Genomic DNA, 144179 nt, shown 5'->3' with positions numbered 1-144179 from the left:
GTATATAGCGCTACGGACCTAGACGTGTATGCAAAGAGGATAGGGACACAGCCTGAATAACTGTGTACTCCATATCCATTCAAACGATAAAACTGAAACTCATGGGTTTTTCAATTTAATGGTCTTCATAAACTTTTGGTTTGGTATTGAAGTGTAACAGTATATCATCCCTCATTCTCTGATCTAGAACATAAACATGTCACTTTATGGGTGGCGTGGAGAGGCAATATATATCCCTATTTATAAATATAAGACGTTTTATGTTTTATAGATCTATCAAAAGACAATTGGCTTTTAGGGGCAAATATTTTGTCTAATAAATTGCCTTCATTTGCTGCAAGGTCGCTTCTACTAGTGTTGTATTATATGACAAAACATGAAAACGAAAAACTGTTTTTTTCAAACAGAGTTAGCTAACGATCCATAGATCTATTCGAACCATGGCTGGTTGAAATCAAGCTACTGCGCACGATGAAAGAAAGAGCAATTACTTTTTTGGTATATCAATATTCTCTTGGGCGAGCGGTTAAATTGTTCATCCCCAACTTTGACATGGTCTCCCATATTATCAACACGTTCACTCAAGAAATGATAGCAGCCTCCATTGATGTCTTTGACAAATCCTCAAACATTTGCAAAGTCTGTGCAGTCACCAATGAACTGCTTCTGGGCCGTTGGTCACAAATTGATTGACCTTTGGTCATCGACATACATGTAGTTCCATCTTAACGCCTAGGATGCAAATTACACTTCACTATTTGTGTTGGTTAAACTTTCAACATGCTGGTAATTAATCCATCTCTGTATTTAAAACGGTTCGAAAATGACCCTTTTCCGAGGATTGATAGAATTTTGATAAGAAAATGTAGCTACGATTACATTGCTATTATTATGATAAATAATAATTTTATCAAACGTAAAAAGGCTATACTGTACATGCACAGAAACGCAATACGGATATTTCTGGACATAATGGCAAAATTAACGGACCAAAAGGTGCAAAATGAAGAGGTTTAATGTTATAGTGTCAGTGACAAATTTCCCGGATCAAAATGATCGCAAGGACATGCAAACCATTAGTCGGGAAACGATTCGGAAACACGCACTCAGTGCCATGAAGCTACACGTACTGCACGCGCAGCGGCACTATGGGCGGTATTAAAGTGCAGGGTTTTTGATTGCCTGGCATCTTCGTCAAAGAACAGTGACAGTTCAACACCATGCCAAGCTTACAGAAGTGCAAACACACAACATCACGGGCCGTTTGCAGGCAGGGGAATCCCGATCAGCTGTAGCCAGGGTTTTCAATGTAGCGCCCAGAACCATGACAAGGCTGTGGGATCGGTTTCAACAGCATGGGTTAACACGTGCCCGGCCAAGGTCGGGACGACCAAGAGTAACCACCCCCGCCCAAGATCGCTACATCCTACAGCGCCACCTACGTGAAAGGACGACCACAGCCACCTCAACCGCATCTCAAATACCCGGACTGCGCAGAATCTCCGACCAGACCGTACGAAACCGTTTAAGAAGCAGGTCTACGAACATCGTCAACAATGACTGCACTGATGTCGTCAACACAGGGTATCGCCTCAACTGTAATAGAGAGATGTCTGGTTCAGCGACGAATCATGATTTCTCCTCCGTCGAGGGGATGGAAGACCACGGGTCTACAGGCGCCGGGGAAAACGTTACACCGAAAACTGCTTTCAGGAAGTGGACAGGTTTGGTGGGGGTAGCGTTATGATGTGGGCGGATATCTCTCATCATGGCAGGACAGGTTTGGTCCATATCCAGGGCAATCCTACAGCTCAACGATACATCAACGACATTCTCCTACCACACGTCCTCCGAATTGCAGCCAACGGCAACGGTGTATTCCAGCAGGACAACGCTTGATCGCATTCAGCACGGATCACAAGAGCCTGAGTGTCTTAACAACAACGTTGATGTTCTACCCTGGCCTTAAAGATGAATTTGATGAATTGGATAGATGGCTACGCCGACGTCAACCACAACACCAGACGTTGCAGCAGTTGGTTTTTGCGTTGCAGTCCGTGTGGGCTACCATTCCCAAGGATGTGATTCGCATACTCGTCTCTTCCATGGGCAGGAGATGTCAAGCCGCTATCGATTCAAACGAGGGACATACTCGTTATATGGTAGCTCACATTGGACTGTTCCTATGTACCGATAACTGAGATGACAACATTTTGCCTCAATACCCTGTACGGTTCCTCGTATAGATGTATTTTCCTACCTCACACAAAGCTGATTTTGCGTTTCTTTGTTTTGAAGAGTATATATGTGAAACACGAAATGGCCAAATCCCGAGCACAACAATTCAAAACTATACGTGACGGAAGTACCAAGGCTCGTTGACACCCATGCACATACATAAGACACTGGATGCAGGCGATTAAGGTCACAATTATTGACTGAAAGTGTGGCACATCGTATAACTCTGCAACTTTATAAATAAATCTGATCCCCGACAGAAAATCGAATTGGCGACGACTTAGCCAGTAAGTAAATCCGACGTGCAGATGGTTCATCATTATTTTAAATAAAGACCAACAAATCACTGATGTGTTGTGTCATTAAATGACAATATAAAGAACCTTCTTCACCACGTTTTAATCACATTTTCCGCCATCAACATTTCATTACCATGATTACCGACAACGGATGCCCTAACTGGTTGATAAAGAATCTGATACGGCAATATATAGTTGATCCTAGATCACATTAGTAGGGACAAACCGTAGGTTAAAAGTGCATATCAACAGTCGAAATACATGAGGGGTTCCATCCTTTTACTGACTTTATTCCTGTCACGAACAGTCACAAACGTCTGGCCAATCCTTAAAGCATATGATTTCCCGTCAGTTAAATGTGTCTTAGCGATTTTGGTCACTGTGTCTGAGACTTCTCCCGATCGGCTGTACTGTAGTGAGAAAGCAGTCTATCGTTGCTTGTTTGTTGTTTAACGATGGACTCTTCACGCAATATGTCCAGGTATCTGACGGTGGTCAGTAAATAATCGAGTCTGGATCAGAGATTCCAGTGATTGATATAAGGAGCATCGATCCACGAAATTGAGATACAATGACATGCAATGAAGCCTGACCACCCAATCCATTCGGTCGCCTCTTAAGCTGGGAACCTTTATACTTACCCAAAATCCCGACGGGGCATGTGGCACCAGAGTATTTGCAATCTATTCAAATTTAATGACTTTAGTTTTTTTTTTTGTATTTTTTCTGTATCTTTTTGTTTAAGCGTGGGCGTTTACATTAAGGATGAACCAGACACGTATCATTATGTTTTGATAGTGTATTAAGGCCATATATCTTCAGCCCGTGGTGAAATGGACATTTTATGAATGTAATTACTGAACTTAAAAGTTTTCATGAGTATGATGTGCAAACATTCTCTACTTTCCTATTTTTCCATTTCATGTAATGACACAACACATATCAACAGAATGCATCACTGTAATGTCCAACTACTTAACCTTGAGGATGTGGAGACCGAGAGGGATATTACTCAAAATATATATTAGTATTATTATCACCCGCCATGAAGTGGAAGGGGGATATAGGAAAAGGTGCCGTCCGTCCGTCCTTCCATCCTTCCGTCCGTCCGTCCGTCCGTCACATTTCGTTTCCGGAGCAGATCTTGAAAACCGTACCATATTTCTTCTTTAAACTTGGCACATAGATAGGTCTAGTGGTGAACTGGTGCCTTTTGATTGTTTGGGATTTAAAAAAAACATGTTTTTCGATGTTCCATGGCAACGACTTTGATTTAGACTGAAAATCGCGGTAGTCTTTGTTTCCGGAGCAGATCTTGAAAACCGTACCATATTTCTTCACCATACTTGGCACATAGATAGGTCTAGTGGTTAACTGGTGCCTTTTGATAGTTTGGGATTTTTAAAAAAAGTTATTTTTCAAATTTCCATGGCAACGACTTTGATTTAGACTGAAAATGGCGGTAGTCTTTGTTTCCGGAGCAGATCTTGAAAACCGTACCATATTTCTTCACCATACTTGGCACATAGATAGGTCTAGTGGTGAACTGGTGCCTTTTGATAGTTTGGGATTTTAAAAAATAAAAATATTTTTCGAGTTTCCATGGCAACGACTTTCATTTAGACTGAAAATGGCGGTAGTCCTCGTTTCCGGAGCAGATCTTGAAAACCGTACCATTTTTCTTCACCAAACTTGGCACATAATGTCATCTCACAGTATTGAATACATTTCCTTTCTTGTTGGTAAGTTCTGCATTTCTTGAGTGTATGTTCCTCCAAAAGTGTCATGGACACAGTTGTTGCATTCACTGACTAACTTTATGCAGAAACACAACTCATTACAAATACAACAGTGAAACTGATCTTAAACCTACTTAACTGTATAAACACTATATATTCTTGTCAACCATACTCTGTACTTCACTTGCTTGATAACGGTGTTTAAACCTACACCAAAACCATCGCTCCTAATTGTAATAAAGCAGTTGTTTGTCCATATGTCTCATCCTTACTCATTACAAATTCAGTTACATATTCTATCATAAACTGCAGATGGCAAAACAACACCAGTAATAACTGTTTTTAGAGCTGCAATTAGGTCATTTACAAAAAGGCCCAGTGAACATAGTTCACAGGAGCTAATGCATTGCACACAACAGGACATGTCATATTGGCGGGGGATATGAGTATTTCATGCTTGTTCGTAACTTGATTGGAATACCAAATTCCGAGAAATAAATGATTTAATAAAAATTGTCTTCTAATTCAAAATTATATGCATTTATTTGAATCTAGAATTCGAATTCCGCTTGATACTAGTGTACACAAATAATATGATGGAATACCAGATGTATCTGAGTGGAACATGGAACGGTAAGGATCTATTCCTACAATAACAGATACACTCCAATGTAATGCACATAGTGTAGGCTAGCAATGGCCATAAACAGTTTCCCAGCAAATCTTAAGGGTAAAGAGAAACCTTCACACATTCACTCACTGACACAATTACAATTTAATTATACAATTATGAAGCTTCTTCTACTTCTCTCGGTATTTTAAGATTAACACACTTTATACATGTTGAAATAGATAAAGGATCACGCAAAGAGTTAGGACTTCAAATAGAGTTAGAAGAAAGGTTGCTTCACAGACCACAAAATAACTCAAAGTGAGGTTTTGTTTTAATCCACAAGCCGTTATAAGGCCTGTCAGTCCAACTTAACGTCCTACATGTAACTATGGCTATTAATTAGTAGATGCAAATAAGACACAATAAGTGTGAACAAGATTGAGTTCATGTATGCATATAAATATCATATGCAACTTATCGTCGTTGAACGTCTTCGTCTCATGTTACGTGTAGTTTAAAACAATTACATCGTCTTCTGTGGATGTAAACACTGTATATTTTTATACCTTAAAATGTTTCCACGTGTAATTCTCTTTATGCCATTTGTTGAATTTACCCCCATGTCCTAAAGTATACGGACTAGGATATTAAGAACAGTATTGAGAAGCAACGAGTGCTTTTTAGTCCCTGAATATTATTATTGGTGTGCGGGCACCATGTTCGGTTGCAACTGTGAGCTCTTCCCGAATGAAGCGATTACATCTAAAACACGTGTCACTTATGGCTTTGCTCCCGTCTTAATGGCATAGCTCCCGTGGTATGCTCCAGCTGCCACTTACAGGTAGGGTAGAACATGCTGACACCAGGTGTCATAATCGTAATTTTGATTTACAAAAGAACCGATATTTACGTCCATGACCTTAGACAAGAAACTGAGGCACCGGCATAATTATATACCGGTTCACATAAAAAATGTTTTATAGCTATGTAAAGCGAAACCTTTGAAGTATTCGTAATTCATGTTACGGCTTCATATCTAATAAGTCAATCTGTGAAATCTCTTTCGCCAAAAATAGAAAAATTATAAATTTAGGTTTCATGTGAAATTGCCACGTAAATATTTTCTTCCTTTCTTAGGTGGAAGTGTTCAGAGCAAGATTTGTATACTGGCAAATAGATGACTTTTATACCAAACACGCGATTCATTTGAATGCGTCTATGACGATTACATGCAGTATTTCTGATGCTGTCATCATACAGGTTTGCATGGGACGTCGAATGATGGAGCCGTGGACAGTATTGCTTTTACCTTTATCTTTACCGCTCTTAATTAAGATTTCTCGTCAGCTGAATTTGATTGCAATTTCTTTTACCTTCTTTATCAATATCCCCTCAATCAATTACATTTCGCGTCCGATTGCTCAATATGCCTGCAAACCCTCCATTTGTGGTTTCATCTCAATTATGTCCAAATTAAATCGCAATATATCTCCTGTGGTAAAATGCGCATTTTGACTTCCGTGGAGTTGGGCTTATGCTATCGCAGCGTGAAGTGTTCTTCGTTCGCGAAAGCAACGATCAATGGCGCAATTTGTGCATGAGGGAGAAAACAGTAATCGTGAAGCCTAAACGAGATTATAATGGGCGAATATGAATAAATCACAAGTAGTCTGTCTCGTAAATATGTCTCTGTAAATCTGACGCTTTTGATGCAGGTCGTTTTGATTGTTTGTGTCATAAATAATCTAGGAAGAGCAAGAACAGTTTTCCCAGACAAACGCTATGCAATTGACCCTCACAAATTAAACCTAGTGACCTCTGATCAATATTAGCAGCTGAAGAGGTGGGAGGTTCGTAAGTGGCATCGATTCCAGATTGCAAAAGGGCAAATCCAAAATAAGACTCTCTTGAGGTCAAGACTCGTAGAATAGCCACATGGTGAGTATTAATAAGCCACGGGCAGTCATTCTGGAAAGACATTCCGGCGGTCCATCCTTATATATGGCTTCAATACAATCAAATACCTATGGATGGACCTAGGAACGTCATCCTGCTAAAGTCAGAGAAGAATTACGAACGGGAATTGTTATGCCGAATTTCTCTTCGAACGAATAAATACAGTAAACTTCGACAGGTTAAAGAGCCAATTTAATATCTGTTGAAGTAGACTATCAATCGCAGAGTTTACCTTCACCTTTTCCTCAGAGCTACACGGTCCATTAAACGTTTGCGTTAGTCGAGTGTTATGTGTTTGGAAGTTGAGCAGTGACTACAAATGCCTACGAATTGAGACCTCTTTCTTTGGAGGCTTAGAATTGGCAAGTAAATCGTACTGTTTTAGGTAGTTTACTTTTACTTTTTTACTACAACACGTGTGGTAAATAAAGTAGTTTATCGGATTTTGTCTTTTCAATATAGGATTACACAAAGAGAACGATTAAAATCATAGATCGCAACTAAGAGATATAATTAAAAAGTACAGGATGCAAGAGGTCGTGCCATGAAGTTTCTGAGTCGGGATTCAGTGGGCAACAACCGCATCTGCCTTCTGGCCATCACGGATTCGAATAAGGCAAAACCGGCCAGATTAATTAGGAGTGTGCAGGAAATTACATTTAGGGTTCCCAACGGAGTAACTGAGCTCTCGACTGGTGCCGTAATCTCCCACAATGATGCAGTTTTATTAGGAAGTAAGAAAGTTAAACTCTTTTACGCTGATTAATTCCGTATTCAACGTAATGTCTAATACCATGGAAATGAATGACTACGGTGAATAGTCGAAATCCTTACGTTTTTCTCTTTTACAATATCACAAGTCGGTATTAGTGCAGATAATCATCTTATTTGTCGCCACAGTATTCCTATTCTGTCGCCATAATGACTGCAGGACCTATATCTGTGTTTTTTAAATGTACCAGAGGAAGGCATAACCCGCTATCACTGTTGAAACCTGCCCGTTCTTTCAAATGTGGGGAAATAATACTTGGACTAAACCTTTTTGTCTGTGTCAAATGTATTTTACTAATCCGGCGTGTTTCATTATTAAAGCGCAAGTATAACATTATGATACATGCGGAAACCTATAATCACGTTGGGGCTGATATAATGAAAATTCATTCTGTAAATTGCACTGTACTGAAAAACATTTTCCAAATGAAAGCACATTAACTACAAAGTCTGAATTAAGTACCGTGACACTGTACATCTAAACGGTACGACCTGATCAACATTATGTGATACATGACGGATATGTTGATATAATGGACCTTTTAATCAATATTAACGCTCATATTTTTTAAAACCTGTAATAAAATATTCTTGATGCGTGGAAGGTTCTGTGTGGTAACTCGATCAAGTAAATAGTATTGACAAAATTAACCAGGCATTATATTCATCACAGCCTTTAGTCTTTCAAAACATTTATGCAAATTCTCTGAACCCTGGTCCCAGGCAAGGTGGGTCAGTGGCTAAGGGCGTCCCATTTGTCAGTGAGGTGAGGTGAGGTGAAATAGGGTTTAACGTCGCGTCCAAGATTATTGCACTTATATAGCGACGTGCATGCACGTGTGTGTGTGTGGCTGCTTGTACTAGTCCGGACTGATGCCGATTTATAGTGCTAGCTCACTGAGATACCATGCCGCTGTTTACACCACTCAGACAAATTATACTGACTCCGAGCCGACCATTCCTTTTTTTATTCCCCTTAATGCCGAGCGCCAGACAGGGTAACAACAAGTACCATCTTTTAACGTCTTTTGGTATGACGCGGTCGGGGATCGAACCCTGGACCTTTCGCCCCATTTGTCAGTAATGAGTTGCATCCATTAGTCGTGCGAATGTCAGCTAATCTAATATAAGGTCAGATGACATATGAAATTCGCGCTTGGATTGTCAGCATCATGCATGACAGTTTATTATTCTGTTAATGACAGAATATGTTTTCAGTCAAGGCAAATTATATTCTCTTAAAGGATGAGCCGAACATTTTTTTAAATTTATCTTTAAAACACATTTCCTCAGGTTATCCAGCGTGTATCAGCGAATTTGTGTAAAAACAGCCGCTACCAAAGGAGAAAAACAAAAATGAAAAATGTCAACAGAATTTTTTTTATACAATTTCATCATTCTTGATGCTATTGAGTTTACAGGTGTGTTATTATCAAACAATTGATTGAAAATGAATTAGGTCAGCAGTCATTATAGAACAATACATCGTTTGCTCTCAGTATTTCAAATCTGTACACTACATCTGGTATGTTAACATTGGCATCTGTCTGGTTCTGCACATGCCCATATGTCATGGGTTGTTACGCCGTTCAGTCTCAGCGGATGTTGAACATATTTTAATAGCTTTTGCACATCCTTGAATATGTGCTATTAAACGATTTGTTATCTATCATATGTTGGGGTACTTAGCAGTAATGCCCCAGCGATGCCATACTACACTCTCAGATATATAGGTACATATAACATTGATAGCATCTTTATCAGTTCGATAAAGCTAATGGGATTTCGCCATTATTACTACGGTAAGAGGATTGAAGCTGTTTTAAGACTCATAAATATATTTGTCAAAATTGATAGTAAACCATTCCATTTGCCAAAAAAGGTGAGAACGCATTTTGATCTATTGAAGTAATTACTTGATGGGAATTCTGTCGGGAGAAATTGAACGATCCATTTGTAACAGCTTTCTTGCTTAGAATAGTTTGGAAAAGGATCACTTCAATATACGAATATACCATTTTATACATATCGATAAATATTTTTCAGTCAGATGAAGTTTGAAAACGGTTCAAGGTTTACAGTCTCTGTGCATTTGCCATGTACCCCCGAGCTACAAACTGTCATGTATCATAGGCTGCTTCAATCCATCTTTAAGTCCATCGTCAACTTTAATCAGCCTAAAGGACGACAACGCACATTTCTCGACTCTCCGGCCTAGCTGCCATTGCCCACACAATGCCGCAACGATTTAACGGTGTTGCTCCTTATTGATAACCAAGAGTCCTCATGAGACAACTTTCAGTTCCGTTAGTTTGTGTTGCATCTTATAATCAACCCAAAATAGTGAACAGAAACTCAGAAAATGAGATAACATGTGAGGCTGACACTTGATGGTTGCGCCATATTGGACATCCTTTCCCCATTGACAGGTTGTCGATTGCACATCGATGCGGCATGCCCCCGCATATCTCCATCAGTTTACATTTCCACGGAACAGTCCGTTAGAGTAATGGTGGTCGTCTTATGTGGTTGATTTCAATTTCCAAACCAATAGACGGTATGTAATGTCAAATAAGCATGATTCACGAAGTACGTATTAGATGAATCATGATCCCAGAGTGATACCTGAAAATAGGTAGACATTTACAGAGAGGTTGTTGTTGCATAGTAACATAACTGTATATTTTAGCCCTGTATTCTATACAGATACATGTATGGCGCGACGTTAAACCGTTAAATTTCACATCACCCATATAGGTGTGTGTCCATATGACCGTTTGATCAAGTGAATACTTAAGTGAATAAGTAACGCGGGTTATACATGAACATTAGGTCACAAAATTATTGTATCTGATAGAAAAACATTGTATGATATTAGTAATTAATGTTCAATTTATACAGATGTGACCCAACATTTGTTTGGTTTCTTGGCTAACCCCGCACTCAACAACATTACAACAACATGGCGGCGGCCTGTAATTAATCAAGTGTGGACCAGACAATATGTTAGCCTATTATAAATACAATGCCATCATGTAGTAATGGGTGTATTGTAACACAGTCTGTCGCCTCCGGGGAATGAAAATGGCCGCATACTTTAGTGTTGCTCTAAGGATATAGATATGTGTGTTGTTTTTATAGATATGACAATAGGTTCAGGTTGTAGATATGTGTGTGTAGAGAAGACAATAGGGTCAGGTTTTAGGTATTATGTTATATACAGAGAAGACAATAGGGTTAGGTTATAGGTATTATGTTATATACAGAGAAGACAATAGGGTCAGGTTATAGGTATTATGTTATATACAGAGAAGACAATAGGGTCAGGTTATAGGTATTATGTTATATACAGAGAAGACAATAGGGTCAGGTTATAGGTATTATGTTATATACAGAGAAGACAATAGGGTCAGGTTATAGGTATTATGTTATATACAGAGTAGACAATATGGTCAGATTCTAGGTATTATGTTATATATAGAGAAGACAATATGGTCAGGTTATATGTATGTGTTATACATAGAGAAGACAATAGGGTCAGGTTATATGTATGTGTTATATTTAGAGAAGACAATAGGGTCAGGTTATATGTATGTGTTATATACAGAGAAGACAATATGGTCAGGTATGATATTAGTAATTAATGTTCAATTTATACAGATGTGACCCAACATTTGTTTGGTTTCTTGGCTAACCCCGCACTCAACAACATTACAACAACATGGCGGCGGCCTGTAATTAATCAAGTGTGGACCAGACAATATGTTAGCCTATTATAAATACAATGCCATCATGTAGTAATGGGTGTATTGTAACACAGTCTGTCGCCTCCGGGGAATGAAAATGGCCGCATACTTTAGTGTTGCTCTAAGGATATAGATATGTGTGTTGTTTTTATAGATATGACAATAGGTTCAGGTTGTAGATATGTGTGTGTAGAGAAGACAATAGGGTCAGGTTTTAGGTATTATGTTATATACAGAGAAGACAATAGGGTTAGGTTATAGGTATTATGTTATATACAGAGAAGACAATAGGGTCAGGTTATAGGTATTATGTTATATACAGAGAAGACAATAGGGTCAGGTTATAGGTATTATGTTATATACAGAGAAGACAATAGGGTCAGGTTATAGGTATTATGTTATATACAGAGAAGACAATAGGGTCAGGTTATAGGTATTATGTTATATACAGAGTAGACAATAGGGTCAGATTCTAGGTATTATGTTATATATAGAGAAGACAATATGGTCAGGTTATATGTATGTGTTATACATAGAGAAGACAATAGGGTCAGGTTATATGTATGTGTTATATTTAGAGAAGACAATAGGGTCAGGTTATATGTATGTGTTATATACAGAGAAGACAATATGGTCAGGTTATAGGTATTATGTTATATTTAGAGAAGACAATATGGTCAGGTTATATGTATGTGTTATATATATAGAAGACAATAGGGTCAGATTATATGTATGTGTCATGTTTAGAGAAGACAATTGGTTCAGGTTATAGGTATTATATAATTATTTCCTATCTAGAGAAGACAATATGGTCAGGTTATAGGTATAATGTTATATATAGAGAAGACAATTGGGTCAGGCTATATATATGGGTTATATTTAGAGAAGACAATTGAGTCAGGTTATACGTATTATGTTATATATATAGAAGACGATAGGGTCAGTTATAGGTATTATGTTATATAGAGAGGTGTGCTTTACATAGAGGTGACAAATTGGTCTGAGTATATTTTTCGTAGTGCATTTCTTTTCAGGACATCCAGCATATAGGATGCGTCTGTATTTCTACTATGATTCAAACAGGTACATAACTTCACTCAGGAGTCAACTGAAAGTCCCTGCATTCATGTACCACTGTAGGAATACAGTGACCTGCCTTTCTGTCTATTCGATGAAGTGAATGATCTCTGAGTGGTTAGATATTCCATCTTAAAATGTAAATATATAACACCAAGAATGCTGATACAATTTACTGTTGCTGGTTTAGATGAACCGTTCTCATCAACATGCATTTAACCCGTTACGTCACACATAATCTTCAGGACTTCACCTTGCAATACAACGCTGAAACAAGAATTACAACTTCTACAAGCAAGGATGGGCTTTAATCTCAATGTGCATGCTTTGACCTCTGGTGTTTACTCTCATCAATACCTTAATCGATGTCATGATTGAAGTCCGCGTGTTTTCTTGTGGAAGTCTTCTTGCCCTTCTTGTCGTCCAACGGGGATGCTCATGCTGCTGATGAATTGCCCGATGGAAAGGCCATGGCCTCATTTGGGCAAGTTCACTTCAATTTATGTGTATATGCGCGTACCGTCGTGGTGTTGAGTTTCGTATTTGACAGATAGGCTGTTAATTAATGTTTAGACACCTTGGTCGGGGTTCGGAACGTGACGATAACTCATCAGCTTCTCTTCAAGGTCCCTGCTTTGATGTTGTGTGTATAATGTTCAGAAACATTACAAGAAGTACTGACATATGATAATGCTGTGGCTCAATACATAAGCAAATCTAACAATGCTTATAAAAATTCGTATTTTTGGTTCTATTTTCCCATTTAGCTTGAACGTTCTGCCGGATATATCCTTTATTTCTGTCAATTTAGCAAACACACCTTAGTTATTTTTATGTGACCAATGTTTAAGTTTGTGCTAGCAAAATGTTGAAAATGTTTTGTCCATCACTGACCATACATCACTGTCCTCATGAGATCGGCGTGCATGCTTTTTAATATCTAATATATATCCGTAATGTTTATATTGTTTTTACGTTTAACGGTACACGAAGCAATATTTCAGCTTTATGGTGGCGGCCTGTAAGTAATGGCGTCTGGACTAACAGACACTGATATTGAGAGGAACGATCCACGCCTTCGGAGTTCGATGACACGTCATCAACTACCGCATCATTAAAGTATGAGTGATAAATATATCATTGAAGTATGAGGAATGAATATCAGGCGAATAGTGAGACCTCAATACATGGCATGAACTGAGAGGGTGAGGGCTTGCTATTTTATACCACAGTCAGTAATAATACACACTTATCTCGGGACGAAAACTGTTGAAAATAGTGAAGTGTTTACGAAGAAAACCAGTGGAAAATGAGCAACGGTCATGCCGTCGAGATAAGCTGACTCACAACCAGCCAGGTACCACCTTGTGATAACGCTTCAGTCGGGTCAAAATGTACAACTATAGAGTACTGGGGATCTGTTCTGACTCGGCCTACCAACGGGTGTCATAATAAGAATGTCATGCTTAATGTCCTGTGTGGTAAAATAAATTACCATGGTGGTTATGATATAAGCTGGTACGTCGAATATGTGTATGTACACACACAATATTAAAATGGTAGTCGACGTGTCAGCGCTAATACATCATTCGGCATGCAAGTAGAACTGAATCGCCCCATGAACAACAAACCAAAATGTGAAATGTACGATGTGAAGTGAGAAAGTGTTATGTTCCTGTCACATCACAGCAGCTTTAAAATATATGAATACTGGGGACCTTTATCTCTTGTAGTTTACTATTGTTTACAACAGGAGGTTGTATAGGTATCCAAACATAGATTCATAAAGGATTAAGTTTCTGCGACCTGAACAACATAATATTTATTCCATAAGTACTCTAACAAGTTCGTGTTAGTTAGGAGACAGAGCTCCGAGTGAAGCTAGGCACATAATCCTAAAATCGTTTGATATTTGATGAAAACTCTGTTAACATACATGTTGTGTTTGCTGTTGTCGGAAAATGTGACTGAACGAATTAACAAAAGATTGAAAAGATTGAAAATTACTCTTGTTGACAACCAAATTTGTGTCTAAAATTCCATTGATCAATTTGAAATACACGGCAGTGTGGAGACGAGAACTGCACGTATCCCATAAATGTTTGAACAAAGCCCATTTAGGAAGGGTTGTTTTTTGTGACACTGACTGAACACAGTGTCGTTTAGCAAAGAGGTTTATTTTCCTTATACAAGCAGGAACAAAACCCTTGAGCTTTCATCGTGTTTGGGCATAATTGCATTTTCCTTTCCAAATCATGAACAACATCCTGTATCTTGATAATAGCATCAATCAACCTGGCCATTGAAGATAAACGAAACAAACTCCATCTTATACGAGAATCTCTTGGAAGTAATAAACACATAAAGGAAATACATACATAGCAGCATTGTGTTTAATCACATTATTGTGACTTATTTGTGAAACTGCTCGGTCAGACAAGTAACTCTAACGTTTGTAAAAATGGGACGCAAATATGAACATCCTTAAAGACTTGAATACTTTTAGGTATTAGTCTTCAACATAATAAACTTCAACGTATTTGTAAACCCCATCTTCACACCGATAAGAGGGGATGATAGAAATTTCATGTTTGCATCAATTTGACGGCACGTAATCCTAGCATGAATGGGTATAGCGCTCTAACGTTAATAGAGTATACTTCATATTATTCCAGGACATACATATTGACAATGCCATGAGGCAAGAATATACTAAAGCTTGTGAGATTTTAAAAACCATTTGGGCAAATCCTCGATCTCTACGCTTACCATTAACAGTATAAAGTTCCTTTAACTCAATATATTCTCAGGGTGGTCATGCCATGCATAATTCTGTATAAGACGTCGTAGAGTGATACGCGAGGCTAGCGTTCATCCTTTCGTATTTATTGGCGTGCCAAAGCTTTCCGTATGAAATTGGTTTTGACAGTGACCATAAGTTCCACCATGAGCGGCTTCACAGCGCTGGCATGAACTGCTAGAATGCCTGTTAAGTCATTTTACCAGAACGTATGTGCTTAATAACATAATCTACCATGGTGTGGCGTCTAAAACGCTCGCGGAAACCCTCTAAGGCACTTTTTCTGTCAAAAATGACTGCGGAATTACTCTCATGAAAGTTGTTTTACCACCTCGACCACGACGATAGCACATTGGTGGCCAACAACGTCATGATAAGGATGGGCGTCGGCGTGAAATATCTTGTCGGCGATGTCATTTACATCAGCTTCGTGATTTGCAAAACCGTTTCAAGGTTTACCAGACTGTGTAACCAAGCTGTTGAAATGTGTTTCTAAACGTACATTTTAATGTTACTCGCTCGGCGAGATTGTAAATGTCTAATGTGTTGCAGGTCCTTTGAGGAATGTTCTAATCAATATCCTTTGGAAAGTTTGAGTTTTCCTTTGAGAGGTTACGATTGAGGTTTACTGTGCCAGAACATTTTAGTTGCTTTATAAAGCAATGACAATGACTCAATAGGTGGCTTTGCTAAGCTCTTTGCTTTATAAAGCAATTACAGCGACTCAATGGGCCGCTTTGCTAATATCGTTTAACCTCTTTGCTTTAATACACAGAAACATAACGTGTACTTGAATATAATATATATATTTCAAGATTTTCGCGTTTAAGATTATTGCTCTTATTTGCGACGATCATGCGTTCGTGTGTGTGTGTGTGTGTGTGTGTGTGTGTGTGTGTGTGTGTTTGTGTTTGTGTTTGTGTTTGTGCTTGTACTAGGTCTGACTAATGTCGGTTTTAAAGTGCGAGCCCACTGAGATACCATGCCGCAGTTTAACATGAATACCCTTCTCAGACACAGCATACTTACTCAGAGCCATCAAGTCCTTGTTTTATCCCCTTAACGCCGAACTCTAGGCAGGGTAACAACAAGTACCATCTTATAGTATAACTTGGCTGGGGATTGGCTCTCGACCATCCACTCGACCATATAGAACACTAGAACACGGAGGCAGTCACAGCATCAATGTTTTGATGAGAAACAATAACGTATGCTTCACGTTTACTTTGAAATATGCTAAGGTGTTAAAATCTATACTGTTAACTCTATATATGGTTGTATACATGAGCAAACCCTTTAAATAATGACACCTTTTCCCAGCATTTGCTTACCCGGTAAATCTAAGATGTAAAATAATTGCAAACAGCCGAGACAAATGAGTGAGTGAGTGAGTGAGTGAGTGAGTGAGTGAGTGAGTGAGTGAGTGAGTGAGTGAGTGGCACGGCGGAATGGTGGTAAATTATAATGATAGTCATGGCGAATTTAGGTTTCGAACCCCCGACCATAGGATCATGCCAAGCCAAGCAACTGATGCAAATCTCCACAGCAACTCACTGCGCGTTAACCGACCAGGCTATCCGTGGCCAATGAAATAGAAACTGCTCTGGACTAAAATTCACGTAAACATTCATATGACCTCTCAGTTTGACGTTGTCCAACATAAATATTGTTTGTTCTGGTGATGCGAATTTTGTTCATCATGTGTACCAATTCATATCACACAGAGTCAAGGTTTTGCGAAGCGACAAGCTTCTCACACTATCGACTCAGTGGGAGTTATACATTTTGAGAAAATAAATATTTTGTTGACTTTGCAGCAATATCTCTTAGACGTTCAAACAGGCAAAACAATTCAATAAACATAGAATAATCGTAGGCCAGCGCTACAAATTCTGATTTCATAACTGAATGAAGGCAATCTTGTAGAACACCTTCATGTAGATTTATTCCCGCCATCGTGTCTACAAGAATAAAACATTCAGATACCAGGCAAACAGTGGCTGGGAACTAAGGTAAACATATTCTTACAGTTCCTTCAATGCAACTCTTCTGATTACTGGAATGGTTGGCAAACTGAAAGTTGAAGAGTCTAGTCATTTATGTATTTTAGATTAGCTTTATATTTGGAGGTATACACACGCAGCAAAAGGGTTAATATTGGCCATTTAAAAAGAGATTGAAGAAGATTGTAAAAGTGTAAATCACAATGACATGAATGTAAAACGTGTTCAGTAAATATGTGTACGAAATGTCAGTCTGGTAAATTTGAGTAGAAAATCCTAAGATTGCCAACATTATACATGTCACGAGAGATTCATATTTCGAAGATATCAGTCAGGCTTGACATTAGTTGCAATTTTACGTTTGGGGCATAGTAGCTTCAATGACAACACGTCCCTACTTGGACTAGCTCAGACATCCAAACTTAAAATGTGATTGTGTGATATCTTCCAAATACATTGATCTGTACCTACCCCAGCAATTCATGAAATTCAATAACGATAGCAATGAATTAACTTATTTTCGGTATTCACGAGATGAATCGAATCCCCTAAAGAAACAGACAATGTCGATTTTCTGTTGATGTTTCTTTTATGTACTTTTGACAACTTACCTTCACACACACATCTACATGGAATAATGCTGAAAAATCTACCCAATATGACACAAAACGAGAAATTAACCTGACAAATATCAATCTTGTTTTACTGATACAGAAAGGATGTCTAATTCTCACCATGCAGGCGTTCATTGGTGTGTTTATTGCTGGCTTGAAAACGATGTGCAAGACACAAGCTAGTAATGAAAGCATGTCGGATATTGACACTATGAAATGGAATCCAGACTCTAGGGAACCATTCAATCAGTGGGTACAGAGACAACCCTGTCTGACCATATAACACTCTTGTGCTGGTTGAAAGCGCCCACTAAGAGCACGATTTGTTGATTATCCATTGTTTATGACCCTGTCCATTTGTACTCTAAATATTCGTTATGTACAAGTATCTGATTGTGATGGTTTTAATATATCACACAGCACAATACGTCCTCAACACATTGTACTCATATCTTCAACAGCGTTTCAGAGCCAAGTTTATTTATTCCAATATAAATTGCTGATAAGTGTGATCATTGAGTGAGACGGACTGAAGAAATGTATAACGCGAGGCAGGTCGTGAACGTGCAACACTTAACCAGCAATGTTATATTATCCATGCTACCTGTAAATAAATGACCTTGGGCCGGTCACGCCAAGTCTTGATAAGACAAATGAGCAAGGATTCAGAACATCACCCGATCCTCATGAGCCAACGCTTACGACAAGCATGGAGAGATATTATCTTATGTACTACATTTTATCCATCATGTTGTGATTCTGTTCTAACAAGACACACTGGTTGAAAAACTTCAGGTTGTTATAAGTAAATGATTAATGATTGCATAAGAATTAAATTCAAACTTTGTGAAATAATTTCTTGTTGTCACAGCTTGTAAAGGACAGGATACACATGTTCTCCTTAACGAAACAATGTTATTAAACAATTCTCTTCTGAGCAGATTATCTTACAATATGAACTGAGATTGATATCAAGACTTGAACTGGCTGTTGATTGATCATAATAATACTATAAGTAGAGACGTAAGTACTAATAGAATCATAAGAAGGTATTTGTAGAACAGCCGATAAAGAGATCATGACATACATTTTTATGTCAAATGAACGGAACAGAAAGAAATATCTTGGAAGATAAAAACCGTGATAATCTGTAATTTTACCAGTCGATACCATGTTTATTTGAATGTGAGAAGAAGACGATGGTGATACTGTTTTTGTCTTTCTGCTCGGAGGTATAACAAAATAAGTCAAAGATGAGTGAGTGAGTATGTTTTACGCTGCTTTTAGCAATATTCCAGCAATATCACGGCGGGGAACACCAGAAATGGGCTTCACACATTGTACCCATGTCGGGAATCGAACTCGGGGCTTCGGCGTGACGAGCGAACGCTTTAACCACTAGGCTACCCGACCGCCCCCGTCAAAGATGAATTCGATTACAATATTTGGGAGAAATCATTGTACATATTGGTATTGCAGTCACAAATTTGGATCTAGAATTGGTCTTAAGTAAGAGGCGACTAACGGGATCAGGTAGACTGGCTCGCTGACTTGGTTGATGCATGTCATCGCATAATAATTGCGCATGCGGAAATCAATGCTCCTTGTGTGAAACACTGGATTGTCTGCTCCAGATTCGATTATTTACAGACCGCCGTCATATAGCTGAAGTATTGCTGAGTGCGGCGTTAAACAACAAACAAGATGAGATATACCATTTTCTTTGTATTTGTATTCCTGGCATTGTGGACAGAGTTACGGGTATCAGCGATACGGATGAACAAATCCCTTTAATGTCACACATAACCACCGTTTCATTCAAAACGTCGTGATAACTCATTACACCGTAATGTTTTGAGGGAAGAAATGTATCCCTTGCCTTATGGCTATGTGATCGTCCGAAAATAACAACAATATTGGTGATAGTATATTTTACTAGATTCCTGATTGTGATCTTCGAGGATCACCGTCGGTTCTCATACAAAGCATGTCTGCTGAAGTCTCTATTCCGTATTTTAGGCATATCATATTCCCTGGTGGTGGTTCATATGCCTTGCAAATGTTGAGCAGCATAACAACGTGTCATGTGCTTATTTCAATCCACGACTTCATCAGTATGACTCAGATGTGTATTAGAAATACAGTAATCATACATTGTGACATAAAGCACAAATGTTCCTTATATTTGCCACGTACAAACGACGTGAGAATGTTATCTTCACAAATGCGCATGGCTGATGTATTCTGGGAGTCAAGAACACTCAAAGTCTGACAAAGAACAAATACTGCAGTTAAACAAGGATATAAACCAGTGAGACAAATGCTGGAGGAAAGTGACCATGACTTGTTTCCATCGAATTGAAGCTAAGTCTGTAACATATGATGTTATGAAATGTTTGTAACAGCTGCAACATTCTTGTTCTCAGCATTTAACTGGAATGCTAATTTGAGAAATGTTACCTGTACCGTTTAGTTTTGTTCTATGCCCCTAATCCTATGTGAATGTTGTGTGGCATTTGATTACGTGTGTCATATTCTATTACCGTTGTTCAATTGCTTGTTCTGGAGTTTCAGAATTGGCTTTGTGTTGTCAAGTCGTGTGGAAATTCCAGTATGTTGTTAAATTATTATATCTAATAGATAAATGTACATGTAGACAGGATTCTGCTGGCATACTCCTGTATTTCCTTGAAAAAGTTTCATTTGTGCGCAGTATGATTCATAACAATGCCAAAAACGTCGTTCAAAGAAGGGATTCGACGTTTGATTAAATTCACTTTTTGATCCATGCAAAAATACACCATTTTTCATGATACAAAGAATTTATTAAAAAGCACAGGTCAAAACAACAAAAAAATCCTATAAATTTTCTCCATATTCAACTCAAGTTAGCATTTATTTGCGTGTTCATTTCACGTTCCTGTTCATTACAGTCCTTCAGCGAAGATTTATGTTACTCTTTTTCTGATTAAGCATTCGAAAAACTTTGTTTGCTTGGAATTAAATTTCAAATGCATGGGTTATGTCACCCCCCATTTTCAGAGGCAATATTACATTTATTTACGGTTTATCAAACTAAACAAAGCCTCTTCATTCCCGTATCAGGACCAGGAATCGAGTCGATTTGTCTTTTTCAAATGTGTTATTGCGATGAAAGATGTGATAACGAGGAGAAGTGTGTTTTTTTTAGAATATGTATATCAATGAAAACAGAGATTATTACTGGATATATATGCTTAAGGTATATGTATACCTTAACTGGCATCAGTACCGGCACGTCGCAGTGGAATAGTTAAAATCTATAAGACAACTCAACGAGGACTCAAAGGATCGGGTGGTAAGACTCTTTGACTTGGTTGATGCACGTCATCTATCCCAATTGCGTGGATCGAGGCTCATGATGTCAATCACTGGATTGTCTGGTCCAGACTCGATTATTTACAGACCGCCATCATATAGCTAGAATATTGCTGAGTGTGGCGTTAAACTACAAACAAACGAACAAACGTGTAATCTGCCTGTTTGTGTCTCATCGTACAAAGACGGTGAAGATTGTTGTTCGTGCTATCAATCAACAGTTTACCTGGTCCAGACTCGATTATTTAGAGATAGTGATAGTGATTTAGTGATAAATATGGAATATTGCTGAAGCAAAATTTTCTTACTCATTCAAATGGATCACTGTCATTGTGCATGTAAAAAGTATGAGAAAATGATGACGTCTTTGAATATAGTTTACATTTGATTGGCCTGTTTGTAATTAAAAACACACACTCTGGTGAAAGTGGTAAACAAAGATGACATCGGGGAGACTTTAACAGAGTAGATTTCCTTGTAATTTTCAAACTAAGCGCTCAATGTCGAAGTCGAATACAGGGAAGTGACATTTCTATCATTACAATGGGCATGTTTTTCAGCACAAGATCACGTATTCTAGGACCTTGACGTGAAACATTCTACTTTATCAAATGAGTTCTATTTGTTTACAAAAGCTATTATATTGATCTTATCTCCCTACGATCCTTTTGATGCTTCTGATACTGATATTTGTGGGAAAAAGGAAAAAGGAAAACGTCAAGAGTGCATTTGACGGTTCTGCTATCAATGTTTTTACCTGTAAAATCTCAGTGAAATCCAATGTTCGTACAGTGCACTTCAGTTTCAATCCGACTCTGATAAAAATGCTGATGATTAGAATGAGGCAATCTAAATAAATGGCCATATAACTGTCCGATAAGCCCGTACTTTACAACAGTTTACACATGCGATATCAACGAGACAGTTATGTGACAATTTATCAATGTTGGAAATTGCACTTTTTGAAAGGTGTGGACCAGAGGTCTATATACAACTCTATGCGTCATATCCGACCAATCACAGAGTAAAATATCGCATTCTCTGATGAAGGAGGGGAAGATTGAACCACATGACAGAAACTACGCCTCATACTGATAATGGTTAAGGTAAATAACAACGAGAAATGTCTATAAACCTCCCAACTTGGTGTAGGCCAAATTAAGGTGTCTGTGTCAGTGCTGAGCAAAATTAAGTTTAAACATTGGGTGTTCCTGAGTGAAACGATAATTTAGCGCTGAGAAAACGTTGCCCAAACTCCGCGCTCGAAGTAGTAAGGTCACTTAATGTAATCGTCAACCAGGGATACTGTGAGATAGTTTGGTATTTATTGAACAAGCCATGAAGGGTTTTGGCCGTTTACACGCAACTAGATCTTTGATCTTTCACGGCTCTTTAAATGACTATGTAGCGCTCTAGCTTAAATATATTGTTTCTTAAATGGTGAGTTGTTTAAAGGATAAAACAAAATCAGTTTTGCAGCGACAGAAATGTCTTCTAGCTCACTTGGAAATCTGCCAACACAATTGACATGAACATGTCCTTATGAATCTTAGTCTTGGGCTAACTGGGTAGCATCCATTTGTAACATGTGGGAGTCTAGTCCGATGGGCGATAAAATATTCACAATTCTGAACGAGGTAGGTCACATCTAACAGCTGCTACTCGGCGGGAAACCTAATATAAATTGGTTATCATAATTATTTGAAGTTAAAATAACCAACCAGGAACTGGGTCTTACATGAAGCTCTACGACCATAGTTAAGGCATGTTTTAGCAAAAGGGTTCATGCAGACTGCTTTGAGGAACACGACATACGTAGGCATAACACTAGGAACACTACGACATGTTAAAGTTTAAAATTTGTTTTGCCCAGTTTTTAAATTGTTATCTTATACATTCTCAAATTTTCTTGCAAAGGCGAAAAACACATGATAATATTTCAAACACAAGAGTTTTAAGGCATACCGTCTCCATTTTGTTAATGATAAGTGAGGTTACTTTCAAAAGTGCTTAAGCATACTTTTTAAAGTATTACCAACCAAATAGACAGTCGTACACGCATTATTGCTCGTTTGATTGGCGTTAATGCTGATGTAGAAAATATCATTGATTAAAGCCATGTGCCATATCCCACTTTCATTCCACAGAAGATAGCGTGCTGTGCATCACATCATACTAACACTAACCATGATGCTATTAAGCATCCTGTGTAAGTCTGGAATGGTAAACAGTGCTTTTACAACAAACTTACATTGGAAGAAAAAAAATGCAATGTCTTAAAACGTTACCATGTTTTGGGCTCGGGATTTTAGTGGTATTGCCTGAAACTAAATAGGAGTTAGGAACACAAAATGGTTCCCTGCAGACTTGCTCATAACTTCTCCAGTCCTTCTGTGGAGTCTGGTGGAAATGAAATGGCAATTTCACGTGTCTGCGTATGCTGAAGTAAATGCGATATCCTTATAGCAATGCCGACGGCTGCGACTGTGTATCACAGCTCACAATGCACACACAAAGGATACCATGAACACATAAACTGACAAAGAGGCAACACATACCAAGTTGTCTGGCTCGGATTTATACTTCAACATTAGCAGACTTCATCCTTCTTCCATCAAACGTCATAACGAAATCAATGTGTCAAACCGTTCTTAACTTCTACACGTAACAAATGCAAACAAACACGCTTACATTGTAGTAGATGCTATCGTGGACTAATTCGTCTTCTGTTTGGCATCTCTATTATCACACGAGACGGTAAGTATTCATTTCGCAACTCTTTATTCAATTTGTAATAAAAACATTGTCCATCTACCGACTAACGTCATCAGAGAACATGCACGCCTATGACATCTCCAGCCATCCCTTGTGTAAGGATTGCTTATACAAAGTGTTTGACAGGCGGGTGCTACCGATAGGACAGGACATACTTACCCTTTTCGCGAACATCTGGTATCATCACTGATTTGTAGTACTTGATTCATATACTTGTTACCACTATGTTGCATTTTACGACCAATGGGATCTGTTTCGGGAGATACTCGAGATTGATTATTCTTTTGCGATATACGTGTAATATGTCCCAAGTAAAGAATATCCCGTATTGCTTGTACGTGAACAGAAATTGATTCACCAGGTTAATCATGAGGTCAAGGTATTACGAAATGTCTTACTTTTCCAGCGAACATGTATACATGTAGAAGCAAACGTCAAATTGAAAGCAGCCTCTACTGCAACCCACGAAATAGTATTTCAAGATTTTCTCATGGGTTCGGATGATACTTACTGTGATCATATTTTCCAAAGATCTATCACGTTGGACTGTCTCACTCATTACCAACGTATCGAGGAGAGAAGCCAATATGGACATATCTGTGTTTCTTCGGAGATCTGAACATGATTCAATTTAGACAATAAAATTGTTTACTAGTTCAGCCTTCGATTAACGATTCCCGTGTGTACGGCATCAGCAAACGTTAAAGTTATGACCGTCAGCCGTTATCATTTTGATTGCTGTGACGAGAGCCCCTTCTCATAGTGTATTATGAATGTGCGATTTACACTGCTATTGATTCCAGACTGACGGCCATTGGCTGGCCACTCTGTTGGGAAGTTAGCTAATGCTCAGGGCTCATTGATAACGTACTCAGGCTGCAGTACTGTTAGACGCTTACAGTGGCATCATGGGAAGTTTTTTCCGGTGTGGTTAGAAGTGTGAAAATAACGTCAGAGGCGTGTAATAAAATCTCGACAGTGTTGGAACATCTGTGAAGACTCACAAGTTTGGACTCATGCGAAGATTTATTCAGGCGGGGCAAAAGAAGATTAAACCGTGAGTATATATGATTATTTTATGCTAAAGCAATGAAAATGTCACATTGCGTTATGTTAATCTGTACTGTAAAAAAGTACCATGCTTTTGACGAAATCATACCAGGGGAATAAATATATACATTTTTACGCGTTCACATCTCAGATATGATTCGTATAGTAAAAAGATGAAATGTCAGATTATTGGTGGAATTTTATAACGTTTGCAGTATAATGCTGTCGGGGCGCTGTCGGGGCGCTGTCGGGGCGCTGTCGGCACAGCTTGTTGAATACAAATATGCACCAAAAAAGAGCTTATAATTAGCATTCCCACCCCCGATAAAATCACGAGTTGTGAGTTAGTGCACGAGTTAAATTCTCTTAACGAACGTTTCTTAAACAAATGCAATCCGATGTTAATCTATATTATTTAGCTTTTCCTCATTAAGAACGACGGGTGAAAAACATGAACCAGTATTCTAGACTTTTATCCTGGAGGTACATGTTTGGGAATCGAAGGTACCTATTTATAATAGAAACCTTATTCATGCTTAAAGTACATTCTTACAGTACCTGTGCCGATCTCATTAGCGATACTTATCGATTTCAAGTAAGACTTCAACACTTCCCGACATACCACAGTTATATTTTTGAGTAAATCATGTTTAGCAGCGTAGTCGAAAATCAAGACTGAGTGGTTTGTAATAGTCGGTATATGGGGTAATTATGGCGAACCTAGTCGGTGTACGATATTAAACTAATGATCCAGGGTTTTTTTAGTGAGTGAGTGAACTTTAAGGCGTTTCTAGCAATATTCTAGTGATAACAAGACAAGGTTACCAGAAATGGGCTTCATGCATTGCACCATGTGGCGACTCGAACCCAAGGCTTCGAGAGACGAGCAAAAGCTTTAACCACTAGGCTACCCCACCGCTCCTGGATCATACGGAATGGATCGCCATTGTGAGTACATCTGTAGTTATCCACTGCCCTTCTGAGCAGTCGTATTAATTTTCCAATAAGAATATGAATAATATGTTCTGCATATTACCTCTGAATCACAGTAAAGGGGCATTCTTAAGGAAATGTGACCTTCTCCGTGGTCTATTTGATAAAGCGTTTTCCTTGAGAGGGAAGGTCGGTAGTTCGATCCCCGTACGCGTCATACCAGATTACGTTCGAAGATCGGAATGGGGCTTGGTATCTAAGGGATGGTAAAACAATGACTTGTAGGCTAGTAGTCCGTATTCTGTCTCTGACATGCACGCACGCACGCACGCGTTTTACTTTACGGAAATATAACCGTATACAAACACGTTTTATTTATGGTTGTGCTAAATTACGACTGACACTAACACCATTTCCCCGCTATACCTACCCATACAGTGAAATCTTGCCAAAAATATATGGATTGATCATGGATCGATGACATAAGGGAAAGATGTTTTCATTGATCATGTCACGGCGGCCCGCGTTATTAAATGGGATCTGGCGCAGCCAAACCAGTGGCTGCAGTGGAGTGGATGATCATCGATTCCAGCCTTAGGAATACAGTTTCACATCAATACAACCGAGTATCAGCTTGTATTGTGTAAATGGATCGCCTGTACAATATCAATCTTCCCAATTTGTTATGCATTCATTTTGATTCCCAATTTGGTCGACTCCACAATCGGTCCTTGGAAGAAACTTTATAAGTCAAGTCGTTAAGATAATTAGGCGTATTGTTAACACTGGAACATATACGCCACTGGCGAAAGACATACAGTAAAGTCAATGACCGCTATATTGAATGTAGCACTTTAGTATTACCAAGGGTAAATGATTTTCTTTATTAATACACTTAGAGGGATTGTAATATCAGACTAACTTCTGTTACGATTACAAGATCATCCATCATAGGTTATTGATTGGATGTGGACAGTTTTGAAATATTACTTTTACTCAGGTCAAGGTGGCGCTGAATTAAAAAGAAACTAATTTGATTATATCATGCGTATTTCATCATTCCTTAATCTAACGTTTCAAGTAGCAAAGCATTAATACGATCAAAACAGTACATTAGGGAATTTGGAGGAGCACCATCGCTGTGATGGATTGTCGTAAACATGTATGATATTTTTGTCAAGATTTTATATTAAGCTCAAATACTTATGTTCTGAATATGATATATGTTCTGAAATGTTGATTATGTCAAATTTTTCATTGAGATCTATAAATTTAGCGTTCTTTGACTTCGATCTCTGCAGGTCTCTTCATGAAATAAAGTCGTTTTCATTCTAAAGATTTATGATTGATTTTGAGCACACGACAATAACCACTGAAGCATATCAAATTCACAACATGCTGTATTATTCTGCTACGTAACCTAATAACTTTTGAATTTGACACAACTTGACATGAACACGCACGCAATTACTAGCAACGCCTCACCATCGGTATGCCAAAAGGGAATAGCAGGATCAATTCAAAACACCGACAATTATTTCATGAACATGATTACAGAAAGACGGTTACCCACAGTATATATGCCCATGTGATAACACCCTCAGTGTATGAACAACACTTTAGGTTCTCTTTTTCCCCGTAATCGTAAGAAATGACAAATATAAACAGTTGAAATGTAAAGACACCCGAAGACGATATCACATTTACCGTCCTAATGTCTCCAGTGGCTTGAACGTTTACCCTACTAGACACAAATTGAGGCTATTTCACCAAGCAACAAAAACCAAATGCTGCTCGTACAACAACGAGTGTCTTCAAGCTGCATTCTACAGCCCACACTTGACATAAAATGATCACAAGCCTCGCATAATGGGTACCCACATAACGTGACTGCATCGTAATGTAAATATACACTACCATCGATCTATTTATGTTTTCTTACTTAATTTGTTCTCAGTTTGGTAATCACCTCATACATTTACGTGACAGCTGTGGTATAAATGAAGACAAAGTAGACGCGTGAATTTCAACTTCTTTATTTTCAGTGCGACGTTTGAATAAAGCTATTAGTTCCTTTATAATGCCAAAAATAGCACACGTACAGAGTGGTCGCATTGAAAGAATAAAGAAGTTGAAATCCATCAATCCGTTTATTACAAAATACGGTAGTTATAGCCTCATCCTGAAGACCTCACACAATTTACAAAACATGACTGATCTCTTGGCACTTTTTAACTACTATACTCTTCAAATCCAACAGCTGGCCTCGGATCGCTTCTAAACTAGCTAGGATCAGTGAAGATCCGGGGTAGAATAGGTATTCAGCAACCCATGCTTGTCGTAAAAGGCGACCAACGGGATCGGGTGGTCAGGCTCGCTGACTTGGTGCGACTTGGTTGCTCGCCCCATGATGTATTGTGTCGATGTCAACGTCATTTTGAAGGTCGTTCACGCATGAAATATCTTGTAAAGGTTTCATGCAGAAAGAATTGTCAATATGGTATGGAGAATTAGAAATATTTTCCCGAGTGATTGGCAAATAAAAATAAATGAAGGGACAGGCCACTTATTATCATTGTAAAGTAAAGTCCAAAACGCTTATGTACACACTATTTGTAGTATATATGATTAAAAATTTTATGTGCATGATCTCTCAGGCGGTGCCTTGAAGATTTTCGATGACCTCTGATGAAGGTCGTGGTCACCAGAAACGTTTTTGTCAAAATATGGAAAAAAGTGTATTCATCCATGATATCACAAAGCATTTGTCATTGATAAGATATATACACACGAACATTGATTAAACACCGCCTGATTCAATATGCAATTCAGAAATATAATGATAAACAAGGGAACCCTGAGACCTAGAGAACCTCCTGTTCAAAACCTGAATGAACTGACCCTGGCAGTGCACCAGGAATGGAAGAGGAGCCCAATGTACAAAATCAGACGTCTGATCACCACATGAGGAGACCCCTCGCGAATGTCATCCGTGAGAAGGATGGATACACTAGAACGTGATTGCAGTGTCAGTGGTGATTCCTTGTTTGACAAAAATAGTTTTGTACTGCAGCATGTGACAGTCTGATCCGTATTGTTGACTGGGTGCTTGCACTTTTCAGTGGTGTTAGAATGAACGTTGGTTGACTTCATCGCATAACGCCAGTAAATCACTACCTATTGCTTGTGTCAGATTCAGTATTGGTGTGATGGTAGTTCCAGGCGGTCTATGTGTCAGTTTACTACTCTTTTGTCTTGTTTCCAACAATGAATCACGCCAGTCATTTTGTAATGTATCATATCCTAAGAGGTGGGTGGTGTTCAGTGAATGGATGTTTATGCATGTGTTTATTCCCAAACCGGAAGTAATGTCATTGGACCGGAAGTTCATAGAACTTGTTATCCAGGCAGTTAGAGCAATGCGTTGCATCATGACTGCAAGTGATCAAGACCAGTGGAATACGTACAATGCCTCATCGTGAGCCTCGTTGTCAATTGTCACGTTCTGATCAGACCTTTCGTAGTTAAATACTGGTTTCAGACAAGTGTGGTTTATGCCCAATTCCTCAGACAGGTAAAAGTCCGATAACCAGCCAAATATGGCAATATTAAAGTCACATGAGCAGTGTAGATCCATCTTCCCGAGGCAGGAGAGTTTACTGACTTTAAAAGTCCAGTTTCATCCCTTGCCGAACTAGGCTGGCATTACTGGGCTCGATCGTAGCGCTACCAGTGACTTTCACCAGTTATGTCCCTTCTAAGCCTCCCATATGGACCATTTAGATTCAACCTCTCGTATCACTTGCGTTTGCTTCACAACAAATGTTGGCGCCCAGTCAGGACAATCTGATCGATTGTCAAGATCTGTATCGTGATAAAACGGGTCTTACATCGCGAAATGCATCAAATCACGTGAGCACCTTGATTAAAAACATGAAAATTTAGAAAATATCAGCTGATAACGAGTTGGCGGTGCACATGGTTTGCAAATCCTGCAATCGACCGAAATCTGCACGACAGTTTACGAACCGGATTTCGATTTCGGTGCGCGATTTTGATTGGACTATGCATAGACTCGTTAGTCCAGCCAAAACTCCATAATACCAGCCTAGTTCGGCAAGGGTGGAAACTGGACTTTTATAGTCAGTTAACTCTCTTGCCTCGGGAAGATATGTAGATCTGGCCTTGTATGATAAATGAAAGGTTACGTATGAACGTCGTTTACGCTGTCAGAGGTCACACACGACAGGTCAAATTTGTTTTCATGCAATTTATTGAAAATGGTCGCATTCAATTGCCTTAAAAATACTCTTCGTTTGTTTACGACAAACTCAAAGGAATTCGATCAAAGGTTTGCTCTGGATACTATTTAAATTGACACCAACCACATACTTGTACACTTCAGAGAAATGCCACAGATATTTCTTAATTTGTTCTGTTTTGTTTGATATAGTTTAAACATGTTATATTCTCATAAAAAGGATTAGGCATAGGTTATCACAAATTATATCGTTCTTTCTCATAGATTTACATGTATGCTCATTTATAATTAATACATTAAATGACAGAAAGAAAAGAGATAGAGAAACATATGTGGATTAACACATCTTGTTTTGATTGTTGAGAAATACATGAGCAGGTCGAATTTGATTCTGTGATGGTAGTGAGTGATACTCTGAAGCACTGTAACATACTGAGTATTTCAGTCGTATTACCGAATGCTAGCTATATGCAGGCGAAAACAATGCCGAATGAGCATTATGCCCACAAACCAATGACAATGGCTTGTCCGAGTTTTGGTCCGCAGAGCAATCTGATACAGGTACCAGAGATGTTTTAACAACGCATCGGTTATGTCGGTTATAACGTCAGCATGCATTAATCATCATTGATAGATTACACATTCCTTAATACGAATTCCTCTCCATAACATAACATTTCATTGTTATCAAGATTTTACATGAATCGACAAGGGATTAATGAATGTATGTCTCAACATTGTGAAATATCTGTCCTTCACGTTTTCTCTTTACATCCGCGATGGAGTGGTGCCTGATTTATCCTGCTAGAGATCGGCCCCGATATGTTAAAGTGAATTCCAACAACTTGAAGAAGTCGCGTCCATCCGAGTACGCAATGAATACTTGTTATGGCCTACCATATTGATTTTATATATGGACAGCTTATAACACATTACAAAGCAAGCCTCTCATACAAGATAATCTTCTTCTTTTTCAAGAAATGAAATTGTTCAGTATGAGGGAAGCCAATTCACCTTCCTGTCATTTGAATGTGTTGTTCTCGTAGTGTTGGGATAATGTCAAGACACGCAGAAACCATTCCAATCGATCATCTGGTAAGCTATCTACATACAACTCTACGTGAAGTGTTAAACATTACACAATCAGACGTTCACTTGAGACGTACTCGCGACGAAGAGGACATTACGCCTCAATATTAGGCCATTGTGATGCACATACACGACCATTTAAATAACAGTAAGGAGGTCTATAAAATCTCGTAAAATAGAATACGGTAAAATATTTTCTTAAAATATATTGGATCATCTCGGGAATGTGACTTTCTGGTGTTTGAATCTGCATTAACCTGAACTATGTGATATCATATTTGGTTAAAACAATATTTATAAAGTTATTCGAAAGACACCTCCTTCCCTGTTGATCGTAATGGATGTGTAAAATTTAATCAAGATGTGCAGGCTTTATCGCTGGTTGAATTGTATATAGAGAGTAGTGTCTAAACTTTTTCGATAGAGCTGTGTGTTAAATCCATCGTATTTTCTTCTTGAATGTTCCATATTATACGGGAGAGTTGCTGATAAACGACGTATCTCTCATAAAGGCAAATGTTTGTGTCAGGGATACATGACTTGTCCATTTTGGCTGAGAATATTCGCCTTATCAATCAATGCACAATTGAGCTAAACTAAGATTTTAAACAAAGAAAATGGAAGGGACTATCGTTTTTTGTTTGACATTGAAACTAGACAACGTGCAACAAGAAAATAGACTCTTTGTTATAGGCAAAGTAATCAGCCTACGTACCACGTAGATGTCTTTCTGAATTAAGGTTGGAGCCATTTATCATTGCATGTTAAACTAGATGTCTCCTTTGTTCAGCATAAAAGTCATTCGCCGATACAGAGCCGTGGCAACCCACTCCTTTTACAAGTTTTAAAATAAAGTTAATTACCTTAAAACATGAATTTCTGCCTATTTTGACAAACATGAAATGCTGATTATAATATTCAAAGGTACTTTGTTAACGATTTTACATGGCTTTAAACGTCGACACAAATACACACAAATGCACGAACTTGTAAGCATGGCTTTTCCACTATGAAAACCTAATTAAAAGACATAACTACATCGCTTTTACAACGGTTCAAGTGACTAAAACTGAGTTTTTAACGAGGATGCTGTTTTCTAGTTGGATTCATATGTGATGTATCTTTCCAAATATTCCCTCTAACTTTGTTGTCTTATTTACAACCAATGACTTTATGACAGACACTATGGCAGTTCGCCTGTAATTCTCTGCTATTTCTACAGGGTCTTACAATAATGAAAATACACGATGATTGAAATAGTCCCTAATACTGTAATGGTTATATTTTTGACAGTGACAAATGCTTATTGATAACACAAAGTCAAAATATGTTAATTTTGAACGACTTTTTTCAATTTGTGATAAATGGGCACATTTAACATATATGAGTGCTATTATCTTGTCAAAATCAAAGACGATTTCTTGGGAATGCCATCTCCGTGGTAAATATAATATTTATCATCCAAGAGTATGTCCTGAGACATAGTGTCTCCTTTTCTTTTGTCCACTCACATGACCAAAATCATTATCAAATTCCAATGACAAGACGCTACAGCAAGTTATCAATTCCAAATCGTGTAGGACACAATGAAATTGCTTTATTTCCTTAATAATCCAGGGAACACCTGCTTGATATATCACAGGACCTCAGAGAAATGAACAACATAATCTAATTGTGTTTCTGTTGCAACGATTTAGCCACGAATCACTCACTTTGAAAGGCTCATTTTTGCCCTATTGCTTATGAATTTCTCAAAGCGTATGTTAGTATAATATGATTTACAGTGCTGACAATCGTGTTTTGAGGGAGCAATTGTGAAATTTTTATCAGTGTTTAGTCATTAGACGAAGTAAGTGTACGTGAAATCTTGATATGAATGTGCATGGACACTTCAACAAAGAAGTAACAATAATTCACGACAAAGAATGTATCCAGTAGTGGCTAACATATTTAAAAACTGGATTTAAAGTAAGTATGTGATTGTGTATTGAAACCACTGAAAATATGCACATATGCATTTGCCATCTCTCTCTCTCTCTCTCTCTCTCTCGTTCTCTCTCTCTCTCTCTCTCTCTCTCTCTCTCTCTCTCTCTCTCTCTCTCTCTCTCTTTCTCTGATGCAGGGCTCAGACGTTTATCACGTTGGTTTACGCCGATTTAGTGCCTACAAACCGTGAAGCATAATTAAGGTGAATCTGTGACTACGCTAAGGGACGAAATCCTGCACAGCTAATTGCCGCCGCTACAATTATGTTAATCAAAATTGACATTGACAAAAGGAATATAAGAATATAATAAGATGGTCCCGGAGTGTGACCAAGTTGCACCCTATGTCTATATAACACGAGTTTTGCTCGGTACACGACGTCTGGGTAGTGGAAGCCTTTCAACCGGCTTACTGAAAGCAGTCACAGCTTTACATTAATTCTTAAATCATGCTGACAATGGAAGGAATATGATAAAAAACTTGAACTTGAAATATCGCTAAACGGATCCTTATATCACGTTGCGGTATTCTGAACATATAAATAAGTTATGAATTTGACAAGATTTCCTGTCATGCCGAAAGATATGGTTCACAGGAAACATAAATCACTTCTGATTGAACGTGCAGTTTTCCAGTTATATCTAATTCCCCAAACAATAGAACACAGTTCAATCAGAAATTGTTTGATGACGTTCGGTGATTTTTCGAAAACGGAATTCACATGACTGATTCTATAAAATCTAAACGTGACCGATATTTCTTGTCTGCTTATGTCACTTCAAAATCTCTGTGGGGGACGCAACTCATCATATCTAATTGTGGCGGCCACAAGACCACACGTGCCCAAAAGGTATACATGGTAATGTGGCATGTTTCCATCACATAAAGACCGCCTCCGTGGTCTAGTGGTAGAGCGTCCGCCCGGAGAGCGGAAGGTCCGGTGTTCGATCGCCGGCCGCGTCATACCAAAAGACCTTAAATATGGTACTTGTTGTTACCCTGTCTGGCGCTTATGCCTCAATGTACGCCAAAGGTAAAATGAAACATTTCTTAAAATGATAAAATTATAAGCCTTCATTATGAACCTAACGGGCCAGCAATTCCCTTTTTGAAATTATATATGTTGTCAATATCTACCGTTATGTTTGTAGAGCTGACACAATCCGATCGGGAGTTTAGATTTCATTAATCAGGTTTGGGTTTAGTAAAATCGACAGGAGATACATTACCAACTTGAATTGGCAAGAAAGGGCAGGGTTATCGGTTCCTTGGCCTCATTTAAGCACTTAGATGTACCCATACGTTGGAATCTGGAAATTCCATTTCCAAACCATTAGGATCCGTTAAGCAAGAGTCAAGCTGGAAAAAGTAATGCAACCAGGCCATTGAGAGCTTACTGTACTCATGTGAAAAAGGGCAAAAAGAAATGCCATTCATTGTCGTTACTTGACGGTCATTTTACTGCTTTCAAGATATAATCTCTCAAACTATCAGAACGATGGACTGAATGACTTCTTTCAGAAGACACAGTCTCGGACCCACCAAAGATGTTGTCATTTGTGTCTGAAAGAATACATATAGCGCTTCCGATTTCAAATCAGTAATAGTGATCCATTATTCCAACTCTAACAACATGTATGTCTTTTATGACGTTGCATGGTAGCGGCAAGGCAAAAATGTTTTTCCCGTGACAAGGTAAGTCAGCCACTGTCAAACAGCGCAATTCTATGGAACGTAACAGATACAATGGAAACATGAAGGTCAGCGTTAGAGTCAGTTCAATTCCCCGCCCACACGTTCAAGTTTAGGTCTCGTCTTGTTTGCCACTGATTCAACGCAGAAAAATGATATATTATCGAAGATTGGCAAGAGCACCCCTGTGGCCACAGAAGATGACATGTGAAGTTTGCGAACTCTTAATACTAATGCCATGATAGTCTGAGGTATGATAAATTCGTGGCTTTGTGTAACCTCACAAAGTTAGTCGTGCCCAAGTTATTTTATATTATCAATCCTTTATGTTTAAGCTTGACCTGAAACCATACTTTTGACTTCTGATCATGTGTTTCTGACTTAAAGCCCTAGTCGTTAGTATATTATAAGGGAAATAAGGTTAGTATCATGATATACATGTGAAACAGTACTTATTGGATTAAGGACATGAAGTTAGATCAACACGAGACTAATACTTTCTTACAGCAGATGGAGAAGAGAGCAAAGACATGTACATTGTAAAAAGGACGGGGACTTGCTCAGGAGATGTGGGAAATTTAAGATGCAATATGTCTCTTCAAATAAAATACATGGCGCTGCAACTGTTATTGTATTTACACATCAAACAATTAGAGAACTTCAACTTCCATTGGACTGTCCGTACTCCCAACCCAAAAGTTATATCTTTTTCTAAAAAATTGAGCCACCCATGCCACTGACCTAAGCAAACTCGTTTCTTTGTCATTTACAAAGTACGGAAAAGAGCAAACAATTGAAGCGACATGTTGACACATGTTGCAATGAGAGATTAACATTATACACGGATAAAATGGAAAAAAGTGCAATATATATATATATACTTATTACTGAATTTAGTTTACACATGTATAACTAATTCTTATTAATTGTCACAGAAAAGTTGATATTTATATTAAGATCTTCACAAGATGAAACACACACAATATATTAACAATGTGAGTTCAAGTCCAAAGCCTAAGCCGTGACCAAGGCTATCCTTTTCTTTTGGTCGTTGTCATGAAATGCCGAATTACAAAAAGTAGTATCGATGGTCAATCCGTACCTCCGTCTAAACTCGTTTATCAATTTCAGATGCTATATATATTCCTAACAACTGATAACAAATATGCAAGATACGGCCATGTGAAACGCGACGTTTTCTTTCACCATTTGCACATCATCTCGAACTTATTCACACCTGTCTTACCCACCTTTAAAAATATATTATACAGCAACATGAATTTAGTGGTAGTAAGTTATCTCGTAGGAAGGTCATAAGATGCAAGCACTGCTACAATGACAGCCACAAAGGAACATCGACTAATGAATGGAAGAATCTTCAGCTGTTAATTCGATTCCCGCACGGTTTTCCCAAATTAGGACATATCTGAACCAGAGCTTTCAAATTTCAAAAATAACACACTCAATTCACTAAGGAACATTAGCTATCAGATGTTCTGGTAATGGAACTGTACAGTAAACAGATTTTTACCCTATTGTATCGGAAATACCACCTTGCTGTTCGTGGTGAAAACTACAAGAAGTGTTAAGGTCGTAAGTTTGGTTTATCTCTGCCCCATGTGCGTTTCAAATAAAACCTATGTTCTAATGTGTATCACATGCCTTGCACATTTCCAATTACGATGCTGGTATCTACAATCGCTCTGAATCTGAATCACGTGAAGACGTGTTATGGGCTAGGTCTAGGAATTGGCCAAAATAGAAAATAATGAAACATCACTATCGTTTTGATCACTACTAAATTTGCTAAAACACTACGTAATGCATGTTCCAGCTTCCTAGTTTACACAAGTAAAAAAATATAATGTTTGTACAAACGGGAAACCATGTACTTTATCGGTGTGAATATATAAGATGAACAGCTGCATGTAGGATGTTTAAAGAGCTCCAAACCACTGTACAGAGTTGTGTCGCTTGATCGTTACAGGATCCGTTGCTTTTGGGTTCAAATCCCAATTATGATCTTTGGTATGTCGGCACCAAGTCCACAATCATGGGTTTCACCTGTCTATATTAAACCGACACATCATTATTGATTATTGAAAACGACGTTCAACAAATCCCCCGCACAGAAAAAAAAAATCCTGTTGTTTGAGTAAGCACATTAGTTGATTCAATACAATCTACTTCATATATTTCACATTATGTATGATTTTAGGTGTCAACTCAAAAAACGTATAGAAACATATCAGGGCATTCCATCCTCCAATAACCTACAACTAGACAACCGCCTCCGTGGTCTTGTGGTAGAACGTCCGCCCGGAGAGCGGAAGGTTCAGGGTTCGATCCCCGGCCGCGTCATACAGAAAGACGTTAAAACATGGTTACCCCGTCTGGCGCTTAGCATTAAGGGGTTAAAACAAGGACTGGTCGGCTCGGAGTCAGTAAACTGTGTCTGAGTGGGGTATTCGTGTTAAAACTGCGGCATGGTATCTCAGTGAGCTAGCACTATAAATCGGTATCAGTCCGGACTAGTACAAGCAGCCACACAAACACACATCCGTACATGCACGTCGCTATATAAGTGCAATAATCTTGGACGCGACGTTAAACCCAATTTCACCTCACCTCACCTTACAACCAGACAACTTAAAAAATATCTTTTCAAGGATACCTCTCACTTGTTAAGCACATCTCTGGAAACAACAGATTTCTAAAATAATTACCAACGGGGTGATATATGTAAATGGCAGTACTTTTTAAACCTAACTATACTTGATCGCTGTGTTCTATTACTGCCAGTACATGCTCATGTACGTTAAACGTTAACGTCAGAACCACCATAACAATAAACGAGCCTGCGTTTCTTGGCTCCTAATTACCCCGGTTTCTGGTTGTCTTAATCAACACAGTTACAATTGATAATATTATTTACTTTTGACAGAACCAGGCGAAGGGTGTACTTGTATAGAAGAAAAAGCGATTATTTATACTTCCCCTCGTCAATATTTCAATATAACATGTGGCGTTTTATTATTTCCTGGGTGATTCGGAAACAGGTGGAGCTGGTTCTGTGCAAATACAAGCCGGATGATATCACATTGCCTCATTTATGGATCCATTTCCCAATTTTAAAGCAATTCTCGCATTTGTCAGAATGTGAGTTTTACCTGTTAATGATTCCACCTTGTACTTCTAGCATATGGCTATTTCTATTTAATTGCTTGATGGTTACATTAGGAGTAGTACAGGGCGTATTACACTTATTAGGCTCGGATAAATTTATGCTGGTTGTACAACATCTGCCGTTTGCAAATGTTCGATTCGTCTTCACACGGCTCAATTCATGATCTCGTCGATGTGGGTTTTGAATTATTTATAAAGTTTGATTAGATATCAAAATGCAATCCATCCTTGAATATCTAAACAAACTTTCAAAAATAGAAGACCTCATTTCACCCATATTTTCCTGGAAATCATAGCACATGTATGATGGAATTTCAAAGTCGTTACTCCGAAACACCATGTCCGGTCGTATTTGTATACAGTGTATGGTGTGAACATTAAACTTGATGGGAAATATGTTAGAAATTCGAGATGAAGTACACGGTCGAAATTTTATGAAAGACCACTGGGCATTATCATTTAACATTTCAGTCAATTATCAGCTCGTCCACGATGTGGACGCAGATCTACACATCCCCTGCGCATGCGTCATCCCTTTGCCCAATCCTCGAATGTAACGTCTTCAAAATAGAATGTATAGTCAATAATTGATCTTCATTTTAAACTGCAAGTTTATTGAGATCACTTCCTTGTAATATCATTTCCACTGCACTCATTCTTTGTGAATTTAGTCAAATCATTTTAAATATATATATCATGTTGATAATTCAATAACGTAATTTCAAAATGTATCTATCGAGGCTGCTCTCCGTTAACTATGTATATGTCACTATTTCGATAGTAATAATAATCTTTAAGTTTCAACATTCGAATTAAATGGTTACACTCAGTCTTGTAAACTCCGAAACTGAATCTCTTGTGTCCTTCAGACGTTCGAGCCTACATTTACATAAAACATTTTACAACATATAACCCTGCTTCGGTGCCATGGCTATTGCCACTGACGCTGAAAATAAGCAATCTTACATGCAATTCAAGACTGTTTTAAAAGTTGAACTGGCTTTATTTCAAATTATGTATTCGACAGGCCCAAGAAGGATGAAACGTCGACCAACATCAGCGTCATAGCACCACGCTTTAGTACAATAAGTGACGGTTCATGGTTGTCTTTACATAAATGGAGAGACACATAAATCACATTTCACACTTACATGTCGGCTTCAGAACGTCTATAAAACCATTAAACGGGATGGTGTGCTTTTTGTCTCAAATTTGCAAGCTCAACGTTGATCCCACATGTAAATTTAAAGCGATTAACGTCACTACTGAAAAGGTCGCACAGGGAGCTGTGAAATGCGCTGTAAATAAAAGTGTTCCATAAAAGCTCAAGCATGGTCACATGTCTTTGTACCTTTTTCACGCTTAGGATCATTCATTCCGTGGGGTATCCTTTTCCTTGTCAGAGTCTTTGTAAGTCTGGAGATTTGAAACGTCACGGTCCTGCTTGTTATTTATTCCATCGTTACTTCTGGCGGTGGAGTGACTGTTCTCAAGTCACTTAACAGACAGGTGTTTCATATCCTACTTGATCATACTTGTGATCATATGGAAATTGATTCGTTGCTTGTACCTTGTGAAAATGACTTGCATATAACAGAGAAATCAGGATCAATTACCTCAATAACCATCGTCCTATTATATTTGATAAAAAGCTTTGGTGTCACCTGGTCATGTATAATATTCATAATATAGTGGAACCAGGTTATTGCCTAACCACATTGGAATCACGTAGAAGTTTCAAATAATTTACCCTGTGCATCACTGAATGCGAGAAAGGTCGTATCCGCGGAAACCAATGACATTAACCATCGGATTTTGACATTTTGACACTGAGTTTGAGCTCGCCCGAGAACAACCGGTCTCTATTATCCACCGAAACAGATTCCAGTGGGCGTAAAAGGCAAAACAGCGATGACAGTATTATGTATGGATCGCTGGAATTCAGTGATGACACCATGTGTTCACAAAGTTATTAGCTTTATTTTCAATCCTCATATTCAGATGCTCCGAGAAAGAAACGTAAATCGTGCTCATTACGTAGACACATAGTTTAGTACATATGGGTTTGTTATTATGACATTGACCTCACATATTAAATAACATCAGCAGAGCTCGCATTAGAAAAGAAAACATTCCTAATACATGTACTAAACTGTTTCAAATCTGCTGACACAAATCAAGTGTCTCTTGGCAACCATTATTTTCAATTAAATAAATCGAACTTACATGATATAAAAAAGATAAATTAATCATAAATGCGACCATAACAGGTAAAGATACTGCATTAGTTTATATTTTAAAATCCATTTCAATAGATCAACATTTGCAATTCCATATGTGATCCATGGTCGATCACGAGGGCGTTATACCGGTGCGAAAAAAAACACTGCAGGAAACATACTGAAAAAGATGAACAGCATATCGAAGTATTTAAACAGACAGCGCTGCTTTACTAATGACCACTCCAGGCAATGTCACTCCAAACCTCATCAGTTCAAGGCCGTGTACCTTTCATCCACCTACAGCAGCGAGTTCTTGTGTTGTGTTACAAATGTGTTTTGGGTATGAGCTAGATTTGACCTTTGGTGTAAATAACATGAACGCCACCAATATTTTATTTAAGGTCACGAAAATATCAATGACGAATAAAACGGCTTTCTCACTAAACAAGTTCATGCTTGTGTTTAAGACAAAGGAGATGTCCTTAATGTGATAAACATACGGGGGAAAAAAAGAGCAACTGTCCTTAATGTATTCGTGGCTGCTAATTGATGACGAAAATAAAAGCGGTAAAACTACTTTTATAATCATAACAAATCCTGCTAAAAGCCGCTTACATCATAAGCATGTGAATTGTTTGATCAGTGTTACAACATTCAAGGCCTTAGTAAGACTTCTTAAAGGATTTTATGGCAGAAATGCGGAGGCCATTTCCAAATTTAACGCATTGGTGACCAAAAGGGTGTCAGATGCAATTCCCTATTTTGACTTGAACCACATGTCCACTTGACTTGCCATTGCATGTGCGAATGATGTATTCCACCGGCTGGGCAGGCTACAGTATATACTCACCCTTTTGCGAACACCTGGTATCACTACTAATTGATAATGATTCGTGCTTGACATACAGGCGAAATTTTACAGCGGACTCTGCAATTATCAGATTTTTTATATGATTATGGAAATGTTTTTACCGCAAAATCTTACAACAATTTCGATTATTAAAGCTTTGGTATGTAACTTCCCGCCTACGAAACTGAGAAAACCTTTAAATGCGTGTTGAGTTAAGTAGAGTTCATTCACGTGTGTGTTGGTGTGTCGCTGCTTGTACTCGTCCTCCCTATTGTCGGTTTTATAGTGCTAGCCCACTGAGATATCATGCAGAAGTTTAACGTGGATTCCACACTCAGACACAGTGTACTGATTCCGAACCGATCAGGCCTTGCTTTGTCATCTTAATGCCGAGCGCCAGGCAGGGTAACATAAAGTACAACCATTTAACGTCTGATATGACGCGGTATGACGCCTCATGGGATCGAACCACCGATGTCCACTCCCCGGGCAGACGCTCTATTCAGTAGACCATGGAGGCGGTCTCCTTGAAAAACTAACATCCAGATGGAGGGGTTGAACCATGTCTTTGAGAAACAACTTATTTATAACATAGAATTCGACCATGATCTTCGGCGTGACGATCGAACGCTTTTACCACTAGGCTTCCCCACCATCCTCTGAGATGTAGTGCAATTCCATACATATATGATAATGAAAACAGAGATGTTAGAAAAGGCGGTAACGAATGAACACAGGCCTGAATATTTCCAAACATGAGGTATTTGTAGGCACCTCTTGTATTATTATAAGAGGCTTTCGCGTCCGTGGTATTATACGAACTTGCCGTTGAGTGATCCACGAGGACTGCCTTTATGAAGAAAAGCAAAGTATCTCACGTAAAAGTAAATATTTCTTGTATGCAATCACAATTTATCAGATAAAGGATGACATTTGTTAAGATGGAACAAATGTGTAGTGTTAACGGTGAATAAATCTTATCAGGGTATTCATATTTACAAAAGACGACCCACTGGATCATACACACGTGGTATCGCTCGTGTCAAGAATGTCAAAGTAAAGTATTGATGGTTCCTGCAGAGTTTTGAGAAAAAATGTATTTCTCCGTGGCTTCATAAGAGATGAGGTTTTTTTTACAGAATACATTATAGAACAGCCTTGTTCAGTGGCATGGGGTGGCTATTTTGGTGCAACGTATTACGGGATTAATAGATATTGCCTTCCAAGACGCACGTAAGTCAAGGATGTAATCATCTGTAGATGCAATGTATTTGAAACGTATGCAGGGCATTAGAGCAATGTGTTACTCAGGATAATCAATGAAATGATAGACAGGTATACGGCTTCATGAAGAGCTATGGGCATACACGTGTATGTTATACCATTTCATAAACATAAGAACGCGTGATAAAACCCTCCAAACAAATAAGCTTTGTTAAATATGAGAATGAATCCTCATCTATCTGTAGATATATCACAGAGTATATCAGATGACATTAACATCATAAAAAGATCCTTTCTAGTGTCAGTTTAAGTTCAAATTATGACTGCATAATAACTCTAACGTTAAAGCACGCTTCTGGCATATGTCATGTACCGCGTCTTGCTTGCAATAATAGTTTTAGAGCTATATGCATGACAAGGTGCACAAATGCCAAGATTAATTGACAGATATACGACATAACATCTCCATACAACACAGAAGACATCCGATATAAAAGAAGGAAGACTGTTTGGACTTTCGCGTTATGGTTTAAGACAAGAAGGCGTGAGAAGTTATATAACACATGTATACAAAGTTTATTTTTATGAATTTGTGTTCTCAGTCTTGACTATAAACATATATTCCGAAAATATCCACGATCCCTTACTCTTGTGGTCAGTATATACCCATGTAATATTTTTAAAAAATGTTTGACTGGTAAAACAATGTTTGACTGGTGAGTAGCTCTGACTAGTATGGTGACAACGTAGAGATAATGTATGAATAACAACTTCTATAGATCCTAATACCGTTGTCATGCAGGGCTGAAGTAATGCCTATCAAACAATTCGTAAGTATAGTGACACTAATACAGGGCGTTTGTGGTAGATGGATTGGTGGGGGATGGTGACGGTTGCGTTTGGTTAGTATGGAGGATGTGGGAGATGTCATGGGTAGACCACTTCTCATAAGGCATCGGAAATGTCTGTGTTGTGACAGCTGCAGGATCCGTTAGTTGCAGGTTCGAATCCAGATCCACCCTGACTGTAGTATTTGGTGACAATAGTCAGCATCATGTCCATGCTTGTTAATTTCATTAAAACAGTAAACGTCTCACTGGGCATTTTCTCCACATTAAGAAATATATAACCGAAATATTGACAGTGGTATAAGAAGCATAACCATCCGGGTCACTTACACATCCAGTTACATGAATGCCGGTAAGGACGAGGAGATTATTGCGAATGCACAGCTTTATATTGAACACTGCTTCAGTTCTACAACTTAAGGAGAGATAAGCCTTGTGATTACAGCGCTCCCTCGTTATACCGATGGCCCGCGTTCGATTCGCCGAATGGGTGGAATGTATGAAGCCCGTTTCTGGTGTATTGCTAAAATATTGCTGAAAGCGGAGTCAAACCATATTCAATTACTCACTAACTGTAACGTCACTTATATTATACAAACCATCTATAGGTACAGCAACGCTTGGATTTATTTTAAATAAGACCTTTTGAAGATTCATAACCCCTCAAGGATTTCTGCAAATGTTGGATTATTATTACCCATGATGGTAATAGTACTATCGGCATTTCATTAAAACTAAGAAAATGATGGCATTAGTGGGTTCCTTGATCGTTCATGCGCAATGAGATATTAAGCAGAGGCAATCGGTACTATTAGTGCAATATTGATGCACGTCATAAGTACGACAACCGTATTATTAGATTATCAAATATCTTATCTATTTTTGAATGGCATTAACCTTAAATCTTCCCATCAATGATATGCAGCTCTTACAAGGCCTGTCCCATTCAATGTTCATTACCGATCCCATTAATGTGATATTACTGGCTCATAAATCCAAATAAATTCAGATAGCGGTATTTTTTCTTCCATTATCAATCAATCAAATATTACCGATGATTTTGTAAAGAAATGCATATGACAACCAAATATTTGATTTGCATCAAACCATAATTGGCAATGAACTTTTTGTTAAAAAACTACGTGAAATATGAAAACATTTCGTCGAAGATCTCAGTTCAAAAGCTTCAAACACAAGCAATGATCATCAACACGTCAATATTCCCATTGATACCACAAAACAGTTGTGACCCCTGAGACGTTATCCAAGGGATCTGACATGACATGCATGCACCTCATGACGTGCCGTGTTTACGACTTGGAATGCATCTTGCAAGGTGCTACAGTGTAAATATAAACGTCAACACCAGAGAATAATCCGTTTCGATTTTCTGCCGAAACAGATTCCACTCACTCTGGAAGTGAAAGGCAAAATAGTGATGAAAATGTTCAGATACAAAAACACAAAGCTAAACACGTTTCTTGTCCCATAATTCGAACGCGATTAGAGGCCTTATATAATCAACGTGGATAGAATAGTGTTTAGAATCTAAACAAGTTAAAGGATCCAAACATGAGCATAATTATATATTGTCTAATGTTTAGAACAAAATCATGTTCAGAATAGAAACACTCACGATGGCATGTTTGGCAGTTTTGCCACACATATTTACCTTGTCCATCGATGGTGTAGAATGCTTGCCACCAGCCTATAGAAGTGTGGCAAGAGGACAGAATCAACACCAAGAGCCTTCCAGTTAACACTTTCATGCTGCCAAAGTTATCAAAGCAAATGAAAACCAACAATATTCATGATCAGAGATTCCGGTATTTAATCTGCAAATATATTTGGACTGAAAGACATCAAAATGATAATTATGGTGATTTATCCTTTCAAACAACATTGGCTTCAAACTTGAAACTGTTTTTATACAATTATCACCATGTCTTGCCTGGTTTAGGTATGCTTTCTATATTCGGGTAGCAAATTAAATGTCCAGATTGCTCTTCTTAATGGAGTACATAGCGAGGTTTACCAAACTTACTCACTCACCAAAGGTTCCTAATAAATGTAATATATAGTTTCATACAACATCTGTTGTAAACTATTGGCTCAAGAGAGGGAGGAACTCTTGTGTAACTATATAATACCACTATCAAGTTTACGGGCTCAAAGAGGCCTTCTTGCTCGCTCTAAATCTGCTAACTACTAAGTATATTGCTCATGTTTAAGTTATGATTGCTTGGTTGCAATTGGTTTGTTTAAAGCTGCACCCAGCAGTTTTCAAGCTATATGACGGCGGTCTGTTAATAATTGAGTCTGGACCAGGAAATCCAGCGATTAATATCATGAGCATCGATCCACACAATTGGGATCGATGATTTGCATCGACCAAGCCAGCGAGCCTTACCACCCGATCCCGTTAGTCGCCTCTTACGACAAGCATAGTCGCCTTTTACGGCAAGCATGGGTTGTGAAGACCTATTCTACCCCAGATCTTCACGGGTCTCAAGTTATGAACACGTTTAGATTGTAGATATATTGTACAACATGTTCAGGTCATTAAACGCGTAGATTTGATAGATTTTGTGGGTGTGAAGTGTGATCAAAGCTCCTCGTCCTGTGTTTAGATCCTAAACGTGCAGATAAAGAAAAGAGACCAACCTATTTCCATAATGATAGGAAATATCTGCTAAAGCAGAGTTCATTGCACGATGTGTTTATTAATCACTATCGATTAGTGATGCTACCATGAAAAGGTGAGCGTATCCTGACCCACCGGTGGCGCTCGTCCCAAACACATGCATGGGTAAGTTATTTGTTCACCTGAAAAATGTGGTACATGTGGTACAAGTCTAAATAGAGAATTGCAGCCGACACCGTTTTGGTAAATGATGCATTAAATGTCCTCCGCATGTACATGTCAAACATTAAAGCTTTTGAAAACCTTACTTACACATTGAATGTTGTAACCCTGATCAAACATCCTTTGATCAAGATTCGTATATGACGATAAAACACAAAAAACCCTTAAGGATTTAAACTCAGTTCAAAAGTTTACAGTGGACGTTTATCCAAACGCATCACATATCATTGCTGAGGTACCATATGCATGAGTATGCCAACAGAGTTCTTCACGTCTATGCAATGGATCACCTGTTCACTTGTGTAATACAATGCTACACTTGCATACATAAGCAGACTATTTTCTATAAAATATAAATAGCTCACTGAAGACGATTTCAGATCCTATTAATTGTGTGATTATATGTACGTGTGAACAAGCATCTAAATATGATGCCCATGTAATCACGTATGCTTATGCCATTACATGGAGTGAGTGAGTGAGATGGGTTTAACGCTACATTATTCCAGTTGCTATTACGGCGTGTTAGCTCGAAGTGGCCGAGGTCTCAGACGTTTGCCACTTTGGTGAAACCCACGAGCACGGGTATGGTACGGTGCTGACAAACCTAGAAATATACCGAACCGGAATACAAAGTTTAACCCACAATCATAGGTACTGACGTGCCCAAGGCACGCGACTCTGCACTAGACTAGAAGACTGGACCACCTCGATTTTATGGAGGACATAGTGTTTTATATCTACTTTCCGGCTGTGTGTGTTTCGCATGAACTTGTATTATGACCTGAGCTGATGCAAAGGTAAACACTCCAGCATTTCCCTTAAACAAACTCGTGATAAGCAGAAAAGATTCTGAATATGTCTTCTTACACACACGTTGAACATTGAGTATACAACGTTGTCTAACATGCCAAGTTTGCTACTAACGGGTTTAAATACCGTAGATAATGTAGTTGCAGAATGGATTTCCTAATGCGAGATGGAGAACCATCCTGACTTATTGCCTTCTATTGCCTTGTGTCAACAAAGTCTGGTCCGAGGTCGTTCCGCGAGTGCGAAGACACCATTTAAGTAAACACATGTACGCGCCCCCCTATAGTAGTTTGGACGGACAAAAGTAATTATTCATCTCAACTTGCTCCCCTACCACAACAGATAGGCACGAACTCATCCTGGGCCTATAATTACGTTCATGTAGCGGGTGTATATCAATAGTTAGCATCCTAATTGCTCAGCGCACATGCAACCTACAAATCGATATACTTAGTTATGAGACAAGTCGATGTTAGTACAATGTCCTTGGTGGCGAAATATTTATGCTCAGCTGTTGCTAAGTTTCTTTTGTCTCGATATAAACTTGTACATAAATATTTAACGTGAAAGTGAATTGCCAAAGTCTTTGTTTGATAATCTGGGACTTCTCTTTTGATTTTTTAATGTTGTTAGGTCTAAGGCGGTGTAGAAACTGTTGAAGTCTTGATAGTTGTGAATCTCACTACTGGCCCAAACCCGAAAAGAACAGGTCAACCCGTGTACTATCATTGCGATAACGATCAGAAAGGACCATGCGAAGACTCAAGTTCAAAGTTAATAATAGTGCAGATTGGACTAAGGTCAACTAATACAATACCATAATGGACTCTAGTTATTGACTTTTCCTATACAGTAATACATTAATGCAGTATTGCTCAGCAACTTGATAATCGTAATGATACCATGTTGCCGTCACTGATTGTGTTGGTCAGTTACTCTGTAGACAAACGGTTTTGTAAACTGTACATGTATTGAAAATAACATCTGTATTTTAATTCAATCTGCAGCTAGTTACCAACATGCCTCGTTGTTGTGGCACTCCAAATTTATGATTGTTTTACACAAATATAAACAAAGAAAACAGTAAGTACATTGTAATTTCTATAAGTTGACGTAGCCGAGCGCCCGCCGTGTGATTCTGTCAGTGCAAAATGGTTCCTGTAAGTGGTAATGATTTCATGTCAAAAGAGAGAAATGCATTATGTCACTGGTGAATTAGACGGGCAGTTGTCCAATTCAGAAATAACCCGGCAGAAATAAGGTATTTAAACTCCTTGAACGAGATGGCTTCTTTCTCTTGCTTCTAGATTGTTCTTTAACTAGGAATAGTTCAAGCCAGGAAAACTGTAATTATCCTTTATTAGGAGCAATTGTTGGTTGTTGTGAGACGAAATAGTCTTTGGTTAATAATTCATAATAAATGAGATCATATCAATGTTTGCTTAAATTTGTTGGGCCTGTGCGATATCACTACCAAACTATATCTTAACTAGAATGATAATTACATTTTACCACACACAAACACGACCAACTATCCTCTATGAATTTCTGCGTTAAAGTTACCCATACATTAATGACCATGACGTCATTTTATAACTTTTATATTTGATGATGAGCTAATAAATACACCAAGCCTAAGTAAATGTACAGTATACAAGCTTCTTTCAATTTCCTTCATACAAAGGATACGACCATCTGTGAAGTCGATGAGCAGGAAACTCACCCAATCAATCAACAACACATACGATAGCCATTTTAAATAGCACAAACCCTTCACTAATACTTTATGGTAGATCGAACCGTAACAATTGCTAGATATCTGCGCATTTCAAATTACCGCAGCTTCTAAGTATATCCCGTTTAATCATCCGACATTATGTTGCAGAGTCTACCGACGGGTAATTCTTTTGTGTTTTGACGTACGAGAAGGAAATGATTGCGAGACGTTTCCCTAACCTTAAGGCAATTTGAGTTTTCCAAGGATGTCGGATGGTTTTGTAGTTTGTCAGTGTTATTTCAAAGAATATGACAGTCCTAAGATCCATAGTTTAAGATCAGAGAAAGGATGTGATTTAAACGTCGCCCATTTGACTGCAAGATGCGCGTATTACCACTAAAATCGACCATGGTAATAAACTGTCTCTAATCCGCTCACAGGAGTCGATCTGGAGCGTTTGCTTTGATCACAATGCATGACTAATTGGTTACAATTAACTCAGCGGAATAAATCGTGTTAACTAGTACAGGAAGTTTGGTGATGGTACAAGCAGAATCTGTAAGGGTGTTAAGAGGAATTAAAGAGGAAGTAAAGAGTCTCGTGATCAAGGCTTGCTCCACAGAATATGATGCTGCAGATAATAGTCGTTCGCACATGAAGCACACATGGCAAAAGCAATGGAGGCTTTTCTTCACGAAAGTTTCGTAATGATTTGGATGATTTTAGAGAATTTCGATACCAAAAATAACATCTATCAATAGGACAAACACTTTCAGTTAAGGAATCTCAAGGTCAACCATCAATTTACAATTGATGCTACTTAATCATTATCCAAAACTGGCTTCCACTGGAAATATGGCTCTAGGGAGATCATGCTTTACCGACCACTGTGACGTCATCGGTATCCATGACGTAACAAATTGCATCTGCAACTCTCGCATTTCTCGAACTCTGAAGCCATTTAGCAAAAAAGTATATTCTCTAAACTCAAGAAACTGGTTACTACTGTTTACAAAATGAAAATGTTGGAAGAAGGATTTTAGATGATAAATATTATCTCACTTTGTGTATTTTAAGATCAAATATATCTTAATACATGTGTGTGGGGTAGTCTTTATTTCTATACGCAGCAGGCAGCAATATACTAGCCACATCACATCAGCCGGTATATAATCGAATTTATGCCAGACAACCCGGTGGTTGATATCATCAGCATCGCCCTATGCCGTCGAGGTACGATGTAACGTTATTAATCAAGTCGCCTAGCCTCTACACCCGATCCATTACACGCAAAGGTTACTGGAGCCAATTCTAGCCAGGAATCCCCAAGAGGGCGAAGCGGTAGCCTCCAGACAGAAGACAAATAAAACATGTACATAAGTTATAATAATATTGATGCTATGTTTATGTGTAGTGTGCATTAAGTGTGTACAAATTGAATGGACGTTAAAGAAGCAAGCTAAAAAGCGTATTAATAGTTTTCCTAGGGTAACACTGTCTCCAATCACTAATGCCCCTCGAATATCCTATAACGAGGGCAGTAAACGCACGTATAGTTGAAATCAATTTCCTGTAAATGTTGCCAATACACTGAAGCTCAAACATAATCACTCCATTTTGTTTAAAGAGGCCGACAAAGTGCGAATACATATCTTAAAAGTTGTAAAAATCATCTCCAAATGAGAGCTACCGGGTTGGTGTGGACACTGTCATTATGTGGAAAATTGCACGGCATTGACAAGGCAGACGAGGCTAATAACTCCATACGAAGGCGACTTCTGAACGACGCGGGCTGCTCAAATTGCCCAATAATGAGTTAACAATGCAACAGAAATTTGCTGAAGACTATTACAGACAGGTCCATCAGGCGAACAATGTATTCTAGGGCCAAACTGGACAATTGGTCAATGAAGGGGAAGCTGGTGAAAATAAATGCCCATGCTGACAACGCGTCGAGCTAGAAAATCGATTATGATAGTTTGCCAATGGTCGAAGACCTTGATCTTTCCTGAGAATGCATTTGTTAAGTTCTAGCCCCTTCCTCGATGTATTGAATTACCCAGTCTATACACATAACCCTAGGGATGTTCAAGCGAGGTTTGATCGCAAATGTGATGGATAAAGTTCTCGTCTCCACTCCTTCAGATCAGCTCAGTTTGGAAATGCAAATTGAAGCAGATTTTGGAGCTGACAGGCATTTATGCTCCATGATGATTACGTGGACAAGTTTTTCTATTAAAACACGAGACTGTTTTAGTAATAGATTTCTCGAATATTCATCACGGTAAAGACACGTTGGTTGTTGTAAAACGACCTGTTGCGATGAATGCGGCTCTTGGTAATCGATGTAATAAAATTTCCTTTCACACCTCAGAAGGATATATCCGCAGGTTACTCACAAGTATTTACTTTGATGTACAACTGATTAGATGATTGGTGTAATCGATGTCACAGAAGTCGGTCCCGATGGCTCTAGTGAGGAATAATTGAACTGATGCGCACAGTTTCTCATTTTGCTGACATTGGTTTACTGAGGTAACAGTAATCCCACAGAATAAACTTTTTTTGTCCAAAGACCAAACTTGATGTATTTGGCAACGTGAATGAGCAACAGAAACTCTTTCATGTGTTTTCTCTGGTCTTGCACAGAGTTGATCTGACATGTGTCTGTAAAACAGAAAAAGTATAGCTTTCGGAACAAAGGATCTGATGTGTTGACTGAAAAACATGATCTCTGATTAAAATATAGCAAGATTGTGTTTTTGGATGACGCATCGTCGTTCTTCAAGAACATATAATGTTACCTCTATGTAAGAGTACCAGCTTGTGAAATTTTCATATTTAAGGTAGCAGCTGGCTATTATGAAACAATAAGAAGTTGTTTCTGTTGTAGGCAGTTGGGTAAAAATGTATTTATTCTCCAGTCTAATAAAGATGTTGATAATGTTGAATACGAATAAAACAATATAAATTATGAATAAAGACTTTTATTAACAAACTGTCAGAAACAACAAACACATCCCCAAAATTTGAAAATTGAATGTTTTTTATTTTAATCAAACGCAATAGCCCAAAGAGTTATTTCTCTCAGAAAATTTCACAATCTGGTCATAACAATAACAGTTAGTACCAGTTTTAGACGAGATAAAGATATTTACCTACGATGACTTTCGGAAGAACATTTGATCCTAAATATCAGCATTTTATCAACTTAAAGCCAGACGCAGTGACAACCCAAAATGGCTAACGAGCGTTAAAGGAAGAGTATACGAGACGTCGTTGACACACCATCCTGGTCAGAAGAACTCGAAAGGATTTTGGCCGTCTCTGATTGACGTGGAGGACCACCACATGGGCATTGTGGAGACGTATGTTGTCTGTTCTGCATGTCCTCTGGGACTCGTGATCTGCTTTGAAGGACAGAGGTGTTTGACATGGGCTTTGAAGATTACGTATGACTTTGTGTTAAATAGCGTTATAATAATTCAGACGGAATTACAGATTAATACTAGTACTGTAACTACCTTACTGCACAAGCAATACACCAATAACAAAAAACGTGGTGCTTATATATTAGAAGATAAAACCATGATTTTGCTTTGAATTATGTTTAAAAATATTCATTTTCTCTCTTGGGTGTTTGTTATTATCTTCGAGGAAGCTATTTGATATATATATTTTAAGATAATCGATATGAAAAATAGTTGTGAAATATATTTATACACAATCCAATGGTCATCGTATTGATTTACTTAATACAAATTACCGAGGGGATAGTCCAGCTAGGTTGGGTAAATAATTATAAGTATCTTAATAAGTTACACTTGATAGAATATTGTTTCAGGATATGACAAGCTAGCTATGATATCACTAGAGAATGACAAACAATCATTTAAAACTATACCAAATAAATCCGTTGGTATTTGGCATCACTAAACAGCTTACACAGCATAAATATTGTTACAATATTTTTTTTACAACATCCGTAGTGATATAGTAATATGATGTCCTGTGAACATGTTATCTGAAATTGTATTTATTACTTTTATGTCATTGAATAACTGCCATTGCTGAGTTGATCGTTTCAACATTGTTTCCCGTATTTCTGAATCATTTAATCCGAACTTGGTTGAAAGTAAAGTGAGACATTGACAAAAAGGGGTTCTACATCCTAGACGTCGTAAATGGAATTTCTTTGACAAGACATAACACTGTTAATAGCCGGAAAATGGTTTAGGTGACATACTCTTAAAAATACTTGGGGCGAGTAAAACGCATAAAGTAGAGAATTGAATTAAAGTGTTGCACAGTTCCCTCTGAGTGGAGCATCGATGGTGGATTACGGGCATAATGCAGCCATCCAAGTCATCTTAGACAAGCACTCTCGAGGGGGCGAAAACAGTAACTTACCATCTCTTCCAGTTTACCCAATTTCGTGGTGTAATTGAAAAGCCATCAACACGATGATGTGATTATTCCCGCATCATCGTCGTTATTATCCCACACAAGACTATCTCAGGAAGCAATGACCAACAATGATAACATTAACACAAAAAACAATAGGTTAGTGTTGCAATATATGATAAGAATGTAGTATGTACACGCTGATGTGTTTGTCTATACCGTGACGTTTTATATATGAAGTTGGGGGCACTGGTGGCCCAGCCATCGGAGTGTCCGCAGTTTGATGTGAAGTGTTGCATACCCCAGGCATGCCTCAAACCGAGGTTTGTTGTTTCGATTCCCGGTTCGTCCTGATTGTGTTTCCAGGTTTCTTGGCGTGATATGTACCCGTGCTCGTGGGTTAACATCTCAGATATTCACCACTTCGTCCTTTCTCCCACATCAGTCTGACACGTCGTGATATGACTGAAATAATAAGTCTTTGAAAGGCATACACATAGTGATACACATAAGGAAGAGAATTTATGGATGTCAACTTCTTTATTATGAGGAACGCAACGTTTCGGAGTTTATACTCCTTCATCAGGTGAATGAATGCCATGTTGTTACATCTTATTACTTTTGTTGTTCTTACATGTACATATATATCTTCTCTGCCTCATATCATTCATTTACCTGATGAAGGAGTAAGTATATACTCTGAAACGTTGTGATCCTCAAAATAAAGAAGTTGACATCCATAAATTCTCCTGCTTAACTGAAATACTGTTCCAAGCCGCGTCTAACCAATCTCACTCACTCACTACAGATGAAGACATACCGAGAAGTTAGTTTTTATGATCATACTGTAAAAGTAAGCAAATGTATACTTTATAGTCTTATTATGTCTATTTGATTGAGGGGCGGTCGGGTAGCCTTGTGGTTAAAGCGTTCGCCCGTCACGCTGAAGACCCGGGTTCGATTACCGACATGGGTACAATGTGTGAAGCCCATTTCTGGTGTCCCCCGTCGTGATATTGCTGGAATATTGCTAAAAGCGGCGTAAAACCAAACTTACTCACTCACTCACTATTTGATTGATGCAAGTTCAGATTTCCACGCCAAATACAGCTATATGGAGTTTACCAAATGATAGGAATCCAGGTCGGAGTAGGACCCTGGTACCTCATGCTTGTAAGAGCCGACTAAAATGAGGATCGAGTGATCATGATCAGGCTTCGTGATCCCGGTTTGGTGGATCTCTACTCATAGCTTCAGCCACCAGATTGTCGGCCATGATAAAGTTTGAATAATGATGAAAGTGGCGTCAAACATTTACTCACTCACCCAAATGAAGTAACAGACCATGTAGTCACAAATATAATATGCATGTGGCTACATTCATTTGCAACAAATGCGGTTTATTGAATGTCAAGTATCTGTTGTTATTATTATTCTCATTCGACGTACATGTAGATTTACACAACAAAGTTAGTTTATATCAATATAAACGTATCGATCTATCTGAAAGCTGGTTTACATTTATATATACTTCAGAAAATAAGTTAGGTATTGTGAAATATGTTTATATGTGAGAGATGAAAATGTGTTCAGACCTCACTACAAAAATATTCCCCCAAGTATTCATGATCCTAACTTGTTTTGTTCAGTATATGTGCGCATTGGGCATACTTTGCGATGAGACGAAACAACTCTAGATCTGTATACGCCTGCATGGCCTAACATGCCACTGATAAGGCAAGTATTCCTGGAAGTAGTCCTTGTTTGGTTTAGGGTGATAACGTTTGTTCAAAGCGTCAAGGTAAATTGTTTTTTTATGTTGTAAATTCTGCGAAGGATATGTTAGAGTGGCATATAGGCATTATGGGGAGACCTAAACAAACAAGAAATAGGCGGAGACCCGCTACAACTCAATCGACAATAACAGTGTGTCACATTTATCTCGAAACAAACCCCCGGCATTAATACAATGAAATAGCGTTGCAACATTGACGGACATTCTAGATACCTGCTTTTTTATTTTGTTGGATGATGTAACACGACAGTTTCACTAGCAGTTATCTCAGCTCGATCACATCCATACAAGATTGAATTAAACTTGAATCGACATGTAATTTAAGATACGCTCCCAAAAGGCTATTTAGAACGTACACGCTACAAAATATACATACTGAATGATATGGAAGGTTCAACCTCACTCGCCTTGGTAAGCATCATTGGTTTACGTTGATGCGCATAATGAGTTGCTCTTCCATTGTATTTTGTTCTCTATGCCATATATCCTCTCAATCAAAGGCAGATGACAACCCAAAACTATGAAATAGGTGTACTCTTGTTGTCTGTCAACGTTATGAACTAGACATACAACATTAGGCAGTAAATATCTGAATATCGACGAGTAGATCTGCTGTCAGTAGGTTGATGAAGATTTCGTCTTTGGGGGTACTCGATGTCTTCATCAATGGGAACCCGTGGGGATAACGGGTTAAAATTGCTTTCCTTCAACCAGTACTTGTCGTACTTGATAGATCGGGTGGTCAGACGCGATGACCTGGTTGATTGTGTGTCATCGTACCCCGACGATGTTGGACGCTACTCAACCACTTCATTGTCTGGTCTAGACTCGATTATTTAAAAACCGTCTCCTGGAATACTGCTGAGTGCTGAGTTGCACAACAAACAAACAAAATCATGACAACAAATCATCAGTCCAATGTTTGAGTGGGGTAAAAGTTCTGTCGTTTTAATCACTCACCGTTTCGGAAGCGGTACGTTAGTATAACGCATTGCAAACGATCGTGTGGTCACACCACACGTGTGTTGCATAACACACCCCAGATTCAATATACATTAAGTCGTATTTTGCTGATTGTGTTCCGAAACAGCCGTGCGGAAAAGACAACAGCTCAAAGCTAATTTACAAGTCTGGTCCATTGTGATTTATGTTAACGTGAAATGTGACCATTATGTGCAATGGCTGAGCTCCCACAGGTGCAGGGCCGGAAACGGAATTAACATTCTTGCCAATGCCGACCACACTCACGATAACTGTAAGGATTTATCAAGCAGAGCCATCATAAATCTCACTCACAGCTAACCCACTGAGCACAATTAGTAGCAAACTATTATTAAATACTATTCCATATACTATTCATGCAAGGATTTTAAGAAATCTGTTGGGCATTTTGCAATACAACAAACATGTACCAATTCCCAGACCGGGAATTATTTCTTTCAACTTATGGGATTTATTTCCGTATGTACTCGCCAATTTCATGTACAATGACGTTTTAATATGCATATACACATACTTGTTTGCTTGCAAGTCCTCCTTGGGCTTACTCCTAACATGGGCTTTATTAAGCACAGTCGTGTGGATAACTGTTGCACACAGGAAAGGCTAATTTTAGCCTTCGTCTGATGAAGTCTTGCCGTCCTTGCATCGCCTGACAAAGAGCAATACGTCTGTATACCATAGCTGTTAGTGATCTTAGCCACAGTGGTGAAAACATTCGCAAATGACAGAAAAACAAATCTCAGGTTAATGAGGTTGTGATCTTCATCCAACGAACTGAAAATGAGAACATCAGTCAAAATGAAAAATCCAAAGGGTTAACATTCCTGCAAACCTAAACCCGGTATGGCATAAATAACGGTAGATAAGAATGTGTGGAATCATGTCCTCCTATTGGCAGATCACACTGCTGCGTAATCTTGCAGTTCCGTAATTACCATGCCCCTAGGTCAAATCAGTGGGATGTGCTATCTGTCATTCCAATACGAGTCATGTTCAAGCTCGGTTGTTATCATGCAAAGGGTTTTGACGCTATTATTTACAGCAGAATCGACCATCTCAGTCTTTACTTGTGGTTGGGACTTTGGTGGTTACAACATAAACTGAGGAGTAAAAGAGACTATACTCCTCAGTTGATTTTATCGCTTGTTTGGTTTTCTTAAGTTAGCGATATTATATAAAATATATATACACTGCCAGGGCGCTTAATCAGCACTCAAAGAATATCTCTACATTATTTTAAAATGAAATTTGATTTAAAACTTTAAAAAATAGAAAACAAAAAACAAACAAAAACAACCCAAAGTCGCATAATACACAACTGCTGATGGGTATCTTAGATATCTTATCATTGAAAATCAATGAATTTGCTTTTTTCGGCACAAATTTACATTTCAAACAAAATTACCCAGCCACAGATTACTTTTTACACAACTGTTGCAGGAATGAGCGATGGTTAAATAGACATAATCAAATTTAACAACAGTTCTTTCAATTTCCAATTACATAAAATACAAATTCTGTATACTTTCTCCTGCCCTTCAGTTTATACAACGGATATTGGACCTTTTGTCATTGACTGGCGACTTTGAAAGTTAAACACAGTGAACAGTGAATATAAAAATCAATTAGGGAATAATCATATTTATTAAACTAAATCGACTTTTACTGACTTTCTCTGTTTATCATACGTGATTAGATCATCAACAACCATATCAAGGGTAATGTTGCTACAGACTCAACATCTGAAACTTGATCCTTATTGAAGGCATTATATAATTACATCTATTTTTACAGGGTATTCATGAGGCTTATGCAACCAGAAAGAAAGGAAGCAAAACAAAATGGTGAAAGAATAACCATATTATCATGACTACGCATTGGCATTTGCACATGCTTTAATGGATTTCCCATTTCTGATTAAAACATAATCCGGTCTTTTTCGATTTAAACCCTTCTGAAAACATATTTTGTAAAAAGTGCGTGCCAAATGCCACATGTACATTTATCTAATACTCGAGCAATGTTTATACAAGTCAATTACTCTTGTTTCTATCATTCTTTGCTTGCCTTAAAGACGGTAGTTCGTTTATGTACCACCCACTCCCTTTCACTCCCCGCCCCTCCAATGAATCCACCTCACTCCACTTTTTACTCTTGTATTCCCATCAATGAACCCAACCTTTATCTGGTGGAAATTAACCTTATCTTATGGTTGATGTTCACTGTAAAACGGCTCCCATCCTAAATCTACTACACAAGGTATTTCCATCTTCTGAGGGGGGCACGGGTGGCCCTGTCCGTTTGAGGTGCCGCAATTCGCTGTGCAGAGTTGCGTCCCTTTAGCACGCCAGGAACCTATGATCGTGGGTTCAAATCCCGGTTCGCCCCGATTATGTTTTTAGGTTTGTCAGGACCATACCCGTGCTCGTGAGTTTCACCAAAGCGGTAATCGTTTGAGATCTACATCATTTCAGGCTTTCCTCCCACAGGAAGCTGACGCGCTGCGAGACACTAGAAAACAAGGAAAGTATTGAAAGTAAAGGAAAGATAACTCTTACTTAAGACTCAAATCAAAAATGGGGAAATTTAGGAATGGCTGCGAAAACCCACTGGCCCATTAGGTTTAAAATGACTCACATGACGATGGTAATCGCTTAGGGGCCTTACCTTGTCTATCGAACCCGTTATATCTATTCTCTCTCTACCGTACTGTACATAATAACTAAATTACAGATGGGGGCTCTTGTCTAATAGAAGATCGCTGTGATAGCATATTGCTTACAATTTTTACCGATAAATATACTGCAGACACTTGATTTAAAGAGCTTCATGCTGCGTGGTCATTTCAACTAAACAAGGTATATTTAATTGAGCTTGTGGAAATTATTTCGCCACTTTAATTAGACACGTGACAGTAATTCATCCGTATATGAAAGTATTGCCACACAGCAGTATGCGGTACCTTCACATCGTTTGCAGTATCCATATCTAGAGTAACTGGGAATATACCTTTATCTGTTACTTGGAGATCTTATACATATATTTATGTATATATATTCCTAATTTGATTTTATCATCTCTACTTGAAACATCGACCTGTGAAGATCCGGGTTAGAATAGGATCTTCAGCAACCCATGCTTGTCGTAAGAGGCGACTATGCTTGCCACAGGAGACGACAAACGCAGTCGGTGGTCAGGCTCCAATGTGCGTAGATCAATGCGCATGATGTCAATCACTGGATTGTCTGGTCCAGACTCGAATATGTTCAGGCTGCCGTCATATAGCTGGAAAATTGCGGAGTGCGGCGTTAAACAACAACAAACAAACATATATGCAGGGACGTGGGGCCCAGTTGTCTAAGAAGGCGCAATTCGCTGTGTAGAGTTAATTCAGCGTATGAGAAACCTACATGTGCCATCGTTGGTTCGGAAACGGGGCTTTGGTCAATCCCATTCCCCTGGTCGAGGCTATGGGTTTCACCAAAGCGGTAAATGTCTAAGACCTGGATCAAGTCGGGCTTTTCTCCTAAATCAAGCTACATGTAACAAGCCATAATATAACTGAAAACATGTTCAAACTAACTCTCACTCAACCATATGCACACATAGCCCATAGAACAAAAAAAAGCGAGAGTATCGACTTTCTCGTTATATATAGAATTCCGTTTTTCTAAAAATTATATCTTGACAATGATAACATATGCCAGGTAGTGGTTCACAATGATTATAATATTAACTATTTGAAAATCAAATTACTATTATATGCCTAAACTTTTTTCATTTTCTGTTGATGACAAATACAGAAAGAAGTTAAGCTTCACCCCGTCGGAATCGGATTTTCAGATTATGTTAATGCGTGCAGGATCATTTTACATATTTTATGATTTAGTTTCAATGACATGTTATGTAAACAGCAGGCTGTTGCATGGTGTCTGGCTATTGCAAGACAGTTGACAATTCAATGTCATTAGGGGACACGCAATTGTTTACATTAAAATTCCATATACTAAATGCACATAAAAGGGCAAGAGCAAACGTTGTTCCCAGAAGGTGATACAAGATACAGGTACGTTGTCGAGTATAATGTTCAGACGTTATACAGTTTATATATACCCTAGCCTGAAAACCGAGTCACACGAACACACTCACTCTAAAGCCTATTACCCATTGAAGTGTTATATTGATATCCCTAACATTATTGCATGTATAGACATTGTTTTGCTTTGGCCAAGTCTGTTCGTTTACATGATTACAAAAGTGCTGAGGATTGTATTGGGATTTCGTGTTTAATTATAATGCACCTCATGCTCCTTCATGATAGCATACCTTGTACCTTGGCAGCAGTTTGATTTGAGAGAATTGAATGGTGACATGTGTCTTCTAAGGAAAGCATCTATTTCACTCAAGATACACTTTCTTGATAACAGAGTGTATTTATGGCAACAATCAACATTGTTGTACCTGTGCCATTTTTACGAAACGCGTATAACTGAGAGCGGTCTGTTACATATATTTAAGACATATATGTCCATGAACCCTCGGTGTGTTGAGTCTACAATGAACACGCACCCAACTAACCATATCTATAGTACTGAATGTGGAGTGTATGTAACCGTATTGTAACTACATGACTATGTGCATGTGCAATGATATTAAAAAAGAGAGAGTGGTGGGTGCATCCAGTAGAGCCGGGCATACTTACCTTTTCACGGACACCTTAAGTCATAATGTTTTTCACTGATCCATTCATATATTTGTCATCACTTCCTTTGCCTCTTCCGTCCTATGGACTGATTTTACCCTGACGTTGACGTTTTATACTAAAAGTCTAGAGGTTTCATTCTGAATAAAGTGATGTTAAGATAAGTTTGAAATATGTGTTTGGCACACCAAACGGTGAGTCAAACATGTAAACGGACATACATGGATATGATTAGGACAGACTGCTCTTGGAAATACGCATGCCCTGTCCCAATCATATACATGTATGTCAGGCAGCATGATTATCTCATCGAACAGTCTGCCCTAATCATATACATGTATGTCAGTCAGCATGTTCAGTGACATACATATATATGATTAGGACAGACTGCTCGATGAAATACACATGCTGACTGACATACATGTATATGATTAGGACAGACTGCTCGATGAAATACACATGCTGACTGACATACATGTATATGATTAGGACAGACTGCTCAATGAAATGCACATGTTCTGTCCTAATCATATACATGTATGTCAGTCAGCATGTTTATTTCATTGAGCAGTCTGTCCTTATCATGTACATGTATGTCAGTCAGCATGTTTATTTCATTGAGCAGTTTGCCCTAATCATATACATGTATGTCGGTCAGCATAGTCAGTGACAGACATACTAACCGGATCGGGTAGTCAGGCTCCAATTTGCGTAAATCAATGCGCATGATGTCAATCACTGGATTGTCTGGTCCAGGCTCGAATATGTACAGGCCGCCGTCATGTAGCTGGAATATTGCTGAGTGCGGCGTTAAACAACAATTGAGTGAGTGAGTGAGTATGGTTTTACGCCGCTTTTAGCAATATTCCAGCAATATCACGGCGGGGGACACCAGAAATGGGTTTCACACATTGTACCCATGTCGGGAATCGAACCCGGGTCTTCGGCGTGACGAACGAACGCTTTAACCACAAGGCTACCCGACCGCCGCGTTAAACAACAAACAACCAAACATATATGCAGGGACGTGGGGCCCAGTCGTCTAAGAAGGCGCAATCCGCTGTGCAGAGTTACGTCCTTCAGCGTTCTAGAAACCTACATGTACCATCGTTAGTTCGGAAACGGGGTTTTGGTCAATCCCATTCCCCTGGTCGTGGTTATGGGTTTCACCAAAGCGGTAAATGTCTAAGACCTGGATCAAGTCGGGCTCTGTCCTAATCATATACATGTATGTCGGTCAGCATATTCAGTGACATACATATATATGATTACGATAGACTGCGCGATGAAATACACATGCTGACTGATATACATGTATATGATTAAGACAGACTGCTCAATGAAATACACATATTCAGTGACATACGATACATGCATATGATTAGGACAGACTGCGTAATGAGATACACATACTGAATGATATACATGTATATGATTAGGACAGACAGCTAAATTAGAAACACATGCTGACTGAGATACATGTGCATGATTAGGACAGACCGCTCAATGAGATTAACATGTTCAGTGACATACATGTATATGACTAGGACAGACTGCACGATGAATTAAACATGCTGACTGACATACATGCATATGATAAGGACAGACTGCGTAATGAAATAAACATGTTCAGTGACATACATGTATATGACTAGGACAGACTGCACGATGAATTAAACATGTTCAGTGACATACATGCATATGATTAGGACAGACTGCGTAATGAAATAAACATGTTCAGTGACATACATGTATATGACTAGGACAGACTGCACGATGAATTAAACATGCTGACTGACATACATGCATATGATTAGGACAGACTGCGTAATGAAATAAACATGTTCAGTGACATACATGTATATGATTAGGACAGACTGCTCAATGAGATAAACATGTTCAGTGACATACATGTATATGATTAGGACAGACTGCTCAATGAGATAAAAATGTTCAGTGACATACATGTATATGATTAGGACAGACTGCTCAATGAGATAAACATGTTCAGTGACATACATGTATATGATTAGGACAGACTGTTCAATTAAATACACATATTCAGTGACATACATGTATATGATTAGGACAGACTGCTTACTGAGATACAAATGCTGACTGATGTACATACATATGATTAGGACAGGCTGCTCAATGAGATAAACATGTTCAGTGTCATACATGTATATGATTAGGATGAAATAAACATGCTGATTGACATATATGTATATGATGAAGACAGACTGCTCAATGAAATAAACATGTATGGCAGAGATACATGCACATGACTATCCAACTCTCTTTAATACACGTTCATCTGAAGAAAGCTCGGGGAGAGATCACTCGTTTAATTAACATGCAGCTGTATTACACATTGTGTAATACCTAAGCGCGCGCATGGTACTGCAGGAACACTTTTCTCGCACAAATGATGAAAACTCTCAACATCCGTGGGTTTCTTCAACGACATTTCGTGAAGAGATGATAGATCACTGAGAGTAGCTTATGCACACTTGATGAGCCCAGCAACCCTGTTGCTAGGCTGCCGTCATATGACATTGTTTCGCCGGTAGATCTTGCAACAAAAAGCCACAAATTACGTCATAGGGTTTATATTGTGGCGTGATTGTAAACATTGTGGTGCAGGGTCCCGTTCCACAAGGCGATCGTAGGGCAACGACTGTCCTAAGTCTGTCTATGTATATGGGAGCTATGGATAACCATAACGCCACGATAGCTTTTGTGAAACGGACCCCTGAATTCTAAAGGTGGGCCGTTGTGTGGTATCATATTAATAACTATCAACTTTTGACGTGTTTGAAGTATCACTATGTTAACGCAATTAGAGTAAGCTTTGGATCGCGTAGATGCCTACCGATCCACACACGTCAGTGACATTCTTAAAATGTTATAAACGGCAAGTTATATTCGGGATACTGAACTCGCTTCCGTGTGATACCAATTTTATTACTCGTTTCCGCTCGTCAGATACCAGAACTATTTCATAAAGATGGTATTTTACGGGATCTCGTTTTGTGTTCTATATATATTAATCCATCTAGGCTATTATTTTCAGTGTTTCAATGTCAACATTGTACAAAAAGCTGACCTAAAAGCAACCCCTTAATAACCAAAAAACTAAAACAGCCATTAATCTCAATCTAATCAACCCTTTAGATGTTTATCGTCAGTCAGAACGTAAATTCATATATCTGACAAAATCTAACTCCACTGCTTCAAAACGCAATACGATATCTGTAGAGATGTGTCAGCTACAAAATGATAAATCGTTGCAGTAACTCAGTTATATTACGCTAGATAGCTAATTCGCAAATGAAGCTGTGTTTAACGTGATGCTTTACCCAATGCTTATAGGGTGTATTGAGCCTTTCTGTGAGATAACTGCATGTACACTGTACGCGATGCTCAATGCCGAGCCGTCAACATTACCCCTCCAGCTTTCTGGGAGCTGCTGCCAGTGATTAATCCGCGGAGATCGGAGGTAGCAGACTGGATCAGAGAGCTTTGTGATTCCACCAGCGTTAGACAGGCTGTTTAGTAGCTGGTAAAGGCGCCGTGGGCCTTAAACGCGTTTTGTTAGTAAACTATGAGAGCCTTGAAGAGTCACTGTCCAGAGGGAGAATTCCTAAGGTAAACGTTTTGTGAAGTAGGCATTTGCAGGCATCTAACGCTGAAGGAAGGTTATGTGTGTTGTGTACACGTTGATATTATTGTTCAGATTTGAACTCTTCTTTCTCTTATGTATTAGTGTGATTCATAGACTCTACCATAATCCAGGCAATCATTTGAAATTATTCTTTAACTTTTCAGACTACCTATTGCATATGAAGCTCGGTTTTGACTGGATACCTTACAAGCCCAAACGACGTTACTTTGGATATCTCTGCATCGCACGTTCAGCAGGCAGATCTGATTTTCCTTCAAGACTTCATTCTTGTCTCTGGAACTGGAAGGTTAATACAAAGTTCACTCCATTTACTGGAAATTTCATCAACTGCGCAATGCTCAACAGTTAGATATTGTTGAGAACTGATATTGTGGCCGGACACCTTCCGATTATTCAACTTCAAAATGGCAGAGTTAACTACTACTATCACGGAATTTAAATCACTGAACACTTCAGTGATTAACGCAGCACTCCCTATTTATTTACCCACGACAATATCGCCGACAAATACCACTAATGCTACCATGGACCTGAACGGGACAACTGAGGTGTTGTACGACAATAACTTTAACTTACCTTGGTGGCAACAACTTCTGTTCATAACAATGTTTGTGGCAATGTTTGTTGTGGCTGCTGGTGGCAATATCATCGTAATATGGATCGTTCTTGCTCATAAACGCATGAGGACAGTGACAAATTACTTCCTTGTCAACTTAGCTGTTGCTGATGTCCTGATATCATTGTTAAACACACCGTTCAATTTTGTGTACAATATGTACCAGGACTGGTGGTTCGGAGCTCACTACTGTAGGTTTTCTATGTTCATATCCCCCTGTGCCATTTCTGTTAGTGTTCTGACATTCACCGCCATTGCCATCGACAGGTAAGTGATCATATCTTTCATTCTTTCACTAAATAAGCATATTTGTACTATTTTGTAAGAGTTTTGCTTAATGATGGTCATATTTCGTAGGGTTGTTAACTTTCAGCATATCTAACGCCGTTTCATGGATTTATATAATGACTTCATAATACAATTTGTTTTCACAGAGCATGTCATGTTTAGTTTTGGATTTGATACCCGTGTTGTATTTAATACATGTAGGATCCCAACATTCTATAGTAGCATAACGCTTTTTTAAACAAAACCTCCATACCTTAATGGACAGATGAAGACACCTATTGTTACCACATGTAACGAATATAGTAAATGCAAATTTGACCAAACACAAATATTATACAAAAGCGACCATCCGTTAACATAAACCAACTGTGTATGACACCAACACAATGAATATATTTATTGGCTTGGCTCGTCACTCAATATTATACAGATGATGTATGGTCTAATGCATACGTAAGGTATCTAGTTTATTTTGTTCCGTTTGAGCTTAATTAAAAATGAATGGCAAGGTAATGTAACAATCAGAATGATTAGATTTCTATATATTGCAAGCGATCGTATTCCCGTAGAATGGTAACAGGTGTCTCTGTGAAAGGCATCAACATTTTTTCCTGATACTTTTGTTTGCGTATCGTTGAAACACTGCGAAATGATCAGTATAAATTTACCATCATGTCATTTTCAAGCTGACACGCCACTCGAACTAATTTCATAGGCCAGCTGACGCAATTTTATCGCACAGAGTGTATAAATGTGTAAGGTTTATATGTACTGCTTCTGATGCGGATGTACAGAGCGTCATGGCTTGTGAGTTTCTGATGGTATGCTTACACTGTTACACACTTAGCATCAAAGTCATCCAGCCGGAGTAGGCGCTTCTTTTGGACAATAAATGTGTCAGAAAAAGCATCTAGACAAAAATTCCGCTGTATAATCCTGTAGATTGGCTTTTTTATACCACTGTATCTGATAGTGATGGCATAAATAGAACCATGTATATCTTTGCTTACACATCGTGGGGAACTGTTTATTGTAATCCCTCAGGTTATCTTTCGGCGAAACAGCCCATAGTATGATCTGAATAATAAGCCTGTGTTAACTGTCAAGTCGAAACAGCCTTATTCTTCTTACCTTGTACCAACTTTTTTCCCCGGAAAGGTGATTTGACCCTTTGAAGAGAAACTCCGTTCAACGGTCTGGTTCTCAATTTCACCCTATATGTGTAGGTCTAGACATTGTAATTAGTAGACTGCGAAACTGAGATATTATCTCTCTGTAATTAGGGTCATCATTAACTGCTAGATTGATATACATAATACATTTTGAGTTAGTATGCAAAACAAGTTCACTTGTCTGGAATCATGCTCGGACTGCCAATTTTCCTGAGCCTAGTCCCTTTTTCAAGATAACGGCTTAAAACGCTTTCCTACTTTTTTATAGTTGGCGGTAAATACCTGTAAAAATAGTTTTTAAGCCTTTTAGTCTCCCTCGGGTTTTTTCTTAGGTAACCAATCTATACACTATCTTATATGGGCGCCTGGGTATCCCGGTGGTTAATTCTCCTTCACGTCTAGCCAAGGCCAGGTTTCCTTTCCCGGGAATATTGCAAAAAGCGGCGTAAAACCATACTCACTCACTCATTAAAACTTAAATTATGTATTAGACTGTTAGGACTGAAAGTAACTCTGCTAAAAAATATTTAGATACCTACATATGTGAGTAGATAGAATTTCCTAATTGACAATGTCTTTGTTAAAGTATGGGATGGAATATTTAGACAAGTATTAGGAACCCCATATGTACTTTTTGTGCACTTCTCCTAGCTGATCTGTTTCATTTTGCGTCCGAATCGTACTTTTTACTTAAGTAAAATCCAAGAAAGGACACTTTTCCAAAAGGTTTAACCTCAGTTTTAGATATACACATAGCCTCATTTCTTTGAACAACGTCAAGATATCTTCTTAGTATCTGTCCATCAGAGTTGGAAATCGAATAAACAACTAAGAAACCATACCCAGTGTCTTATCTAGAACTGTGCACAGAAATGATTAATAAGTTATGGGGGCCTTTGTAACAAACTGTAAAAGAGGAATCATTTCGTTTTTCAAGTCACTTCTGTGCCTAAAGTACACCATCAGCGTCATCTGATGGCCTCTGCATTTCTTAATTGCTTATGTAATAGCTTAATTAGACGATGTCTTACTGTACATTGTATTCGAATGTCATGGAAACACACATTCCGCTTACATTTAGCTTTTCAATCAATGTTTCACCATCATCGGCCAGATTAAGTCTTTCCTGAAAGTTTGTGGTAGACATTCAGAAAGAATTCGCAGAGTAAGTCACGTCTCTTGTCAGCATGATGCTATCGAATTTACATGGAGGTTTCACATCTCCTTAACCCCCTGCACTTACTACCGGTAGACCAGGACATACCTTCACTTTTTGCGAACACCTGATGTCATCACTGTCTGTTTTGTCTTTTACACCCTATGGAATCTGTTTCGGCAGATAGTCGACTGATTATTTTTCCGGCGTTGGCGTTTTGAATTAAAAGAGGCAATTACTCTTCTTTACGTATATATTTTTTTGGGTGAGAGTGAAAACCATGTTTGATATATGCCACGACAACTTCACGTACAGACGCACAGGAGTTGCTTATCGTAACATAAAGCAGGTTTATTCTATGTGCAGTGTTTTATTTACGATAAACAACGACCACGAGTATGAATTTTATGTGAGAGTGAAAACCATTTTTGATACATACCACGATAACTTCACGTACAGACGCAGACCTATACGCACACACATACGCAAACAATAATTTACTCATTGGCGCAAAGGGTATGTTTTCTTTCTGAACACCTTTCCCTAGCTCTTCATTTGATTTCAGATATGTCCATCCTAAAAAGACACAGTTCTTACTTTTAAGTCAACAAATTGTAATGTTGCTTTTTCCACCTGCTGTATACATCATTTATTAATACGTGCATGTCCGGTGTGGTATGTAGCCATTATAGACAGTTAATGTGACACCAACAATCTTTGATAAATAAAAACTCACTTACAACCTTTCTACTAGTAATTGCTGCCCTGTACGTTCACAGGACACTAGTCTGTAACAGTCATTACTCTAAGAAGATTTATTAAGACTTGAACTCTTGAACTCTAGAATATAAACGATTTACGAAGAAAACGTTACACTTACACTCATGGAAGTCCGGAATGAATGCTGTTGACCGGTTTTAACACAGCTCTGGTATAAGCCAAGACATTGCAAACAGAGTACATATTATTTTCTGTGACCTCTTAACAACGCACTCTCAGCAATATACAGGCACCACATACATGTCAACATTTTTACCTTTCGGTTACTTTCATACTCGGACCTTAGTAGATGTTTGGAACATTGTAACACTTAAATACTCTTTTGAGATATTGTCGGGTTCTGTTTCTATCTGTAAACTTGATATAATGCTTATATATATCTATCTCCTGACGATAGTGTTTTCCTTTACGTGATGTGAGAAGGTATCCTTTAAGCGAGGTCGTTTAAGTGAGTTTCATTCACGAATTGAATATTCTCAATATGAATGGACTATAACACTAAAACACATTCCATAATAACAAGGCAGTGGGGTAGCCAAGTGGTTTAAGCGTTGGCTCAACACGCCGAAGACCCGGGTTCGATTCCTCACATGGGAACAATGTGTGAAGTCCATTTCTGGAGTCCCCCGCCGTAATGTTGCTGGAATATTGCGTGAAACATTACTAACTCAATCACCCCCATACTAGCAAGACTTCTCCGTACGATTCCGACTGTATCATAAGCATGTGTTCATGAATCACTGTGAAATAAACATGATTCAAGATGTTCCCGAAAAAGTGAGCGTATCCTGGCACACCGGTAGTACCCGTCAGAAACACTTGCAAAGGCTAGTCAGTTATTCTTGTGAACCAACACTGGAACTTATGTTACACGTCAAAATAGGGACTTCATTTCAGTCACAGTTGGGAATCAGCGAAAGGGAATTGGCTGTTTGACAATAGTTGAACGATGTCAGACCATCGATATTCCTGAAACGTCTTGGCCAAATTCCCGTGTTTATATTTTGCCAACCCAAGAAGAAATTCCGACTAATATGCGTAAAGAAAGTTGATGGACAGTTGGAGCACTTGTCAGAGGGGTACACAAAGTACGTGATCTAGAGACTACCAGTTGTTGTACTTTCATTTTTGTGGAAGACTCGGTGGCTGAGTGGGTTAGATCGCTGACTTTGTGTGCTGGCGATTAGGTACCTCACTCTGGCAATGTGTGTTCGAATCCCGAACAGGACTAAAAAAAGAAGTACGAGAATCTGTACTTTACTCAGAAAGTCCTATTCCAAATATAACATTTATTACACATGATTATGCTATATTCGGAAAGGATAATTTCTCTTGACTCAAATACTTTCTGTGAATAATTATAAAGACAGTTCTTGTTTGTAATAATGATTGTAGTTACTCTCTGTGATAGGGATTTGGTGGTCCATTTCCTGGACCCTGCAATATATCTCTCCCTTTGTATGAAGCTTTTGAATACAGTACAAAAGAGGAATGGACAAGTCATCAGGTTTTAGAGTCACGCCAAAAGTTGGTAGTATTGATGGGTGTCTTTGTCGACTTAAGGAAACATAAGGGCAGTAGTTTAGATAAGACATTTGACAGATCATACAATGAAATGCATAACTGACGTGCAATATATGAGGACATTCTTTCACCGTATGTTCTAAAACTAGAAAGTATGTACGTAAAAACTTCCGGGAACAAAATTAGGTGTAAAGAATTTGGATAAGTATAAATGGCATTATCGATTAAAAACGCTTATTTCTTCAATGGACCAAAATAGATGTAATGTGATCTTGGCTTCCAAATCCCTTTCTTCGTACTCGGTTCTTCACGAATAACATAACATAAAAAGACAAATTACCTTTCTATTAGTTCTTTATCCTGGCGTACATAGCCATTCAAAAGTACTTCACTTTTAAATTGCTTTCCCTTGATATAAACTCGTAGCAATTGTTTTAAAAATGCACATTAATACTGACATACAGATGAGCAAACGTTTATGAAGTACACATAATCATACCCAATTATCCGTAATCTGTGCCATGTTTGCTATCGCATCTCTCTGAAGTCGGACAGCAGGTTGTCTAGTATTATATCTGAACAGCCTGCAAGGTGCCAATCGCTTGCTTTGAAAGCATGAAATTTCAGGAAAGCATCTTTGTTTCCGATCGGCAGAGCGAAGGGATCTCTTTTCTATCCCCAGTTAACCATAAACTGCATGAAATTTATAGTTATGTCAAAACTCTTTCATGTGTTGTGTATTCATCCTTTTAGATTGATGTCTCGCTTTGCCAAAAAACATATTGATTTTATTGCTATATCAGAGACTCAGAACCATTCTGAAGATACCAAGCAGAAATGATAATCAGTGGTTAAGGGGAGTTGAGGTGGTGACGAATTACTCCTCTAAATCAGGAAACTAAACTGGTCAGTCATAATGATATGGGGCTGATTGCATCGTAAACTACCTCTTGAAGCAATTCCCAGGGGTGTGTTAAGCCCGGGTTTGTAACAAGATAACACAGATCTTGAATTACTACACTGGAATAACATGGATAAATTCTCTTTGATGCAATACTTTGATATTTGTACCATACCTATTTCAAAAACAAAACAAAAGTAGCATCTTCCAAACTTTTAATCGTGATGTACTAAGTAGATAAATAGTATCCCTGTATCCAGTATGAGCTTTAAACAGGACATCGCAAGATATCCTTAATACATGTATACGTGTGTATACTCTGCCGCAATACTGTTCAGGCGGTGTTAACCCACACTCACTCGTCCTTCTTAAACAAAGGAAGATGATGTACATATATGTACATATGGTTATGTCAGCATCTTATATGTATGTGGGGATCTAGATGCCAGAAAGGAGTGTCTGTAATAGATTTTACCCAGGATCCGAACACGGGCGAGATAACATTCATCACCTAGAGTTTTACGAACTTTAGTAGAGTATGTACAACTTTTAAACATCTTTATCATGTAACCCGCGCATATGTAAATGTGAGAGGTTCACTTCGTCACTTGGTATTCGTTATTGATGTTAGACCTTAAACCTAATCTACCGTTACCCTACATACCTCTCCACCTTCAACATTGTCCCCCCTCTCATAGTTCAAGCCTCTAGACACCCTCGCATTTTTATCTTATCTGTGCATTGGAACAGATATAGTAATAGACACATTAATTCTGTATGAATAAAACTAGAGGATATCTGACCAGAGACGTCTGGGGATGCGGCTGCCGTATGTGAGGTCGTCGTTACTTCGACCTCGTCTGCAGATGGTAATTGATTAATCACTTGAAGTAAGGCTCATGATAAGAAGTGAACTAGAAAACGCACTTCACTTACACGAGTTCTTTCACTAATGTCATGAGAGTTGTTGTTGACAGAAGCTGTGACTCAAAAGGAGAGTTGGTACAAATGGCATACAGCACGTAGTAGCATTACTGGAAGTATGCACAGCAGGCCCCGGCACATGTAGGCTAGCCTGTTGTAGTTATTTTGAGGTATTTGGCAAGCTGTAGAGTAAATCTTCCAGGTTTCACATTTATACTTCTAGATTATATCATAATGTTCATAAATCTAGATGGTATCATAGCCATTGCCTGGCGTGATCCATCATGCTTGGCGGGCTTGAAGTTCTTTACGAAACGTGGTTAGATGGTCTCCTACTTGTACTTGTGAAATGAACTACATGTGCAAATTGCCTTCACTCAAGTGAAATGTGATGGGATCAGTAGAAATGGGACATTTAAAAACTTAGCTCAAGAATTGAGACGATAATACATAATTCTATTGGATTACTACAATTTAACATGAGTAGAGGAAATGAAATGGGCATTAAGTAGGTGATGAAAATTCTTTAAAATAATTATAAGTATAATGGGTGTAGTTAGATTCGAGGAGGCATTTACCATGTCGTTCACAAAGGTCAATATGGTATAGCAATTCGATTTCTGTTTTATCTACCAAAGACATTCAAATAACTGCACCACTGTTTACCGCTTGATATGACGTCTTATTACTTCGTCAAATTATGGCTAAACGTAACAATCCACATTTTGTTGTTTTGTCATAGTAGCTCCAAATACACCGGACTCGTGATCACTGGACTAAAAATTATAATAAAGAGTCAAATGGTTACATTAATGTCTGAAGAGCTTATTCCCAACATGTAAATACCCCCACTTCCGTTATCAGATGAATAAAGAGTATACATTTGTTAAGCAAAACATAGGTAACACTCGCCAACGTATACTACTATATATTACGTTTTAAAAGAGAACAAGTTCTTTCTTTTCGAAAATATCTAAAAATATATCCTACTAAAGGGACGAAGTTTAAAAAAAATAGAGCAGAGACTAAGCGTGTCGATGTATAATGCTATTAGAAAAAGTATGTGTTATCTCTGACACAACAAGCAGACTTTGACAAAGGATAATGCGAATTGGAATAGAGTGAAGTTAGCACTGATGCACGACTTCCTTTGGTGTTAATCTAGCTTCATTCAAAGATAGATCGTGAAAGCGATAACAGTCACGAATGATCTGTAATGTTGGAACAGAAAATGTCCTTGTCAGACTTGTAGAATCTCGCTGTGATACATGTATGTATTTGCATACCGTTCGTTAGTGTCTTCTTAATATACGTATTTCCAACATTTTCGTTTCACAAAAAACGTGTATGTACTCGATACCACTGAATGTGAGACAGTTACAGTTACACGTACGTTTGTGTGTGTGTGTGTGTGTGTTTGTGTGTGAGAGAGAGAGAGAGAGAGAGAGTGTGTGTGTGAGAGAGAGAGAGTGTGTGTGTGAGAGAGAGAGAGTGTGTGTGTGTGTGTGTGTGAGAGAGAGAGAGAGTGTGTGTGTGTCTGTGAGAGAGAGAGAGAGAGAGTGTGTGTGTGTGTGAGAGAGAGAGAGAGAGTGTGTGTGTGTATCTGTGAGAGAGAGAGAGAGTGTGTGTGTGTCTGTCTGTGAGAGAGAGAGAGAGTGTGCGTGTGTGTGTGTCTGTGAGAGAGAGAGAGAGAGAGAGAGAGAGAGAGAGAGAGAGAGAGAGAGAGAGAGAGAGAGAGTGTGTGTGTGTGTGTGTGTGTAGCTGCTTGTACTAGCCGATTTTATAGTGTTAGCCCACTGAGATACCTCCGAGCCGACCAGTCCTTGTTTATCCCATTAATGCCGAGCGCCAGACAGGCCAACAATGAATACCATCTTTTAACGTCTTTTGGTATGACGCGACCGGGGATCAAACCCCCGACCTTCCGCTCTCCGGGGAGATGCTCTACAACTAGACCACGGAGTACCATGGAAGTACATTATATGTGATAGTGATCTGTATGTGCTATGTGTAAGCCTTTTTGATCTGTTTGAAGTGTTGCTGTAACATTTAACAAAACATAACATAGAAAACGAGTACACACGACAGTTTCGAGTTTCGAGGAAATGACCCTACCAAAACATCTTCCCAATCAGACATTCATTGGCTGTGCGCAGATGCGACCACTCGTGAAACAAGCTTACCGTGGTGTACTTATGCTAAGAGTAATCAGTAACATAACAGCTCTGGTGCTGTAGCTGATCTGCCATATGTCAATTCTGAGGAAACACACACACAAGAATAATTGTTTGTTTCTCAGCTGATTACCACTGAATCGTATTTCCGTATATTTACCCTTAGCATACTTTTGTAAGAGAGATGCGATACTTAGAAGGTGCTGGATACACGGACAAAGGCTCAACGGGATATACACAGGATGTGTTAACATATGTCGATGCTATGTCAACAGCACTCGGAGATGTGATTGAACATCTAGACATTTGCATACTTGTTTTCATAGTGTATCCATGTGTAGTTGGGTATTGCTTTCGTTACGCATTGATGGCTAACGTCTCACTTATCTTACACTCGATTACCTATCACGTATGTTAAGACCTTTGACTTTGTATCTCTGTGTATGTTGTTGTTTAACGCCATACTCAGCAGTATTCCAGCCAAATGACGGCGGCTTTGAATCAATTGGACCAGACAATCTAATGGTTGACATATGAGCTAAAGAGTTCATATAACATGCAATTAAACAAGTCACCGAGCCTGACCTCCCGATTCTTTAAAACGCCTCTTTCGACCAGCATAGTTTGTTGGGGTCCTATTCTATATAGACTCCTCATGGACCTTTTGAAATGGTAGAAATGTGAATGAAATGATAGTGATATGATCATGGGGTCATAGTTACGGTTTTGCAGTGTATAATATTGGCTTTGTAAAGGGGTAAGGGTATTCGTTAACATTTTGAAAAAGACCGATGCAATTTAATGTGCAACTAAACGCGCCTAACCAATTACCATTTAGTTTAGATTTCTAATCTTTTAGATTTCCCAAAAATGCAAAATATGCTCACAATAGCAGACATCAATTAACCTCTAATTTACGAGAAGCAGATGCACCGCCGCCCTTTTGACACTGACACTACACCCGTATATGCCTATCAAAGATATATTCGGCCCCTATAAACGAACACTTTATTATCAACACACTATTTTAATGTAGGTCGAAAATTAAAAGATAAAACACTGTAGAGCGTGCAATTATCAAATGTAATAAAACTATGCCCTCCTGTGGAGTGACATTAGAACTGACGGCCATCTGTTGAGATAAAACTGGGCAAAATAGTAGACCTAGTGCAATATCCATGCTTCAAAGGATACCGATCTTCCTAAGTAAATATGTAGGTGCATGAATGTGCCAAGTTTGTATATTTGAGTTTTATGATTTTCAAACAAACAAGATAGATTCACATATATAGAATGGTGCACGTTGAAACTAAGGATCACGGAACGTCTTTTAAGTTCAATAAAAATATACAGTTCACACCAGGCACAGCTTTGGTGTATTACAGTGAAGCGATCAGATCAAATCAGTTCGGGCACAGCCACTCTGTGGGAGGTATTATGTAACTTCATGATTAAACCCTTTGCACGTGTTACACGGCGCAATTGCGTCCCTAATGTGATTTGTGTGTTCATTAAAGTGAAACAAATCTCGTTTAGAACAGAGATGGATCTCTCCAGTTTCTAAAGATAGAATTTGGGTGCCTACGTCAAATATTTCAGGCCGGGTGTTCTTTCACATAGCCAAAGTTTGAAGTTCGTGAGAGGGTCAAGCGTCAAGGTTTATCATGACCAAGGAGTATGTATGCATCCCCCCCCCCCCCCCCCCCCCCCCCCCCCTCCCCCTTAATTCCATACTACCAGGTAACGTATTGAACAAATAACCACCCATGTATACACTACAAATACATGCATATAGTTTCCAAGTTTAGTTTTCCTATCAGGCCAACGTTATAAAATCCTAAATGTACCATTCATGTTTAATATAGGAAATGTGTCAAAATTTAGCCATTTGGGTCTGACATCTACATGGCCATACTAACGTTCTACATAACTGACTAATTATGTTATTCGGGTTTATATTATCTCTTACCAGTGCAGAACTTCCCCTGCTGTAGCTACATTTATCCATCGTTCATCAATAAATGTTAAAAGTTACTCAGCGATTGCTTAAGGCTGGTTCTTCAACCTACATCCATATTATACCGACAAAATAATCAAGCCACCAACGTGGGAACCTTGAAATTATATCGCTGTCATAAAAGAAAAAAATGGTTTAATTAATCTACATATGCTGATGCACTGGAAAAATCGGACGCGAAAGAACACAGATTCCAACAACAGCGAGGAACATATGTATACATGCCAAATGTACTGATAAATATACTGAGTACAAGTGCTTCTTGTTTAAATGCCAATATTTTGAAATGAGCTACATATTATACAGCTGTTGCAAATGCATGAATTTGTAATTCATTAAATTAAATTGAAATAATAAATTAAAAGTGGGAAGAATTTAACAATTAAGGTATCATGTTACGTGGAAAGATATATACAAATTCCACACTTTACATGCAGGTTATTGTTTACTTCACGCTTCCAAGTGAACAAATATAAAACATCGTTCAAAAGCGTTATTATCGAATCTTAGGTTAAACGTTGAGGCAGTAAAAGGATTGTAGTATTAAGTAACACTTTTACATACTTTAAAAACTTCAAAACTTGAAAATATTTTCTCTAATTCTAGGCTGTTAGTGGGTTCATACATGCTATTGATGAAATGAGTAGTCTAAAATAAAATTTTGAGTCAGCATAAATTCCACTTATAAAAAAGCAGCTGTGGCAGAGTGTTTTCTGAGCAAATGAACCCCAAACCCATGTTCATCTACAAAGGCATCCAAGCTAAGAAAAACCAGTAACTTCAAGTGCAATGCCATAGTTTTCTCCGCATGGTCAAATAATCATAGGGCACAACTCAACAACCAAATCGTAATTACCTTTCGACCTTGACTTCAAAGTCCAAATAAATGACAAAACCCACAATGACCATCAACAGCAGAAGCTTCAAATACAAAACAAAAACATAACATAAATTAGTATGTCTGGGAGCGAGTCCTTCACCAACTGATAAAACACAGCTGTATGGCTTATACGTCAGTTGGCGGGCACAAGTAGATGGTCTACTGCAACCTTTATTTGACAAACATGTTTAAAATCCACGGTATCATGCATCCTATCTGATTCTTTCGACTGCGTTTGGAGTTAAAGCTTAGATGTCATGCTTGCGTGCCTTATCTTAACATTCGGTTCAATTCACCTTTTCCATGATTGCCGACCTTCAGTGGTTAAACCCAGGTCAAGCTGTGCACATGTACATTCATTTGTAATACTGCCAGGGAGCCGTTATAGATATTCCTGTTGGAGATAGAGAGTTTATGGCGTGAAAGAACACGTAAATTGTTTGAACTTGTACATACATCAAAACAAACGTTATGTTTATAAACCCTTGATGATTCTACGTGTATTATTTCATCGATACTCTTTACCTCACCTACAGTGTATTGCACCTATTTAGCGACGTGTGGTGCCGCGTTGCTTGGCGTGGACTCTCGTGTTTGTGTGTATCTGTGTGTGTTCACGTACTTAGTAGTTGGATTCAATACATTATGATCGGTTTCGTTATTCCCGACCTTTCAAATTTTGACTTTGAGTTGTTATTTGCGTTTAAATGATGCTGCTAAATTATCTCACAATGCCATTTTGACTCTGTAAAATCTTCTCTGAAGCTGACGTTATATGGAAACTGAACGTCAGCATGTGTGTTTCCACTTTTGATGACATATTTTGTTCAAATCATTAGAATTTTGTCATAAGGGCTTTTTATTGAAAAGTGTGTGACAAGAAATCAAATTTCACCAAAAGTTCCTACATTTCATTTTAAAGCATCCCAAGGATCATAATGCTGATAATGGCTATGAAAAATTCAAAGTATCATGAAAAGGATGTTACTAAAGCAAAATGTTTCTCCTTTTTCTAAAAAAATAAGTTGAACCAAATTTGCTGAAACTGAGAATGAAAGTGTTTTAAATGCAACCAACAAAGCGAAAATGGTACCTGTTTTTTCGTAAAATGATTTCTGTCACTTGTTTCATGTTGTCAATTAGTCATCAGTATTTATGTGAATACTCTGCCTTCATCCTCAACAGGTGCCACTGTAAAGGCAAAACATTGGTAGTTTGCAACAATTCGGAAGTGAAGCCTGTGAACTTGTCGCTTCAAGTTTGTTTGGACTCTATTTGCTTCGTTTCAAGTGGAAGGAATTCGAGTATGAATGTCCCAATGGATTTCGTGTTTTGATTTTCAGTTCGTTTTAGTTCGATCAGGGCAGAGTAAGTGTCAAACTGTGTAAACGTCAGAGCCTACCATCTGACACAGAGGGGAAGTCCATTATTTACAGATAAAGCGACCCTTGGGAAGAGCATTATCTCAAGGTTCCCAGTGAAAACTTTACAATCTCCAGGTATTATACCGAAACTATAGTGTAAGAATGTCAGTATTTGTCTGACCAGAAACGATTATTATGTACGTTATGTGAAATATGGACTCCCGGGATTGCTCAGGGACGTTGACTGCAGTCTGGGAGTATTTACGAATCGTAATAGAATTCATTCCGATAAATGTGTATGTCTTCATGACAGGCAATGGTGTTCATTACGCTTATGAATGTCAATGGCGGTCAGCCTTATCTGCTCCACTGGAAAAGCCGAAAATCGAATTTCATTCTCCCATAGTCATTCAGAATCTGTTAGATAGCCGTAACATAAACCGAAAACAGGAACATTATTCAGAAATCTGTTCGAGTAAATATATTTCCGTGTAATTGAATAAAGCAATATCCTTGTTACAGCTTGCATTTTCTTGGAATAATGAACACATTTTTAACATTGGTTCATTTGAAATTATAACCAGGAAGCCTTGATATATTCTATGAAAAGTTGATAACCTAGTTTTGTCTCACCACAATCTGTAATTACATTCGTTAGCAGAGTCTTTTCATGTGTGGTTTCAGAAGCCATTCCGTCCACGAGGCAATCAAACCTCACAGCGCTATGAAAGGTCTGCAAATGTTTTTAACATGTTTTGGACTATGTTATGATACGTGTTCTTCACCACACCGCATCTGTCATGAAATAACGAGGCGCAATTAAACTGTTTTATTGCCTTGGAAATATTTACGTTTACAGCACACATTATCATGATACCTTCAGCAATCTAAACTAACGGTAGATTCTGTCGAGACAAGAGCTATTTGTGGGAGATGGAATACATCTAACAGCGACACATTTCTTTGTGTACTATGTGTTTATCAGCTGTTAAACCATATGCATTACTAATGCATATAGTCTGACAAAGGTTTTAATACATTATTGCCAATATCGTTAACTACTTACATGTAATACTGTCACATCTGTATGTTCAGCACACGTATCACCATTCACAATTATCGAGGTTATCAATCGAGTGTCTTTTGTGATGGTAATTACCCCGTACAAGGAATCTGCTACATACATAGTGTTTATTCCCAATACAGGATATGTATCATGCCTAAAGACACAAGTCTTATATCTTCAAAATAAGTATTTGCAACTATCACAAACGGTATCTAAACATGGCATGGATATATTACGTAATAATGTCAGTGATTAGTCAGTCGGGCAGTGACACCAGTCCCAAATAAAACTCTTCTGCTAAAACTAAGCATCAATACTATCAAATTGTAAAGACATGTCAATATCCTCTTTTCACTGGATTCCATAAGTCCATAAAGAACACACAAGAGAGAGAGAGAGAGAGAGAGAGAGAGAGAGAGAGAGAGAGAGAGAGAGAGAGAGATGTCAAATGCAAATGTGCATATTTTCAGTGGTTTCAATACACAATCACATGTACAGAGAGAGAGAGAGAGAGAGAGAGAGAGAGAGAGAGAGAGATGGCAGGGTCCAGAAGATGTATCACAAATTTCAGATCTCAAACAATAACCTGTAGCCTTAATACAATCAAGGATGAACTTTCGTTATATTCACGGAACGTATTTGAGACGAGTGGAATTAACACCATGTAGGTTCTAAAAATGTCAAAGGATTTGCTTGGTTTGTTGCAATCTCAATAACCAAGTTCAATCATGTCAAAACATTTCATTTTTTTACTAAAGTTTTAATCACTATTCCACACGACAAACTTCGCGATAATTCATTCCTTGATCCATGATTCATGACAGTTACAAAGTTTCAGCTAAATTTGTTAAAACTGAAAGCATATAACATCTGCAATTTACGAGGAAACAATATGTGCAATGCTTGACTTCCTCATAAATGACATCACCGTGAAATGTGGGGATAACACATGTAGGTATGAAGTAGGCATGGGCACCAACTGTGCTCCCCTCCCTGCTGATCTGTTTCGTTATGCTTATGAGTCAGAATATATTCGCGGATTGGTAAAATCAAAACAAGGGAATTTGGTCAAGAAGTATAACTTAAGCTTCTCGTGAATCGATGATCTCCAATAGTTCAAGAATGGTTAAATAGTCAATTTCCTTCCACCTATTTACCCTCCTGAACTAGACGTAAAATAGACCAGGGATAGCACATCGTGTGAGGTACAATCGAGCATGCTCTTTTCACGATGATTTCAAAGCGTGCTATATAGCGCTATACGACCCTTTCTCAAAAGTTGTTTGATCAGGGTTACAACATTCCATGTCTTAGTCCAGCTTTCAATATGTTTTATGGTAGACGTGAAGGATATTTCCAAATTGGACGCATCAGTGACAACATGATTTCCGATGCAATTTTAAATCGGACTGTATGTCCCCGTGTTTGTTCAAGTGAAAAATTGACTGTTTGATAGTGATTTATAAACGCATGTTAATGATGCCGTTTGGATTCCGTTTCAGCAGATATGTTCTTATGGTTATGGAAATGGTTCTATCGCTTTAAATTCTACTTCTGAACAGGATGCCCAACGTGTACACCAACTGTGACAGTAAATGGCATATATCGTCCAGTAGAAATAACCTGTATGATGATTGTGACAGTTCATACAGTTTTGGTGCAAGCTGATCAATCTTAATTTCATCTTTGTACTAACTTGTTGATTATCGTATAATCATACATAGATGTTTGATACCACCATTTGCACAAGTATTGCGTACCATTTTCACCGACCTTTGTGTAGATGTATAAACACAGCTAGCAGTTCATTCAACTGTATGTCGCTGAATTTAAGCCAGGAGTCAACCTTCACAACAGCGCGTTACTTTTATAGTTTCTGTAAGACATGGACCTAGCACAATTGACTTCGTGTGTAACCTGATCGCTGGGGGAGTAAGTATCGATGTTAGGGCTTTGCCCCATTTGCACCGAAGGAAATGTAATATCTTCAGTATACGTGCATCTGAACATTGGTATCTGGCACTGTGTTGTTTGGTCATGGACACTCTATTACAACCCACGGCACCAAGCTTCAGCGAAGTATAAGTTTCCCCTGAGGAAAACTGGAGATCTGTACCCTATAAATATGCATTTCGGTCACCCGAGTTGAACTTTGGTCTCAACAAAATTGCCACAAGACGCATTTGACTAAAGGTCAATAACCTGACGCCTGTCGGCGAGGAAACATTAAACTTTAATTCATAGTATTAACATATATGATAAGGTGACATATACATATGAAAATCGAATGAGTTATAACTTGAGTACAATTAGACAATTGAGAATAAGTTATGATCTACGAGATATGACTTTTATAATTTAATTATAATTCACTCGGGGGATAGAAAGGTAGTTCCTGGTGTCGATGTCGCCGATAGTAGTAAAAGGTATCTTCAGGTTTAAAACTATACGTGAAATGCCTCTTTTTTGAAACCTCTAACCAAGAGGTCATTATCCTGATATTTGTTGCTGATGTACTAATGGTAAAACCTTTGTTTACAACCTTTGGAACTTTATACTATTACATTACTTAATGTATTCTATGTACTCCCAACCTATCACTTAATCATGTGGCCGATTACAGCCAGTGCCTGTGTGCCTTCAATGTACGTACATAAGACGCAACTTTTCACACGGTATGCAAACGCAAACAAAAAGCAGTATTATGTCGCCACAAATTGGGTTGACTGATCTGAAAGTGAATCGAGTTTCATTTAGCGGCATCTTTAACCACTTTATAAATTAAACCTGGATGTTTCCGAAGTAGTTGATTATCTTATGGTAAATTCCATACATGGCACTAAAACGTTCATTAGAAATGATTTGACCGTTTAAATGAAAATGAAATACGTGTAGTTTATTTGTTTTCATTGTTTTTTCACCATTCTTTACTCAATGGCACTTACTTCAGAGTAGGACATGCTTACCTTCTTTGCAAACGCCTTGTGTCATCAGTGATTTTCAGTGATCCATTCATATTACGCGCATAACTATTTTGCCTTTATTCTCAAGAGAGTCTGTTGCGGCAGATAACCGAGACTGATAATTCCCTGGCGTGGTCGGGGTTCATCACAATTTTCAGCAAAGTGCCTTGACCATCCGATCCCCATTTCAGTCGGTTCATTCGACGAGCATGAGATACCCATTCTGGACGGGACTCCAGGCACATAGGAAAAATAAAAAAGATGCAATAATGCAATATTAGAGAGGATACATTTAGATGGCCCATCTTCAAAATAAACGAGAAGGTTTTAATAATAATAAACACGCATTGTACGATCACATTTTCTACGAATGTTCTTGTCTTCATCGAGTTCCTGGTATGTATTCTGATTCATGTATTTCAACCGCTGTTCATTTAACCAATAAGATCAGGACATGTTTTATTACTAATGCGATGTCGTATTTCCAATAATCCAATACCAAAACAGCCCCAAGATACACTGAGCTAAAAATCAAACCTTGCTTGCAACTTAATATTGTTCACTTACAAGGGAACTTTACAAAGTCGATGTCGTTTTACATTTTTACTCATGTCTAAAGAATAATACCGAATTCATGATCATGTATTCAGTTATTAAACTGATATGTGAGTGTGTGATTGAGTTGGTATTTGAACAGTATACCAGTTATATCACGGCGTGTAAACATAATTCTGGAAGAAAAGCCCAACGTGATGGAGGTCTCAGATGTTTACCACAGATATGGTGTTGACAAACCTAGAATCATAATCGAGTTCGGGATTCGAACTCACGATGATATGTTTCACAGGGAAATGCTCTGCTTTAGACACCTGGGCCACCCGTGCATACCTCCCCTAAAAAACAAGCAAAAACAACAAAAAAACACACACAAAAAACACAAATATAACAAAAACAAATCGTATGTGTACAACCAGGCGGCAACAGTTGATACAGGCATTTTACGTTTATCAATTATATATATATTAAACGTTAAGGTCCAACAATTAACAATTACTATCTAAGTTGAACCAAATTCCAAGTTTCCAAGGTCAAATCAACTCAACGCTTTCATTTGCAAAGGCCACTCTTTCACACGACCATCAAAAGGTTGTTATCACTGTTTGTGCGCCAGTGTATTATAACAATGTGTAGGCATTTGTGCTCAACACGTAGACGCAAATATTACTTTAAGAGGCTGAATTAGCCTGAAGTCCCAGATATGTCTCCAATACAAAGGCAGTGCCGTGTATTAAAGGAACAATCTATTGCCACACTATTCAATTTACCCCTAGTATCTTGACAGCTGTGGTGAAACATAGACGAAGAAACCGTATACAATATCGTATTAATCTTCTTATATGACCCTATAATCTGTATCTATGTTTCTTTAAGAAGAGGTCTCTAAATTCGCAATGTGATTATCATAATATTCAGACACCGTAAGTCACTGCAAAGGATATGTGTCAAAGCATTACATGTTTGACTTGTATTTGGCCTGAAAGTCAAAGCACATGGTTAGACAGAAACTCATTGGCACCTTGGCTTCCTATGAGCGTCTTTAATATCTTTTTCATATAGCACCTTTATGACTTTTGTACATTTACACAATTGCAGTAATAGAATTACAATTTCTTGTCGTTGAATCTCGCCTAAAGGTGTTGTGGTTGTCCTCTGTTCCCGAAACTGGCGACAAGAATCTGTTAATGTTTACAGAATGATTTCAAACAGTGCTATTTGTGTCGAGTTCTGAAATTAGGAAATATTCAATGCTGCAAAGATTATGATTATGTTTTTTTGATGACTAAAAACATTTTGATAGAACATATGCATGTAATTGGAACTTAAAGTTATACCAGTGTGACTTCTTGTAGCGATAGTCCTCAAATATCTGTTCTGGTTTGCAATATGATTGTTACTTTTATCTAACAAACGACATGTTTCGAGTGTTTCGTTTATTAGTGCATTTGTGATTTGTTTTTCAATTCCAATGTGACAGATATATACGAGACTTCCGTCTAGGGAATATCTTAAGTAACTACTGGCAATTACAGTGTATGTTGCGTGATGTTTGAAATTATGCAACTTTACCCCGTCAATGATGGAAAAGACAAGAAGAAAGAAATACCAAAATATAGCAAATGAAATTCGTCGTTTCCGAAAAACACCCATCTCCTCATAAAGTTACTTTCTTGCTACAGAAACAAACAAGAACATCAAAGATTAATTGAGAAAGTGTACAAGCCACAATCTGTATCCATGATTAAGGATCACTCTTTGACTAAGGTCAATAGATAGCACCATTTGTTATGCACATCGTCGCTACCATCAAATGGAAATCAAATCCAAACATGCCAACGTTCAGATAATCACCTTCTACATTTGAAATAAATGACACTAACCACCCAATTTCTTGCTGGTGTTTCAAGTACTCGCCTAATACTTGATATGCAAAAAGCATTAATTTGGATACAAGATCTCATTCGACCGTTAGTTGGGATAATGATCAGCCAGTAACAATCAACATAGGCCAGAGAATGTGACAGAACCGGAACAATTGAGACATACGCCTTTCTTTCACAAGAATAGGCTATATTTCTTGAATAAAGCATTCCATGATTAAGCTGTGTAGTATTATCTATATTGCTCTGTAATCTCATTTATGTCGAGTCAATGCAAAAACAGCCTTCTAAATGCCGAAATGAGATGCTTCTATAATGCCTCCTGTCACCTATCTGCAAAGACGCCTTTGGTGTTTGATCGGGCGGAAAGAGATTTTCGGCAATTGCACGGGGATGCCTAATCGTGTATTCATGCAGACATCTTGTAGTACAGGCAATTTAGCTGAGAGTGTTACCCTGTTTTTGTAGAATCATTTTGGCAAGGTTCATAAATGATCCGAAAATAATGCGTTAAATAGCTTCAACATGAGTATGACCTAATACTAACATGGTGAATTTAAGTTCATGACACGGATCTGATGATTCAAAATTATTGATACATAGACGTTTCCTAAAGTTTGTATCACGTTCAGTAGCTTTCATTCAGTGATTTTAGTCTTATTGCAGGAACCTTTAACAGTCAAAAACGTATTTTCCGTCTTACAATATGAAGGGAGGATTTCACGACGGCATGTAGAAGCCAGACTCGACATAAATGAGATTACTGTGTCTGGTTATGTAATTTCCACAGTATCAATTACTTAGATGTGGTAAACCATAGAGCGCAAATTAAATGACGTGGCAGTTCATTTGTAAATAAAAAGTTAACGCATGTGTGCATCTACACATTCTTGTTTTGAATCAGGAGAACAAACTGTTTTGGGACTGGACAAAAGTTACTGGCAACCGCACATCTGTGCAAAAACAACAACATTGACACCACTGCATTTCTTTTATCAGTGAAATGTCAGTTTTGACCATATATTTCATGAACCAAATAGATCGTTCATTAACCAAGTATATTTTGTCACTTATAATAATAATAATAATTCCAAACCATTCTATCCCATTCCAAACACGGACCGAGAAGATGACATCATCATGATTCCCAAAGAGTTTCCAACTTATCTAATAACAGGAAGTACATGAAATTCCACTTCATGACATTAGCAACATATCGGTGTTTAAGTGTCGTAGAGCGAGGACTGTAGAGTAGAAGACAAAATCCCCGATATCGTGGTATACGCCCTCACAGTTTAACCCTTCACATTTGTACATCCTGCATGGTAATATCTATAGTCAATGAGAGAAATTCATAAATGCGTCTCACGCACGTTATCAATTTGTTAGTCTGGATTCTCGTCGGCGAATATTTCCTCTACTGATTTATCGTCATCGACTTGGGCATATATTTTTAACTTGTCGTGATTGCGTGAGACAGAATAGTACCGCTTTGTGTGGCGCGATCACCGATGATATTGAATATGAATGTGGTGTTTTAAAAGTGCAAACTTAAGTCCTTTTGAATGAGTAATTTCTAAAGCAAAAGAACTATCGGTCTCTGCAGCATTAGTTAATATAAACTTTTCAAAAGAAAACACTGCGTTGAACATACGGAGGCTGTAAAGTTCTCACCCCATCGATATAATACCATGTTGTGATCAGACGTGTTTCATCTTTAAAGAGGCTAATTATAATATGCGATACATTTTGGTACTTCTGTCAAGCCCAGGCGGGTGGCCAGTCGTCTTAAGCGCCACAATTCGCTGTGCAGAGTTGTATCCCTTAGTTGTTCCAAGGGCCGCTCCACAAAGCGGTCTTTGCGCCAAGGTGATCGGTCATCATACCAAACTTCAACATAGACATACGACAGTCGTAGCTAACAAACTGATACTCCAATACGTATTCCAACTCACCTACGTAGGTATTCCCTCCGTCATTCACTGCTATATTGGTGTGCATTAAGGCATGCCAATTGCATAGCAAATAATGTGGGATTTAAATAAGACTTGCGATCAAGGATTTACAATTGATTCGAACCAATCCCGTTAAATCAAGCACATTATGACTGTAGGGGTCTGTTCTGGCTTGAAATGAGCTGAAGATAATGTTTTTTCTTCGCGTGAAAGATCAGACGGATAGTCACTTTTACCATATTTACATTATTTAACCCTGGACTCGAACGATAAGAAGTGATCACGATACTATTGAATACCTTATCAATCTTTCGCTTGTGCTTGTGCACAAAGATGATGTAAAACATAAACCATCTCGCCTGACAATGGCCGAACAGGCTCATTGTTCATATCAGATTCCTTGGATATTATGCCTGAACTTCACCACTCGTAAAACTTGATAAAATAGCCAGCATGTAACCCTCGCGAAGCCAATTTCTATATTAAGTTTACAGGACAAATCATGCTTGGCACACTTTTTTTATCTTGTTATTTTCGAATGCCAGGTGCAGAGTTTACCCTGACAGGAACTGTATGCTAATTCCAACAGACATATAGCTACTGCCAGGAGTACTCGCTGTCTGGATCACCATATACCTGGTGGAAGGCGCTTGATTTTCGCCGGACTGATGTGCTTGCTATAACAGTGCCGCCTCGGATATTTACTTAATGCGTATTTGTTTTAATGGCTTGGCAGATAATGCTTCCAGGGCTAGGCGGGAAGTTGATCCTCAGATAGTTGTTTATTGAGGAGTAATGAAAGTGTTCCAGGAGCCGACGAAAACCAGTTCGCTTGGGAATTTCATTTATATGTTTTGAATGACAAGTACTGACCACGTAATGTGATATGCAAGCCACAGAGGATTCCTAAATGTTGGCTCAACAATCGTTAGCTTTATGATCTATGCCACTAATGATGAGGTATTGCTGTTATTCATATAATGAACAAAAATTGATAGTTTTTTGTCATGTTATTCATTTGCATTGGATAGTCATAACAGATACGAGGTACAATTTCCAACCAAAATATATTGCCAACACCAAAATTAAGTCTTCAAGGAGCTATGTGTTATCGATTGTGTAGACGATGGAAAGGACACATTCCACTGAGGTAATAGATGAGCCCGAAACGGCGAATTTAATGTACCAATATGTTGAATCTGAAAGTTGATTAACCTAAGTTTTATCCCGTCACTTTATACGTCAGTGCTCTTCTAGACCTGTGGCATCAAATACGGGGAAAGAAATAACTCCATCGATCCATTGTTTTCGTTCCTATATTCTCGCCCGCCTTTCGTACAAGTGTATAAGAAGGGTTGTCTTATATTGATTTCTATATGCATCATTGTGTTAAATGGAAGTCATACCGAAATATCGTATATCAAGAATACCTAAAGGTTAATACTGAAACAATCTGCTTAAGTAAACGGAGATGTATGTCGTTACGCATAACACACCGGCGCTCAAGTCCATTCAGTGGATCCAATATGACGCCCAATTCTTTAGGGCAGAAGACGTTAGCGTGATATATCACATTTAATCGCTATTAAGACCACCCTGGTATCTTCAAAGATCAGATGAAGAATGAAAAAATCAGTGCATTGCAAAGATCAAAATAAGGTGCTCTCTCGTAAACCTATGCGGGAAACTTAAATGTTTGGAATCCTCTTTGTCCCCCAGAACGAGCGGCGCGTTGTTTATGAGATGCATACCATCTTCTGAGACTTTGAAGGAGGGATCAGCATTACAAGAGCACGCACTCCAAAGCCCTATTCGTTCTGAAGGTCTACATAGATTTCATGTCACTGACATGCACACACTTTCGCTATTCAGACTAGAATATACGTGTGGAATCATTGCACCATTGGCATCATATCACTCATGGTACGAGTGAGTTTTGTTTATCACCGTTTTGAACAGTATGTCAGTTATAACACGCTGTGTCAGCTTGATGTGGGAGGAATGCCTCTATTGATCAGTTCTTAGACGTTTACCATTTTGGTGAAACACATGAGTATTGGAATGGTTCTGACCAACCGGGAAACATAACCAGGGCGAAATTGGGATTTGAACCTACGTGAAAGAGGCAACATATCAGGCGCGATATAGGCAATTACCTTTGTTGAACAAATAGCTTGCACTTGCATGTGGATTGGACACCTTCACCTTTTCGAGAACACAGTCATGATATCATCACTATTTTGATGGTGATGCATGAATGAATGAGTATGGTTTTACGCCGCTTTCAGCAATATTGGACAATAGAAGAGATTTCTCACGATTATGGAAATGATTTTTTCGCTTTTGTTTAAGAATATCTGGTGGAATAATCTTGGATTAAATGCGCAAGTCAAACTGTCGCGTATCTGGAGTCTTTTAACGAAATATATTAAGTTTGAAGCCGTGCAGCCGAGAATCAAAGACTAAAAGTCGAATCGTGAAAGATACGTGCGTGAAACATGATAAAATATCAAACACAAAGTGAATTCCGGGTCAAGGCCGCGCGCTGTTTATGGCCACAAAGACTAGTAGCGTACGTACTTTCCCAAAGCTATGACGTATCATGAATATTACGTATTTATATATTTGCTCAAAACGTAACATGAGAAATTATTATGTTTTCTCAGAAATAACGAGCTATCCATATGTGGCTTACATATTTCCAAAAAGCAAAATACTGTTAATACTTTTAAGCAACTTAATAACTCGGTATGTATTTTCCCTAAATACCGGTACTTAGGCGCCTATAACAATAATATGTACCATATCCTCATTTCCAGTTGGACAAAGTAAATGCAAACTATGATATAAAATATCAAGGTTAAAAAGTTAAGTACTCTGAATACATACCAGCGGACATATATTATATGACACAATGTCCCAACAAGCCACAATGCTTATGACTTATTTTATACTTATACAAATCAGTAATTATTATCTTGTGTAAACACTGGGATGAGATTTGAATGGTGAAATAATAGTGTTTTAGTCAGGTCTGTGTTGACGTCCATCTATCTTAATATTGATTTCCCAGCATATCCATGACTACACCTTGTACATATACTGTGATAATACCTTGACGATCTGGTTCTGAAATTATACATCACTGCTTTCTCCATGAAACTGCTGTCATAAATAGCAATAAACAGCATTGGGTTTATCTTATTAACGTCAGCGGCGTATGGATATTAACGTCCCCTTGTGACGGGGTTCATGCCTGACCTCGTCCGAGGGGAAGGTCAGACGGTAATAAACGTTCCCTGGGAGGAACTCTGACACGGCACACAATATATGTAGACTTGTATTGTTACGTCATATACAGTGAGAAATTCACGCGGTGCTGGAATAAATCGTTATTCAGCTGCCTTTAATTAAATCAGCCACACTAATTATGGTTATGATGGGTGGTGATAAGTGATCGGTGGGAAAGGGAGTTGAATGCGGACGGGGATGTTGTGGTCATGGTGTGTCTGTATGTCCATGTGTGTGCTCGCGTGTTTCCCAAGGCGTTTGTGTCCGTGTTCATGTCGAAGCAATATTCCAGCAACTCCAGCCAATGGTGTTACATTTCGCAACTTTTGAGAAACAATCAAGCATGCTCTTACTACCAAGATTTCAACGAGAGTCATACGACTCTTGTTCAGAGTGAGTGAGCGAGTGAGTTGGGTTTAACGCCGCTTATAACAGTATTCAAGTTATATCGCGGCGTGTCAGCTTAATGTGGTAGGAAAGCCCGAAGTGATACAGGTCCCATACGTTTACCACTTCGGTGAAACCCACGAGCACGGGTATGGTGCTGACAAACCTAGAAACATAATCAGGGCGAACCGGGATTCGAACCCGCAATCATAGGTTTCTGGCGTGCCCAAGGGACGCAACTCTGCACAGCGAATCGCGGCGCCTTAGACGACTGGGCCACCCGTGCCCCCTCTTGTTAAGTAAAAGAAAGTTTTATGGTTGATATGTAGAGGACATTTCCAAATGTGATGCATCAGTGACAAAAATGATGTCCGATGCAATTCCCTAGTTTGACTTGTACCATATGTTCCCGTGTTTTTTCAGGTGAACAATTGACCTGCCTTTGCATGTGTTTGTGACGAGTGCCACCGGTGGGGCAGGATACGCTCATCTTTTCGCGAACACCTGGTATCATCACTATTTGATATTGATTCATGAACACATGCTCATGATATAGTTGGAATCGTACAATCGACTCTGCTTTTTGAAGAAATTTCTATTCGATATGAACTGTTTTTTATTTGAGTATCTTGCTGTTTGTGTATCCGTGATCTGGTGTTCAAATGAACTGGTCCTTCTAATGGTCCTTCTTATGCCTTACTATGCTAAGTGGGAGAATGTCAGATCGCAGTTCAGAACTGACTCCCTTGTCTGTCAGGAATCGTTGGCTAAGGCGTTCGATTCCCAGATCCAAGGGACAGTGAGTCTTGGTGTATGTCAGCGACAAGTGGTCGGAAATAGTGAACGTATACCAACTGTTTTTCTTCGAATTATCCTTCATTACAACTGCACGGCGTCTGAGACCACAATGTCACCTGATCACACCGTTCCCAAAATAAAGACCATCCAAGTTCACACCTGTCTGCTGAGAAACTGAAAGAATGCCTTAAAGAATGATTTCGTTTAGACAAGTAACAAATTAATCGCCATGATACATATTGCACCTATGACGTCATGCCAGGCTACGTGGTGCGCTTCGATGCGGGACTTCGAGTGTTGATTAAGAGCCCACGCACTCTGACATATCCAGTACTCCATATACTGGCGGAGTCATTTCGATTCAAGACTGAGACTAATACAGTGAGCGGAAGAGTTGATAGTGTAACGCCGCATGAGCAGTTTTCATTTATTCTCGGCATTTGACGTCCAGTACATTATATATCACACAACTGTCACTCACATACTGACATCAATGTCGTCAGTTAATATCATGTACACTGAGTTGAGAGATAAGCGTTTGAAAAAAACCAACCTTTTGAAAGGTAATTATCATTTCTTCCCAGCGTTCTTAATAATTATTATTGAGGTAAATAACGTCATGGTATTTTGTCTTGAGCAACGTGTGAACTTTTGACTCAGAACATATTTACTTCCTCTTTTGGGCGATACAAATCCACATGTATTGAATTTGGTTCCATGTTGATGCTCGTATTAATCATTGATAATACTGTACATTTCAGCGCGTTATCTGTAGTTAGGTGTGATTTAATTGATTTGACAGAGTAGGCTACTGAGCTTCTCGGTACTGTGTGTCTGTGCCAAGGGGAATATTGGGCTTGGAAGCCGGGCCTTGGAACGATGCTCCTCCAAATTGTTGTTGATGGCCTACGAGATAAGAAGTTCCAATCAATACTATTGAACGAGATGTGTGCTGGTGTCCTGGCAAAAACAGACTAATGTGGTTATATTGAGTATAAACGTGTTAGTAGCTCGTAAAGTTTTTCACCAGATAGTCTTTTGAATAAATCAACCTGAAAACACTATTCATGGTTTATACTATTTGATAGTGATTCATATACACATGCTCATCATACATGCAGAATCGTACAATGGACACTGCTTAAAGAAGACATTTCTTATGATTATGGAAATGGTTTTGTCGCTTTTTGGACATCATATAATTCTATATTGAATTGTTCTGATATTTGTTTCTGTTTTCACTATGTACAGTGTCATATTATATGAATATGAATTTATAACGTAACATAACTCATAACGTAACTCCTTTTTTATGGATGATTACTGTTAGTGTGAGTGAGTGAGTTTAGTTTTAGCAATATTCAGGTAATATCACGGCGGAAATGGGCTTCACACATTGTACCCATGTCTGGAATCGAATCCGGGTTTTCGGCGTGACGGGCGAACGCTTTAACCACTAGGCTACCCGACCGCCCCGATTACTGTTAGAACCTACACTCCACACACATCCTGCTTTCATTTGGAAATACCTTTTTAACGTTCTTATAACGAACAATCTGCAATATAAATCCTGTTAGTGATCGAATCTTGACCAGACAAACCAGTGGTTGAGAACTTGATCGATCAGTGTCGGGGACTGTCATTGTTAACGCATACTTCCCGTTTAAGTCCCAAGGGACAGACATAAATAAATGATATAATACAATTGTTCTCCTTTCCTTTCAGATATATGGCCATCATTCACCCCCTTCGTCCACGTCTTACTGGCAGGATTGTACTGACCATCATCGTTGCAATATGGAAGGCGTCGTTCCTACTTTCCTTGCCTAATTTGCTGTATTCTTCCATTTATCTTCAACCGTTCAAAGACGGATCCTCCAGGAGTATATGCTTCCTCCAGTGGCCCGATGGCTCAAACACTCAGAGTAAATCGGATATGGGGCAAGTATTTGTATTTATCATGTACCAACACGCAATTAGCAATCAAACCTTTAATATTCTAGACAGGCATGTGTGTGTGTTAGGCTCCATCACACTACACATAAATTCTTTATTTCTCAGCGCACCTAGCATGTACAATGTTCACTGTTTCATCATTTGGGGAAAAAGCCGAGAAAACTGATATATATTACCAAGCAGGTTCGGGAACAGGTTATGTCTTTAAATAAAACAAAAACCCTTCCTCCCTACCCTGCTCAACAACAGCTCAATAGCTTTTGAGCTATATCAAATGATCGCCCCCTTATAACCGTTTACATTAGTATAGCATGCAAGCGGTATCTTATCAATATAAAAATAGCACGTCTTAATTAGAAGTAGTAGGTGGTGGGAGTTATTGCATGTTTCAACCAAAAAGACATTTAACGTTGACGCCGATGCGGTAGTGAAAGGATAGAGCTATGAAATTGATCATCATTGTTAAAGTAAACCCATCTCCTGAAAAACGAAATTCTTGTGTTTTTTAGCCGTAACAAATAACGTTCGCGTGACTAACAAATAAGAATCTTTTTAAAGCGCCCTTCGACTAAAATAAATGGTGTAAAAAGTGTCCATCAGTTCATTATAGTGTAGTGACAGTAATGCGTCACCACATCTAAGACTGTTACCCGTTAACGTGCAAATGTCAGCCACATTCCTCTGTGAATATTATCGTAGCTCGATGCATGTGGGGAACACAGGTGACGTTCCTCACAAGTAGCAATGAAATACCAGTGGGTGCAGTTTATCATGATACGTGGCTTATTTGATAAGTTTAGCATCTACACGTATCTGGATACTTCATGTTACCTGGCAGAAGGGAAATCATAAGATAAATGATCTTTACTCTCCTCTGAGTAGCAGGTGTAGCCAGGTGTGGTCTATTGCCACAGGTGCAGCCTGTAAATCCACAAAGAGACTCCTCCACTACGCGTGTAGGTATATGTTCAATATCAACACGCAACACTTCGCCATTGACAGGCGTGGGGTGAGTCGGTATCTGTTTACAATGGTACGTACTCAGCAAGGAAATGTAGGATTATTTTCAGATGCGGAAAACGCACTTTAGTTACATTTTGTTTTTACTATTTTAGTTCACATCATTTTTTGAAATACAAATGCAAAAAGAAACAACATATAGTTTGCATGATTAATTATTTTACGCGTGCTAATAAGTTATTGTTCTCACCTATCCGTGTATGTTTATCGCTCCCGAGCCTGGTGTATTTATCTCATAGACTGGTGGAGCTCATCCTTGCTAAGTGTATTTATCAAACATCCTGCTTTGCTGATGTACCTCAGCCTTCTAGAATATGTATTCATTTAAGCCTAGTATATTCATCTAATAGTAACATGATATAGTCATTGCTTCCTAGCATGTTCTATTGTTCTTAACTGGTCACCTTGGCCTGTTTAATAAACATATGTATACTAGTTAGCCTTGTTGTAACCTCTTGTTGTTACCTCTTCCTCTCTTAGCATCCCTTATCTGACATATTTGTCTCACCCAAAATAACGGGCTGTATGTATATTATTCACACCTATCATATATAATGCTTCCTAGCCTGGTAAATATATATCATACTAACTTAGCATATTATGAATCGCATCCTGTATGTATATTATTCACACCTATCATATGTATTGCTTCCTAGCCTGGTAAATATATATCATACTAACTTAGCATATTATGAATCGCATCCTAGCCTGGTCTTATTATTTCACCCTAGCCTAATATATATATATTTCCTTATTGTGGTCAGACCTCACCCGAGTCTATTTCATATTTTATTCATGTCAAGTATATTCATCTCATCGTAGACAGGTATATATATACATCTTATTCTCACCTGGTACACGCCTCTTATCCTTTGCCTGTATATGTATATTATCCTCGCCTAGCATCTGTGTATTATCTGAGCCTGGTTTATGCAGATTATCCTAGCCTGGCATCTGTGTATTTTCCTCGCCTTGTACATGCATCATATCCATTCCGTTTTTATCTTATTCCATCCTGTTTGTTATCTTAGCCCGGTTTCTGGATATTATTCTAACTTGGTATCTGTAACTTACCCGAGCTTCTGTATGTATTTTATCTAAGCCTGCTATCTGAACATTACCCCCGCCTGGTGTAAGTGTACATGTATCTTATCCTAGCCTGTGTGTGTATCTTATCCTAGTCTGGTATGTGTATCTTATCCTAGCCAGGTACATGTAACTTATCCGTGTTGTATGTATGTCACCCAAGTCTGGTACATGTATCTTATCCAAACCTTCTGTATGTATATCCCCCTAGCTTGGTATATGTATCTTATCCTGGCCTGATATATATATATATATTATTCTAGTCTGGTATATATAGTATATCCATTTATTCTGTGTTATTGTATACTAGGCCAAGCCTGGTACATGCAACCTATTTGAGCCTTCTGCGTGTATCTTATTCTAGCCTTGTATATGTATTCCATCCCCGCTTTATATATGTATCTTATCCTGGCCTTGTGTGTGTATATTATCCTCTCTTGGCATGTGTAGATTATCACAGCCTGGTATTTGTACATGTTTACCTTCATAGCCTTACATATGTATACATTCCTAGCCTGATCCTGGCCTAGTATTTGTATGCTATCCTAGCCGAGTATTTATTACTCTCCTTGCCTAGTATCTATATACTATCCTTACCTTAAATATGTACATTATTGTACCTTTATGTACGCATATTATCCTAGCATGGTATATGCATAATATCCTGCCTAGCATGGCATAAGTATAATATCCTGCCTAGCATGGTATATGTATAATACCATGGCCTGGTATGCATGAATGCATGCATCTCACCCTTGCCTGGCATATTAAGTTCTTAATGTGCACTCTACACATTGGCCTACATTTCAATTATTATGACACTGTTACAATTCGTTATATCGTGTCTTGTCTCTTTCAGATATAACATTTTACTGATGATTCTCAACTACTTTCTACCAATGGTGACCTTGGCAGGAACATATGCTAGAATAGGCTGGGAGCTTTGGGGCAGCAAGGCCATTGGAGAGACCATACCAATGCAGGCAGAACGGATTAAAAGTAAAAGAAAGGTATGGAAAAATATGAAGCGCATACAGACATTTCTTATTTCATCCTAACATTATAACGACAAAACCAATTTGATGATCATTACAAATCTTTGCAAAACGCATTGTCCATTTTACGATTCCGACTTTATCATTGGCGTGTGTTTTTGAATAACTGTCAAATTGCGATGATATTAGGCGTTCACGGAAACGTCAGTGTATCCTGCCCCATCTGTGGCACCCACCAGAAATACATGCAAAGGCAAGGAAATTGTTCACCTGAAAGACACGGGAACATGTGGTTCACGTCTAATTAGGGAATTGTATCTGACATTATATTTGTCAATGGCGCGTCAATTTTATGTACATGAAGAACACAGAGAAGGCTCTGTCAATATTCACATTCAATGTAAACATGATACATTGCTGACATTTCTTGTGAATGACGTATACAGATATTAATATCATAAAACATGTTCTGTATATTTGTAAATGAATACGGCGTCAGGAAACAAACATATACTTTGTTATGGAAATGGTGTGGATGCAACCGGTAGGGCAGGAAATGCCTTTCCTTTTCGCGAACACCTGGTGTCATCACTGACTGATATATTTTTATACTTGACTCTGTTTCGTCGGATAAATAAGACTAGGTTTGTGGTTTGATACTAACATGTAAGTGACACTTGAAATCCACGTTTCAGAGTACCTAAAATTACACTACTTAAAAGAAGCTAAAGAACACTATTGTTAACCTGTTATGGCATGACGGATTCAGTATGAATAATAATATGAAAGTATGGTGTGTTCTTTAACTTCTATTGAGTAGTCTGTATGTGGTGTGAACAACTAAATACTCGTTGGTCACAATTTGGAAGGCGGTTTAGTTACGACAACATATTATTCTGGTTTATACAGATTGGTAATATGACAATATTGCACTTTTATTGTGATCATAAAGTTACCATTATTATTGCTAATATATTTACATGCACAATTAATTTGATAGACATAGTTAATTTTGGAAGTGATAAACACTGTAAATTCGTTTCTTGGCAGAAACAGTAAAAGATGCATAATGATATTGAATAGGCTTTTGGATTGAAGTAGAACGTTAACGATAGATGAAAAAGGAAGAAATGATTGACATGTGTATCATTATTGTGACATTTAGCTTGGCTGGATAAAGACATGATAATAAATTTCATGAGATCAAGGAAAGGTTCCCGATGTTATCTATGCGGTTTTCTTGTATATCACAAAATTTATCATGAAGACCCTTTTCGAACGCCAGGACAAAAATAAACATTGCGGTAAATTTATTTAAGACCACGAAAAGCACTGTGAAATAACGATATCAGTAAGGTATTTCACGTGAACATTATTTTCGACTGCTTCGTAATGAAGGAAAGCACTTAAGTGGTGTATCTATTGAGTTGTAAAGCTTTTCAGATTCCAAGACTCTGGTTTATACGCGCGATAAGAAGCCGATGCAAACATTTTGCAATCTCAGACATGTTTATAAATGAATTGTGATAAATGAATCAGAACGTGAATGCATAATGGGTGTAAACTTTGAATTCGGATAGACCAAAGAGTAATTAATTTTGTTCCTTTGCCAACTGCTGCTGATAAATCAAGATTTAGGAGTAGTTGCCTTACAACGCTTTTGTCAGATAAAGTCAGTAAGCAGGTGGCCCCTTGATGCGGCAGGGGAACGAGGTGCCCTCACATGCAACACTTCCTCTGATACAAAGATACTTAGCTTCTTAAAATCAGTAACTTTTTTTTAATTATCTCGGATGAAACATGTAACAAGATAAAAAGTAAGTGAGTTGGTGTTAACGCCGCTTTGAAGAGTATTTCAGGTATGGCTCATCGTGTCAGCTTTAGGAAAATGGATCAGCGGATTAATGGCACGACTAAGAAATACAAACTCTGACTGTGTAAGGCCTAACTAGCAATTGCTCGAACATTTAAGGACTCAGCAAAGCTCGCCAAAGGTTTTGTGGTGGAGTTTATTTTTCAATTTGACGCATCAGTGACAAATATCATGTCAGATGCAATTCCTCATTTTAACTTGTACCACATGTTCCCGTATTTTAACTTTCATTTGTTTGTGTTTGTGTAGGGGCACGATACGCCCACCTTTTCGAGAACTCGTGGTAACATCAGTATTTAATTGTGATTCATAAACACATGCTCATGATTTTGTCGGAAACGTACAATGGACTTTAATGGGGTTTTCTTATTGTCATTGAAAGGATGTATTCACTTTTATTTTAAGGTTGCTTACGACAACCGTTTTTTGTTGTTTGTGTATTTTTGTTTGTTTTTGTTGTTGTTTATTTGGTTTGTTTGTTGTTGTTGTTTTGTTGTTGCTGTTTTGTGTGTTGTTTTTTGTTTGTTTGTTGTTGTTGGTGTTTTTGGTGTTTGTTTTTTTGGGGGGGGGGGGGGGGGGGTTATTCGGTGTACTCCAGTTAACTGAAAGTGGTGATATAAAATCTGAAGAACACACAGAGATCAGACTGAGCACATATATTTTGGTCATTGGGCAAATGAAAGGAACGAATTATGAAAGGTCCAGATCCCTCAATATTTGGTCAGTTTATCATTTTGAAACCTGTTTCAGACTATTGTTGTTACAATTCTGACCTCGGTAGATTTGAGGGATTTGTCTGTTCTTGTATGAGTGATCGTTCAAAGACAAATTGGTTGAAAACCTTCAATATTTCTTTACAGTTGTCATTCGGAAGCAAGTCAAAAATCAATTCTATTGTGGACATGTGACATTTGAATTAACTGATATAGGCCTATAAGGTTGTTTATCACTCTTGTCCTGTCTGTTATTGAGGAAAATAAAAATAACTATTGCGTTGAAATCTGTCATTATTTGTCGAGAAAACCAAACGGTATGGCGGGTGGTCTGGACGAACGACATTTGGAAATGTGCTCCACATGTCTACATATTTTTGAAAGCTATACTAAGGCCTTTGTTGCTCATCAAACAACTTTCGAGCAAAGTCATATGACGCTCTTTGAAACCTTCGTTGAAAGAGAATACTCGATTGTACCTCAAACGTTGCGAAATGTGGACACCAAAGGCTATAGCCGCTGGTATTTTTTTCGAAATTTCTTGACTTCTCCTTTAAACATTCGAGTCTTGACCAGACAATTCAGTGACGGTGGCAAAGACAATCCAGTGTCTCGATAGCGAGTTTACTGATTTTGTTGAAACTAAAAATGATATGTTAATTCTGAGTTACGTTTGATGCGAACCGATGCAGTGAAGTCATCCATGTTGTCTCTGTTGTAGTTCAGATGACGTCGCTTTTACGTCCAGTTCAGTGGAATTAAATTGGCGACTTGATCGTTATCGAACGATGTCAGGCAGATCATTGATTAAGCTAAGATTAAAAATCTTGACCAAATTCGCAGGTTTTGTTTTCGCCAATCCGAATTTATATTTCGATTCATATTTTGGATTCATATTCAGGATGTGCACAAATGATGGACAGCATTCCACATATTGTTTTCTCAGTCATCGTCAGGCATTTGCGTTCAAATTTGACAAATTGCCCTGATCCTTTTAATGTAGATACGGTCACCACGTTTAATGACAAATGCACTATGGGTCCAAGAAAGAATTTGTCGTATGGATAGAAGTCTAAAAAGTTGACATTTTCTGAGATTGCAAAAATCCATCAAATCCTGTAAGCTTTTGGAATCGACATCCATTTTTTCTCAAATACTTTCTGTGAATACATTCTCAGGACGTATCATGGCAATATGACCAAACGCATTTATATCAGTTATGTACATGATATCTGTACAATTGGTTTATATGTCATTGTATCCTCGTCGACAATCTGAAAATACACTCTCAAAGCTCGTTTGAATTTTCCCCTGATTTACCAGAGGGCAATGCGTTAGAAGGTCATTAGTAGTCAAAGGTTCTTGATGACATGATAAAAGCCTTGTGCATGATCCATCACTATTCTGATTAACGTCAGTAAAACAATATGAAACAAAGTTTAAAATCGATCAAATTAATTAAAAGACTGAACCAATCCACGTTGAGTAGCTTTTATAGTGCCTCTGTGAAATATCTCCTAAAACATTTCAAATTAGGAGAACAAAGCTGTATCCTACAAGAACACAATTAACAAATTTCGATGACTTGTTTAAATACTCTTTTTCAATGCTCTGAAATGGCTTTGATGCCTAAACAAGAATCAGTTCAAACATGTACCTTGTACTTTACATTTTTAATAACATTCATTACATGTGTACGTCATGTCTCAACGGTTAAAGTTTGTAAAGTTTAAAGATTTCAATTAGTTTGTTTCTTTAGTTACCTTGTTGACATGTACTTTACATTTGGGCGTTTGAAGGGATCTTAGGAAGCACTTAATACAACCAAACTATTGCTTTTTTCTATTTAGTGTATTACTCTATATATATTTACATTTAAATTTTCCTATTTAGCGTAGGGACAGACTAGTGGTTAAATATTTCGCTCATTCCACTTAAAAAAATGTGTGAAGACAGGTCTATACTGGTGTCCCCTGACGTGATATTGCGGAAATATTGCTAAAAACGTCGTTACACATAGCCCATTCATTCTTCCAGTAAGTATATATATTGAGGGTATGTGTTAGTGAGTAGGTTTACAAAATGATTATGACGAGTCTTCTGACTAATTGTCAATTATTTCTAAAAGGCACCAATTAACTGAACCATGTTCATGTTTGGTTTCTCGTATTTTATGTTAATTCCTCTTGAAAGATACCACGGTTAACACAGTTAAGGAGAGATGCTCTTAGCGTTGCCTGTCAGTTGAAAGGCTGGTCGCTAGATATATGTATCCTGCACTTGCCATTACCATTATTGTGGCTATATAAATATTGAAATGGGATGATAAAAAGTGTATTACGGATATTGAAAGCAAGGATCACTCATGCTTTAACACAATGTCTTACGTTTCCTTAGTAGCAACATAAGAGTACGTGAGGGGCGAAATTGTTCAATTTAAATCAAAAGCATTTACGCTTCTGTTAAGATATTGATTCAGTACGAGATCGTGACGTGAACTTTCACACACATATCGTGATGGATGGTAGAACGTACCACTGGGATCAAGTATAACAAAGGCAACATTATACATAGATACACGTACGTGTGTATCTGACATTTCATTTGGGAACAATCACACAAGAGTCATGTTTTGAGTATAGAAATAAATTATGCTTTCAAATATAATCAATCATCTGTTATACATTTAAGGGCTTGAATTTCTGTATGATATAAAGAAACTAGAAAGCTCTAATACATAACCTAGTTCAAGTTCAAGCGACTCTTTGTGAGTCTACTCAGTCGAGTAGGTGTTAAAGCTTTTTAAACTCTGATGATAAGAGGTACAACGTTAACACATTGCTAAATGCGACCCCTGATAAGCTATATTGAGGTCGTGTTAAAAGCAAGTATTCACAAAAGCCGGTTTAGAATCACGCCATCAAATTGTAATCAGAGAGTACTTATCGCTCAAGAAAAATGAGAAAAATATGGTAAGCAGGGAGGGAGGTGCAATTTTGTGTAATAAGGAGATTAAATCAAGTCACGAGTACCAACAGAGCCTTAAACTGTACTTGAAAAGGTTTCAACCAGCATTAAATCAGTGGAAGATTGAATATTAAAAAGAAACAGTGTATTGTGTATTTCACAATTGGCCGCACACGCCCTGAGACGCTGTGCCCGCTTTGTGAAACTGGGCCCGGTTTCACAAAAGCGATCAAAGGGTTACTACCTAAGTCTATGTTTAAGTATGTTAAGTGTGCTAATGGTACCGCCGGGGCATCTTTGTGAAACCGGACCCAGCATCATTTCGTTGTACACAGCACTGCCTCTAAATGATCGGCTGGAATTACACCAATACTTAGGCATGGGCAGTGGTCCTATCGCCTCATGACTTGTGGGAAACTGAGCTAATAAAAGGAATAGAGAAGCCGTCAGAAATATAACATGATTTTTATCATGACAACTCTGCTTTCTCTTTTTCAGGTGGTGAAGATGATGATGGTCGTTGTGGTTATCTTTGCCGTTTGTTGGCTTCCCACGCATCTGTACTTCATCATTGGAAACATACGTACCGACGTTGCCTATTTCAGCTACATTCAACAGATTTACCTCCTCATCTACTGGCTGGCGATGAGCAATTCAATGTACAACCCAATCATATACTGTTGGATGAACGCTCGGTATGGTTATCCTGCATTGATTTCTTTCGTTTCATGTTTGTATCCTTGGTAAAATATTGCGAAACTGAATTATTTTCTATATTTTAACATTTGTAAAGTTGTCAAACTGACGGAGACAAGCCTTACATACTAAAATAAATTTTGTGTTTGTAAATATGTATCTTAGTCAACAGTCCCACCCTTAAAATAATTGTCTTGTCCATCTAAATAGTTTTTTTCAACTTTCAACCTTAATTTGCTTTAATCCAAATAAAGATAATGTATGTCTTACAAATCTACAAGAATACAAATTTGCTGTTTACTATCAAACACATGGATTAAAAAGGAATGTTAATTGAGATAAATAATACGTCCACAATTATTCATAACTATTTTTTAAATACCAACAAATATGTCTTTTGGTTTGTGGGAGACTCGTGAGTTAGCCACCAACCTAATGCATATTTTATTTATAGAACTTAAAGTATTTATTAATCTCCATATCTCGTATATACGTGTTAAGATTTAACCAGATATATCTTCTACGTGAATCCATGGTGAGAAAGCAAATTTACAAATAACTTAAGGTCGTCATTCAGCTTTCAGACATGTGCAGACAAATTATGGAGCACTCGTGCCCCATATGTCGTTAACTATGTCACCATGTAATTACAGTACTGTAGTTATTGACCATGCACACAGATAATTATGATCAAGTACAAGACATATTCTGTTTTTCAATGCCATCTCATATCAAAAGTAACTCGTTACAGCTCAGTTGTCTACGTTAAAAATCTATACAACTATTTATACAAGTATGCTTTATTTACACATAGCCAATATGCGCCTTTCAATATCTCACTATATTACCGAAATACGAGGGTATAGACATAAGTACGAACAAATATTGAGGGTAACGGAACCTGTGTGTTTTCTATGACGTAAATATTGTATGAAGTATTAAGTTTGATTACCAATGGTTTCCATCGACTAAGCTAATTAAAATACTGTTTGTATTTGACTGGTAGTTTGGAGTACAAAATATGTTTCTGTTTGGATACGTAAGCTAAACCCAGTGCCAGTTTGATGTGTTGGAATTTGATCTACATGTACTGTTGTGATATAAAGATTGCCTGATCACCGTCATTGAAACAATAATTACATTCCTCAGCTTTATGTCTACATATTTGAGAAGCGGTCTATTTGAATCGATTTGAAAAGAGAACTGGTAACATGAGTCTGACTGAATCTTTGCATAAGTATCTTTCGTACCATTAGTTCCAGCTTTTCTTATTGTTTAAAAGTGGTCTGATCGTATTTGATATAGTTCTTGAAAATTGTAGACGATATTGCTAGTTGATGCAACTAAATCTTCGAGAAAATGTCATCTTAAAGTTTAAAGATACTCCATGACGTTTGAAGTCAAGGGATTTATTTGCACACCCCACATGTTATATTTACACGAAAGTACTGTAGGTGGATAAGCCGGTACTTCTGATTAATATCTGCGACTTTGAAGGACGTAAATACATTTTTTCAAAATTTTCAATCACAATCCAGTGTTTTTCCTCGTGGTTATTCATAGTCTAGTGCTAGTCGACATTATTCCATCATTTTACTTTTAAGAAACCATATCGGAATCGGTGGATTCTTTACGAAAATACCGTTAAGTCCCTGAATAAACAATAGCGTCTCGTATTAATCACCGAAATGAAATATTGGTTTTATAGTGTGCTTCGTGACACTCACGTGTACAGCTCATCAACATCTGATACATCAAACTGTGTTTTAAGTGCAAACCGTGCAACGAGTCTCTTTAGCTGTAGTGCTTGCAACTCTGAGTGGACGTAATGTATGTTTCGTTGACGAGAAATGAATGAGTTGCATTGACATGAAAAGGGTTAGTGAAAATTACTAACTCAAGTCCATTTCATCCAAAATCTGCTTTACAGATTCGTACGTAGGGTTCACAATAAGCCAACCATGTCGTAGTGGAGGAAGCCATGACACTTAAGTATTAATATCAAACGGTTGCTTATTTGATAAAAGCTTTGTTGTACTCTGTAGCACAACAAGTAATTCACAGAGGTATTCCGCATAATGTGGCCAACAATGAACATTATGAGACAATGGTTACACCATTAAATGTACAACACTCAGAAACAAGATCACGCAGTACACGATCCTGATTAGGCTTATGTCAGGAACCCTAAAAGTTGTGAAAGCACGGATTCCTAAGTAATTGATTCTGAACTTAAGTATCAAAAGCTCAATATATGATGATGATGGTTGGTTAATCAGTCTAGATTACATGACATATATGTCTTGTTCTAATGTGCCGTTGTGTCAGGGATATCAATGAAACACTTCGAGTAAGAAATGTAGGACTATAATTACGTAAATCTATGTATATTTAGACATCAATGTATGTAAATATATCTGTGATTTTTAAATGGCATATTTGCCGCAATTATGAGGCCTTGTAAAGACGTGATATATAAGCATTTCCATGTAAATACAGATAAATATTTCTTACAGTGTCACTTTCTTTGTTTGGCTGGTATATTTCTGTCAATTTGACATGGAATAAACTAATATGTCTGGTCCAGATGCGGTTATATAACACGTAAAATGTAATTTAAAATAATCTAAATTACCCCCAAAGGATATGATGACAGACTAAAACATAATTTTAAACATATCATCTTTACAGTAACTATTTTAAGGTAGATTAACGTGACACAGGATAGGTAGATGGACCAAATGCATGCGCCTAGACTTAAATTGTTTTTAAGACTATGACTATGCTTTTCCGTTACTATTTCAGATTCAGACAGGGATTCCTGCACGCATTTCACTGGTGTCCCTTTCGTCCATGTAGGAAACTACGGAGGATTGGTTCTGTAACCCTTGCTTAGGTTCAGACGTATTGGTTGATAATGTGACAGAGGACACCAGATATGTTGGACTTTGCAAGAGAGTTATTATGTTTTCTCGTTAACATTTCAGATTCAGACAAGGATTTCTGCGCTTTTTTCGCTGGTGTCCATTTCGTCCGTGCAAGAAGACGCGAAGAATGGTTAGCCATGAACGAGCCTTCTACTCGACCCGTACGAGTATGACTGCCTCGGAAAAATATACTTACGACAGAAATGGCTCTTTGATGCACACGACCATGGACAGTCTTGATGACACAACGTCGACACCAAGCGTGTACAGGATGCATCCCATTGTTTCAAAGAGGACGCGGGATGATTCTGTTTGAAGGACATTGGTGTTATATTGTTCAACTACAACCAAGCTCAATCACCACAGTGAGACCATATACTTGCACAGATAGTCGATCAAGGTGTGCCCATGTGCACCATATGAAGGATGCTCTTCGTTGCAATACAAAGCTGGGAAGAATCGCCAGAACCTGCAATATAAAATGGCTTATATGGACAAGTCTGTGATTATGATCAACGCGAAGGCAATGCAGTGCGTCAATTGACAATAAAAGTGAAATGAGTGTTCATATTGACTGGTCTTTGTTTGGAGACAAAATAAACACCTGGTGCCAGTTGGAGTCAAATGAAATATGAAGACAACTTACATCAAACGAATGTGCTGTTGATGAGAGTGTTCCTCAAGGCGAGGATTCTTGGTTTTAATGCCAACATATCGGTAAAAGGATTGTTTATCATAGTTTAGTCATAGGTGCAGATTATGCACGTCAAGATTTCAAAGACAAGGCAAAATGACTACATCTTTTGCAATGTCTTACCAACGTACAAATAAGAACGAATACTTTTTCCATGTTAAGATATAAATACCATTACAACTATTAGTATGAAAGTTCTTCATGAGTCCGTACAAAAAAATAAATATAAGAAATGCATGTATTCGACAACACCAATTTAATTTACATAGCAATTTACTTTGTTCCTTCGTGTACCTTTAATTTATCTTAGTTGATTTAGTTTGCGTGTATATATCAGTCGTTTCGTGTTACCCCGTTCAATGTAGCTACATAGTAAGTTTTTATGCAGTTGTTTGAAATGGGTGATATTGATAACGCCGAGGTGAGACACGAGTGATGGTGCTGTAGAAAGATGAAATACGAACTTATACTTCCTTATGATGATTATAGGTAAACCTAATACTGAAATTGGCAACAGCAAGCATGTACCTTTATTGAGAAGACATGTTTGCATTGTGGTGTAGTGTCTCCGAAACTAACAAATCATTTACTACATCATAACTAACCAGCCTCACCTGTGAATGTTTTCAACAGTGTGCATACAAACGATGAATTGTACTGCTGACCTAAGAAATGGTCACCACGAAGCTTTGAAGAGCAGGTTCCCTTTAAGTTAGATGGTGGCAGTGACTTTCGGAATCCGACAGACAAATGTACTTATCTGTCGATTACTAAGCATCTGACTCGTCCGACGTCGCATTAAGACAGGCGGAAATCTGTCAGCAAGGTATTATTGGAACCTATACTTTCATTAGTTTTAGAGAGTCGTTTTGCAATAGTCTGATGCCTGTCTAGCGGTTTTCTCAGTGCACGGTTTCTGGAGGTCTATTCTAATTTTGTATCTAAATTCTTACCAATTATTGACAGAAGTATGTGATGTCCTGGTGCAAACAGCATCCCAAACTTCTACGATGTATGTCCAGAGTTGATGAACTCTAGGACGACAGTCAACTATAACCCTATTCACATACTGATATTTTGTGATTTCTATAACCATTACACTAAATAGAGATGATAATCAGTCGCTCTCGTCACATTGAGCTCTCTAATCACACAATATGCGCGCTGGTAGTTTCAATAAAGACTTGACTCGCGATATCCATTTTTATTTTGGTCATATTTTCAGGAAACCAATAATCCTGGAATATGGATTACCATGGTGCGTAGTTAAAGAATATCAGAGGACGTAATCATTAATATGTTCATCGTTCCATAGCAACATCTAGGGAAATATTTCATCGACATAATTTGGTGAAACATGTTCGGTTTTTAAGTTCTTTTGATCTCTGCAACAGAACAGCTATTAATCATTATTGTGTAATAAGGACTACATTTCCTGATTATCCATTATCTTTTGTCGCATGGACAATAACATACGTACTCTTGTCACAATCAAAGTCACATGGGTGTTGTAATGATTGTAACCAGGCCTAATCGTAATGTTTTATTATGCATATTACATGTTGGCTTTTGTATAACCTAAGGAATTTTTCAATGTACATGTCCACTATGTTTTACGAATTGTCACGAAGTGAAATGTATTACATGTATGTGCGTGACATCGATATTTATTTGTTTTATGATCGAAACGTTTTACTGTATTGTAACATCTATATTTCCATTTGCAACGTAAATATTAATTTGCAGATATATTTTTGGGATCAGTTATTTTAGTGAATCGCTTGACGATGAGACATTACTTGACTGAATAATATAGAAATGATCAAATAATCACTGGGATTAACAAGCACGCCTGTCTTTATATCAGCGTATTATACTATTACTATTCAAAGATAACGCTAGTAGATTCAATTTGATTAACTGCATTTAAGATAAACATTTGTTCGTTATTGTTGTCCATAAAGAACGTCAAACATGTTCATAAAGAAGTGGCATCAGCAGGTAACAGGAATAGATTGCGAAATTGTTTATGAATTAGTGATTATAAGTCTAGGCAATGCCCTTCATAATAATTAGGATATAACACATGCTGACGCGCACATATTGATATGACACGGTCTTACATTGCATTATACATGCATTTCATTGTACGTGACATCACAAGCATTTACAATGACATCACACACACATATAAATTGAAAACAACTCCAGAGATTAATAATAGTCTCGAATATCTGCAGATTTTCATAAGGCGTAGAAGTGAGGGAAATTGTGATGGATCACTGAAAATCAGTGCTGACAACATGTTTTGCAAAACAGTGCAATGAGACCACATTTACTTGGAATACCACACGAACTGACAATGTTGAACAGACATTGTCCGTATACATGTTATGGATCCAAATAATGTGAACGCTCACAATATGCAGCACAGGCCAAAATAGTTACAATATATAAATATATTGTTCTTATGAACAACGGTACCATTCAGCCATACCCAGAAATATATATACGTATATTTTCTACTCCCCGTTTCCCAGTGATACTTTTATCTTTTCATGATCCACAAAACTGACTCTCATATATCACGTGTATGACATATCTGATTACCCTTGGGGCACGGGTGGCCCAGGCGTCTAAGGCGCCGCGATTCGCTGTGTAGAGTTGCGTCCCTTGGGCACGCCAGAAACCTATGATTGCGGGTTCGAATCCCGGTTCGCCCCGATTATGTTTCTAGGTTTGTCAGCACCATACCCGTGCTCGTGGGTTTCACCGAAGTGGTAAACGTCTGAGACCTGCATCACTTCGGGCTTTCCTCCCACATTAGGCTGACACGCCGCGATATGACTGGAATACTGTTAAAAGCGGCGTTAAACCCAATTCACTCACTCACTCACTCACTCACTGATTATCCTATTAAAATTTGAGTCAAATAGAATAACACCCACTGTATGGATGCAGTGATAACGCAATCGCATGATCAAGTTATGCATACATTAAGATATTCCCGTCATCTTGTTCAATTCAGAAGTAAAATAACCCCCAATAATGTTGTAGTATATAATTATTGATGTGCACAAAAAGAGCTTCCAATTACCCTCACTAACATCACACACCTACGTATATGCTACCATACGACTTTGCAAAAGCTGTGAAGAGGGGGGAATGCATACTTTAGAAATTTAATACATTCATGTTTTCAGATCCGATTGAACGGGGCAAATAATTAATAATAACAGCAAACCTCGCGCACAGTCAAAATCAATATCACATCCGTCAGATCCGTATTTTCAATTTTCTTTAATAATCTTTCTCCTACTCCTTATTTTTAAAGCTTCACCAACTAAAACCAGATGAGGAAGATTGAATGAAGAGAAATAACTTTCCATTTAGATATTGGAGATAAAATGCATATATTTTAACACTGAGGCATCACTGCGATTTGTTTGAAAAGAAAATTGCTTTTTCTGTTTATTTTTATCTTGAATTAAGTGTTCTACTGAACGTTTTATTGTTTGTATGCATTGTAATACATATGTTTTTCAAAAGTGGATTACAGTATGTACGATGGTATTGGAAATAACACTTTTCCCCTTTGGTTGGTGCATAGGGATAACGTGTTCTCTTGTGTTCACGTTTGAAACATTCATCAAGATATTTATCATCCGAATATTTACTGTTAAACCAGTTTACTGATATGTTGTTAATTCCGTGTATACGTTGCTACTGGTAAGCTTAGATTGTTGTTATTTGCCCTAAACCATCATGTCAATACGTCCTGAATAGTACGTCACAAGCCAAGTGTAGCTAAAGTATTTATCGAGACATCGTTATTGTTTGACCTGTATAAAACTTCCTTCCATGGAATATGTTGTCTGTCCTGTGTTCTATTAGCATGCTCCAGATTTGACCTACATGTACATAACACAACCAAGGGAGCTGTTCTTAAAGGATATAGAGCATAGTACATTTAATGAGATATGATATACATTTCTGAACATGGTCAGGGTCAAACATTTCTCGTACAGTGATTGGAATGTATCCATTACATTAGTTGCATGTGCCATGAGGCCCCTTTAACCGTTAACACGAAAACACATGAGCCTTCTCGGACTTCAATGAGTGTGTTTCTTCAACCAGAGAGATCAATGCGAATATTGGGAAGAAATACGAGCTTAATGGCCCATGTCCTTTTGTGATATCTTTTTTTCCGTTTTGACTTTGATGTTGTAGCCATTGGGACTTGGATGTCCATGGCCATTTCGACATTGATTTCCATCTCTGTTTTGACTATGTTCCCATGCTCCTAATAACGGAACAGTTCTCAAACGGTATACTGTAGAACTGTGTGTAGAATACATGCCCACGAAAACGTCCTACACTTCAAACATTCGTCTCGACTCACATCTTGCAGTAATCTAATACCCCCATCCCACCCCACATCATGTCATGAGTTGAAGCTGCTCAATCCAAACAGAAATCGCGGGCATTCCTCCTCGTGCCGCTCGTCCCAGTTGTTAGACAACTTAAAATGGATAAAGGCACTTCTAATCCTCTGCCACTTTATTGAAAGAAATGATTGAAATCAACCCTTGTGACTGACAGAAACAGAAAAGAATTTGTTTGAAGAAACTGTATTTACAAACAGAAAATCTAAAGCGCAAGGAAGGATAAGAATCCTTCTTTTGCACACTACAAATGTTCAATTTTAATGTTCCGGAAAACTTTGAAATGCTTGTTTAGAAAATTATCCGGCACGATATGGCTGACAACCTTTTTTTAAACATGTTAACATTTCAATCATGATGCTCAACATGTTTGGGACATAACGTTTAGGCCTGTAAAGTGTTTGGGATATTGTCGGTTTCTCGCGTTTATTTCTTTTACGTGTTCACCTAAAACTCGCCAAAATATTTGTCTTTAAGGACTTATAATACATCCTAAACACGTTTAAACCTAAACATACATAACATCTGTCTGATACTTACACAATATATGCAGTCTGTGTATCTGCGATTCAAATGCTTTGTGGTCAAAAGTATCCGTGAACCACTGATTCCTTTTCATAGGAGTTTTGTCTTGTTTCTGTTATTTATGGATTGTCTATTCGTCGTTGTAAACGACAGTTGGCGTTTTTTGTGATCAAATACAACCCGTTACTTGTATCAATATCGGAGCTCGGCAGAAATTGACATTCTGCTCTCTGCATCATGGGTGATTAGAGGACATGACATCAAAGATCAAAATTTTCTCAAAAAACATGACAATCAATCATAATGTTCTGACTTTTTTAATGATTCTGGGTTGGTATCTCTACGATACAGCCTAATCGACTGTGCACGAAAGTGAAATTGACAGAATCAGCCGATAATTTTGTCAAGCAGATTTGCAACGGGACATTCTTGTCGACGACAACCGTCACTATATCAAAGAAACTGAAATGCAAATCCTATCTGATGCTATTTTGTCACGCAACAAAATGGAAATATAAAGCCAAGCAGTACGCGGATGTTATGATTTGACCCAAACATAACAGCCTTTATGATGCGTGAACTGAAAGCAACACCGACGTGTTCAAATAAACCTTTTCTGCGATTATTTACATGTAAATAGCTTCTTGAAATAACACGCATCCCTTGCAAGTCGGAAAACAAGACTTGATTCACTGTTTGACGTTCCGGCGAGCAGACTCCCAAGAGTAACATTTCCAATGAGATACACACGCATTCACACAAGATGCACACATGATGTCTAGCATTGAAATTACACTACAATTCTACATTAAAGGAGCAATCGTATATAATACCATACGTCAAGGTATAATTCCTCTCTCGTTGGCTATTCCAAAATGTAAGGCGCATGTCATGGTTCTTGCAATGACAAGATATTAAAGATATGTGGCAATATTAAGAAATATGTTTGTTTGGCACATCTAAATATGATTCAAGGACACGTTATTTTGGCTGACTGATATATTAACGTTAATGTTTTTAATTTATCTGATGTTCGTTGACTTGGCACATAACCCGCGTAATCTGCTAATATGTGCCTTGATAATATCATCTGGAAGTATGTTTTCATTTTATATGATCGGGGAATGTGATTTCATTTTACGCGTTCGGGGAATGTGTTTCTATAATACCTGATCGGGGAATTTCTTTTTATATAACGCGTTATGGAATTGTTTCTTTGTGTTCAGGAAACAGAATACATCTTAACACATTGCAATAGAGGAACGTGTCTTAACGTTAAGCGATCTGAGAATGTGTCTTAACGTCTTGACATGTTGTTGAGAAAAGTGTCTTATCAGATAAAGTGCCATAACGATACGTAATCTTGAAGCAACCTACTCTAAGAGTGTGTCTTGATGTAACGTTATCAGGGATGTGCATTCACATTCTGCAATCTTGGAATATGTATAATTAATTACCTACGAGGGTAAACACATCAGATTTCATAAAAATCATATGTGCCTTATGGTCATATCACGTCCCGATACAACAGTTTATTTTCCCGCCATCTTGACGGCTTTGTTGACGTCATTCGAATCGTACTGTGACGTGAGGTTGAAATGACGTCACACTAGAAACACCGTCATAGCTGAAGATTGTTGACGTCATTCGACAAATTGTGGTTCCGATGCTGTTCCGATTTGCAGTATATTCGTGTTCTTGTCATGCTATGTTTACGACACTAGTGCCTAAATTCCGGTATTACCCGTGCGAAAGCGAGGGAAATACCAGAATTTTGACACTCGTGTTCGGAACATAGTATGACATGAACATGAATATACTGTATACTGTATACTGTGCCGGTGCTGGATTAGAGAATGTGTCTTGACCGCAGGTGATCTGAGAAAAGTTTATTGACGGTATATTATCAAAAGTGAGTTAAACTTTTACATCGCATCGACAATATTACAGCCCCAAAGCGATGAAAACGTGGTATTTATAAAAAATATCTGTCGACAAAGGACATTAAAACGGCGAGGTGTATCTCATCTTTAGAATAAGACAAACCTGATCAAAATTACAAACGTCAATTTACTACAATAGATTAAGTCTTATTACTTAAAACCAGGCTATAGTCCACCAATAACCAAAGCCAGATCACCTTACTGGGGATCATGGGGACTTACAGTACCAATACTTCCTGAATGATTGGTCACCATTGGCTTTACGTTATGCTATCCAGAACAATATTAAGAACTTAAAACAATCTAAGTTCTACCGGAACTAGTCAATATTATATCAATTGATCGAGAATGGAATTACACGTACGTATTACACTACTTTACCCCCATGTGACACCACCATCTAAAATCTCATTTGATAACAATATTATTCTATTTTTAAAACACACATCAACTACTTAAAATGTAGCAAGCAAATTCTATTTATCTTATATTTAAGAATGAAATGAGACTGACATTATTAAAAAGATCACGTACAGAATTTGATTGATGATAGATGTCCCTTTGGAGAGAAAAACCTGCGCAGTCAAGGTATATGATCAGAATCTGTCCTAACGGTACGTGATCAGGGAATGTGTCTTAAAGGTACGTGATCAGAAAATGTGTCGTGACTGTACGTGATCAGAGAATGTGTCTTGAAGGTACGTGATCAGAGAATGTGTCTTGGTGGTATCTGGTCAGAGTATGTGTCTTGATGGTACGTGATCAGAAAATGTGTCGTGACTTTACGTGATCAGAGAATGTGTCTTAACGGTACGTGATCAAGGAATGTGTCTTTAAGGTACGTGATCAAGAAATGTGTCGTGACTGTACGTGATCAGAGAATGTGTCTTGATGGTACGTGATCAGAGAATGTGTCTTGATGGTACGTGATCAGAAAATGTGTCGTGACTTTAAGTGATCAGAGAATGTGTCTTGAAGGTACGTAATCAGAAAATGTGTCATGATGGTATGTAATCAGAGAATGTGTCTTGACGGTACGGGATCAGTGAAAGTGTATTGATAGTACGTGATGAGGGAATGTGTCTTGAAGGTACGTGATTAAAGAATGCTTCTTGACGGTACGTGATCATAGAATGTGTATTGATGGTACATAATCAGGGAATGTGTATTGTCAGTATGTGATCAGAGAATGTATCTTGACGGTAAGTGATGAGGGAATGTGTCTTGGAGGTACGTGATCACAGAATGTGTCTTGTCGGTATGTGATTAGGGTAAAAAATGTAAGCAATGCAATCAAGGAATGTGTCTTTGACTTTACGTAATAAGGGAATAAGGGGATGTATCTTGACTTCATACGTTATGAAATATTAATAAAATACAGTTTATAATATTTATTGAAAGCGTTGTAAAGTAACCGTGATTTATGGGTGAACAAGCTAACAAAGTAGTCATCCAGCTGTTATCACACAGTGCGGAAATAACCTTAAACTATCATCAGCACCAGGCTGTTAGAAAAGCAGTATCAGAAGACATAACACATAAAATACTTCGTTTGGTCTTAAAGAAGTCGTATGGTTTTCTCGTTCGGCGTCTTTACTAATACAGAGGACATTCAAGACTCGTCTGTTGGGACGGAGACAAATGGAAAAGATCCCATTTGCCAATCATCGCTGTTCCATTGTGCTCGTTAGTACCACAGGAACAGTCTTTTCTTTGTCGTTATATGCATTACAACCCTGTAAGGCAAACCTATCTGTTAGTGCCTAAAACAAAATCAACGTCAGAATCGCAAGATACTGGAGTGTTATGTCCACGAGACAGCAGTGACAGAGAAGCTCGACTGAATTGTATTGGACTTGTCTGTTAGCTTGCAGAGCACCAATGTACTGGTCATTGAAAGCAATTTACATCGTCTCTTGTGTGCCATTATCAATCACACTCGTGGTCTCAAGACAATATCACTTAACGTAGGGAGAGTAGAGTCAGTGATGGTTTTGTTTTCATTACCACCCTTGCTTTTTGAATGATAGAAAGAGTGAGTCAGAACGTGAGTTCGAAATTTAACGTCGCATCGGCAATACCTCGCCACATAGCGATGGGTATCGAAAGCCTGAATTTGAAATGTAAGTAAAATATTAAGTTAATGATGTTATTTAAGTTTTTATGTTTAGTCATCGAAGCAAAACGTGCAGATAGTTGGATTTTCTTTACGAAAAGCAATCGAAAAGCTTTGAGAGATTATTAACGATTGAATACATTTTGTTAAGATTGAATGTTTTGGGATACCACTCGAACTGAGCAATATTTAACTCTTTCTTCGAAATTGTGAACGATGAAAACGATCAAATAAAAATTGTACTTCTCGAGAGACATTAAATTAAGACCATAGCTGAAGTAATTTGTTGAACATTAAGTCTTCAGTAAAACGTTAAATACATGTGCATGTATGTTTCAAAAGGATCCGACATATTGACTAAATTAAAGTGGTAGGTTACAGGCACATCAGGGGACCTTATACCTCATGCTTGTGCTGAGAGCCGAATAAAAGGGAGATCGGACCTCTAGGCTCTGTGACTGCTGTGTCATTGTTTCCCGATGGTAGTATTGTATTCCGTTACTAGTTGGTCTGGTTTACAAGCCGCAGTAATACAACTGGAATATTGCTGACAACGGTGTAAAGCAACAGTCCGATACCAGTGGTCTTCACTAAAATGTGCAAATTTTAAAAAGTTTCAAGGTAATTACCTTTGATTGCTTCAGTATACCTACTATTCACTTTGGTAAAAGACAACCAAAGCAACTATCAACTTCTCCGTGTTTAACAACCGACCTCCATTCATACAGTGAGTGAGTGAGTATGGTTTTACGCCGCTTTTAGCAATATTCCAGCAATATCACGACGGGGACACCAGAAATGGGCTTCACACATTGTACCCATGTCGGAATCGAACCCGGGTCTTATTGTTCTTCGTTACTGACCCATTTTCCCACAACATATTTCGTTGAGATGTTGCTATCTTGCAGCACTTATTTCTTCGACCACGACAAGCATACATTTGATAAATGATGAAAAAACATCATTCAAAGTGATTCCTTTGTAAGCAGTTTAAGAGGATCGACACGAGGACCTCTAAAGGGACAGAATAGGAACTTCAGCTTAGAACAAAATATTGTCCATTGTCACGGAAGCGACACAGCATATCACTTAAGTAATAGGGGTGAAAGCAACAAAGTCAAGCCGCCAACTGACTAAAGCTTGCGATTATATATCTGCATTAGAGCACACGGTGATAGCTTTCTTGGAATCAGTCTGTTAACGAATCTCTGGGGAACTATTGCGACAACTCTGTAAAGGTTAAGTATAGCTCGGGATTTGTTGGATTACCATGAAGGTCTTATGAGGTGTCTTTAGAGTAATGAACGCAGACCCTTACATGGAATAAAGGGAATATATTTGAAACAGGCAATGTTGCTTTTCAGTACATGACTTTGCAACTACTGAGTCAGTGGAGTTCATGCTATGTCCTTCCACTGGTCCCCGTAAAGGAAATCTAATAGAGTCATTGTATTTTACTAAACGGGCGGACAAAGAAAAGCAAATAATGAACAACCGTCATTTTTAGTTCATTAATAAACTCGTACGAGCTCGAGGTGATTTGTCCACTGTCGTTGTGTAAGCTATTAGGTTTACGAGAAACAGATATATCTCAATTCAAAAAGGCATACATGAAATTTACAGTTGTTTAATGTGAAATACAAATATCACTATGTTTAACTGCTGTATAGGAAAGCAAAACGAATCTCATGATATCACAATGGACAGTTGTCTTTGTTTACACGTGGTGAACTTCATATGGTGCGATTTGGACGTTTATGTTGAGTTGTTCTTTTTTAGATTGAGTTTCCAGTCTAGTATCCCAAAATAACTACCAATGAAGAGTTCCTCCCTTGTAATCATTGAGTATATTCATAATTTATAAACTGCACATGTCTTTCGTGGGTATTTTTGGATCCCTATAATTGTCTCACATGTCTCGGTGAATCTTAACTCTACAATGCAAGATCCATATCCGTTCACAAGTTCTCCGCATTAAATTGTGATTATTACATAGTCTAGCAACGTCGTCTCCGCAGACTTTCCTCTCGAGTTGTTGTTTTCTTCGGATTACATGGGTAAACGGATATTCTTTGCTTCTGGTGATGGAAGATATGCTGTTGGTAAGTGAGCCTGATCATGACTACCCGATCCCGTTAGTCGCCTCTTACGACAAGCATAGTCGCCTTTTACAGCAAGCGTGGGTTGCTGAAGACCTCTTCTATCCCGGATCTTCACGGGTCACACGAGCAAAGTAAGGAGGAGTTTTTATGGATGTCAACTTCTATATTATGAGGAACACAACGTTTCGGAGTAAGCATGTACTCCGAAACATTGTTTTCCTCACAATAAAGAAGTTGACATCAATCAATTCTCTTCCATATGTGTATCACTTCTAAATGTCATTCCTAGACTAGCAAAAAAGCCAGAAAGTACGTTGACACTGTACGTTAACACTGTTCGTTGTCATTATATAATGTACGTGTGAATTTCATGAGGCAATACTGAAAAAACAGGTTGTGTCTGTACAGTTCTCATGCCTATTAATTACATTTTTTAAATGATGCCACAACACTAACTCAACTGATTGCGTGTTTGTTGTTTAACGCCGCACTCAGCAATATTCCAGCTATATGACGGCGGTCTGTAAATAATCGAATCTTGATCAGACAGTCCAATGACGGACACCATGAGCATCGATCCAAGCAAGTTTGATACGATATAACTCAACTGAATATCAGGGTGAAACAGATTAGAAGGCAGATGAAGAGATATGACAGCGAATTTATTGATGTTACTCACGTACTCACATTTGTGACTGGCATGCTAAGCAATCACGAAATTGTCAAACAAACTGAAGAAGCCTGAAAGCTGCAGTTGCCTTGCGGATGGCTAAGACCCAAATTACAAGGAAGCGAGCATCAACTTGCATGTCTGGAAAGACAAGGAGATGAAGGGTCACCTTGGAGCAGTGATGATGATATTGACGTTGACATTCAATTTTGATTAAGTAACTTGATGGATCACTGAACACATGGCATTTGGATTATCAATATGAGTGCATCCCGGTTTAGATTAGTGTTAAAGGATGACCAGATGCAACATATATATTTAGATCCTTAGGTGGATCCCTGGAGACACAGTAAAGCATAATATATTATTTCAAAATAGTGGTAATAAATAAAAAGCTGAATCAGATAATAATCTCTTATTTCTTTTAATCGTGTTTTACGTGACGAGAGGTTTAGGGTGTCGGTACGTTTAGCACTACGGGCAGGTTTAACAGCTTTGTTTCTCCTTGAGTTGTTTATGTGACTTAATTGGATAAACTAAAACACTATTGATTAAGTCATAATATGTGCTATCATGAAGTTTGACGGGTCATTACTCAAAGTTCAAGGCCAGTGGTCATAGGTCAAGGTCAGGATCGTCGAAGCGGTAATGCCATACCATAGCTGGAAGACACCACTTAACGAATTAAGAACTAAGGCGACGCGGAAGATACCAACAAATGTCCACCTTCTTCCTTGACGGCAGATCTAATCTGACCACGGCGAAAGATATCCGCACGAACGACAGTGACAGCCAGTACATGTCTAGCATTTCACAGAGAAACCAGTACAACAACAAAAACATACATATTGACACGGATGTCGCTAAACAATCTGATGCAAATGAACAAAGCAAGGAGTGATGTCACCTCCAACGCTAGATCTTCCGACAGTTCCAACTCAATGTGAGCAGGTGAAATACTATAGGGAAAACTTGACCAAAGAAAACATGTTGACAATCGATATGAAGGTAAATGGAAATGGCTATATTTCAACCACCGCAAGAAGTAATATATTTTCTGTGAACTCTTCAGCTGAGACAATGATGACACTTTGCTCATTAACAAATTGGTTGATATTGGGACACACCCATCACGAAAACTGAACACCGATGAAAATAGCAACACTGCCTCGCGGAAGAGCGGTGCATTCTATTCATGATACAGAACTGGTCCGTTGTTGATGTATTTCATTCACAGGCTTTGCAAAATCAACGCAGTAGATTTGCATTGACGATAGTCTTTAACGTTACGAACGTCACACTTTTGCAATTTGTATTAAGCATGTTGCAGGTCTTGGTGTGCATTTGAAACTGTCAATAAGTAATGCTACATATATTTTATCCATAAGTGTTTCTAGTGAGGTGAGCTTAGTGTCGCTTTATATATTATTGCGCTTATACCATGCCGCCGTAGTTCTCATGCACACCCCCTCAGAATCAGTATAATAACTCCGAGCCGACCTTTCCTCGTTTAACTCCCTAATTCCGATTCCCAGGCAGGATAACAAAATAGTGGATGCAATATCAGATTTCTGTCTTGCAAAAGGCACTGATGTTTCTTATATTAGGTTTGTTGCACTTGATGGCACAAATGTGATGAATAGTGAGAAGGTTCACAGAGACAACTACGGCACATGTCACCTCTTTTTCAGAATGTCAATTGTTGGAGCCAATGATTAGCACTATGTATCAAGCGCCAAGCATCCATCTTAAAAAATACAGCAGTCGTGTTGAGGTAGACCAGTGTCTACTGAACATTTGGAAATTGTTTGAGGTAAGCATGCAGAAGGCATATGCACATGTTGTCAAGTATTTCAATGAGTATTACAATATATGAGCCGTAATTAAGCAGATTTGGGTGATCGTTCACAGTACTGGCTACTTAAACGTGATGTGATGTCCGTGATATTGTCACAATGTTGTTTCCCAAAAGAGGCATAAAATCAACTATCTGGACCTGCTATTTAAAAGTAGTCTGAGAGAACATTCTTACAGTGATTCAAGTAACACTTGTGACGTTTCCTTCCCGGTTACCACGGATAACCTGGAAGAGTACGGAGAGTACGATTACAACTAAATGCCTGACATTCACGAATCCACTTCATTCACAAAATGGAAATTCCTTTCATTGGTGACGTGAAGGAGGTAATCACAAATGCAGTCCTATCTTCATCCTTAACGTGTACTTGATGCAAAAAGCTTCCCTCCTGGAAGCTGTGGCAGACCTACGTACGACAAAGCAGGCATGAACTGCCTTGCCAAAACGTTTTCAGAACAGAGGCACAATACATCCCAGGGCCATGTGACAACATGCAAAGGGCATTGATAGCAGATTATTGTTTTGGCTGAATGTCAGGCATGCAAACGTCATGTGTTTAAGGCAACACTTTAAGACATTCTACAAGCAAGATAAGTGAATACAAGTGATTTGTATCATAGTGTCCATAGTGAGTGTTTTCCAAAGATGACCGATCCTATACATGTCAAACCTTATCCCTTCCTCCACTGCATTGGCTGAGCGAGGATTCCGCTCAATGATCCAGGGTAATGTTAACCACACACACCAATAATCTTTTCGTGTTTATTGTTTATCTGGACGTGTCGAAAAGACAGTTTGTGTTATTACCATATTGGTTAAAGGTAAATATCAGCATTAAGATGTGATGTTATGCCTATTGTTGCGAGGCGATTCCCAAGTTACAACGCCAATGTTAAGAAATAATTACCCAAAGTAACGAAATTGTGAAATCAGCAATTTATAATTAACAAAATATATATTGAATCCCACACGTTGAGGCTTACAATCATAAAAGGCAATACAATGTGTCAAATATACGGGGCCCTATTTCATAGTGCACTCACTATGTCCAGAATTTGGCAGTCAAATGTCTTGATTGAGGCACAAGCTACGTTCTTGAATGCAGTGTGAAGGAAGCAGCCAAACAGATCGGCACTTTCAGATTGGTATCCTGTCCGAATTAGGCAAGTAGATAATTATAAAACGCAAGTCAGATCGTAGGCGTCGAATCGCCCTTGTCCCGCTCTGTTACATCCAGCCTTCTAGAAATTGTTACCTCTAGAAAAAATCATTCCTAATCACGTCTTTCAGCAAGGTCGTTAAAGAGGATTTATCATCCAAAACTGGCTCTCACAGGAGATATCACTTGGGTGAGATCAAGCGATATCTACACTGTAGATATCGCTGCAATGAAATTGCATCACAATGCTTTGCAGACCATTGTGATGTCATTGGTTACCATGACGTCACAATCAAATGACATCACTAATGGCTCTGCTACTGAAGCTGTTAGCAGTACTTTTTACACTTAAGACACTGCTTATTACTGTCTACAAACTGAAAATATTTGGAAGAATGATGTTGGATGATGAATAAAATCTCACCCTTGTGTCTTTTGATATCAAATATATCAACACTCGTTGATAAAAGTGTAAAAAATCCTCGGCAAGCATCGGAGTTTTCCCACTTTTATCAACTCGTTTTGATATATTTGAGATTCTCTATATGTCTTTACTACCATTAACAGTTCCTCTATATCTCAGTACGGGGGCGGTCGGGTAGCCTAGTGATCACGAGTTTAAAAGAGCAATGCACTGGTAATGTTAAAAACTGAAATGGAACCTCTTGCGTGAACAAAGATACTTTACAAAAGACTGCAGACGCAGGACAAGCACTTGTTTGTCAATATGGTGTGCTAACGCTGAAATGTGAATGGTAACAGATCCAATTTGATGCAGGTTTAGTATTACAGTAGACGCTTTACTACTACCATTGTTCCATAGCGAATGTCTGAAAATATTCCGTAACCTTGATAAAGAAATTCGTTGAGTTGCATAGTTCGCCACACACAAAACAACTTGCCAATGAGGGAACGAACACAGTTTTTCTATGTACAATTGACAGTAATGTTTCGGAATTCGGGAACTATACCTGTTCATGTAAAACGCAATGAAACTGTTCCTATAGAAGACATTCACTATCAACGTATCACTTTGTATTGAGAAAATACACCTGAGAGCATGTTATTTTTTCTTTAATGTTGAACCTCAAACACCAAATGCAATAGTGTATTGCGAATGCGGCCGTTTTACAATCTGCATTAATTCATCTGCTCAATATATCAAATATTGGCTAAAACTATCGTCAATGCTCGAAGGTCGTTTACCAAGAACAGCTGAATAATATCATGTAATTACATATTGACATTACTGGACATAAAACCTGGGCTTCCGAAACCAGACAAATACTTTTCTCGTGTGGATTTGGGTTTGTTTGGCTGTCAAAGACTGTTGGAAATCACTTTACGGTATATTTCATTAATATTTTAAACAAAAGCGACAAAATCCTTTCTATATTCATAAGAAATATCTGCGGAAAGCAGAGTCGATTGTACAATTCCGACTATTTCATGAGCATGTGTTTATGACTCATTATCCAATAGTGATGATACCGGGTGTTCGCGAAACGCTGAGCGTATCCTGCCCAAACGGCACCCGTCGCAAACACATGCACAGGCAATTGTTCACCTGAAATAAAACGGTAACATATGGTAGAAGTTAAAATAGGGAGCTGCATCGGACAAAATATTTGTCACCAATGCGTCAAATTTCTAGCTTTGAATGTTGTAACCTTGATCAAACAATTTTTGAACAACAGTCGTATGACGCTCTTTGAAATTTGTAGAAAGAGCATGCTCGATTGTATCTGAAAAGTTGTGAAATGTAAACACCAAAGGCTGGAGCTGCTGGAATATTGCTCGACATGAAGGGAAAGTTGACGATTTGAAAGTTGAAGTCATCCCTCTTGTCATACAGTCTTATGGGGGGAGTGTTTTGTCACTCTGAATTTTTATGCACAGATTATGAAACAAATGGGGCTGTCTCACTGGTCTCCTTTATTTCTAAAGCGGTGATATATCATTATATATCATTGATAATAATGTCCATGATGTAGAATTGGTATAGAAGATGAAACTCATTTATTTTAACGTCAAGAAAATTCCTCTTCCAATAATACATATAATTTGAAAATGTTGTGCCTATATATTTACCACGCTTATGATAAGAGATGTAAATCCCTAAGTGAAAAATAGTCACAAATTCTTTAATGAGGACTGCACTACTCTATACTGTGTGAAAGTAACCTACCTTTGTTAGTGTTTTATTTAAATGCATATGGGCCTATATACAGAAATAAAGATGTTTGATTTTGAGTGATGCAAACTTGACATTAAAGTTAAAAGCTTATAGTTATTTAAAACTTATTTCCGAGCTATCGACAAGTAGAAATATTGCAAGTGCAACGCTCTGATAGTGGCTGAAATAAAATTCAATTATTGGAAAGGATCAGAGTGTGTAAACTGTCATGACTACATTTCACTTGACGGTGTTTTGCTTCTCACTCCCTTGAGAAGTCAAATCGACTGACAGTCGAGGAATAAATCTATATTTGGCTTCATTTGTCTATGCAAGATCACAGATGACGACTCCCATGTGCCTGGGTGTGATTTCGTCTTACACGTTGAATCATGTCAATCAAAGATGAAAGATGTATAACAGTCAGGACACATGTTTGAAAGCTTAGTATATGTACAAGCAAAAATAGAAACGTATAAGTTCGTGGTTTCGTTAGCACAGCCATTAAAGGTATGAAATACTTAAAGGCTTACTTTATACGTATTTCACTCTTGATGGCAGCCTTTCTGATCTTGATGCAAAGGATTGTAATCAAAACGGTCTCATGTAGAATGGCCTTAACATCCAAGCGTCACGACAGCCACAAAATTATTAAAATGGCCACAAACCTCTTGTCAAAATGGCCTAAAATGTCATAACGGACACAACAAAAACATCATAACGGCAAGAGCTATAAAGTGAAAATGGTAATGATAATAAATGAACTTTCAGTGTGAGTAGGAATACATATTACATATTACATATTACAGAGTACATGTTAGAGGTTGAGGGGCGGTCGGGTAGCCATGTGGTTTAAGCGTTTGCCGAATACCCTTGTTCGATTCCCGACATGGAATGTGTGAAGCCCATTTTTGGTGTACCCCGCCGTGCTATTGCTGGAATATTGCTAAAAGCGGCGTAAACCCACATTCACTCAATTACTCACAGTTAGAGGTTGCTGTCACAATGTAGATCCGAATTAGATTTGGGTGGGTGAGTGGGTGAGTTAAAATTTAACGTCGCATCGGCATTATTTCAGGCATATAGCGACGAGACCAAGTTTATATATTTACAATTTAGTTATTCATGCAAGGTTTTATTTAAAAACAATTTAAGAAACATATTTGAGCATACTATATTTAAAAACAACTTATGAAACTTGAGCATAACAATATGATGTAAACAGTTTTAAAACACGGGCTACCAGTAACCAAAGCTAGGCCACCTCGCTTGGGATCATGGGGACTTACAGTACCTCTGCTCTCTGCATGATACCCAAGATTAGAATTGGTCTTCAACAACCCACGCTTGGAGACTAACGAGATCGGGTGGTCAGGCTCGCTGACTTGGAAGATGCATGTCAATGTATCCCATTAACGTAGATCGATCCTCATGATGTCTATCACTGGATTGTCTGCTCCAGACTCGATTATTTACAGACCCAACATACAGCTGGAATATTGATGAGTGTAGAGTTAAACAACAAACAAATATTTCATTTTGTTGTTTTAACCAACTTTTATTTTATTATTACTATTGTACATGTATATGCCGCACTTATTCCGGTACTTGAATCTGCTCAAATGCGGTTTATTTGTTCCACGACCAGTGAATAACTTTGATCTCTGTACTGACCAGTGTACCAATCTTTTGAATACACTTTGACACTTATGAGGAAACCTTCATTGTTTTTATTTCAAACTTAACCATCAAAATTGTAAACGTCCTATAAAAGATGCAGAATACCACAGGAACCCATGAAACAAACATTCAAGAGACCTGCACAAACAGTAGGCAAACATGGTATAATTCTCGGTGACTTTTAATACCCACAGTCCTTTGTAGGACGACAGGAACAATTCATGCAAATGCGGCAAGAGAAAAGGGTTGAACACAACAATCTCACAACAGTTACTCCACATAACGACAGTCCCACACGTTATGACCATGCCCGCAACACATGTAGATCAACTGACCTCAATTACAATTGATGTGACATAATAATTGAGTTTGTGGTCTTCATATTTTTTCTGTCGCCGTTTAAATTTTTAATGAGTGAGTGAATGAGTATTGCTTTACGCCGCTTTTAGCAATGTTCCAGCACGACGGGGAGACGAGGAATGAGCTTCACATATTGTACCCAAGTGGGGAATCGAACCCGGGTCTTCGGCGTGACGAGCGAACGCTTTAACCACTAGGCTACCCCACCGCCCCGTTTCAGTTTTGAGGCTATTCTGACATGAGACAGTTTTGACCTCATCCCGATTCATAGGATTAATCAGACAGTTAACTTACAGTTTGTCAATATCAAAATTTAATGTTTCTTAGCTAGACTTGAATGTTGGATCGAGATCGTTGGTCTGAGTGGTAAACGCCTACATGTTATTTACACCTACGCCTCAGTCGGCTTCCATGACCATATTTTGTCTTTACAAACATTAAACCAGCATCCGATAGCGTACCTGTCTCATGTAGTTTAAGCTTTACTTGATCATCCCATAGGCTATAGATCTAGAGGTACACGCACCGCATTGTTATTCAAAATCCGAAAACGTGTACAGCATAGTCAACAATCTATAATTACGTTTCCTTCAAGAATTGACTGAAACATTTAATTTATTTTGCGCTTTTAGGCGTATAAACATGAAAACCTGTGTGCACGCCGTAAATCCGTGCAACATGTTCGCAAGGTTCGAACACCGGTTTTTACGTTTGCACCTCCAAAAACGCAAAATAATATCATTTTCAATCTTTAAAAAATAAATAAATCAACGATAATAACTTAACGTGCTGCTTTTTTTATCATTAACATAAACAACTGTACAAGTGAGTGGGTGAATGTTGTGAAATTCAGCAATTACGTAGTCGTAACCAGGAAATCCGAAAACTATTACCCAGGTTGTGGGAGTACGATGGCACACGACGAGCCAGATCTAACCATAACCTAATTCACCTCCTACAAAAACACGGGGTGTTGAGAACATGTTCGAATGGTGTTTGTTTAGTGTCTCATTTAGGGAAAATATTTTGACATGAACGATGATAACGTGCGTAAAATCTGAAGACTAAGATCTTACAACTCCAAGTCCAATCTATTTGCTAACACAAAACATGACGATATCTGTCCTTTTACGAGAGCTTCAAACTCGGCCACAATTAATGTTTTCGCAACTTCACTGACACGCGTTGAACTTTACAACCTATACAGTTTTGACAAAAACGTGTGTTCTAAAGGATACACTGAAAAATCGATTATCATTTCCTCGAATTCTTCTTGAATTCCTACGCTATTCGACCCGTGAAGATCCGGGGTAGAATAGTTCTTCAGCAACCCATGCTTGCCGTAAACGGCGATTATGCTTGTCGTAAAAGACGACTAACGGAATCGGGTGGTCAGGCTCGCTGACTTGGTTTATACATGGTTTATACATGTCATCGATGCTCATGATATTAATCACTGGATTGTCCGGTCCAGATTCGATTATTTTCAGACCGCATTCATATAGCTGTAATATTTCTGAGTGCGGCGTTAAACAACAAACCAACCAACCAACCTTAGCTATTCTTCCCTTGGGTGCTGTCACGTGGTGTGGTCAGATGAGAAATCAAGAGGAAGCTAAACGTGCAAGGGTCAGATGAAGGTCAATACTCACAATATACTAACCAGATGCCAAATTTACTTACGTTTTCAAGAAATGGTCCACATAATGAAAATTAACTTCATGTCATAAATTTGAACGCCTTGATCATATTTAGTTAATATCATCCTCGATGGGAACAAGCACGCTAATTGCCATAGGTGAAGATGTTTGCAGACCACAGCGGGCACAGGAAAAAGCATGGCATGACTAAAACTGACTTGATTGTCTATCAAGTGGGCTAAAACGTGGCGGTCATCCACGTTTTTGTTGGTCATTAGGGGTCATGCTGTTGCATCGTGTACCATGCGTACATGTATAGTTCACGCGTACACGTATAGTTCAGTCTTAATTATTTCAAAGATCCAAGATGCATATATGTAAGGTAGGATACATGATTGAAGTCTCAGAATCTATGCAGTATTGCAACAATTTTATGACTAAACTAATAGAATTAAAGGTTTAAGGTACATAAAAAAACGTGATGCCGACCCATCTATTTGTGTTTACATTCCTAAGCTTTTATAGTGGTTAGAGCGTCTGTCCGGAGAACGGAAAGTCGGTGGTTCGAACCCCAGCAGCGTCATACAAACAGATGGTGCTTTTTGTTGCCATGCCAGTCACTTGGCATTAATGGGATAAACCAGGGCCTGGTCGGCGGGAAGTAAGTATATTGTCGCTATACAAATGGTACATTCTTTAAAGTGAAGTTAAACTCCATTAAACCTCGGCATGACCTGAACCCTTCTCCGATGTTATTGTTGCAATTAATATATTTAGTCCTAATCACGCAACTATGACATGTTAAACAGGGTAAATATCTGCCACCATCCTCAATTCTCCACTTGAGAGAAAGAAAAATACCAAATATATTTAACATTAAGTTATATATCATTTAAAGATACGTACTTTAGCAACACAAATATACTGTTTGATTTTGTCTTATTACGTTAATTTCCTATTTAGCGGGCTGCGGTTAAGTTGAATAGGGAAGTGACTGATTTCGTGTGCACGAGGCTGTGCTGATGTGCGCAGGCAGGGGACCATGGAGGTTATAAAACGGTAACTATCCAATGCCATGCAATATTTAAGTAACCGCGAAGTAAGGCCTAACTAACTGAACCATTTATTTGAATATTTGTGGGAAAATATTAGAATATTTAATTGAATTGTCTTCATTGTATTGAGGTCAACTGAGCCGTCAGCGCTACATTGTACTTGTAGCAACGGCGCTCTCAAACATAGACTATCAACTAGAAAAAGTTCAATGAAGAGTGATTTGGCGGCCTCATTTCCTCGAAGCCCTCATATACCATTTCCAACAAATTAGCCTAACCTCATGATCTCATCCATGCACCTTAAATGATAAACAAATTAAATGTGTCCGTTCGTAAACGAATTAAGCTGGTGTCGTGGTATTCAAACAATACAACCCTAAGTTACCATAATTGTTTTTATGTCAAGGCAAGAATAAAGTGTGTATTCCATCACGGATGTGAACTCCCTAGTGCAACCCATTTGGTAGCATCAGTGTTGGGAGCATTAAGGCAGACATTCTAAATGGATAACATCTATAATGTTACCCCTCCCTACTCCCCTGAATCCCTAGTACGTCTACTTTTTCACTCCCAACCTCATTTGCTCCCCCCTGACTCCCAAATACTACTAAACACAAATCTCAAAAGTACTGAGAAAATGGTGCAATTTGAAGTTAAATTTCTGAAAAAATCTTATCTTCAATTGAAACCTTTACGTACACCATTATTTTTTTTAAAATGTTGAATCTGCGTAACAAAAACGATTTTATTTGCGACCCGCGTACCACACTGCTGAGTTCCGAATACGCTCTAAATAGACCCTCGAATCCCGCGTTGGCAGCCCCATCTATAGGGAAGATCCCTTCACAGGTTGATAGCGGACTTTCATATGAACTCTATTTCAGACCTCGAAATTCACACCTATCCGATAGTTCGTGACAACAAAATTGTACCGAAGACACGTAAATAGCCAATGACAATATTTCTCATGTCATGTGGTAGATAGCTGACAACCCATCGGATACTATACAAAGTAAGATTCCGCAAACGAAATATCTAAGATTTAATAAGTAATTCAAGTAGATAATTTAAACGCTAAAGTACGTTTCCTTAAGTGACAGTGCGTTTGTCAAATTTTCACAGGTACACATTCTCCGAGCATAAGATCGCTAGCAAGTCAATGTATTATTTCGTTTGAATAATACTATTTAACAGTAACTGTTTCAAAAATGTATAAAACATACATCACATTGTAGGTTTTGTCCACACATACATGTCCATTTTACATAACCTGCATAATTTAGGAAAGACTTTGGGTACTCATATACTGACTTATTTGGTACTTTTTGACAGGAATTTCACCGAACTGCGACGTGCATTAGCAGTGACGGAGAGACCAGATAAAAAATCACAACCTTCAACTCTCACGGGAGTATATTTTATATCTTACAATAATTGTAGTGGAAGTCTGGGGACACCCTGCTTGATGCCGACTGTTCCCCTTGCTACGCGATCCGTTTCTGGGCGTCTCTGATATGTCTTTAAACCGGCCCAGAACATACTCTCACAGCACTAAACGAGGTGAGGATAACACATCCGGTTATAAATGTGACCGGAGCAGATCTGTGCTCAACAAGTGGGAACGAGATAAGAACACTGAAGTAAAATTTTGTTCCCGTGAAAATTATAATCAGCAGATGAGAGATGTTGAGCATCAAAGAGATCATAAGTAACAGAAGAAAATTGCGCGGAACGGCAATTCTTGGATATTTCATTGGAAATCGGATCGCTATGTAACGATCCAATGCAACCATACAAATATTGAAGCTGTTCTGACACCCTATCATACACGCAGCTTCTGGGACAAGGCTTTCCGGATATGGGAAATAGCTCAGAATGATGATGATGTTGCAATCACAAGAAAGACGACAAACACGACCAAGTCCCAGCTGGCCATGAATGCAATCATCCACAGTGTTGGCATATGTAGTTCCCTTGATTTGAAAATGACGATGACGACCACACTATTTGACGTTATTACTAAAACCGACACAATTAGGTACGATAAGTTGCCACTGCCTGAAGAATTCATAGTATTACGAATAATAAAAAGTAACAGTCACGGAAAAGGAACCTTGATGTCGTTTACATCATAGACGACGATTTCATCATAGATGATGTTGTGGTCAAGAAACTTAAGCGCTATCCCCGCGGACATACACATTGCTTGATCCTTCTGAGTGATTAGTTACATACTGTAATAATATTGGATTTTGCCAAGAAACCGCTCAAATTGACACTGTAGGATAATAGTGATACATTTTTCTTACATCATTTTGTAGCCAGTATGATGTACAATACGATGGCTGAGGAAACACAGTGTGAAAATGTACACTAAGCGCTACTGCGCTTAATTAAAAGTACGGATATTAAGGTAAGTCTGTTTTTGTCACAACTCAAACTAATCATAAAAGCGTTTACTAATTATATTAACGAGAAGGCTGAATGAGCACGATCGGCAAGCTGATTGGGTATTGCCACCAGCCGGGTACAGAATATACGCGAGTTGTGGGAAGACCTGTCTTATAATCATGAGGATTACAACCCAGGTCGTCTAATGTTTAGAGCTTCACTATGCCTGGTTTGTCTAACCATGCAAACTGGGAATGATTAATTAAAGTTTGGTTTTTTTAAAACAAGAAATGTAAGTGAAATAACATAGACAATAGTAGTGTCGATAGAATTAACAACATACTTCAAACCACAGGTAGGTGAGATCAATAGTTACTCGATATTCCAAAGGCAACTGTCTGTGAAACATTCGATCTTGTTAAAATGGGCGAAAAACAATTTTCTAGCATTGTGACAGTACTTATAAAACACCAATATCAGTATAAAAAACGAGTCCCCACATGCTTGTCGTGAACTGTGAAGTGTCTACCGTATTTTCTTGTGTATAGTGAAACCGCGCAGAGGGGGCTGCGCATTATACACGCCAACATAAGATTTCAGGTATGTTTCCCTCATGGGTAAACAAAACATCCAGCCTGTATACCGGAAATCGAGTGTCAACAAACGGAATAAACTACCGATACATTCGTCTGTACCGTTTTTGTATTTATATGAACATTATTAGAATAAATGAACATTGGATACTATTATATGAATTATTACATATGTATATTTACTTATACTTCTATATACAAACAATCACTATATTGTCTCTATCACTGTTTCATAATGTTTATGAATCATTTATAAACAGCTTCATCTCCGTCAAGCCCAGGAAGTCTCTGGCAGTGTCATCGTTGAAGATGTTGTCCATGACATTGTCAGGGATGTTGTCGGCATAAACACTTCCTGGGCGTCTTCTTCATCATCGTCGTCGGCGAACTCTCTTACTTCATCTTCGTAAAGGATGTCATCTTCAGTTCCATCCAAGGCATTGGTTATGCAACACTTCTTGAAAGAACGGGTTACCATTTCATCTGGGATTTCCGACCAAGCTTCAGGAATCCAGGTGCACATACGCCATAGTTCCGGGCGATGGATGCGGTCAGTTGCTGTCGTTGTTTGCTGCCCTTCTGCCATCCATTGGTTCCACTTGGATCGAAGCAGGGACTTGAACGGCTTATTCAGACAGACGTCCAGTGGCTGAAGAAGTCTTGTAAGTCACCCGGGTATGATGGCTAAGTCCGTCTTCATGGTTTTCAACTGTCTCTTCACAGACGGAAGGCGATGGCATCGGAATGCGTCTAGCACTGAAAGGTAATTTAAGGTACCGACGTTTACTACAATATCTGAAAAACTATCGGACCTACTCCAGTCAAAGTTGGTATGAGATTATTAAACAGTCATACATAACTGGATATCACATTTAAAGACAATCGGTGCATGAATAAAATATCTGTCTATTTATTAATCAACTCAACTCGAAAGGGTGCAAGGTGTTAGCGTTGGTCGTCTCAACGTGCGTGATTCCCGTGCACCCTTTCGAGTTGAGTTGATTGGTTCAACTGTGTCATATGGCCCTGTGACGCAGGGGTAGCATTATGCAGATGGCTGTTTCAATGAATGCTCGTTCCACCCGTGACGAACAGGTCTGGTTGTTGATGAAACATAGTGATAGCTAAATAGACAGATTTTTTATTCATGCACCGATTGTCTTTAAATGTAATATCCAGCTGTTTAATAATCTCATACCAACTGTGACTGGAGTAGGTCCGATAGTGTTTCAGATATTGTCGTAAACGTCGGTACCTTAAATTACCTTCCAGACTATAGTAGGCTCTTCTGTCTACGCAGGCCACCAGGTCTCCTCTCCCAAATAGTTCTAATCCAATCTTCAGTAAGGTCTCCATCGAACCACCCCTTCTCATGAACTCGGACTTCGACTCCTTTGGGAAAAGGTTCATTCTTTTCGGTAGAGTCTTCCTCTTAAAAATGACATAGGGCGGCAACTTGTTGCCGGCTCCCGTGACACAGAGCATAACCGTGAAGCGGTTCTTTTCATTCCCTGTTGTGGAATAATTGTGGATGACATTATGCTCGTGCTTTTTATTTGCTAAGATAAAAAAATAAATAATGCAAGAAAATGTGTCCTTTTGTTTAAATTTCGTGCATCCCTATTCACAATAAAATGGATTGATCCACATACCTACGAGCCAGTCAGTCAGATCCCGGGTTGTCTAAAAGCTACTGTTTACCTAAAATATATACTAGATTGATACCATTATAATATCGGTATGGTAATTCACATTAAACGACTGTAACAAATCTTGAAAAAAATTGAAGTCAATTTTATTTTTATCTTCTTGTCGATTTCGAGATTTTAATAAATTGTTTTTTTTTAATGTTGTTGTGCTGGATGTAAATCATAGCGTAGGTGTAGTTACGATAGATAATCGAGTAATAAAGCACCTACAGAACAAAAATTATCTTTGATGTCAATGATATAATGTATGCTATTTCTAATGTCACTTTGTAATTTGTACAGTAGCATGTTTGGGAGAGGGATTCAGATAAGCAAAATTTGCTTGTTTGCAAATCCATCCACTTTATGGAAATAAATATCATAATACCGGTATGGATTCTATGTGTGTCAAGTGTATAACAAGTGGGGGCGGGCCAATCTCTCCCCACCCCAATCCCACCCCACCCCTCGATCGATTGATCTTTGTAGCGGAGGGTTCCTCATGATCATTTGCCACCACCTATTGTTTAAAGTTAGAAATGCAGTCAAGTGTGGTGATTGGTAGAACAACTCAGGTGGGAGTTGTATCAAACATCTAGGATGCTGCACCAAAGAAATGACACTTGAAAAAGATCTTATTTTATTTGGACTCAAGTGATGACATAAGTACATAATGTAACATTTCTAAGTTAATATTAGTTATCAGCAATGTAATCTTTATCGTAATTTTGGTAACTAACATGGAACGCAGAGAGCCAAAACAAACATCACTGAATACATACAATATACTCATGATCAACAATATAAACATATTTTTCACTAAAATCGTTTGTGTCAATTCAGTTAAAGGTATTCCTTTTCACATCAGGGGTAACCAGCCTGAGTTGAGCTCACCCCAACGAGCTGAGTGCTACCTTGATTTATGAGATGCCCCTCTGCCTGAAAAAACACGGGATTACCGTTCCTCCTGTTAACGGGGTTTTAACTGGAGTAATGTTAAAAGCGGCGTTAAACCCAACTCACTCACTCACTCACTCCTCCTGTTAATCGTGGTGGCAGGAACAAATCCTTTGTTTCAAGTCTTTGAATGGCATTTAGAAGTGACGGCCCATATGGAAGAAAATTTACATATACATATATATATGCTCTCTGTCTCATAGCATTCATTCACCCGATGAAGGAGTAAGCATATACTCCGAAACATTGTGTTTCCTCATAATAAAGAAGTTGACATAACTTCTCTTCCTTTGTAGACAGTTAGTACTAACCAGTATTTATCTCACCCACAGTCACTCATCTCACAATAATTGCATGCAGTAGATTACTGCATAATATTTCCCAGCAGTCAGTCCAGGTATAATAAATCACCCAGCCATGTGTATAGTGTAATGTAACACGTTAGCAAGTGACATTAACCTTTGCAGTGCTATTTCAACACTGCAGGATAGCCGACTGTAACGCGTATGTTCTCCTTAACGTGATGTTTACGGAAAAGACATTTAGACGAGGCGACGACAACGTAAAGACTAAGATCTTGAAACTTAAATTCCAATATTATGTGCCAAGCCAACACCATACATGGGGATAATTCAACCTTGAAGATGCGGTCTTCGGCAACCCATGCTTGCAGTAAAAGGCGACTTTGCTTGTCATCAGAGGCGACTAACGGGCTCGGGTGGTGACCTGATTATTTACAGACCGCCGTCATACAGCTGGAATATTGCTGATCGCGGCGTCAAACAACAAACAAACAGTGATATTTTACCTTTTATGAGAGCTTCAACATCCACCACTTCTGTCGTGGCAACGGAATTCTGCTCGCGTATTGTTCAGATGATATTAAGACAAGCTGTACTAATCTTCTCACACTTTCACTTAGATCCCTCGTAGCCCAACAGTATGCCGCCTAGACGATAGCATTTGCCTCTTGGATACATGACAAACTCGATTATGAATCTGTTGAATTATTTTTATACTATTAAAACGACAAAACCATTGCCATAATTATAACAAGTTCTAAGTCCATCCGTCCGAAAAAAGAGTCCGTTGTCCGATTCCGACTGTATCATAATAATGTGTTTATGAATCACTATCGAAGAGTGAAAAATCGAGCGCATCCTGCCCTGTATTGTGATCTTTCAAAAGTACAGCCACACTTGACTCAAAACACAAGGAAAGGGGTTACAATATGCGCGAAGGGTCCGTAAAATATGATGTTGGCCTTTCTGAAACGTTTCATGATCTCGTGTTTCAGTGAGTGAGTGTTGCTTTACGCCCCTTTTAGCTTTTTTCCGACAAAATCACATCTGGAGACAAAAGAAATTGGCTTTATACGTTGTACCCATGTGGGAAACCGAATCCGGCTCTTCTTCGAGACCGAGGGAACGCTTTAACCACTAAGCTACCCCATCGTCTATGATGTTATATAACCACCGTGAATCTGAGTGAGTGATATGGATTTAACACGGCTTTAAACGGTATTCCAGTTATATCACGGCATGGCAGCTTAATATGGGAGGAAAGCCGGAAGTAATGCAGGTCTCAGACGTTTAAAACTTATGTGAAACCCACTAGCACGGGCATGGTGCTGACAAACCGACAAACAAAATCGGTCGAACCGGGATTCGCACACCATTTCATGGGTTTCCGGCGTGCCCAAGGGACGCAACTCTGTACAGCGAATTGCGCCGCCTCCAACATGTGGATCCCCCGTGTGCCCCGTTTTGGTTGAAATAAGATTGCGCATGCATGTAATTCATTACTGTAAACAATGACATTATGTTCCTCAAAACATGAAGCATGTTAACGTATCTAAGTGGATTAAATACAAACTAGTCTCTTAGATTAAGTTTTCACCAGGACAATAATGATTACCCCATTAGTAACATCATCCTCATAAAACTCTGTCGTTTGGGGCATTATCTTGATGTATTATGCAACAATGTGAGGATATGTGGACGCATTTATGTTCAAATGAAGTTAACATACAGGATATAAAACAAATGCATAACACATATACATGTATTTGCCTAAACTACATGTTAGAAAACACATAATTGTCTCATATCGTATCTTCCACAGTAATTGTGTGATCAAGTATTAATCTGACAGCGATTTTTGTATACATTCACATTACAACTGTTCCATGCAATCTGAAACAATAGCAGCCGACAAACTGTGTAAAATTGATGCTCAGAAGCTGAGAATATAAACGAGAACAGCTCCGTATCTCAACTATGATAAGGATAGCTGTTAAGGTAAATGTATTTAAGAATTTACTATGCGCTTTTGGAGGTATTAAAGTGAAAACCGATGTGAACACTTTAGGTATATCCGCAATCATTAACACAAAGAACAGTAGACAATGATATGACATCAGTGACATAGTTGAGGGCAAAAATGCAATAATAGCATCGCCCACTTTATTGTGAACCAATCATGAAACTTGTAGTGAGCTAGTGGGCGTAGACTAATTCTTTCTTCGGTTTATGGAAACATATAAACGCAAAACAAATGTATCCTGCCGATTTGAAAATAATACACTAAAATGGGCGCAGATTTGATTTACCCAGAACTAAGTTCGCATGATATTATTTGTATAACAGAAACTTTATTACATACCGGAATCTTCAATAATGACATTAGTAGTCCAGTTCCTTATGTATTTTCGTTGGAATGTTTTGGAGATTTGCTAAACTATATATGTTTAGAATTGTTAGGATATAGGGAATAGGAAAACTGATGTTCCCATTCTTTTCAGGGTTTTTTATGGCGGCCATCTTGGCTTTTCAAAAATGCGTCCAAAAAACACAACATGCTCGATAACTCTTCCTCTAGGCCACACATATTGTAAGTATTGCTGAATAAACACATGATTTATGTAATCAGGAATCCACTCAGACTGACAACAATCATCCGAGTATAATGTAAAGTAAGGTATTCCTTTGCCAGGCAAGACAGCGCAGGAGCAGCCATGAAGAAGCGTTGTCGTGCATTTGAATTATTGGAAAGGTGAAGGTTCAGATCAGCATTCCGGGATGCTGCTACAAAGAATAAACGCAGGTAGTTCATTAATGATCTAAACATGGCATTCTTTGTCTTCTCTATTTCCCAATCCTGAAGTTTCTTGACCAGATCTTCCTGAGTCAAAACTTGCAACAGATGAGCATTGGCTTGCTTCACAGATTCGGCCCTCGTATTTTTGTCCTGGACTGCATCTTCTACTTGTGCCGTTGCTTCATTGCACACTACTTTGAGATGAGGGTTATCCTCCAGGAATTGCTCTAATGCCAGTTCATATAGTGCCATGTATGAGTATATGTGTGCACGTAGCTAACGCTTGTAGTGGGTGCATTTGAGGATCTGTCGGGTGGTGGCAAAACCATACAGATCGGCTTCCATCCAGGCATCGTCTATTCCCGAATTTTCAATTGAAGAGCCAAGTGCTCTTAAAGCGGCCATGACGGCGTGCAGCTCACCAAATCTTGGCACTACTTTGCCTTTTAAATCTAGCCTAGAATCAACTAGCTGCACTGATTTCTCATACAGAGCCATGTCAAAGGTGATGGCAGTGAGAAACTTATCACCTACTGCAAACTCCGTCAACGTGTGAGCCTGCATCATAACTGTCAGCAATGTTGGCCATGCATGTGCCGAGATATATCTGAAGCAACGACCCATCCCAGATGAGTGAGCTGGTAGACACCGTCAACGCCATCCTTGTTGACAGTGAACTATCTGATCCTCTCGTTTGTTGTTTCTTTTTGCCTCGGCTTCTCACAGGGCATTATAGTTGTGTGGTGTGGGATCACAGAAAGGCCCTGTGCATCAGTAATATGTAAGGATGATGCAATCGCTTCTCCAGGAGCATCAGCTTTCTGGTACATAGCAATGATTGTCCCGTGTGTAGTATCTTTGCCATCTGCCGTATCCTCGGCAACATCAGCGTTATATGGTACGTGAGTCAGGTGTGCTGGATCCCATTTGCAGTGACCACTGTCCTGTGTATGTAAAGATCAAAGACAATATTCCCCCGATCTTATCATATTAAAGAAAAATGAGTATGCTTTATCCAATGTTGAAAGTGAGTGAGTGAGTGAGTTTGGTTTTACGCCGCTTTTAGTAATATTCCAGCAATATCACGGCGGGGGACACCAGAAATGGGCTTCACACCCGGGTCTTCGGCGTGACGAGCGAACGCTTTAACCACTAGGCTACCCGACCGTCCCCAAAGTTGAAAGTATGAATCGAAGCATTTCTATTATAGACTTGGTCGAAAAGACTATTTCTTCAGATGTTGATGTGATTGCAAATGATATTGTAGAGTCAATTGTTTACTTAGGTTATACTTATACAATAAGTTCGTAAAAAAGAGATCCATTGATGAAGCATGGATTACTTCCAACATCAAACAGACTTATTCGGCAGAGAAATCGTCAACATCAAAAGGCTAAAAGGAGAAATTTAAACACGGACTGTGCTATGTTCAGATTACTAAGAAACAACGTAACTACAGCAGTAGGAAAGGCAAAAACAGATTAATGAAATAAATAACTGTAATCCCAAAACATGGTGGCGGCTTGTTAAAAATTATATGAAAACTAAAACAAATGCAAATCGCATCATTCCACCTGAATATAACAATTGTATACTTCATAATGAAGTTGCCTCAGTAGTTAATGTACTTAATGACTATTTTACAGAACAGTCGAAAGTTCTTCATCCAGACAAAGAGCTGCCTCACTATGTTATCCACAATAATGCTATAACAGTGATATAAAATTAACTAGAAACGAAGTCCAAGATTCTCATACATACTTCATTCCAAGAGGTTTAAGCTAACGTGAGACTATAAATCCCGCATACATATATTGATCTTCTACTCGTTACACCAAACTGTTGTCCATGACCACTTGCTTTTGTTAACGTATTTCGTTTATCATAATGTATTATTTTGTTTAATGTCTTCGTGAATATAACTTGTACTGGAGAGGTATTAACATTAACGTTATTGGCTTGTCTACCGATCCAGATTCATTGAATAAAAATATGTTTAAATCAAAACAAATTGGTCAGTCGATGAAATGCTATGGAATCACTTTCAATATATCTAGATCGAGGAAGATACTCATACTGAAGCACTACAACTGTTAGTATTTCCCAGTAATGTCACATTGCACTTCATTTTATTGAAACACATTCAACTGGAATTTCGACAGATGTCAGGGCAAACATGACTTAATTTCATTTATTTTATGGGTTCTAAATTGCAAAACGGACCATGCAATCAACTGGGATGGCCTCGGGGCCACCGCATACTCATTTGCTCGCTGATCTGCCTGATAAGCCATGGTATCTTTCAGTACCCAATTACATAGTTCGTAATCTGTGTTCAGCAAACAGACACAACACATTCGTTGTTGTTTCTTTGCTTGTCGTTTTACGCCCAGTCAGCAATATTCCACCTATACTCTTCAAACAAAGGTAGGGGCTCATGAAATATGAATGGTAATACCATTGGGGAAGTATTAGAACAAAGATAAGTGTCGACGATAAACATCCCTTCCCATTGCAATGACGTTTATGTCTGTAAGACTTAACACCAAAACACATCCTACAGTTAGCATGTTCCTCGCACAGTAGCACCACGCATGTGCCTAGGGTGTCATTCCTGATTTTGACACTTTCAAGGAAGGTCGATTAATCTGTGTGGACCCTTTTTTCGGTCGATCGATTTGATTCTACTAATCATACAGTTGTGTATGAACCAGCAATGCGGCGTCTGCAACGCGCGGAGCATCTACGGGCTATTAGCATGCTGGAAGATGGCAGAAATCAGCGTGCAGAGGCCAATATGTTCAATATTAATACTATTGGTACCGAAAAACCCAAAATGTTGACGATCGACCTTCAGGGCGTCCCAGGTCAACCACAAGAGTACAGGATTAATTGATCCGCAACCAGGCTCTACGAAATCGAGCTCAAACGACAAATCAAATTGCAGCACGCCTACTTGAGTACGAGTTACGATTCAGAATATTAAAAACCGTTCACATGCAGCTTATCTCCATCTCAAGCTCGCCCCTTACAAATCGTCATATAGCCAACATACGTGAATTGTGTACACAACGTGGGAACCGGAGTAATCGTCGTTGGTCACGTGTCATGTTTTCAGATGAGTCCCGATTCACTCTGCAACTGAGCACTTCCTTAATATGCGTAGTCGTGTCTGTACAATGTGTGAAGCCCATTTCTGGTGTCCTCCGCCGTGATATTGCTGGAATAATGGCATTATGCTAAACGTGGCGTAACACCATACCCACTTACCCACTCCAGTTTATGCTTCATTATATCAAGCTGTCGTGTAAGAAAATGTCTGCGTCCACGAACGATGGACTGACAGTAATGTAATTATACGCTAGTTTTCACACTATAACATGCATTTTATACCTGCTAAATCACTGTGGCCCACATTTAAAATTTCAAGCACATTATTCGTAAAAGAACCGGAGAGTTTTACTGCCTTGTCCACTTTTACTGGGTTTTTTTTATCAATACAGCGACTGGGGAAAATACGCCTCGTTACTCATATACAAAAACGAAATATACCTTTTTCATTAATAGACATGTTTTGATACCTTTGGGTATAAATATGTACATGCTATTCATTTGTATGCACTTTCGATAAGCTTGTGAATGCCAGTGTAAAATAAGTCCGTATTAGCGACCATGTATTCAGTACACAACTGTTGGATAGTGAAACCGGAACTGTTAATGACTGATTTCGAGGCTTAATGTATGGGACCTCTAAGTAGTGTTTAGGCTTTCATTAATGGTAAGTTAGTCTGATTGAGTCAGATCCTCATTATATTACTAAAGAATGGTTTCTCAACCAGTACTGATTAGAACTCGAATCTTGTCTCTGTCGGTACTGTCACAGACTCTCCACAACACTCGAAGGTAACTAGTACAGAGTGGATTGGCAATTATACAAGCTCAACTTTATCGAACATGTTGAAGACCTTCTGAAAACACTGCCACTCAGCGGGTCATGCAGGTACCACTCAATTCAGTTCAGAGTTTCGTCGATGCACTGGTTTTGAAATGGCGCCAAATTAATCAACAGGGGCTAGGAACCTTGTCAGCAACATTCATAAACGATGTCGATCTGTTATTCTTGCCTCGGCGTTTTGACACGATATCAGACATCTCATCTCATATATCCTAGAACAATTTCGTCAGACATCACACATGGTGGATATTTTCCCGTGGATGAGTTCCTATGGACACTGTGCCTGCAATTTAAAGTGTGTGTGTTTAATTGCTGTTTTACATCGAGAGAAAAAATATAGTTTAACTTTTGTGACTGTGACTATTTGAAGAAGGGTTGTAAAATCATACGGGATTTCCCGTTGCGGAAAGGTTTGAAGCACAACTAGTCCGCTTACATGTATCTGTACCTGTAACATGTATCGATGTCAAATGGGCTACAAATGCATTGGATAATGTCTGTTATTTAAACTGTCGGACAAGGGAAAGTTAGATATTTGATTGTATGTAAAATTTAAGAAACAAGAAATGGTTATTTGATAGTGATGTCCTTTCACAGCACACACTAATGAGCTGAGTGTGTATACTCTCTTTTATGCCCGGTAGTTTATATTACAGAAATGATTTAATTAATTCACACTAGTCATACTGATCGATTAACCATTGGGTCACATAGCTTCAAATACAGCTACAAATTCCAAGTCTCTTTGAATTAACCGGATCGTATCACACAAATGCACCTTTCGACGTGACAAGGTCCCACCAAATTGAATATTCTAAGTATACTTTGTACACCATCCCTGGCCAATTTTTGACATGTCAGAAGAGAGAGTGAATATGTAGTCTTTCTGAACAAACAGTGTCCCACCACATCACAACAGGTAACGCAAGAAATGGGCTTCACCCCTTTTACCCATTGAGTAATTGATTTCAGACCTTCGGCGTCACGAGCAACCGCTTTAAACAGCTGCTTCAGCCTCTGATGAAGATGTCGCACATGTACTGTGAATGATGTTACCGTGGGAGTTTCGTTTCATAGAGACAAATGATTTCGATGCGTGCTTATTTACATATTTCCCTCTGAAAAGTGCAGATTATTTGATTTCCACCAATAATTCATTATGAAGTTCTGCTCTCTTCTTGTGATTTATTCATGTTCCTAAACAAATTTGAGAAAACAATTTCTCTTCTCCGCTGGAGTTCTTCTTAGCACACAATCGCTCTGGCACGTATTACGGACGCAAACACACGTTCTGTTATTTGACAATGAGACATACACTGTAGACAATTGCATTTTCAGTAATTACCCTCAGAAATATCATCCCATGCTATCGGACTCGTGAAGAAAAGGGAACATTTGCGTTACAGAGCTCGGGGCAACCTACAGAAAGCTAGAGACAGCGAGTCTACTCAGCCATATAACACTTCTTATCACGTCTTCCTTGCTTAATAAAAAAGTTAACATCGCTGCTCACTGAACGACCTCCCGGGAAACCGTAATCTGGAAAGGAAAACCGTAATCTGACCCTGTTACTACGAATCATGAATGCAGAACGGTTATTTTTAGGAAAACGTGAAATGTTTTAATTAATGGATTCATTAATTCATGGATTCATGGATTCTGATGTAAAATAATACACTAAAGATTAGTCGAAAATGATTCAAACGTTTGAATAACGGGCTTTTACTATGCCTCTTTTAGCGACACCACGTAATTGTGTTGAGTTGGTAATACAAGGCAGTCCATGATATATGTGATCAACCAATTCTGTCGACGTTCAGTCCGACTTGCTCTCACTTGGGCCATGCTTCACTAATTAAATACACGCAAGGTCGACATTCAACACCACTAAAACATGTGTATCAGTTATCTTCTGAGGTCATGTTAGTGCAGAGATTACAAAATAAGAGTTATATTATCGGAATCATAAAATAGAGTATTTACAGGACTGTTGGAGAATCAGGTTAGATAAGCAGTGGCTCGTAAACAGAGGTTCATGATTTTGAACAATTGCAAGGGTGCCAAAACGTCTCTTTGAAACCGTCCTGCATACATTTTCGCGTCTTGAAAAATGTTGACTAGGCATGTGGTGTTGCGCCAGTGTTTTGCCTTTCGAGCCCTATGGAGTCTGTTTTGACGGATGATGAAGACTGATTGTTGTGAAGCGTTAACATTTAATGTTTATGCCAATCAGATCAGGACAACATATTTACTATCACAACTATATACTGTTGAAACAGATACAATTGTTGATTGACGTTGCTGTGGCAATGTAAGTGAATGTCCTTTTTGTCTTCACTGATGTGCATTCCACTGATAAATCAATTCGGAAGCACTCTCCTTGGTACTCTTGAATCATTGAAATCAATCCTACAGTTTCCTTTATAAGCTCAATCAGTAGCTAACTCGTCATATACACTGCTATTAATTAATAGTAAAGCTATATTGATACTGTTGGTTATTATCGGTGCGATAACCAATGCACTATAGCTTGTATCACGATCCTATAAGTATGCAAAAAGGCACCTAGTGGGAACTACATTGTACTTTTAATAAAGTATATACATATATGTGATGCTTGCGTGCTCGATCACTTATTGGCGTATAATCTTAGGTGTAGGTTTTGCCGATGTGTGAGTGCTCCTATAAACAAACATGGATTGAGTTCATTTGGCACTATATAATACATTGGACGGTTCACTCAGGCATTATATCTACATATATAATTCATTTTAAAAGTTTCTTCAGATAATTATAAGAAAGACTTTTCAGGAAAAGAGAGTATTACCCACGTGTTTTGCCGTATCATTGCCAAGGGCTCGCATGAAACAATATTTTACGTTACTAAAAAGGCTCATCCTCTAAGACATTAAAATATGTTTTTTTTATTTTGTTGATATTTTTTAAAATAAAAACGCTTTGGTCCGTTTTCCATATATTAAACCTCAATTGCATATCTGTCCTTGTGATGTTACAAGATGACAAAAGTGACAGTTTGTATTTGTGCAATATGTTCTCTCGTAAAAAAAACAAATATCTAATAAATGTCGTCCCAAGCACGTGAACAATCTAGATGGCACGACCTAATTATATGAACAAAGTCATTTAGAAATTAAAATGATTGTTAACGCTAAATAGTTTGTTACATATATTACCCTCCTGGATCTAACCTTCTATCAGAATGAAATTGGATTACCGCACATACCATTACAGTGCATGAGATACATGTAAATGATCATTCCCAATGTTCAATTACTATTTTCAGGCTTCCATCAAGTCCTACACAAATATAAAGTCATTTTCGATATTGATTTTCTGTTTCGGTTTTTCTTGAACTGTGAATTTGTGCCAGTCCAATATTTGTCATCACTATCGACGGAGGCGGACGATAACAAAGACAAATAATTATGGAGTAATGTTAAGCTTATAAACGTTTCAGTGAAACGTGGAATTCCAGATAAGCCGATTTATTGTGGAGATAAGGGGATCTGGATTTTATGTTAAAAGATTTGAAATGGATTCAGTAAAAGTTATTGTAAAGGCGTGTAAAAACAAAGTCATTTGAGCCTTTCCTATCTTATCAGGTTCCATTGTGAAGGCCACTTCACGTCTTCTTCATGGTTCTTCAAAGTTGAGGCTCAATACGGGCTTCCAAGAGAATGTTTGCCGTCGTTTCAATACGGACTAGCTAGTATTTAAAAATAAAGGTCTCCAACACAAGAATACATTATTTGTCTTACAAAACACTTCCTCATCATTTGATATGGAACAAATATTACAAGTACAAA

General features: G+C 38.3%; 1 protein-coding gene across 3 annotated transcripts; it reads left to right on the top strand.

The window, feature by feature from the left end:
• The first annotated feature begins 24875 nt into the window (after positions 1-24875).
• Positions 24876-108675, top strand: LOC124137413 (tachykinin-like peptides receptor 99D). Of its 3 annotated transcripts, none has more exons than XM_048400923.1 (6): positions 24876-25045; positions 64460-65199; positions 92736-92951; positions 95932-96082; positions 102119-102315; positions 105304-108675. In XM_048400923.1, exons 2-6 carry the CDS (start codon positions 64721-64723, stop codon positions 105557-105559), a joined length of 1299 nt encoding a protein of 432 aa, XP_048256880.1. In that variant the 5' UTR covers positions 24876-25045; positions 64460-64720; the 3' UTR covers positions 105560-108675. The 3 variants fall into 3 exon arrangements, with proteins under 3 accessions (XP_048256880.1, XP_048256881.1, XP_046359656.1); XM_048400924.1 differs by lacking the exon at positions 24876-25045 and adding an exon at positions 64082-64279 and having other exon boundaries at positions 105122-105406; XM_046503700.2 differs by lacking the exon at positions 24876-25045 and adding an exon at positions 64085-64279.
• Positions 108676-144179: the final 35504 nt, after the last annotated feature.

This window comes from Haliotis rufescens, unplaced genomic scaffold (genome assembly GCF_023055435.1).
Source record: "Haliotis rufescens isolate VD_foot unplaced genomic scaffold, xgHalRufe1.0.p SCAF_20, whole genome shotgun sequence".
In the NCBI taxonomy this organism is placed as follows: domain Eukaryota; kingdom Metazoa; phylum Mollusca; class Gastropoda; order Lepetellida; family Haliotidae; genus Haliotis; species Haliotis rufescens.
Note: the sequence above shows the minus strand (reverse complement) of the source record. Positions and strands in the feature narration are given on the sequence as shown.

Coding starts and splice junctions, on each gene's coding strand:
- LOC124137413 (XM_048400923.1), top strand. CDS start 64,721: ATGGCAGAGTTAACTACTACTATCACGGAATTTAAATCACTGAACACT. Junction 92,952..95,931: donor CAGAGTAAATCGGATATGGG/GCAAGTATTTGT, acceptor TGTCTCTTTCAG/ATATAACATTTTACTGATGA. Junction 102,316..105,303: donor TACTGTTGGATGAACGCTCG/GTATGGTTATCC, acceptor TTAACATTTCAG/ATTCAGACAAGGATTTCTGC.